Here is a 144179-nt window from a genome sequence, read left to right as displayed (position 1 = left end):
TAACCATCTAAATGCACCCCGATTTGGAATAACCCAGATTTTACAGCTAACAAGAACCCACTCAGTTTTCACACATGGGCAGAAAAGGGCATCACACGACTTCAGCATAGCTTTCATAATAATAACCCACTTGGTCCAGAGATACAGCATTGGGAGCAAATGTTTTTTGGAATACTCACAAATCAATTCAATCACATACAATATTTATCATTCATATTTTCGTTTTAGTTGTAAATATGTTTATAATGTATTTATGCCATCTTCAGCGTGTGAGTACTGTCTGCGCGCTCTGGAGACGGCGGAGGAGAACGCCAGGCGCTTGAGTGGTCTGCCGGCTCTCAGTCTGCCTCACCCCGAGCTGTGTAAAGTGCATCCGGATCGACACCAGGCCTGTCCACACTGTCAGGTACACACTGAATATACACCGAAATCATCACAAATACTAACATGCACTGAAAAGTATTGCACTTAAGAAAACAAAACATTATTGCAACAAAAACAGGATTGTGTGTTCTGATCATAATTATACAGGAATACCAGCAACACAATAATATAATAACAGATATATAATTAAATGCAAATGAAAATATTACATATCCTGAATAAGGGGAAATATGCTGTCCTACGGATAAAGCTGGTTCTATAGGAGAGTCAGACCTCAGCTTCAGTGCTGAGATATGCTGGTATTAAAGATACAATATCAGATATGTGACCACAAAACCAGTCATAAGGGTCAATTTTTCAAAATTGAGATTTATTCATTATCTGAAAGCTGAATAATAAGCTTTACATTGATGTATGGTTTGTTAGGGTAGGATGAATCTGAGGGCGCAAAAAAAATCTAAATATTGACCAAATCATCTTTAAAGTTGTCCAAATGAAGTTCTTAGCAATGCATATTACTAATCAAAAATGTAGTTTTGATATATTTACAGAAGGAAATTTACAAAATATCTTCATGGAACATGATCTTTACTTAATATCCTAATGATTTTTGGCATAAAAGAAAAATTTATAATTTTGACCCATACAATGAATTTTTGGCTATTGCTTCAAATATACCCCAGCGACTTAAGGCCGTGTTTACACTTGGCGTCTGTTTCGAAGCTGCCGGCGTCTGTTTTACATTATAATCCTATGGAGTAAACCGTGTTTTCAAAAAAGTCCTGAGCGCTTTTTAAAACGCCACTGCCGGCGTCTTTTTCTGCAGCTCAGAGCGTTTTTTCGAGTTGAAAAAAGTGAAACTTTTCTGAAAAAAACGCCCTACGTCAAGCGCCTTTTTGACAGCTGACCAATGACAAGCGAGTAGCGAGATCTGTCCTTTCCATAACAACAAGAAGAAAATTGTTGTAAGCACCATATTGGTTCCTTCCCCGTATAATGTCGTGCACCCACAAATGTTGTTGCGAATCGACATTTTCTTTCCCGTTAACTTCAAAAGCCAACGCAAGAGCCAACTTTTAACTCTTTCTTGACATTTCTGCAGTACACAGCGATAGGCTACTGTTGCAGCTGTTGCTATGGCAACAAAAGACGCTCTCAGCTGCTATTTGTAACAGACGCTGCCAGCTTTGTTTTTCATTAAAAAAAACGCTCTTGTCAACTTTTTCTAGTCAAAAAAGACGCCAAGTGTGAACACGGCCTGAGACTGGTTTTGTGCTCCAGGGTCACATATGATGCTGTATGCTTTATAGGGTTAAAACTTTTTGCTTTAGCTGACCATAACTCTGACCAATCACATTGTTCACTGAAAAGTAACTTCATTGGGTTTTTAATGTATAACTTCGGAAGTACAAGGACGTTCTTAAGTTACGATGACCTGCATAATATTTACTTTGAAGGCCGGAATGTATAAAGCATGTTTTCTCATTGGAAACTGAATTGGACTACAATCATTCTGCTTCAATAGTACTTGAGCAAATTCCTTCCAGAATAATTAGGTAATTAAGTACAGATATCCTGCTAATGTGTTCTTGTGAAGCGGTCTCTGTGTGTGAGTCACTCTGAATGGACTGGATGTGCGCTCTTCTCTTCAGGTAATGTACTGCAGCGCTGAGTGCCGGCAGGCTGCATGGGAGCAGTACCACAAGCTCCTGTGCCTCGGCCCGTCTCACCATGATCCAGATCATCCGCTCAACAAGCTGCAGGATGCGTGGCGGTAAATGCTCTCATGCAATCTGGATTACGTCATCAGATTCCAAAAAATTAAGTACTTGTAATTAGATTAAATAACATTTTAAAATACTCGTCATCAATAGGCATGCCATGATAACAACTTTTTTTTGTGCGATATATTGCTCTAGAAATAATTGCGATAAGCGGTATTATTGTCATTTTAAGAGTATTTTATGCCACTGAATATAAAAACATGAGCACAAAAGTGCAAAGTAACAAATAGAAAAAAGAAAAGTGCACTTAGAATACGGATGGAGATTTTTCCCTGAGCTTCTTTTCTCTGTAATTTAAGGATGCACACTATTGCTGAAAAACACAACCTCTACTTAGCAGAGATGTCCGTATGCACAAAGGCACAGATCCTAACTATGGCCATATCTGCAGATGAAACGTTTTTTATAGAAGCATTTGTTAAATGTGAACTAGCACCTCATGACTACACCACGTTATGTACGAGAAGCTGCAGAAGACCCCGGCGCAAGAGGAATGCAAAAAACATGCTGATATGAATTATGTAAATATAATGGGCAATATATTGCATCAACAAAAATTATTGAGGTCATGTACATATATTGTGCGATAAGTCGATATATTGATTATTGCGACAGACCTAGTCATCAGACTACAGATTCTCACTAATTCATTTTCATCTTTTGAATTTGTAAAAATTTGTGTTATTTCTTATTTACATGTAATGCAGGAATTCCCAAACTTTTTTGGTCAGCCCAATCAATTTCACCTAATATAAAGTTTAACTTTACAACTTAAAGTTAGGTCAATCTAAAAGTAGTCCGATTAAATTACCTAAAATGTGTGATGTAATGGATTACATTACCGTTTGCCATGTAATTTTGAATCCGTATGTAATCTACCGAGCTCTGCACACTGAAAACATTATCAAAGTCTATAGAATAGCTTAAAGCGACTGGTATTATGCAGAACTAGGGATGAAACGGTTACCCGTTTGATGATAAACCACGGTTATATTACCGTTTCATATTTGATTATCACGATTTGAAAAACTCGAGGTAAATACTAATCAACATTAAGCAAAAGTGAGTAAGAGTCTCACGCAGGAGAGACATACAGCTTATTAGGTTTCGTTTTGTGTGAAAACCTGACAGAAGGCAGAGAAATTATATGGAAGACTGTATGAATAAATTAATTATTAATGCATAAGGGGGAACTGTCTACAGAAAAGTTATGATGGCATTTGCTTTTCATCTTCCCTCTGTGTGAAGCCTAATAAAGTAGTGTTTATAAGCTTAGTGCTGCTTTGTTTTTCAGAGGTTACCGTGGAAACAGCGCTGAAGTTTCATAAGCGCCACCTGCTGTCAGACAGCGGAATTACATTTTCATTCAGTCTGTCTGCCGTTTGTGTTCAGACCAATGCGAAAATGGACCCGATAATAATGGGCAGATAACAGCACTGATTTCATGAAATGATCATTCCCCAGTAAACACCTCCCTCAGTCAGTTAACTTCCCATGAAAAAAATGCTCAGATTAAAGCTGCAGTCCATAACTAAATTTATAAATTAATTTGGTTAAATTTTTAAATTTGAGCAAGTACATAACCAGCCAGTGTTCAAAACTATCTCCTTACCTTAGCCCGATTCACAACGGTTAGCTTATAATAATATTTTCTAATTTGAGTGGTTTCTAAATTCGAGCATGCTGCTGCGTTTACGTCTGTAAACATAAAGAAGTTGTCCCGGCTAGTAGCTGTATCACATGTGAGGATCCTGCAGGTGGAGGATCGTTTATAGCCTTTTCTCACAGCAGCTGGAATAATTAAAGTTGTAATCCAGAATTTCAAACCCAGAAAGGATTACGTGTTTATGAAACACAAGTGACTGAAATTAGATTATATTCCAGTTTTAAATGTGCGTCTGATTACAGATAGCCTACGTGGGATTACACAAGATTTGTTTTTTTAAAGCAAACCAGTTCTAAGGAAGAATAATCAACTATTTGTGTTGAAATAATTTCTTTATATGAAATTCGAGTGGTATGATGATTAGACTGTACAAAAATTTAAATCTGCATGTAATGCTACACTATATACATGTAGTCACACAATGCTGATGTTGTTAACATGAACAATTTGAGATCAAAGTAATAATAATTTGCATGGTTTAATGTGATATGAGCTAACCGATTGTTACATTTAATCACCATTGTAGCGCGATTTATTGTAATGCTTTTTTCCTCAGTTGGTCAGAACAAAAGTGCGGTGACTGACAGACACACATACTGCTCAAAACATTGGATTCATCTGCGCTGGACCCGTGCCAAGGCACAATACACGCAAAGATAAATAACTGCAATTTCAGGTTTCAAACAGAGATGGCGACAAAGAGGCAAAACTTACGGACTGCAGCTTTAAGTATCTAGAGAGTTAGCCAGAAAATAATCTAAAAAGGAGCACCACTCCTTGTCAAAAGTCCTTAAAGAACCAGTGAGTGACAATCAAATTTTTTCCAATTTAATGCAAGCAAACACTTATTTCAGCCATGTATCAAAAGAAGGGGGTTGCTGTCATATTTAATGTTCATTTGAATGTTTATACAAACAAAAAGTGATAGTGCTGCTAATTCTGTTAGTTGCTTGTTGGTTTTCGTTGATTTCAATAGCACATTTTAACCATACCGAAACTATCGACAACTCTGAATATTTTGGTCACTATAATCGTGATGTGAATTTTTCATAGTTTCATCTCTATGCAGACCACTGGAGAAGTGTTGCGGTTGCTTGCTTCCTCAGTAATTGATTGCTGTGGTTTGAAGGCTGCTGGTGCAAAGGCCTTGAAATAAATGAGTCTGCTTTTGAGTTAAACTCATTTTTGCATATTATTCAGGAGTGTCCACTATCCTCCGGAAACATCCAGTATCATGATAATGGCAAGGATGATGGCCACCATCAAGCAGGTTATTTTCCCTTTATTGGTCAAAATAAGTGTCTAAGAGAAATTCATTTTTTGTAAGTATGGAAGCTTGTTTCTGTCATTGAATACAAATAGAAATGTAATTGCGAGCGTTTATCTTTTTTTTCTTCTTCTCTGAATTCTGACGACTTTTCTCAGAATTGTGAGATATAAACCCACAATTGTAAGAAAATAGTCATTTTCCCTCAGAATTGGACTTTATAACTCACAATTGTGATTTTATATCTCAAAATTCTGAGAAAAGGACTAGATAAATAGTCACAATTACCTTTTTTATTTTTTATTCAGTGGCAGAAACATGCTTCCATAAGTAAGTGTGAAATAACTGGAAGCAACTTGTTTTGTTGTTGTTCCAGGCTGAAGATAAGGGACGCTGGCAGAGGCTGTTCTCTCATTTTTGTAGCCGTACAGCAAACGAAGAGGAGCAAATAGTTCATAAATTGTTGGGAGAGAAGTTTCAGGTGAATGCTGTAGTCTTTTGTCTTCATTTTTACACTAGCGACAAGTTAATGATTTCTACAATACAGAATATTGATTCACATCTTAAAAGTGCCCCAAAACACAGTGTTTATTATTTCTTTCTTTATTTTTATCAGGGACAGCTGGCCTTGCTGCGTAATCTCTTTACTACAGCGCTGTATGAGGATCGTCTCAGTCAGGTCAGACTCGCATTTATCCGTCTGTCTGTCTGTATCACTGTCCATCTGTCTTTAATGATTTAATTAACAAGAAAAAGCTGAATAAACATACATTATCGTTCAAAAATATGGGATTGGTAAGATTTTGGTAAGTCTCTATTGTCAAGGCTGCATTTATTTGATCAAAAATACAGTAAAATCATTAAAATTGAGAAATATTATTACAATTCAAAATGTCTGATTTCTATGTGAATATCTGTTAAAATGTAATTTATTTCTGTGATCAAAGCTGTATTTTCAGCATCATTACTGCAGTCTTCATTGTCACATAATATACTGATTTGCAGCTCAAAAAACTGTTCTTATTAATATATTTTGTGTATTTTTTTTTTTAATATGCATTTGTTGAAACTGTTACAGTGATTTTTTTTTTTTTTCAGGATTCTTTGATTAGGGAAATTTTTTTTTAATACTAAATACATTTCTTTACTGTCACTTTTAATCTGTTTACTGAATAGTTTTTGAATAAAAGTATTAATTTCTTTAAAAAAAAAACGGTAACTGTTAAACAGTGAAAAGTACTTCTGAAGCATGTATTCCTCTTAGTTAATGTTGATTTCAGCATTTATTAATGCATTATTAAAATCATAAGTTGTATCTGTTAATATAATTTAATTGGCATGAGCTAACATGAATATATAATGTATTTTTATTAACTAATGTTAACAAAGATTGTTACAGTAAATACAGCAACAAATCTCATTGTTAGTTAATGCACTAACTAATGGGGCCTTATTATAAAAACTTACCAAAAAATCTTACTGAACCCCAAATTTTGAAGCCTAGTGTATATTTTCTTCAATACAATATCTGAAGAAAAGAACATGTCAGATTTATTGACAAGGCTTGAGTTACTGACACTAGGGGGAGTTAACACCTGCTAATTGGTCGAACAGGCTTGAATCTGGTTAAATACTGGTTGATATACATGCGATTTATCACTACTTTTCGCCCATGTGATGCCTGAAGAGTGTAAATAAGATAAAAGGAGTCTGTTTTTTGTTATAGTGGTTCACCCCAGACGGGTTTCGCTCTCTATTTTCACTCGTTGGGACCAACGGTCAGGGTATCGGCACCAGGTAATATCCCCTCAATGCAAACAATCACTTTATTTTACCACAGACGAGTGTGCAGTAGAATAATCCTCCTCTGATCTGATGTGTGTGTAGTTCTCTGAGTCAGTGGGTTCATGCGTGTGATGCTCTGGAGCTTCCCAGCCAGCAGAGGGAGCAACTGGACGCTTTCATCGACCAGCTGTACAAGGACATCGACAAAGGTCATTTTTCTTGTAGACTCCCACCTGTTTATAGAGCTCGGCCCCTCACACATTGATATGTATACCTGCGACGGTTGAATCCATCTCTGCGTTTGACATCTGGTTCCTCAGATGTCCTCAGAGACAGAGACACACATTTCACCACTTAGACGGCCATCGATCTGTGTAAAATATGATTGTTTTGTGCAAAAGTGTGAAATCCTAGCGATGAAAGGCTTTCTCATTTTTTTTTTATTTTGCAGAAACTGGCGATTTCCTCAACTGCGAGGGCTCTGGCCTTTTCCTGCTGCAGAGCTCTTGTGAGAACCGTCTTTATTCGTATTGGCACGTCTTTCAGTTTGCACAGCTGTGATATTTTAATTTTTACACGCAAGTTGACTTTGAGTCGCGAGAATCAGGTCAGCTTAACAAATGAGGCCTGTCTTCTTGCTCCGCAAACGAGACGTGGAGATTTATGAGGGTTTCCTGTGTTGCACAGGTAACCACAGCTGCGTTCCCAATGCGGAGGTGTCTTTCCCCGACAACAACTTCCTCCTTCACCTCGCCGCCCTCAGCGACATCAGCCCCGGAGAGGTCAGAGGAGCATGTTAGATAATAGATGCTAAGCTGAGGCTCGTAATGTTTTCAAAAGCCTTGAGTGTTTCATTGTCGGTAGGAATTACAGTCTAGAGTCTGAAGATGGGAGCAGTTTTGGCAGCTTGTCAGATAGATTGAAAAGGCCTGCATCTGCCTGCCTTCGCTACTGTTCACATCACAGACTTATTTCATAGGTTTGTTTATCTGAATCATATTAGCCACGGGATGACAGCTTATCGGGAATTTGTAAGGGCTTTCAGCTCTGAATTCACATTGTAGTTAACAAAGCCAGCATTCTGAATTTTTGTAAGGTTATCTAATGCCAAATTAGTTGCATAATGACCGTTTGTAGTTATGTTTTGCACTAATCAGAACTGAATTGAGAAAGCTTTTTAAAGGGATAGTTCACCCAAAAATGAAAATTAGCCATGTTTTACTCACTCTCAAGGCATCCTAGGTGTATATCTGTCCCTGGAGCACAAAACCAGTCTTAAGTCGCTGGGGTATATTTGTAGCAATAGCCAACAATACATTGTATAAAATGATCTTTTATGCCAAAAATCATTATGATATTAAGTAAAGATCATGTTCCATGAAGATATTTTGTAAATTCGCTACCATAAATATATCAAAACTTAATTTTTGATTAGTAATATGCATGGCTGAGAACTTAATTTGGACAACTTTAAAGGTGATTTTCTCAATATTTTGTTTTTGCACCCTCAGATTCCAGATTTTCAAATAGTTGTATCTCAGCACAACTGTTTTCAACATGAATAATAATCATAAATGTTTCTTGAGCAGCACATCAGCTTCTGAAGGATCATGTGACACTGAAGACTGGAGTAACGATGCTGAAAATTCAGATTTGATCACAGAAATAAATTATATTTTAACATATATTCACACAGAAAACAGCTTATTTTGAATTGTAATAATATTTCACAATTTGACTGATTTTACTGAATTTTTAAAAGCATCCTCTGTAAGCATAATAGACTTCTTTCAGAAACATGAAAAATCTTAACGACTTCAACATGAACATTGTATTTCCATACAGCGATTGTGTATGAAGGTCTGTCTGAAAGGACAAACATAAATGAATAATGGTTTTAATTTTGGTCTGCTAGTGACCAAACTAGTTAGCGAGCATCTGGAAAAATGACATGTTTACCTACTTTGAGAAAAATGTTCACCGACAAGCATTATGAAAGCTGTCAGACCCACAGATTGCTTTCAAGATTCTGGCCAATTTATAAAACAGAAAACCGCTGGAAAGCTTTTTCTGATTATTTCTTTATAACTTAATTCCCCCAATTCATCATATAACTGCAGAATTGCTTCATTGTTGATTGTCCCTTGAATTTCTCTCCTCCTTTCTGCAGGAGGTCTGTATCAGCTACCTGGACTGCTGCCAGCGAGACAGGAGTCGTCATAGCCGGCACAAGATCTTGAGGTAAACGAACGCAATCCCTTGTTTAAGCATTCTGTGTGAAACTGGCCAGCTGAGTCTACCAACAGAGAGGATCAATGGCCTTGGTCCCTGGCAGCAGCTCTGGGCCTGGACAACCACAGGGGCCGCTGGCTTGCTGCTGGGCCCCTGCTCTGCTATCGATCACTTACCTGTCAATCGCAGCAGCTGTGCCGCCCAGATGACCAATGAGGGTTTGCTCGGAAATCCCACTTAATCTTATATTCACTTTATTCCTGTGAAAAGCCTGACTTCACCTTGAAAAGAACCGCTGACCCTCTTGGATGTGAAGTCGAGATCAGAGACAGACCCCCTGGATCTGATGGATATTATATATCTTCACTTGTTAGGGAATAAGAAGCCCTAATGGACCAAACGCTTGAGTCTGAAAGATAAAATTATTTTAATATTCAGCATCCAAACCCTTTGGGATGACATATTGGGATGTTTTTAAGTTTTATTTATTTACTTGCAGCGCTGGGTAGTAAATGATTGCATATAATCAGCATTACATAATCAGATTCCAAAAAAATAAGTATTTTTAATTTGATTATATTACACTTTAAAATACTTGTAATCAAACAAGTCCCCCTGAGATTTTAAGGCAACAAGTTGTTAATTATTTAACACGTTTACATCTTCACATTTCTCGCACTTTGGTTAATGGACACATGACATGCCAAGATTTAATCTTTTTTTAGTGAGTGTTTTATTTTGATTGTAGTTGTTTTAAAATAACTTTTTTATAATGTTTATGATTTAATTAATCATTAGCTTTTCATTAAACTCGTTTCTTCATGAACCCCAGGTTGACGTAATGTTTAATGCGCTTCATGTTATTAACAATGAATGTAATATTTTCTTTCTCTTTGTATTTTTATATCAATATGGTATTGATTATCCTATTTAAAACAGTGTGATAAATGTGGAAGTAATCAAATTGTATTTCCTCAAATGTGTAATGTAATGGATTACGTTACTAACTACATTAATCAGTAACATTACAATTTACAAGAGATCTACCCAGCACTGTTTGTTTGATTTATTTTCGAAGAATCTTTACAGTTTTTGTTCCTGAAAGGGCAGAAGGCCAATCATTTAGACAGAGAAGAACAGTAACTACTTATTTCTCATCTAGTTTTCCTTTCACAAAACTGTTGCATGACTTCAGAAGACTTGAAAAAAAGAGTAGCATAGCAATTCTCACATTCATTTTTTTGTGTGTTTGACTGAACATATGTGACCCTGGACCAAAGAAACAGTCATAAGGGTCAATTATTTTTAAATTGAGATTTATACAATAAATAATATTTCCATTGATGTATGGTTTGTTATGATAGGACAATATTTGGCTGAGATACAACTATTTGAAAATCTGGAATCTGAGGGTGCAACAAAATCAAAATATTGAGAAAATCTCCTTTAAAGTTGTCCAAATGAAGTTCTTAGCAATGCATATTACTAATCAGAAATTAAGTTTTGATATATTTACAGTAATAAATTTACAAAATATCTTCATGGAACATGATCTTTACTTAATATCCTAATGATTTTTGGCATAAAAGAAAAATGGATAATTTTGACCCATACGATGTATTGTTGGCTATTGCTACAAATATACTGGTTTTGTGCTGCAGGGTCTCACATAAGCTAATGTGGTTTTGTAAAGACATGAGTGTGAGTAAATAATGACAGAATAGTGATTTGTGTCTGGATTTGGGCTTTTTTTAAGTGATAAACCACATAATTTCTTCCCTCTCATTTTCAGGGAGAATTACTTATTCGTCTGTTCCTGTCAGAAGTGCGTGTCCCAGATGGATGATGCAGATATGACATCTGAGGATGAGGAGGAAGCGGAAGGTGAAGGAGAAACAGAGGGAGACGACATGGAAGATGAAATGACCGATGTGTGATTTCACTCACTTAGACCACCTCCCCTGTTTGTTTGTGGACCTTTTCCGATGTGATCCTGACCCCATCACAGGGCCTAATATCTCCAACATCACACTTACAGTAGCAGTACGGTTAACTGTCTGGCTGTTATAACCCTAATATCAAAGCCTATGCAAAATAGAAGTGCGCTATTTTTATCATGTGCTTATTTGACATGATTTCTACCATGCAATGTCTCATAGGATGCAAAAATTATGTTTAATAAGACACTGGTTTCATATGCAGTCTTGAAACTTGATCGGTTAAATATTTTTTGTTTTTGACACCATGTTTGATAAAGCAAGTAGCTCCAAACTAAAACTGTGAGCAAGCTTGAAACATGATCTGTCTATGCACTTATGGGTTATATATTATACAATAACTGTTCAAAAGAACATGAATTCTGTTTTATCACATCCCGGAGAAACTGTACAGTCATCGGCTCAAAAGAAGTGTTCATGAAAATCAACCAGAAATCAAAACTGACCATGTTTACTTATTGTATTCACACAACTTCTCTTTATAATCTTATGTAAAGATTTGATTCACCTTTAAAGTTATTTTTCTTTTCAGCTGACGTCACTTAGGTCACACGGGCAGAGAAAAAATAAATCAATTTATATCCAAATAACTGGTTAGACATTGTTTTAGGTTATTGCTGTAGCCTCTCTGAAATCTTGGCAATAGTTAATGCAAATTTAATAAAGATTATGGCAATAATATTAGTAGTTATATGCAATAGCGAGAGCAACAAGATTTCAAAAAGTGTGCACCAGTGGTTTTTCACTTTTCACAATCCATAATGTCTCAAAACAGCTTTAAATAAAATATCTTAAACTAGTGAGAAAACCACAAGAGAGAGTTGTCAGAGGAAAAAAAACATAAGTTGTTCAGGTATTGAAGGGAAAACCCTTTAGAGGAACCAATAAGACACATTTATCATATATAATTAAATAAACATACACTACTCTTTTTTTAGTCTCTTCTGCTCATTTGATCAAAATACAGTAAAACAGTAATATATTATTATTAAAAACGGTTATATATTATTACAGTTTAAAAGAACTTATCTCTTTGAATATTTTTACCCGGTGATCAAAGCAAGAAACATTTCTGATTATCAATGTTGAAAACAGTCGTGCTGCTTCATATTTTTGTGGAAACTGTGATACTCTAGTATTTAAAAGTTTGGGGTAAGTAATATTTAAATATATTTTATGTAAGGATGCACTAAATTGATCAAAAGTGATAAAGACTTTTTAATGTTACAAAAAAGTTTAGTTTCAAATTAATGTTCTTTTGAACTTTCTATTCATCAAAGAATCACAAATCATGTATCATGGTTTCCACTAAAATATTAAGCAGCAAATACTGTTTTCAACATTGATGATCATCAGAAACATTATTAATAATGGAGCATGAATTCAGCATATTAGAATGATTTCTGAAGGATCATGTGACCCCGAAGACTGGAGAAATTATGCTGAAAATTCAGCTTTACATCACAGCAATAAATTATATTTTAAAATATGGGCCAATTCACAGCTATTTTAAATTATGATTGAATTTCACAATATTCCTGTTTTTACTGTAATAAATGCAACCTTGGTAAGCATGAGAGCTTCATTTCAAAAACATTAAAAAACTTAATTATTAAAAACTTTTGATTTATGGCGTACGCAAAATCACACAGCCTAGTATACAGCGGTATGCGAAAGTTTGTGAATGCACAATCTGTGAAAATGTGAATAATTTTAACAAAATAAGAGAGAGCATACAAAATGTTATTTTGTTATTTAGTACTGGCCTGAGTGAGATATCTTACATAACAGATGTTTATATTTAATCCACAAGACAAAAAAAAATAGCTGAAATGATTAAAATAACCACATTCAAAAGTTTGTGAACCCTTGGTTCTTAATACTGTGTGTGGTTACCTGGATGATCCACGACTGTTTTTTGTTTTGTGATGGTTGTGTTTGAGTCCCTTGTTTGTTCTGAACAGTTAAACTGAGCTGTTCTTCAGAAAAATCCTCCATGTCCTGCAGATTCTTCAGTTTTCCAGTATATTTTGCATATTTGCACCCTTTCCAGCAGTGACTGTATGATTTTGAGATCCATGTTTTCACACTGAGGACAATTGAGGGACTCAACCACAACTATTAATAAAGGTTCAAACATTCACTGATGCTCCAGAAGGAAACACGATACATTAAGAGCCGGGGGGTGAAATCTCTCTTATTTTGTTAAAATTATTCACATTTTCACAGATTCTGCAAGGGGTTCCCAAACTTTTGCATGCCACTGTATGTAATAATAGCCACATATTCAATGAATAAATGATCCGGTGTTTAAATTGTAAGGATTATTAGAGTGATGCAGGCAGGGTCTGGCTGATATAGGCTGTAGTGGCAGTCCTGCGTTGATGTATAGCCTATTGAAATCCATCCTAAATGACTGGAACGGTGAAGGCAGTAGTCAGTGACGCTGTCTGGCTTATATAGGCTCTAGCTGGCTGTCGTTTGCAGTCTTTGAAATCCATCCTAAATGGCTGGGATGATGCAGGCAGCGGTCAGTGTGTAGGCTGGAGTTTGCAGCAACAGATGAGGTGGGAGTGGGACAGAGAGAGCTGGACCAAATCAAACTCACATCCACGGCTGGCTCCTTTCTGATATCTAACGCCCACTGCTCTAGATCCAATCAATTCTTGATGGATAAAATCAAGCCTCTTGTTGAATATTCTGTTTGGCTTGGAAATACAGCACGTTTTGAAAGTCAAATGCGAACGCCGCTTCATGTTGACTTTAACTCTTTCCCCACTTCATGGCCCCCAGAGTATTTTGTTGTGTGAATATGTGAACATGCAATATTTAAAAAAAAAGAACAGAGCCTCTTAAACAAACAATGTTATTCTAGCTTCACGCATTCTTTTTGTATCAACACTTGAATGTGGGTAAGTTAATAAAAAAATGCAACATTTTGAACAAAAAGTAGAGAAAATCGTGTTTTTATAAAAGGCTATACGTCTGGAGCAGATTCAGACATCAAAACATAAACTGCTTTCATCAGCACTGATTTATATGCTGTTTAATGATCACGTTAGTTTTATATACGCAATGGCTTGTTTCTGCTTCTTTGCCGTGTTTTGATCTGGATAACTAAAGGCTTAGTTCACCCAAAAATAAAAATTGTGTCATTAATTACTCACCCTCATGTCGTTCCAAACCCGTAAGACCTTCATTCAACTTCAGAACACAAATTAAGATATGTTTGATGAAATCTGAGAGCTCTCTGACCCTCCATAGACAGCAAGGACATTGCCCGATCAATGCACAGAAATGTAGCAAGGACATCAGTAAAATAGTCCATGTGGCATCAGGGGTTCAACCGTAATTTTACAAAGCTACGAGAATACTTTTTGTGTGCAAAGAAAACAATAATAACATCATTTATTCAGCAGTTCTTCTCCCCGAGTTACCTTCTTCTGCCATTTTGGAGAGTACCCCAAAACATAATCAGCGTTGTTTACATTCAGTAGACAGCATGCACATGATTACATTCTGGGTTATTAACCATGGTTTTACTGTAGTAAAGGTGTAGTAACCATGTTTTTTGTATAACCACAGTTTTACTACAAGTTAAACTGGTTAAACAATGGTTAGTGTAGCAGAACCATGGTTAATTTGTAGTTACCATGGTTTAACTAGGCTATTAAAAAATCTGACCAAAATTTCAGTGTGTGGGTACATAGGCAGAACAAGTGAATGGCATCTTCCTCAGAAGAGTTTTGTGTGTGTGTGTGTGTGTGTGTGTGTGTGTGTGTGTTAAATTTGGATTAACTCATTAATCTGTTGTTTGACCTCTTCATATTTAAGTAGATAACTATGGTTTCCAAAGTGGGACATCACTTGTTATGATTTCCAAGGGCGTCTAGAGACGCTGTGACATATCCCTATCAATATCTAGCGACTACAAAATTATCCCTAGTAATAATTTTGATCGGTTTTTTGTAGTTGTGCCCACCAATGCCAAAATCATACCTATGGCATTTGAATGAACTGCTCATTTTAAAATCTTACAGGTCTACTGAAATGTATTATTACACCCGCTTCAAACATTACAATGCCCATAATAACTTTTGTTAACGCTACAGTAAGTAAACTGTAAAAAATGACCTTGATTTTAACAGTAAAAAACTACAGTAAAATCCTGTTAAATAGTTAATGGTAAGTTCCTGTAAAATTGACAGGGAAAAACTGTAAACCGATGTTCCCACAATTCCATGAGTTGCATTTTAAATTTTGTTTGAATTTGATGTTTTTTCTTTGAAATAACTTTTCTTCTTAATTTTTTTCTTATCAGTTATATTTATCAGGGTTGTATGTTGCATCTAATGTTGTTAAATAAATGTTTCAGTTTAATCACCATGATGGTGTTTAGTGCTTATGTGAATGACACTGTGCACCTTCTATATATGTTATTATTTCAGAGCTGCTTGTGATGGGCTTTGGTTCATCATGTGACTTACTCATCATCACCTGCATTTGGTGGTTATCAGAGTATGTCAAAGGTACAAAACAGATTTCAGTACTTCAATAGGTTGGTATATTAACATTATATCAGTTAATGAAATTACGGTATTTAACTGTAAATTTAAGTTAAAACTGTAAAACCTGAAATGTTGTTACCATATTTTTTTTACGGCAGAATTCCGGCAACCACAGCTGCCGCTTTTTTACCGTAAATTTTACAGATGTTTTTTTTTTACAGTGAATTCCACTTCCCCTGCTAATAACTCGTCGACATGCTACAGAGCTAATGCAAAAATGGAGTTCAAAGACAAAATTGTAAAGATGTCTGCACACTTGTTTCTCTGATGCATAAGGTCTGAAACGGAAAAATTCGGTCAATGTCGGCGAAAGAGTTAAAGTAGCCGAGTGGCGTCATCTGCTGGTAAAGACTTGTGTGTGATTAGGTGAAATCAGGTAGCATTGGCTTTGCCATTATCCAATCATGTCTGATTTCCCGCGGCCAATTCACCTGCTGTTTGTCATCGCAATTGTATCAGTTGTGCAGCAGTCTGGAGTGCTGTGCTAATCTCACTGATGGCAGATCTGTCGTGAGTAAGCGCTGCCGTCCTAGTTACCAAGCTGATGAATTTTGCCCCACAATTCTCTGTTTGATGTAGAGTGAGGACGATCTGCCATGTTGCAGAAAGTATGAAAATCCTGGCAATCCCATTTTATACCTCTTGTCATAATCCTCCAGTTTTTAATACTCTCATCCTCTGTTTATGAAATTTATCTCGCAGCTCTCACACTTCTCGCTCTCTTCTCTTCACGGATGATGTTATTGACAATTTCTATGTGTCTTCCTCATCAGACACATCTGCCAAAATAATTAAACATTTAGTGAAGCAGACTCTAAATAAAGCAGAAACAGGACTGTTTTCCAAGCAAAACTAAACATAATGACAGATAGGGAGTCTTCTGGCTCGCAAATAAACTGTTGCTGTGGTTTAATGGCGCTTGCTATGAGGAAAGCATCTCTATTACTGCTGCTCATACTTGGATTTGAACAACTTTAGTGAACTTTGGCGTGTAACTCTACGCATTTGTGTTTCGCACATGAATTATACAAATCGGGTAGTTTTTTGAGGAGAAGGGTGCTATTACATTTATGAATTATACATTCTGACTTATGATTTACAACTGATGGACAGTAAAATGGCTGAGAAAATAAAAAAATGTAAAATGACAAATGGCTGAAAAAACATTCACATACCAGAATATCAGACTTCAATACAGAAAATCACAATATCACCTTCGCAAACATGCTGTAATCTGATAAAAACGCTTTGAACATCTTAGCAGCCGCGCAGTAAGATGCTAAAACTTTCAGAACGATTTGGCAATCATGCAGTAATTTGATAAAAACGCTTTAAACACCTTAGCAATTGCGTAGGAAGATGTTAAAACACTCAGAACGACTTAGCAAACTTGTAGTAATCTGATGAAAACGGTTTGAACATCTTAGCAATGGTGTAGCTAAATGCTAACACTCAGAATATCTTAGCACATTAGCAAACACATAACAACATGCGCAATCAGAACATAACAGCAGGCATTTCATAATGTTCTAAAAACTCAGAATATTTTAGCGATCATCTAGGCCTAATAACATCTTAAAAACACTCATAACAGATTAGTAAACACACAGCAACATGCTAACAATCAGAACAACAGCATAGCAATCAGTTAGTAATGTGCTAAAAACACTCCGACCACATTTGCAAACTGTAATGGTGTGTTTTGCGCTGTGGTTAGTTTACCATAAAAATCCAGTTAATCTTGCTGTGAAATCAAATTACGTTTCTATTAATGGACCAGTGGTTATTTTTGCAGCTCATTTCCTTCAGCACATGAATAGGTTTCTTTTATTTTTCCTTTTAATTAGCAATTAATCTCTATTTGGGAAGAATTGAGATGGTTTGTATGTGCTTCCTCTCTCTGTGGAGCCAGATCAGGGCTGAAAAAGTTTATTTTCGCAGACTGTGAAAGCCGGCTGCATCTGCAAACAATCTGTTTGTGTGTCTGTGTTGAACCCGTATCTGCCTCTGCTCCTCTGGACATTGTTTTATTGAATGAGCCCATAATACAAGTTGGACATCCTGCGAGGATGAAAGAGATGGGAATTACAGGGCAGAAAGGAAGGACACCTGGGGTTGTGCCTGTGAGGAATAACCACTGGATGCAGCTGGCAGCACAAAGCCAGCTGGGGCCCGACAGCTCAGGCCAGCGTCCCCGCAGGAGCGTGTCCGAGTCTGCTTTGAAATACTCTTGCAGAATGGCCCACTGTGAGCAATGCCACACAAGTGGAGCTCCACAACGAGAAGGGTCAGAGGACGGATCCCTGGAGGACACCGTCTGATGGAGATGTTGAGGAAGAGGGCAGCACTCACATGAAAGACAATTATGACTACAGAGAAAAATAAGTCTTTATTTGGAAGCAGCCTGGAGCAGAAGGACCAAATTTACATTGTGAAAAGGATTTACAACTCATGACTGAAATAACACTTTACGTCACGTGAAGAAAACGATTGAGTCGAATCTTCTGCATTTCCAACAGACCCAAGCCGGGGACTTAGCTATATTTGCAAAGTCCGTAACTAATGAATATACATCGTTCACACTTCAGGATAATGCTAATGAGTGCTCCCTTTTTAGTGCGTAATTAACTTGCATGCTGCATGCTCTTATTTGCACAAATTTGTTACAGTTCAGTGCATTAACACAAATCCGTGTGCTCATATTTCCTTGAATAACAACAACGGAAAAAATATACAGAACTTTGTCCAGGAGTGTCATAAATAGAGTCCGGTCTTCAAGGGATTATTATAAAGGAGTAAGAGTTGTGTGGGCGCCATCAGTTTTTGCATTTATAAAGTAGTGGTGCATGCTGTTTTAAAAACAGTTCTTTGAATTAGAAAATCTCACTGTTCTAATAGTGTTTTGGCTCTAAGAATTGATTTTATTCAGCCGGAAGATCCAGCACAGTCAGTGTAGATTGTGAAGGCAGCTATAGGATGAAAAAGTTAAAAAGAGCAGCATTTATTCAAAATAGAAATATTGGTCTTCACTACCACTTTTTTTTTTTTTTTTTTTTTTTTAGCAATTTAACACCCTTTTTGTTGAATAAAGCTACAAAATTCTTTAATAAAAAAAATTAACTGTCCTCAAATGGCACTTTTGAATGGTACTGTATATTGAAAAATCAACTTAAATTCTAAAGGAAACAAGCATTTAGATGTTTGTTCTTGTTTTAAGCATAGACTCACTTAACTTTTATCAATTCTGTCAAACCGCATCTTCACTTTGCATCTCACGTAAATGTGTCTTGATTTAAGGATGTTTAGATATTTGTATTAGAAAACAATGCAAAAAAAAGTAAAATGTTCATTTTGTAGCAGTGCATGCAACATTTAATGCAGTGACTAAGACTTTATGACATTCTGCTCTGATTTAGGACCTTTATTAGGCTTTAATCTGTGGAAGAGTTAATTAAGACTTCACACACACACATATATATGTATGTGTTTGTGTGTGTAGATAGATAGATAGATAGATAGATAGATAGATAGATAGATAGATAGATAGATAGATAGATAGATAGATTTTGCCTTGCAAGCTCTGAAAACATTAGACTTTGAGTAGCATTAATAGTTTTTGCTTTAAAATGAGACATCTGTGTCTTTAACTTCTGTGTCCCTCCACTTGGCGGGATGAGCTTACTTAGCATTACTGTAGTACATGTACATTTTTACATATGTACATGTTTATGCAGACGCTGCACAATGAAAAACTAATTAGCAATCTGCTTTGCTCGGAACCGTTTCTCAAAATGAAGTATGAAGCACATGGAAACCATCAGCAGCGAGCTGTCCAAATCTGTTAGCACGGTGAAAGCCATGAGTGCCCAGGAGGGAGATTGTAAACCAGAGTGACTGACTGCTCCTGTCCCGTGGAGCTGATGGAAAGCTCATTTGCACAACTACCCAGACTCCGCTGACATAAACACAGAGACTAGCGCCGCAGAATTGGTCCATGAACGTCTCACGATTGAAACGCTGTTTCACGTTTGTTCTGAATGGCTTAATTTTCTTGAAGGTTCAACAAACCATTCCTGAAATGTTCTTACAATAGCAGAAGTTCGTCAAAAAAGTCCCAGCTGGGAGATCACAAGCACTTTCACGGTTCACAGAAGGTACACTGCTTTTTTAGAGCAAAATGTTTTATTAATTCAAGCAAATTCAGACTCTAATGGATATAGGCATCACACTGTTCTCTTTTTCTTTACATCTGAATAGAGACCCATGGAGGTTAGGAGGCAATTGTGTTCCATTTGCAGCGTTTTGGTACATAGCGAGGGTTTTGGAGGTTTTTTTTAGCACAGTAAATGGATTGTTGCTTTCCCTCTCATTCATTATTCTGTTCTCTCAACAGTGGCTTGAGACCTTTGGAATATGTTGACATTTGCAGAAGTTGTCCAACCCTATCCAATTTTGAATCCCAGACAATCAAAATAAAGCCGTGTTTTTCCAGAAGAACTGGAGTGTGCCCGCACAGATGATTTCATCCACACATAGCTGTCCCAATGAGACTCATGAAGTGAAAAGGCGCTGGCTGGTCATTCAGTGGTCCATCTTCCTATCTGGGTTTCTAATTCATTACAACAGGTTCCTTGTTAAATGAAGCTAATCTTTTTTTCCTGCTTGGCATTTTGAAGTCGGCCGATGTAAAAGGAGGAACACTGAACAATTATGTTTAACTGATTCTGGGAGTCTATTTAGTAGGTCGGCGAGATAGTCCACAGAGATAAGATATAACTCCCTTCTTGTCCTCGGGTGAGGCATTTACTGGGTTTTATGTCACACAAAAGGTCATTCATGAAGCAATCATTTCAGAAACGTTTGGCCCACCGCAGAATTAACATGGAGCTCTGACACAATTCTGTGATTCTGTGATTTTGACTTCCTGTTCAGAGGGCATGAATGAACCGATGGAAACGGCATGAGCGGTTCAGTAGATGTCACTCTTGACTGACCAACAATAAGCTGATGTTAGCAACTTTTTCATCTTAAAGGAATAGTTCACCAAAAAAATTATTTTCTTTAAATTTATTCACCCTCATGCCATCCAAGATGTAGTTGAATTTGTTTGTTCATCAGTTTTGGAGAAATGTAGCATTGCATCACTTGCTCATCAACGGATGCTCTGCAGTGAATGGGTGCCGTCAGAACGAGAGTCTAAACAGCTGATAAAAACATCACAATAATCCACACCACTCCAGTCCATCAGTTAACATCTGGAGAAGACAAAAGCTGCGCAGGATCCATTGGTAGAGAAAGTGATTTTAGAATTAGATGAATATAAAAATGAGATGAACATTTTCATTTTTGGGTGAACTATTCCTCTGTGGTTGATGAGTGGTTTCATGATGCCAAGGTGTTTTGAATGCATGTTAGCATTAGTGTTGCTAGATGGTTGTTAACTGGCCCAAGTCTGTTACATGCCATTTTTGGTTATAGTTTGGAGTAGTTTTTCACAAATGAATATTAATATTACTTGACTTTTGGGGCCACATTTACTAATGGCTTGCACCAGTGCAAACCCTATTTTGGCATTAAAAACTACTTTCAGGATTTACTAAAGGCACGCAGTGAAAAAATATCACTGAAAAGGCATGAACACAGTCATTGCATATGCATTTGTAGGAGTTTCCCTTTGAGATGCAACATTTATGGGAGGAGAATATAACAATTTACTAAAGTACATTTGCGCTGGTCATTATGGAAATGACCCGGCTGCATTTGTGTTCTTTAATGTGCGCATTGTCAGTAGATCAGAAGACATTCAGCCCTTTCATGGCTCTCATGCTAATTTGCTCTGTTTTAGTAAATCTGGGCTCTAGTCTATAGGGCAAGTCACGTTTTGAGTGCAGTATCTATAGAATGTATATCTCAACCTGTTTGATCTCATGAGCTCTTTGGAATCAGGCAGGAGATTAAAGCCCAGCCACACATTAACACAAAAGCAGCGCTTCTCTTTTAAATGGATATCTTTGTATGCTGTGCTTAGTTTCCGCTGATTAATTATTCCTATGTGATCTGAGCTCACTTCAACCAAATGTGCTGACTATTTCCTGTAAAGTCACCTTCATTAAGGATGCATTGTGCTCAGTGACATCCTTTGGATAGAGCTAAACGAAGATAATTATTATTTTTTTTTAATAAATGAAAAGGTTTTGAGCTATTTTTAGAAGCTTTGTTATCCTAAAGGCATTCATTAGCTGCCTTCCTCTGTTAAACATGTCTTACTCTGGTTAATGTTGGGGATTGATTGATGTGGGAGCCGTTTATGGACAAAGCCAGAGCTGTGTTTTAGGAGTAGTTGCTGCAGTCAATAACTGTGAGTACTGTTTGGACCTGATATTGATTGCAGAGTAAAGGACTTGTGTGATTTGAAAACTGTGGCCACGTCAGCCTCAACATATCTTTAAATGGCATTTTCACAAAATGAATTGTTCAAAACTCCTGCACTGAGCCAGAAATCTAGACTTCATCAGCACTTGCATACACTTAACTATACAGTTGTATTCCTGTCTGTATTTTAAACATGGTGAACACATAACACATTTACATTTATTCATTTAGCAGACGCCTTTATCCAAAGCAACAATTGAGGAACACAATAAGCGATTCATCATAAAGAGGCAAATAAACACAAGAGGTTCTCGAAATACAAAAAAGCTCCAGGCATTGCTCAGATAAACAGTGGTCATATATATCTAAAAAAACCATTTAACGCCTTTAATATGCAAACAAAATGAAATAAGATTCATTTTTAGATTTCTGTTCTGGAAATGTATGCAAATTAGCACATATTGAAATAGATAATACTTCATTTGCATATTTAAACAAACATTTAGGAAAGCTTGTAATACAAAACAATTCATTCTTAATTTACTGCGATTCAACAACTGGAGAAAGTCCTGTAAATCTATTAGTATATGTAGAAATGACCATTAGCCCAAATGAGTACATGTTGTAAAGGTTGTCCATTTGATTTCTGTTGAAGCTAACGCTGATTGTAAAGTATTATTAATTAATGTGGATTTAGCATGAATAAACTGATTATAAATTTGAGGTTCAATACAAAATCAGAACATGAGATGTTCAACAATGACATAAAAATGTAGTGATTTAAAATACTAATAAAAAGTACACTTATGATATAAAAAAAAGTTTGGGAAACCTTACATTACATGTGAATGAGAAATCATGTGAATTGTAATGCGTTTATAAGACAAACGCTTTCCAAAGAGATAGAAATACATGTTAAATAATGCAAATCAATAAGTCAAATAAAAATGAATCTGTTAAACAATGTTGAAATGTTGAGAAATCACTTGTAGTGATTGAAATCAAATTAAAATGTAAATCTGTATGGCCTGTGAATTTTCTATGTAATTATGTCCACCTGATGAGTGACTGGTCTTTGTGTGAATGTTCAGAAAACTTTCTGAATATCCAGTTGAAGTCAAAACTTTACATACACCTTTCAGAATCTGCAAAATGTAAATTATTTTACCAAAATAAGAGGGATCATACAAAATGCATGTTATTGTTTATTTAGTACTGACCTGAATAAGATATTTCCATATAGTCCACAAGAGAAAATTATAGTTGAATTTATAAAAACTGCCTGCTGTTCTTCAGAAAAATCCTTCAGGTCCCACAAATTCTTTGGTATTCCAGCATTTTTGTGTATTTGAACCCTTTCCAACAATGACTGTATGATTTTGAGATCCATCTTTCCACACTGAGCACAACTGAGGGACTCATATGCAACTATTACAGAAGATTCAAACGCTCACTGATGCTCCAGAAGGAAAAGCCATGCATTAGGTGCTGGGGCGTGAAAACTTTTGAACAGAATGTAGATGAGTACATTTTCTTGTATTGCCTAAATATCATATTTTTTCATTTAGCACTGCCCTTCAGAAGCTACAGAAGATACTTGCATGTTTTCCAGAAGACAAATTAAGTTAAATTAACCTTGATCTTCAAATTAAAAAAGTTTTCACGCTCCGGCTCTTAATGCATGGCTTTTCCTTCTGGAGCATCAGTGAGTGTTTGAACCTTCTGTAATAGTTCTGTAATACTTTCTGTAACAGCCAGGACGCCTAGATGAGCCCCAGAGACTGATCCCCAGTGAAGACCCTGTCTCCAAGACGGCCATCGGGACAAGACCACAGGAACCAGATGAGTCCTTTGCACAATCTGACTCTGCTTTAGCCTAGATTTAAACTGCTGATTTTGTCTGGTCAAAGGAGAATGACACTATTTCGACAAACTATTTCCCCGTCTAAATACTGTAAAGCTGATATAAAGCCACCCAGCTTTATATCAAGCCGATGTAAAGCTGCTTTGATACAATTTGCATTGTTAAAAGCGCTATACAAATAATATTGACTTGACTTGACTAGTTGCATATGAGTCCCTCAGTTGTCCTCAGTGTAGAAAGATGAATCTCAAAATCATTTAGTCATTGTTGGAAAGGGTTCAAATACACAAAAATGCTGGAAAACCAAAGAATTTGTGGGACCTGAAGGATTTTTCTGAAGAACAGCAGACAGTTTAACTGTTCAGGACAAACAAGGGAATCATGAACAACTATCACTAAACAAAAAAACACAGCTGTGGATCGTTCAGGGAGCAACACAGTGTTAAGAATCAAGGGGATGTATACTTTTGAAAGGGGTCGTTTTTATAAATTCAGCTATTATTTTCTCTTGTGGACTATATGGAAATATCTTATTCAGGTCAGTACTAAATAAACAATAACATGCATTTTGATCCCTCTTATTTTGGTAAAATAATTAACATTTTGCAGATTCTGAAAGGTGTATATAAAGTTTTGACTTCAACTGTATATGCATATATATATATATATATATATATATATATATATATATATATCTATCTGGTAGGTTATTTTAGAAAGGAAAATTTAAAAGATGAAAAAGAAGAATTAGGGAAAATCCATAAATTGAAAAAAAATCCATAAAACTCGAAAAAACTTAATTATTTAATTAAAACTATTGATTATTAGTTACTAATTACTTCTTCAAGAGTGTAATTAGATTACAAATTACTCTCTCCAAAAAGTATTTAATTATTTATTACTAATTACTTTCTAAATCCTCTATCAACCTCAAATGATACAAGGATATTAATTCTTTCAAATAAATAATAGATAACTAACATAAATTATTCTGGTCACACTTTAGATTAGGGTCAAATTCTCACTATTAACTAATTATTAACTATGACTTTTGCATCAATATACTCCTAATTACTGCTTATTAATACTTAGTAAAGTAGTTGTAAAGTTTAAGAATTGGGTAGCATTAAGGATTTAGAATAAGGTCTTGCAGAATAAGTAATGTTTTTTTTTTTTGTAATAAGTAATAATAAACAGCCAATATCCCAGTAATATTCATGCTAATAACCAACTAGTTAATAGTGAGAATTAGACACTAAAGTGTAACTCACCAGAGTATTTAAAGTGAGAAGAGTGCATAAAAAGCATGCATTTAAAGGTTAGACTTTCAATTTTGATGTTAAATCCACTATTGGATTATGTATAAATATTTTACAGTCTATACACGGTATTAAGTTCAATTATATAAGAAGTAAATACAGAAAAAAATACGAGTGCTCCCTTAGTAATCCCTTAATTAAATTACAGTAAGTAATTACTTAGTAACTAATTACACCCAACACTGGTAATATGTCATCGATAAAAAGTAGTCTGATTACGAGTGTTTTAAAATGTAATATAATCAAATTAAAAGTACTTAATTTTTGGAGTCTATGTAATCCAGATCACATGTAATCAGTGACTGCTGTCAGTCAGACGTAGTTTGATTTCTCTGCAGCCGTACAGGAATGTTATTCATGTGAACGATCCACAAGATTTCTCTTGTACAACCTTTTTGTCATCCTTATGGGACTTTCTCCTTCCTGTCCCATACCTTAGGGAGTCCTGAGATCCCCTTGAGGTGTTCTTAAGATCAATGGTGAGACTCCGCTTGTATTTAATATTAGGAGGAGACACAGATTCCTCATTAGCATTGGGGGTCGGTGTGTTTCTGCAGATTGGCTCTGCCCTGCAGAGATACTCACCACATCATTACATTTTCCACTCTGAACCGCTCTTCCCCTTCGATTTCAATTGATTACACATCAAAACACGCCACACAGCAGATCAGCTTTCACAAGCCGTCTGTTCTGCTGAAAAATCTGCAAGGAAGTTTCCTCTTGCACAGCGAATCCTTCAGGATTGATATTTGGACTGTGTCTATAGATTTATGCATTCACTTACCTACTCACTGGAGGCTCTGATTTGGTCCACATTAATGGCCTGTCATACATGTTTTCTGTTTTAAACACACACACGAGAAAGCTGTCAGCTCACACGTCAAAGCGTTTCATTCTCATATAACCACACGCATGTGCTGAGTGACATTTCTATTGTCTTCATTCCATACTTAAAAACAATCAAATGCAATCAAGCCAACAATTATGCAGAGTGACCTTTAGGAAAATGGAATCCCTGTTTGAAATTGTATTCATATATTCATGCTTTAATAATCAAGATCACTTCCCTACGGGTAATATTGATTGAATTAAATGGGACGTATATAAGGTTCCTTATTTTATGGAAAATTGCCTTCTGGTGTGCATGTAATGTCCAGCGTACTCTAAATGATGAAAAGACCTCCAGTGTTTACAGTGTTTATCAGGAGTCCATCAAATCCACGCAGCAATTAAAATAAGCTATCAACATTGGTTTGCGTTTACGTTCATAAATATATGATCAGTGTGAGCAAGACTGATGTTCGCATTAAATTTCATTGCATTATTTAGAACAGGGGAGACTGGGGATGCTTGTAACTTTGTATTTTAATATCAGTAATAGTGTTTTTTTCCCCCATGCTATTTATCTCAAATTTTACATAATTTTTCCACTTACTCGGCTACAAATTACAGTGTAAACAAACGTCAAGAAAGAGTGTTGTTGATGCAACTTACCCCAGTACCGATGGGATGTAACAGTTAACATGGTTTTTTCCCCCCCATATATTCTGTTTTAGGTTTAAATTAGATTTTAAGATGTCTACTGTGGTCTCAGACGTTTGAATCCCACTGTATATTTAAAATAACCATTTGGGGGGAATACATACAAATTTAGATATTTCTGAATAAAATGTGATTTTAAGAACTCCAGGTTTGCTGTGGATGTTTTTTTAGCTGCATAATTTATGCAATATGGAAATAAATAAATAGATAAAATTATTATTAAATATTAAATACAAAATAATAAATGGTAATATTTCACGGTGAAATAAGAAAATAATGCATTACTTTTCAAACGTCCAGTCATCAGACTTTTGACAGGAAACTGCAGGGTGCCTTTAAGATGCAGAGATGAGTTTGTGAGGAGCAGCATTTACTGCTTTGAGATGCTGCAAACACTGACAGATCATGAGCTGCTCGTGTAAGAGTGCATATATTTACTTAATTAGCCTTTGCAATTTTATAATTGCACTAAGCCATATCAGGATTTTAGTTTAATTTAAATGAATCTTACTGGAACAGATGCAATCTTTTTGCAGAAAAAAAGTTTTGTGTATTTACACAATAAATACATTGCACCTAATAAAAAGTAGGATCTACTAGTAGGATTTTATTCAGAGGGATTTTCCCAATACCTGAATTCATGTTTCACATCAGAACAGCTGAAAATAATCGTGAAAGCCAGAACCCTTTGATTCTCCCACTAAAACAAAATCTCCTCTTTGATGAGTTCCTATACACGTTAGATCTGCCAAGCCTGACTCAGTCTGGCACAGCAGGGCATCTGTGTTCAGACTTCACATTTTAGATTTAGTTTAGATGTACACTTCTTGATTCTCCCTGCGCGTCCATTCAAAATGTCTCCAAAGATCAACTGCACGATCTTTAGGGATGCTCAGATCTCTCGGGACGTGAGCAGGAGTCACGATTAAAGCTGTTGTCTGTACGTGGTCACAGAGAGTCACACAGGCAAACCCACACAGCGCTGCGTGAACAGGCAAATACCTCAGGAAACATCCAACGTTTATTTCACATAAACCTGTTTCGTGTGACACTGGATAATGCATCTTAAGTGACAGATTATTCTGTTTAATTCGGCAGAAGCTCTTGGACACTTTATGGGTTTTGTCGCTCAGGGCTGTTGGAAATGCTGCTTTTTATTGCGACCCCAACGACACTGACATTTCCTTCACTTTGTGAGTGGCTTCTTCTCTCCCCAGAGAGAAGATATAAAATAACCCCCCTTGCTTAGCAGGCTGTGCTTCACAAGCAGCTGCATGTTCTCCTGACTGAGGCTGTAGTGACTGGTTGCGTTCTGCCGAGTGAACGACCCCTCAGGGACAAATGGGTCCCCTGCAGGTCACTTTTCCCCAACCAAACGGTCAACTTGAGGGCCATATGGACGTTTTAGATTGAGAACCTTTAATTGCACATGTGTGGCCTTGACACTGGGGATTGCACTGCTTCAGGTACGTCTGTCACTTGTGATTTTCATTACACCCTCATGTTGTTCCAAACATGCGTGACTGACTGACTTCTGTGGAACTCAAAAAGACACATTTAGCAGAATGTTCATGCTGCTCTTTTACACACGTTGAAGGTAAAAGCAGACTGAGGATTGTCAGGCTCCAAAAATAACTAAATAAATAAATAAATACAAGTGGTCCCTATGACCCATGCCCTATATTTCAAGTCTTCTGAAGCCATACAACAGTTTTGCATGAGGATAAAACTGAAATTTAAAACTTTGAGTCATTATTTGCTGAAAATCCTTATTTTGTAGCTCTCGATTCTTATTTACATGCATGCATTTTAAAAAAGCACGTATTTTTAAATTAGAAAACAATCAAAAACCAGTGCTGTTTAGTCTTTTTTGATTTAAAATTTGATGTGGCACATCTTTACATGCCAACAGTTGAAATTGTGCAATTCCAAATGAGAAATGGGAACTGTAATATATGGCAAAATATTTCAGTATTAAAAATGTTAACTCTTTAAAAGTCTGACACGAAATAACAGTCAGAAAAAAATCTGTTTAAATTTATTGAACCTTTAGACAAATAAAATAAATAAATAAATCGCAACTTCGGTCCTAGAGGGCCACTGTCCTGCAGAGTTTAGCTCCAACCCTAATCAAACACACCTGCTTGTAGCTTTCTAGTGATCTTGAAGACCTTGATTAGCTGCTTCAGGTGTGTTCGATTAGGGTTGGAGCTAAACTCTGCAGGACCGAAGTTGCCCATCCCTGAAATAAATAAATAAATAAATAATAACATTTTCATGTGTTGTCTGTTTTTTTGTTGTTGTGATATTTGATACATCAGCTTTTTTATGGCTCATAAAGTGAAAATATATAGCTCCTACACAAGAAGTAAAGACACCTTAGTTTTTTTCAGAGGCCCAAACTGAGCAAAAATGAGCATTTTGGTGCAGTTGTTGATATTTATATTTAAAGTATACTTACTTTTAAAGATTTAATGAAATAAATGAGATCTTTATAACAGTACAACAGACTACTAAAATGTCTATAAATATCAGTCGTCAATCTATATCTCCCAATAATATGTAATAGTATGGTGATATTTAAATGCTTAGTTTTATGATCAAAGCTCTGTTTTATTATGAGGGCATAACATATAATGCAATGCAATGCAATACAATACGACTGTTTACTACCATTTTTGGCACGTGACGTTATTCACTTCCACTAAATAGAAAAAAGCAGCAGAAATATTTTGCAAAATATGTGTTTCCACAACATGAGGGAGAGTAAATGATCACTGTGTTTTCATTATTTTGGGATTGTGGGTTCATGCTTCATACGCCATATGTCAGAATCTATCTACATTGGCGCCATTGCTTAATATTTCCATTCTCACCAGCTGAGTGTTTCAGAGGGTTTTGTTTTCCTTTCAAGCTGACCGTCGAACCGTCCTGGAGCAAACACACAAAGCCTGAAGATGTGGGGCGTCTGTCTGTGTGTATGTCTGGGTCTTGGGGTATTGTGAGATGCAGACTTGATCCAGCAGACCTTCAAAGCCACGGCTCTGTGGTAAGTGTTGGCAGAGTTGTGTTTTGCACAGCTTGTGCCCCTTCTCCAGCTCACTGCAATGCACACACTCAGGAAACCACTGAATTATAGATGCGGAAACAGGAAATTCATTCCTCCCATAGCCACTGTCCCTCAGACCTTTGACCTAATCAATTAGCCGGGCTACAGGCAGGGTTTCTGAGCAGCGCGAGCATCGCTTTGGAGAAACGACCGGCCACGGTTAGTAAAGTGAAAAACAAAATACAAGCTAATTTAAATTGCTTCAGCCCCAAATGCACGGGTTAGATCTGAATCGCTGTAATTTCTTCAACGCGGATGTTGAACATTGCATGATTGCGTGTTTAATTGAGCATTTCATGAGCACAGCTATATTAATAAATTAACAATTAATGTAATTCCCTGAGACCTCCAGAGTGCATTTACAAATGTAGATGCGTAGATTTTCTTGAAAAGGCATTTAATAGGAGGGCTGGAAGAATCAATAAGCTCTGAATTTCCCATCTGATTTGTTTTTGTGCCACTAAAAAGAGAAGCCTGTTGTTCTACAGTCCAGCTAATTTAAATTATCTCATCATTTAGTCATGTTTTTCTAATCCGTGAGTGACTTTCTGTCTTCTGCACAACACAAAATGGGAAATTTTGAAGAATTGTACTAGTTGATTCTCCATGCATTGATTGGGCTGGAGCTTTCATGCTTAAAAAAACAATAAAAACAAAAAAAAAAGCATAAAAAGCCAATACAATTCGGAATATATTAAGTTTTTTAAAAGAAGTCTCTTCTGCTCACCAAGCCTGCATTTATTTGATCCAAAGTACAGCAAAAAATGTAAAATTTTGCTTAAATATTTAACTATTTTAAAGTAACTGCTTTCTGTTTGAATATATTTTAAAATGCAATTTATTCCTGTGATTTCAAAGCTGAACTTTTATCATCATTACTCCAGTCTTCAGTGTCACGTGATCCTTCAGAAATCTTTATTCTAACCTTCCTTCATTCTAATATTTTGATTTGCTGCTCAAAAACGTTTGTTATTATTATTATTATTATGTTGAAAACAGCTGAGTAGAATTTTTTCAGGTTTCTTTGATGAATAGAAAGTTCAGAAGAACATCATTTATCTGAAATAAAATCTTTTGTAACATTATAAATGTCTTTATCATCAGTTTTGATCAATTTGAAGCATCCTTGCTAAATAAAAGTGTTAATTTCTATAATTTCTTTCCTAAAAAAAAAAATTATACTGACTCCAAGCTTTTGAATGGTATATTGTATAATTGACTGGTAGTATCTTTCGCTCCAGTGAATTTAACTTGATAACAAGATCAGTCCAGCTCATCATCAATTTTGTGTGTGTGTGTGTGTGTGTGTGTGTGTACTGGATCAACCAATGCATTGACAAGAAGTAGGGGTGTGCTATATATACAGTATGTGCTATATTCAATGATCCATTCACTTGCTTTAAATGAATCAGCTGTTTTGAATGAATCGTTTGAATGAATGAATCATTTATTAAAACAGGGACTACCTGCCGCCTACTGGCATTTTTAGTGTCATATTTATTTATCCATCACAGGTCTAAACCAGCCAAAGTACCAGTACAAAAATGCACTCCGTTCAAAATATCATTTAATCATTTAATATAACATTTTCTCTTTTTCTATATGCGTAAGTCAATGGGGTCAAAGCCCACCGGATTCAGGGGCCAGATGTGAATCTCTCCGATCCATTCCCATCTGCGGGAGTTCTGGCGGTCATGTTTTACAGGGAAATAATAAGACATTTGTAAGCCTCGTACTGCTGTGTCGCTTTGAAAGGCTGGACAAACAGTTCTTCAATGACTCAGCTGAATCAAAGAGCTCTCTGTGGTTTACAGGAAGCCACCCCTGAAATGTTTAACCCTAGAACAGAGGAACTGGTTTTCCATCTCTTTGCTAGGTTTTGTCTGAGTCCTTTATCTTGAATACTTTGGCATAATAGATCAAAGCAGCTCTTGATACATCAGACACTTGACCACATGTCAATGACACTTAGACGTTCATCGCATACAAAGAGAATAAGATATAGCTTGAGGGGTGGTGTTACAGTCATTATGTTTCAGATATTTTACATTTATTTTTATTTATTGATGAAATGTGAGCTAATAAATTAATTCCTAGAGAGGTAAGCTTCAAATACAAGACTGTAAGAGCAAAATAGAAAACTAGGAAACTTTCTGTTCATCAAAGAATTCTGAAATAATTATGGTTTCCATACAAATATGAAGCAGCACAACTGTTTTCATCATTGATAAAGATTAGAAATGTGTCTTGAGCAGCAAATCAGCATCTTAGAATGATTTCTGAAGGATCATGTGACACTGAAGACTGGAGTAATGATGCTGAAAATACAGATTTGATCCCAGAAATAAATTACACTTTAACATATATTCATGAAGAAAACAACTATTTTAAATTCTAATAATATTTCACAATATTACTGCTTTTACTTTTGCTCAAAGAAATACAGCCCTGGTGAACAGAAGAGACTTCTGTCAAAAACTGTGTGTGTGTATATATATATATATATATATATATATATAATAGGCTTTTACATATTTCAATTCAATTTCAATTTTCACTTTATTGTTGGAATTTATTCCAAAAATTGTCTCGCATATTTAGATATATACAGTAGAGCGATAAATACATAGATATTACTGTTCAAATAGCGTGACTCCTCTACGTAATTCTACATTTTGTATAATTTGTAATATAATGCATTATATATATATATATATATATATATATATATATATATATATATATATATTTTTTTTTTGGTTAAACCTCGTCAAAGATTTAACAATTGAAAAAACTGCACCTTAGAAATGGCAATTTAATGCACCATTTATGCATTCACACACTATGTGGATGGAGGACTTTTTGTTATATATATTATTTCTTTAGTGCATAGGTGTGAACTGGACACAATATGCTTCCTTTTCAGGGTAATTTACTATCATTATTCCATTTAGAGTGAATAATTAGATTATGAAAGATATTAAAGGTGAAAGGTGGTTTCTGACTCAGAGACGGAGATATAAGTTGTGTGTCGTCTGAAGGTTTCAGATCCTGTTTCTTCCGCTGGAGCTGCTCCCATCAGTTTTGTTGGTTTTGTGGTTTGGCCGTGACCCAAATGCAGTCTTTACACTCCAACCAACTCCAAAAAAAGCTGCCGCAGCCTCTGTTGGTTAATTAAGTTTTGACGGATGAACTCGCACCTAGATTGGTTTCATTTAATAACGTTGAGTTAACTTTCATCACTTTGATATTTACTTTAGTCACATGAGACTAGGAAGACTATTCATTCATGCACACAGTATCCAAGCTTCTCAGGACAATACAAGAATCACATTTGTTCTTAAATGCAGTTGTGCAGTTCTGATACTTTTAACAGATACTTATTGACGGGCTGCAGCACAGACACCACAAGCAAATGTTGCTCATTATTTATAATGTCTCATAGCCAGCAGTGTGAATAGCTTAACAATGAGCTTTCTGCAGGGCAAGGCAGCACAAACTCAACATGCACCAAGCGCCCTCCATCCAGACGTCATGCGGCCTCTATCGTTTCGGATATTGACTCACCTGCACACGCTGTCGTTCTTGCTTTTTTTTTAACATCTATTTGCTCTTGAAAACCAAAACACCATTAACAAATTTTGAGGATGGTGCTTATTCCTCCTGCGCTTAAGAGGTTTCACTTAAACTCACATCCGTTCATGGCTGCCCATCTATCTCCGTAGCCACACAGACACTTTAATGGCCACCTTGATATTTAATGGCGCTGGTCACGGAAGACTAAATATACGCATTTGGAATGATAAAACACATATTGGAGTGTAAAAGCAGCCTGTGAAATGCTAAGAATAATGCATTATTCAGCTATGATGCACTCACTGACTTCAAGGTAAAGCAAAAGCCCTGTGGTGCGTATCCATGAAGATGTCCATGCAGTTCTGCTGAATTTTTGATGATACATTGCATTGTGGTAAACCTTTAAAAGATGTTCATGCGTATGTTTTGCACACAGAAAGTTCATGGAACTGGCAAACTGATCGTTTGCCATGATGGCAGACTCATTATACATTGCAAATTTTATTTTTATTCTTATACCCATCAGTGTAACGTATTTTGTCAGTTATATAATAATTATATCAAATTTATAAAAAAAACAATGGTGAGCAAAAATGTAAAAAAAAGAAAAAGAGTGAGAGAGAATTTTACTTACCTGACAAGTTGTCAATAATAAAAAATAGCCCAAAACTTCTAGAAACTTATTCAACTCATAGGCCATTGAAAATGTACTTCATTTTTTTTTTATCAAATGTCAATAATAAAAAATAACCCCAAATATTATGAGCTAATAGGCCATTGAATTTTGTTTGTGCGTAACAGTTATGATTTTATTACAATTAGTGTAAAAACGGTGATCATTAACAAAGATTGTGCCTTTGACAGACTGTGTGTGAGGGAGACTCACGGAGCAATCAAAACAAACGAGCGCAACAGGGTCGTCAAGTCTATGAAACAAAACTAGCCCAAAACTAGCACAGTCGCTTTTTTGGCGGAGAGATCGCTTTAAAGGGGTCATATGATGTTGCTAAAAAGAACATTATTTGGTGTAATGCAATGTGTTTAGGTTCAAAAACACATTATTTTCCACATACTGTAAATTATTTTTGCTTCTCTATGCTCCGCCTTTCTGAAACGCGCCGATTTTTACAAAGCTCATCGTTCTGAGAAGCGAATGTGCTCTGATTGGCCAGCTATCCAGTGCGTTGTGATTGGCTGAATCCCTCAAGTGTGTGATGGAAATGTTACACCCTTACCATGTGATGCTGTGTCCCGGCGTGACAAGACAAAAATAATAAACCCCCTTATAAATGAGGCATTTGTTGCATCCAGTGGAGACATAATTACTGATTATAATGACTTATATTGTCTTTTTATGCGTCGCGTTGCATCGCGCCGTGTAAACATTACCATGTCTGCATTTGTGATTAGAGAAACGACAAACAACAAGCACTACTCTACACTGCTCGAAACTCACGTTTGAATCGTCAGCGGCAAATTCTTTAAATATGAAAATGTACTTACAGGCTGTGAATCAGAAGCACCAGACTGTCCGTGCAAAGTTGAAATTGCCCCACTTTATAGAAACAGCCTTTGTGCAAACCAGCATTGTAGGCTACTCTTCCAGTTTAGGAAACAGTCCTCCGTAAAATGCGTTGCACACACTCTTATATTTGGGTTGAACTGTTCTGGAACAGTGTTGTAAATACAACTTAACCACTGATTTCTAGTTGTGTCCTCTTTTGGAAGCCCAAACAAAGTACTTTCACTTTCACAACGAAACACAGCGTCTCCAGGACATGGCGCCGGCGGCAGCAACATTACTACAGCGAGAATAAAAATCACGCCCTCTTTCTTTGCGTATATGTTTGGGCAGTGTTATGCAAATCTTCCCACACAGTGATGTAGACATGTGGGGGTGTGTTTGAATGAGCCATTTTAGGAAGGCATGGACAAGTCTTAACTTTTATAAAGAATATCTTTTTGGGTTTGAGACTTTAGTCTTTGCAGCTTCAGGGATCTTATGTATGCATGAACACCTTATAACACTCCAAAGAGAAAGGAAAACTTGAAATCGCATCATATGACCCCTTTAACCCTCAGACTAAAAAACAACCCGCAGCAACAGTGTGATGGTGTGCACACCAAAAGCAAATTTACTTATTTGTGCAAGTATATTACATTCAAAGTCAATGCAAAAACGCAAATAGATGCAAATTGGCACAAACAAATGCAATATTCGCCTCAATTGTTTTCCGCGCAAGTTGAAAAATTCCAACTCGAGTGGGAAATTCACATGAGCTTATTGACACGTCAGGTTTGACACGTCCAGTTGTATCAGAAAATAGAGGAGAGCATTATTGTAGCCGTCTGGGCACCCTGAAATTTATTTATTAATTTTGTTGTTGTTGATATGAAGTCACACATCGAATGAGTAATGAGAAAAAATATCCCCCGAATAATCTGGAGTGAGTAACGCAAAGCGAATATTCGATTAGAATAAATGATTAAAAGTGCTGTTTTCCCGAATCTCAGCACGATGCAAATATGACATTGATTTTATACAACAGTAGTTCAATAAATAAGTAGTTAAGTGACACAGTATTGATGTTTTTTTTCCTCTATTTTGCCCACGAAAATCATTCCACATAAAGCGTCTCTGGTGTTTTGTTACTGAATGATTCAGCATTTTTGAAGGAATCGAGTGAGTCAAGGATTCAGTGACTCATTCATAAAGACAGGCACCTGGATGACTCTGGGAATGAATCAGCTGTTTGAATGAATCCTTGAATTAATGACTCAATAACTCACTCATTAAGACTTGCTGCCACTGGTGTTTGGTTTCATATTTAAAGTATCTTCAAACAGTACCGTGCCTTATTATTCTAACAGAATTTATTGATACGAATTGGACATGAAAGATGACTGTACATTTAATAAAGGGGAAAATTGTCCTTTATAGAGACAAAAAATATATATTTTTTTCCTGGACCAGTGCATGACTTGTCTGAAGGCTTAAAGGGATAGATCACCCAAAAATGAAACTTGTCATCATTTACCCACCCTCATGTTCTTCTGTTGATATTTTGAGGAATGTGGGTAAATAAACAGTTGACGGAAGCCATTTACTTCTGTAGTATTTTTTTCATAATCTGGAGGTCAATGGCTAAACTGTTTGATTTCATTTGAGGTGAAATTTACCTTTAATTTCATGCCCTGTGCAAGCATAACAATAAGGCTACAAAGCCCAACGGAGCACACAGCAGCCATGCCAAAAATTGAATACTAACAGATTTTTCTATTTCAATTAACTTGCCAAGAAAACAGACTGTTTCTGTATTATTGTTTCAGTGTTTATTTTGCGCCCCAGGCTTTATTTTCAACCCCCAACCTTCCAGACCTTTTGCCCTGCAAACTGGTTTCCCCTAATTTGAGTAATTAAATGCACTAGTAGAAACCCCCAACCGGCCCTCCAGCTGTGAACCGTGTCAGGTCAGGTCATTCGTTCCACAGCGACCGCCACACAATCCAAGGAGATGTCCTGTGGTCAGTCCTGTTTCAGGAAACAGCCGAGCGTTTTGACCATATGAGACGAGCCATAGCCGCTCCTTTTCCCACACGCCGCTGAAACACATCTGATAACTTATGACTCTAAAATCCACGGCTGTTGACTCAGGTGCCATCTGATTATTTTTGGCCACCAGGGGTGTTGCTGAGATCTGTGATAAATTGTAGAAAGCAACCTTTTCACTCCCCTGTAAAGAGCCAAAGAGACAGTGAGGCCCTGTTATAAAACCAAACGATTTTATGAATTTAGCACCCGACACTGGGATGGGAATCTGATCCATCTGGTATTTCCCTGGGACGTGACTAATCTTTCATTGAAGGGGTGATAATGGGTGAAACTTTAGCGGTCATGAGAGGAAAGACGAACAACATATGAAGCTCCTCGAGGCATAGACCTAATTGTCACACTTTTTACTCCAGTGAGTATTTCTCAGGATGCATTGATAAAAAAATAGTAACATTTTCACTCAGAAATTGCTAGTAGTAAGTAACACAAACAATTAAATGTGATATTTGGAAGTAAAAAAATGAAATAGTATTTTCTTGGTAATTTTTGCAGGTTTGTTTTTGATAGTCAGTTTCTTTAAAGAGACATTTCTTCCAGAAAAAGCTTTGAACATCAACAACAAAACAAAAAACTAAACAAATTATGGACAACACATATTATAATTAATAAAACACTGAAACAACAACAACAACAAAATTGTCAATTATAAATTGCTAAGAATAAGCAAAAATAAGCATAAGAAAAAAAAGTAATAAGTAAAATAGTGACAGAAGTAAATGTGAAATTGAATTAGACTAAAATGGCATTTTTTTGTAAAATGTAATCCAATAATCTTTTGTTTACAATGAAAAATCATCAGTGTACAGGATAGGATGTTTGATAGAGATGAGCAAATTACCACAAAACGTTTTAAAGTTTCAAATTCAATGATGTTTTGCTGCTGTTTCCCACCAAAATGATGTCACGTCCTGCAGGATGAAATCAATTCAATATTTGGCAACCTATTTTGTTGGTTAAAGGAATATACAGTTACAAGTTTTGTTTCAAACATATTAATTAGATAAAGCATAATTGGATGAAAGACTTGGAATATTTCTTCATAAATTGCCAGTTTTTAATGCTAGAAGGTATTGCATGACAAAACTCATCCACTCAAACCAAAGTGGTGAAAATAATTAAAAACTCACCTCTGCGATCTCTGAATAAATTAAAACTCATACCATGTTTGAGTTTAATATCTTATCGACTATATTAAAACATAAATGATATGAAATGTCATATGAAAATGTGCCACTGACCTGTATGTGTGTGTGAGGGAGACTATATTTAAAGGCGCACAGGACCAATGCATCTTAACCTGTTCTGCCCACACTGCAGTGTGACACACACCATCTGTTGTGGTGGAAAGTGAGAGGGCGATTATGTCCATGGCAATCCCAGCTTGGAATCTCTTGGAATTGAAACAATCCTGCTTGTGGCAGGTGTCTAATGCCTTTCTCTCGCACATCTCAGCCCGCTCAAACTCTTAAAATTCAGAAATAAATCTCAAGGCTTTATAGCTAAAGTGGAGGCTGAAGAGAAACAATTGTTCAGTTTTAACCATCAAGACGGTTTTACAAGCTCGTCGATGGTGCTGCATGCTAAATGTTTTTGACACATGATAAGAGTAACAAATAAAACTGGATGGAAACACATTTTTAGGAGAAAAAATAGACGGCAAGAAGTGCATGCTGATTACGCTCACTATATGTCTCAAACAATCAGTGGCTCCATTGAGTTTTCGACAAAACTGTGCTTTATAGTGTGAAGGAGAGGCCCAGTGTGGGTGTAAACGATCCAGTGAAATAACATCAGTGTCAGGGGACGCAAGAATAGCTGAGAGAAGACCTCAGCTCTCTCTCGTGCCCTTCAAGACGAGTCGGAAATATCCCAATTACAAGTTCCAAGCGCATAATTGACAAGTGGGAAACTGTGACACAAGAGTTGCCAAGTTGTGATGTTGGATCTGGGGTGACTGTTAAAATAGATCATATATCTATAACACAATGTAATTAAAATGAGTTTTTCTTCATTTCTTGTAATTCTGTGGTGCTAATTATTATTGTAGTATTTGTTTTTTAATCTAACATCAATAATTTGGTAATTTAGGTCAGGTAAATTTTAGAACTTTTAAGATTAATTATTAAAAAATATTAGTTTGATACAGATAAGTTTTTGTACTAATTATGCTTTTTTAAAGGATATTTCAGCCCGATCTCATGACAATTCGTGCATATTTTACGAGGTGGCTAATTCGTATGAATTCGTACGACCTCACTCATCAAATTCATATGATTTTTTGCCAAATCATAGGTATTTTACTAGTTGCACTTTGTACTAATTTGTATGAATTTGTACGAATGACCTACACCTAACCCCGTCCCTAAAGCTATCGGGGTTTAGACAAATCGTACTAAATCCTATGAGTGAGGTCGGACGAATTCATACGATTTTAGCCACCTCGTAAAATACGTACAAATTGGTTGTGAGACAGCATTGGATATTTGGCTTTTGCTAGGAGGGGAACATTCTAGAAGTTTCTGTAATATTCTAGTGCTTTCTGGAACATTCCAGAACATTGCGGGTCATAAAAGACAAAAATCACTCAGCGTACACTTCTAAGTTTTGATGACTCACTTTTTGTAGCTGTTTATGTTAAACGGGATTATGCACACATTGTCATTTTTATGCATGAGTAATAACAGATTAGCTTGTTGTCAGCATTTTTTAGTTTTCATGAGTGTATGTTCATGTTAATGATACACAAAACGTAAAGCAATTTTCATATTCAGCATGTCAAACTTCATAAGGAAACACTGAAAAAAAACTGTTATAAAAACAATTGTTTCACAGTGTAATCTATGATAATTACAATCCAGATTGTTGATTAGATCCTGGAACAATTTTTGCTAAATCAGAATAATCGGTCTCACAATGAGATTGAAATCGATTCAGTTAGTTATACATCCATAAGTTTATGTAAATGCTTAATGCATCTCTAAAAACAAAACAAAACATAAAAATAAGACAAAACAAAAACACACACAAAAAACTTTGCTAACACTTTAGATTGATTAACATCAGTTAATGTATTAACTAACATGAACAAACAATGAACAATGCATTTATTACACTATTTATTAATGTTTGTTAATGTTAATGAAAATACAGTTGTTCATTGTTTACTCATGTTAGTTCACATTAACTAATGTTAACAAACACAACTTGTGAATTTAATAATGCATCAGTAAATGCTGAAATTAACTAAGATTAATAAATGCTGTAGAAGTATTCTTAGTTCATGTTTACTAATGTTGTTAACTAATGTTAATAAATGGAACCTTATTCTAAAGTGTTACCAAAACTTTTTCAAATGTTCAAAAATGGCATTTGTAACTGACTCCAGTAGCACCGTGTATTACTCCAGCTGGCGGTTTGCACTGTAACAGATGAGAATAGCATTGTGTAATTCTCACATTAGCGCAGGCTCAGTCTTCTTTCACACCTGCTCTGTGTCACAGAGACCTACAGGATCAATTATCAATCACAGAATCTCTTATCAGGCCGTGTGATGCTCGTTTGTTTATTCTTTCTTCTGCAGCACCCTTTGTGGTCGGTCGTGGCAGGGGTCAGGGCAAGAAAGAGACAGAGACCACACAGAGGAACATACTGCCTCACTTCACAGAGTCACGTGATCTGAATAAAACAGACGCAGGTTTGTGCTTGCAGTGTTTAACTGTGCATTTAAACCAAATCTTATCCAAAGTCTTATTTTGCTGCATAATATTCACATTTTCTTATAGATTCTCACAAACAAAGAAAATGTTTTATATTCAAGAATATTTTAAGTTTGTGATTTTTTTTTTTTTTTTTTTTTTTATTGAAAAGATCCTTAATTAGAGAGGGTGAACAAAATCACATTATTTCATGTTCAAACCATCAAGACTGCAGAGAAATGTTGCTTCTTTGAAAATTAGTGAGGCCGAGTTCTCTTAATCAATACATAACATAATGGGGAAAAAAAAAATATTGATCATTTGCTCTGAATTGTGGGTTTCAGCTTGTTTTTTTTTCCCAAAGAAATGTGGTCCTCATTTTCAAGTTTTTCTGAATTTACAAATTTACATGCCAATTGCTTAATGTGGTTAAGTTTGAGGTCGGTATGACACCCCCCCCCCCACACACACACACACACACACACCGCCAAATAATACAATTAACACCTTTATTCAACAATTCAATTCAACAATGATGTATTAAATTGCTTGTTTAAAATGTTACAAAAGATTTATATGTAAAATAAATTCTGGTGTTTAAAATGTATATTCATCAAAACTCATCAAATCTGTTTTCCACAAAGATACCTTGATACAACTTAGCATTCCCGTCTCATGTAAATAGATTATATTAATAAATTATATGAAATAAATCATAAATAAATTATTTAAATAAATATAATATAAATTATATAATTTAAATTAAATAAATGAAATTATATTATAAAATATATTAAAGTAGACACCAGTTATTTAATAATATTTCACAATATTGCTGTTTTTACTGTATTTTTGGTCAAATAAATGCTGATTTGGTGTGTTTAAAACACACACACACACACACACACACACACACACACATACAAACGCAAGATAATCAAATACATGCATGCTATGTGAACATTAATGCATACAACTTGTAAATATGAGGTCACATGACAAGACTCTTACCCCACTCTCAGCTACTTAGTCACAAAATGCATAATACTAAAAATATTTTCTCTTTTTGTGTGCAAAAATGTGATTTTCCTTTAAACCAACAAAAATTGAGAAATTAGTTTATTTAAAAACAACATTTTTAAAAATATTTAAATTGTGATTTTGCACATTTACCCTGCCCTGTTTCCATATTTATGTATTTTTTGCATTAGATTCACAGCTGTAGCCCAGTGGTCTTCAAACTGTATTACCTGTTTTTCTATCACACCCTCAGTATAAAAATATAGAAACTGCCAACTTGTCAAGATGGTTTTCAGTCCAGCAATGTTTATAGCATTACATGCCACTACGGCCTATATTAAAACATCTTTCTACTGATTTTCAAAGTCAGTTGCAGATATTTGATTGCTTTTCTTCCCTCCAGCGGCAACACAGGCAGTTTTACTTTTTTACTTTTATTACCTTGAAATCCTCTTATAATTTATCCAAGCTGTCAGTGCTTTCTTACCACATCTCTTCCCCTCAGAAACACCCTGAAGTCTACTATCACCCATGTCACGACATACACACACAGCCCAATCCTGAAAGAGCTCCAGTTTAAACAATAGAGCACACCCTCATTCCAGAGAGTGCACAGCTGGACTCAGTCCTGTCATCAGCGCGCGTGAATGAACAGACTGCAGTGAATGAGATGGATTGATTATGCCACCGCCTTTTGACCACACTCTTAAAAATAAAGCTTCCAAACAGGGGTGATGCCATAGAAGAACCATTTTGAGTTCCTTAAAGAACCTTTCAGTGAACAGTTCTTACAGGAACCTTGTGAAGAACACTTTAATTATCTAAAGAACCTTTTGAGATACCAGAGAACCAGAGATATTTTTACCAGTGGCAGTGAATAGCTCAGTCATGTCTTTCTTCACCTTGTATCACCGTTCCTCCTGACAAGCAAATATAGGATAGTTCATTATTCTATTTCTGTGTTTGTTAGTATAACAGCTACAATGAAGTGTTGCATGTCATTTTGACATGGCTGATAAAAAAACCAATACATGATTGTAATTATGAGTCACAATGCCCAGTTTTAATGAGCTGTACAGTGCTTATGCTTGCACTAGTATGCATTCATTAAGAATGAAGGCCGTGGCTTATGATGTAGGACCACAGCCTTGGTCAGAAGGTTAGCAGATCTCAAAGGCACTGTTTGATTGCCAATATGAAACAGAGCTTTAACCACAAGACATTCCCCTCACACAAGGCATATTTGTGATCAGTGAATACAGGTTTTTCATGGACTGATCTTGATCCCTGAAAAATAAAAATTTGCTGAATATACCCTCATGCCATCCAAGATGTAGATGAGTTTGTTTCTTCATCAGATTAATGTAGCATGATGCTCTGCAGTGAATGGGTGCCGTCAGAATGAGAGTCCAAACAGCTGATAAAAACATCACAATAATCCACACCACTCCAGTCCATCAGTTAACATCTTGTGAAGTCAAAATCTGTGTTTGTAAGAAACAAATCTATAATTAATGTGTTTTAGCTTAACCATTTAAGTTAAACCATTGCTAATGGCTAAAATATGAGCCCATAATCTATAATATTGCTTTCCCCAGTGTAAAAATCTCCTGTTGTCTCTCACATCAAAATCCAGCCACATATTTGTTTAGAGCTGTTTTGGCCTGTTTTTGGCTTGTTAGCGGTGCTTGATCTGTGCATTTCTCTCCTCAACTTTTTCACTGGAGTAAGTGTTATTATGGATTATGGAGTTGTATTTTAGCTGAAAGCAATGGTTTGAATTTAAAAATGTCTTAATGAAGGATTTGTTTCTTACAAACATGCAGATTTTGGCTTCACAAAACATTAACTGATGGACTGGAGTGGTGTGGATTATTGTGATGTTTTTATCAGCTGTTTGGACTCTCCTTCTGACGGCACCCATTCACTGCATTACTGAGCAAGTGATGTAATGCTACATTTCTCCAAATTTGATGAAGAAACAAATTCATCTACAGGGTGAGTAAATTTTCAGCAAATATTAATTTTAAGTGACCCATTCCCTTAACTTGGTTCCTTTAAAAGTCTACAGTGACATTTCCTTCCATCACAATAGTGACTGTCCTTTCAGCCAGTCTGTGGGACTCATTCTGTATTAAAGGCAAGGAGATAAAAAAAAAGTTTTTCAGCTAGTATTTCAGCACCGGCCTCTGAAATTTCACATCAGTTCAAAGCCAGAATCAAAGTGCAGGGTTTGTAGCAGACAGTTTGATAGCCTCTCTAACCTTACGGCTGTCTCAAAACATACTGAACAGCCTATCTAGACATCTTTTTGAGGTGCACGTGTAATATGGACACTCATATGATACAACCTATATAGGCAGCTTACTAGGTTTTGAGACACAACTCAGCTCAAACCTCTCTCTCTCCCTCTCTCTCTCTCTCTCTCTCTCCCTCTCTCTCTCTCTCTCTCTCTCTCTCTCTGTGCTCAGAGTTTGATGTTCACTCAATGAAATCTGACTCTTCATTCACTCGTGTTCTTGCCCTCGGAGGGAACAAATGTCAATACGAGATAATGGAGCAGATGGAGAACTTTCATTAGTGCTTTAATTTCATTTCAATCGTTCTCTGTGATTGACAGACTGACACTTGGCGGTGCGGCGCGCGCGTTGCTCAGCGGACGTTCATCTCGTTTTTGAGCATTTCAAGAGTCTTTAACTGATATGTGCAGGACGGCTTTTCTCTGTCGGTAACCTCAGAATATAACAGACACAGTTTCGCGTCATTTCGATCCAGTTCTCTTCAGAAACGCGCAGGAATGGATCTTATGGGACTCTACCTGCTTCATCTCAGCTTCGCCGGTAGGTGATGTGCTGCATGCGCGTTTCATCTTCTCTTACTGACATCAAAGTTCCGCAAAACACAAAGCTGATACAATGCTGAGAGTTTCTTTCATTATTGGCTGTGTGCGCGAGCGTTCAGAACCGACTTCTGTCTTGATTAATAAGAACAGATCGAACTAAAGAAATGTGAGCACGATAACCTTCTTCTCATTTATGAATCCATATATTTTGCGTAATTAGTCAGCTAATGAGGTGTTTGCTCAGGTGTGAAAGGTTACAGCTTTCATTGACATTTGTTCTAGCAGTCATTACTTTTGGTAAAATCATTGATAAAAGAACTATATACATTTTAAACCCAATAGATTGCTGCCTTAAATATAAAGTGGTTCCAAACTTACAACCTGTAACAAGCACTTTGTGAATGTAATTGCTTGTGTGAAGTGGGAACACACACACACACACACACACACACACACACACACACACACACACATATAATCCATGTAAAACTCTTGTTTCTTCGTAAAGGATACAATGTGTCACTGACCTGAAATTTGTAGCCTCAGTTGATTGAAAAGCCTGTGCATTTTAGCAGATTGGATTTGTGTAGGATGTCTCTGTGTTGCTGCTAATATAATTAGATTTTCAGGTAGACTGTCTTTTGTGTGTGTGTGTGTGTTGTGTATGAATCAGAGGATGTATGCATGCATTATAACAAGTGCATTTGCATGTTTTGAAAATGGATTCGCAGATGAAACCAAGAAATATAAAAGAAACATGCTGATCATTTTCTGGTTGATAGTCACTGATTTAAGAGTTTGTTTTATTTTATTTTATATATTTACCGTTTGGTTTGTCTGTTAAGGCAATCAATTATTCAATATTTGTATATCTGTAAACAGAACAAAGTGAATCTCTAGAACAGCAAAACACACCCAGCTGTTGTTGAATTACCTGAAACAACAAGCAGTAAAAAGATTGATCTCTTACGTTCCTAAGAAACATTAAGAAAATGTGTTAAAATCATCCTTACCTTACTCAATTCAACAATATAGCTCCCCTACAGTGATGCACCTGCTTTTTATGCCTTGGTTCTGAATGGTTTTCCTGTTTATTTTCACTGTACAGATAATTCCTCCATAAAGAATTTTAAACCTTGAACCAAACCAGTTAGCTCTGAATCAGATCATATCAGGAAACAAACTAAAAGGTACAGGTGCATCTCAATAAATTAGAATGTAATGGAAAAGTTCATTTATTTCAGTAATTCAACTCAAATTGTGAAACTCGTGTATTAAATAAATTCAATGCACACAGACTGAAGTAGTTTAAGTCTTTGGTTGTTTTAATTATGGTGATTTAGGCTCACATTTAACAAAAACCCACCAATTCACTCTCAAGAAATTAGAGTACTTCATAAGACCAATACAAAAACATTTTTAGTGAATTGTTGGCCTTCTGGAAAGTATGTTAATTTTCTGTATATGTACTCAATACTTGGTAGGGGCTCCTTTTGCTTTAATTACTGCCTCAGTTCGGCGTGGCATGGAGGTGATCAGTTTGTGGCACTGCTGAGGTGGTATGGAAGCCCAGGTTGCTTTGATAGCGGCCTTCAGGTCATCTGCATTGTTGGGTCTGGTGACTCTCATCTTCCTCTTGACAATACCCCATAGATTCTCTATGGGATTCAGGTCAGGCGAGTTTGCTGGCCAATCAAGCACAGTAACACCATGGTCACTGAACCAGCTTTTGGTACCTTTGGCAGTGTGGGCAGGTGCCAAGTCCTGCTGTAAAATGAAATCAGCATCTCCATAAAGCTTGTCAGCAGAAGGAAGCATGAAGTGCTCTAAAATTTCCTGGTAGATGGCTGCGTTGACTGTGGACTTCAGAAAACACAGTGGACCAACACCAGCAGATGACATGGCAGCCCAAATCATCACTGACTGTGGAAACTTCACACTGGACTTCAAGCAACATGGATTCTGTGCCTCTCCACTCTTCCTCCAGACTCTGGGACCTTGATTTCCAAATGAAAAGCAAAATTTACTTTCATCTGAAAAGAGGACTTTGGACCACTGAGCAACAGTCCAGTTATTTTTCTCCACAGCCCAGGTAAGACTCTTCTGATGTTGTCTCTGGTTCAGAAGTGGCTTGGTAGCTCTTTTCCTGAAGACGTCTGAGCGTGGAGACTCTTGATGCACTGACTCCAGCTTCAATCCACTCCTTGTGAAGCTCTCACAAGTGTTTGAATCAGCTTTGCTTGACAGTATTCTCAAGTTTGCGGTCATCCCTGTTGCTTGTGCACATTTTCCTACCGAAATTCTTCCTTCCAGTCAACTTTGCATTTAATATGCTTTGATACAGCACTCTGTAAACAGCTACATCTTTCAGTAATGACCCTCTGTGACTTACTCTCTTTGTGGAGGGCGTCAATGTTCATCTTCTGGATCATTGCCAAGTCAGCAGTCTTCTCCATTATTGTGGTTTCAAAGAACAAGAGATACCGGAATTTATATATATATATTATATATTATATTATATGTCATTAAATGAAACTCAAATGTAAATATTCTAATATTTTGAGATACTGATTTTTGACTTTCATCAGCTGATGTTGACTTTCATCTAATCATCAACAAAAAATACAACAACAACAAAAAAACTTTCTGTTTTACTTCACATGGAATGAATCTAAAATATATGAAAGTTTCACTTTTTGAAATAACTTCCAAGAAAAAATTACTTTTTCACGACATTCTAATTTATTGAGATGCACCTGTATAATGCTGTTTATGTAATGTGATTGAACTGCTCATCACTGTGAATTTTAAGCTATATGGAAGTTTAAACATGCAACTGTTATGCTCTGTTCTTCCAACATTTCTCCAAACTCCTTTTTTTTCATTGTTATTTTCCATAGTTATGTGAGCTTGAGTGAAGTCCATATCTGATTCCCTCCATTATGATCATCAATCAAGCCCTTTTTCAAGCCCCACATATATATTCTGTGAACCTGTGAATATAGGGCTCAGCTCCAGTTCTGCAGGTAATTCCACTGTCACTCAAGGGGACTGAAAAGCAGGCAGTTTGTCAGCGATTAGCCAAGGTAAAGATCGATTCATGCTCTGAGAGCTTGTAAATTAGGAACTCTATCCATGTCCATTAACTCAAGCCATGACTGACATATGCTAATTCGGACCTTGTTGTTACAAGAATAATATCATTATCAGTATTGACATGAACTTACATTATAATTGGTCATTTATGACTCAGGTTTTCAGAGCATTATACTTCATAGCTCAGGTTTCAGCTGAAATATGCAGTTCAAAGCCATAATCAAACTGTAGAATTGTAGCCGACAGCTTGAAGATCAGCCTCTCTCCAGCAGCCGACTCAGTGTTTCTCACTGTTATGCTCGACAATCTGTCTCTCTCACTGTCTGATGCCACACGCATAATCTGCACTCAGAGAAATATGATTCTTAATAAAGTAGCTTGCATAAACTTTTACGAAAGCCATAATTAATGAAAAAGTGCCATTTAGACATACATAAGTCATACTTATTTAAGATTTTTCACAGTAGTTACTGTGAAATGCTCAAATTATGATGATAGAAACTCATGGTCACTGTCAAATGTCAGTGTCAAATGGTCATTTTTTTTTGTTCTTATAGAAGCTTATATATCCTAGAGAAGCATGCATTAGTGCCTGGCCTTTTTTTTTTTTTTTTAGCTATCTATCTATCTATCAACACTGAACAAAATTATAAACGCAACACTTTTGTTTTTGCCCCCATTTTTCATGAGCTGAACTCAAAGATCTAAGACTTTTTCTATCTACACAAAAGGCTTATTTCTCACAAATATTGTTCACAAATCTGTCTAAATCTGTGTTAGTGAGCACTTCTCTTTTGCCGACATAATCCATCCACCTCACAGGTGGGGCATATCAAGATGCTGATGAGACAGCATGATTATTGCACAGGTGTGCCTTAGGCTGGCCACAATAAAAGGCCACTCTAAAATGTGCAGTTTTACTGTATTGGGGGGGTCTGAAAACCAGTCAGTATCTGGTGTGACCACCACTTTCCTCACGCAGTGCAACACATCTCCTTCGCATAGTTGATCAGGTTGTCCACTCCACCTCAATGGCTGTGCGAAGTTGCTGGATATTGGCAGGAATACGCCAATCCAGAGCATCCCAAACATGCTCAATGGGTGACATGTCCAGACGCCATCGAATGTGAGCATTTGCCCACTCAAGTCGGTTACGATGACGAACTACAGTCAGGTCGAGACCCCGATGAGGACGACGAGTTTGTGCAGAAATTCTTTGGTTATGCAAACCGATTGTTGCAGCAGCTGTCCGGGTGGCTGGTCTCAGACAATCTTGGAGGTGAAGATGCTGGATGTGGAGGTCCTGGGCTGGTGTGTTTTCACGTGGTCTGTTGTGAGGCCAGTTGGATGTACTGCCAAATTCTCTGAAATGCCTTTGGAGATGGCTTATGATAGAGAAACGAACATTCAATTCACAGGCAACAGCTCTATTGGACATGCCTGCACTCAGCATGCCATTTATCTATCTACATTTTTATTCTGGTGCTCAAATCTGATTGGCTGAGAGGTCTTTCACTGTTTGTATCACTTTGCTTGCAGATTTCTCACAGCGAGTGTCATGGTATATAATACCGTTGTTGTGTCATGGAATGTTGGTTGTAGTTGTAGTTGTGGTTGTAGTGTGTTGGTTGGAGTTTTATATATATATATATATATATATATATATTATATATATATATATATATATATAGCAACACAGCCCCCCCCAAAAAAAAAATGCTGGGTAAAATATGGACAAACCCAGCGATTGGGTTGTTTTGACCCAGAAGTTGATTGAGTTGTATTTAACTTTTTAGAGTGTTGGAATTACCTCAATTCGAGCACTGTTTTAGACAATAAGCTCAGTTTTGGACATGGGACGGTCATTGCAAATAGCCTGTAAATGCAAATCGGTTTAGGGTGGATTTAATTTTTACTGGCTAATCAGCCGGGAACGTGCATTTGGCCAGGATTTATGTTATGAGTGTGCGCAGCCCTCAATGCTAAGTATTGATAAATAGCTATAGATGAATAACTTGCCCTTAAGGCTTGTGCGTGTGTTCGGTCATCCACCCATTTTATATAACATAAATAATTTAGAGTATATTTGTGCTTATTATGATTTTTTCCGTCGATACTGGAACGCGCGTGAACTACAAAACCTATTTTACCTAATACATATCTTCAAATAGGCCTATATCGCGTATATGGAAAGATTTGTGCGAATGAGAGAGGTTTCAGTTTCGCTTTGTTTTGGATTATTTATAGCTAAACCTATATTATACTGCAATTATATGTATCCATTAGTATAAATATTATATAAATATTTACCCACTTATACGTGACCTATCTTTTTTTTCCCTCTCAAAAATGTAAAAATAAATAAATAATAATAATAATAATTGTGCATGCCCCCTGGCGCCGACAAAGTCTCGTTTTTTCACTTTTTTGAACAAATGAAAAAACGACTGTTTTCTCGTTATTTAATTTCAAATCGAAAAACAAACTATCAAAACGTACAGGGTCATTTCATTTCTTATTTGGAACGGAAAAACGAGAAATGAGAAGATGGCTTGTTTGTTCGTATTTTTGTTTAATTGAACAAACGGAAAACAAAATTTTGGCTTGATTTCTCATGTTTCGTTTGCTTCACAAAACGGTTTATAGCTTCGATATTTCATTCGCACACGTGGGCGGTGCTGACACGCCCCTTTCATCTGATTGGCCAAATTGCTCCGCCTTCAGTACAGGTTTAAATGCTGTCAGGCAGAATAAAAGTCCCTATGAATGCGGCGCAGAATATCGCACTATATATATAACAAATTGTCTGAAACCACTACTCACAGTTACCTACGCATAACATTTGAAGCAGAAATATAATAATGTGAGCTAGCCTATATAGGCTATAGTATGCTAATACATTATTTCTTGGTTTTATAGCATTGTATAATAATCGCATGTCCCATTGATAAATGCTGTGCAAAAAGTTCTGTTCATTTGGATAAAAGTGAAGTGCAAATAAAAATCAATATTGGCCTGAATAGTATAATAATGTGTCCATGACATTTCCCACTCTTGTCCTTTATTTATATTAAAAGGCATTAGGTGTGTGTATAATTAGTAGGAGGAGCATGGGCCCACCGCCCACAGATTACGGTCATCCAAGTTTCTCCAGCGCAGAACTGCAGTACACTTTTAATTTTCCAGCTGTTCCAAGCCACAAGTATTTACTAATATAGTAATATTCACAAATTATTTAATGCTGGGACAAAATTTCAGACAGGCCGGGAGTCTCACAGTCATCCAGGTTACTCCAAAAACCTACAGCTGTTATAAATAATTTACATTACTTTTAAAAATAATGACAATTTACTTGGGAAAGCCAACATACATTTAAACATTATTATTAACCAGTGGCGTAAGTTGGTTATGACGGGCCCCAGTGCAGGCTATAAGGACGGGCCCCTGAGCTGCACGGTTATGCAGCACATATACAAACACAACGCTCGTGTCTAGAAGAGCAGGGGCCCCTGCAGGAGGCGGAGGCAGAGGCGTGGGTGGGGGGGTTGGGTGTCACACCATTTAAACTCAACAAAATGGTACAGTTTATAGCCTACTGCTATTTCAGCTATTAAAAATAAATGTAAAATAAATGATAAATGGCCAAATTTCCCCATTGGTCTCTGACCATCATGGCCTCCTAATCATCCCTTACACTGATTGGCTTCATCACTCTGTCTCCTCTCCACCAGTAAGGTGGTGTGTGGTGGGCGTTCTGGCGCACTATGGCTGCCGTCGCATCATCCAGGTGGATGCTGCACACTGGTGGTGGGTGAGGAGACACCACCCCTCACAATGTAGAGCGCTTTGAGTGCTTAGGAAAGCAGAAAAGCTCTATATAAATGTAATGAATTATTATTATTATTATTAAAATAGTTCAGTTTTGCATGTAGTGGAAAAGTTATTAATAATTATTATTATTTAGCCTATTATATTTTGTTTCGTTTTTTTTATAAAGTTAATTTAGAAAATCGTTTGGAGCATTTTTTGTTCGTTAAATGTAGGCCTAATTTTTTTTTTTTTTTTTTTTTTTTTTTTTAGTAACGACCAAGGGGCCAGTTGATCACAGCCTACGTTTGATCAATTTAGCCTTCTCAAATCAACACGACTTGCCTAAAATAAAATCTGTAGATATAAAACAGTTCAAGCATATCACAAGGTTAGTTTAAATGTTTAACCCATATCCGTGCGCTGTTAGACAGTTTGTGCGGAGAGGAGCTAAAGCATGCTTTTATATGGCATGGAGGCGCGCCAGCACGCTCACTTGCATTTTTTTCTTACAGTAAAAACTACTTAAAATACGCCTTAATTTTTGCTCATAAAGGTAAGGCGTAATATATAATTCTGAGCTGTAAAGGGTCTACCTTTATATGTTAAATATGCTTACATTCACAATATCAACAAAACTGTGCTTTTATAAAATTAATAGGAAACAGAGTAGGCCTAGGCCTATGCGCTTTCTGTCTTCAACAAGAGCGCGTCACAATTATGAACCGAAACTCAGCGAATTGACTCACATATATGATAAATATATATATACAGAAAGCTTTAAATTACTATTTTAAAACAAAATCATTCAAATCGAAAACAAAAACTGTCATTATGTAACCGTAAAGATGCATTTCTCTCTAATTGAAGGCATGTCCAATGAGGAGATGGCGAGTCATCACCGTCTAAAATAGGCTATAAAAATAAGGAAAAGCCTAAAACAGGCCCGATTACAATTTATGTTTTATTTTGTAATTGTATATAAAATTAAAAAATAAAACACAAATTATAATGGTAGGATATGTAAAACTTTGTCCAATAATTATATAGCTGCTTTTTTTCTGGTTTCATGTTGCTCTGTTCTGAATACCTTAAAATGAATTTGCTGCAATGCAGTTTTCTCTGATATGTGAATCAGGCTATTTATTGGCCTATTTCTTATTCCATGCAGCAAATGATTTAAATATATAATTTTATTTATTGCGTTCCAGATGCTTTTAAATAACTTTTGACTATACATTTTATGGGTAGCTTGAATGTAAAACATTGTCATGAATTCGCTGTATATCCTAATTGGGGTTTTATGGTGGTTGGCAAGCCAACTTTTGGTGCACTACCACCACCAACCGGACTGGAGTATGAAGCACTCATGGGCAGTGGGAAACAAACAAAAAAACAAAAAACAGCTAAATTCTCCCTTCTAATCCAGTATCTTTAACGAATTTCATTATTGTACTGTATACTTCATATTGTCCTGCATTTTCTTTCCAAAGGCTGTGCATAGTAAATGTTTCTATGCCCATTCTGCATATTGCCTTGACAAGTTTTAATCTATGAATTAAGTTTTTTTTCTTCTCAATGCACCAGGACAAAAAAAAAATCCTACTCTGTTTTTACTCCGCCACATTTTTTCCCTTTATCATTACCATAAATTAACCATGGTTCTGCTATGCTAACTATAGTTTAACTATGGCATTTGTAGTAAAACTGTGTTTATACAAATGGCAATCAATATGCCAAAAAAAAAAAAATTATTAAAAAAAGCCTTGAATGAAAAACATGATTACAACACTTTTCCAATAAAACAATGGTCAAATCTCTAACCCCCATGCTGTCCAATGGCCCCATATATAAATAAATAAAAAAACCTTGAATGCAAACATTTGTTCTAAAATATAGCTTAAAGAACAGTTTCAAAAATGTGGTCTGCTCTCCTATACGTTCACAGGGCCGTGTGCAGTTGCTGGCGTTATGCAAAAGACATTGATCACATTCTGAATATTAGTCTACTGTAAAATTAGCTGTCTTACAGTTTTTGTCAGTCGCTTTGGTGCATTTCTCAAATCAACCTCAATATTTGAAAGAAGTTTTCCGTTTGTTCAATTAAACAAAAATACGACAAACGAGCCGTCTTCTCATTTCTGTTTTTCCGTTCCAAATAAGAAATGAAATGATCTAAACGTACACGGACCTACATGGACCTGTAGTACTGTACTTCACTTAAGTTGAAAACACATCGATTTGTGGCTTACAAAACAGTATACTATCACTTAACAACCTTACATGCCATAGTAGTTTTGATATTAGCTATTTGCCACTAAACTATCAAACTACATGCCTTAACAAGTCATTGCTGATTAGAATTCAGAGCAGCTGGACTTGAGAAATCTGAGTTGAATATCCGGCTGGTTGCAGTGTTAATGTGTTAAATCTAAAGGGATATGGTGATACAGCTGTGGTTTGATAGCAAAATTGCATTGGTAGTGATGGTAGAGCATGGTATGCATTGATTTTATCATTTTATTATTGATTTTATCTACATGACAAATGTGTAGACCATTTAATGCGACAGAATAATGCTGCAAACGACACAGAACTTGCACAGCGTAGGCTTCTCTAGAGTTGTTATTTATTAATTAATTTTTATTGTGTAACAATATTGCATATGAAATACATTTATGAGTTAACTGTCACTGGTTGTGAAAAAGCTGTTCCAACTTGAAACTTCAGGAAATTACACCGAATATTAATGGCTCATTTTCTCTGGTGAATCCATGGATGGCCCTGAAGTGTGATATCTGTGAAAATGAGTAATTGGTTAAAAGTAGACTTAGAGCAAACCCTTAACCCTTATTAAACTGGCACGTGTGCTGCAGATATGAATGATACCTCAAATTGAGGAGAAGCATGCTATTACTTTTCCAAGTAATGAGAATTACACAAGTTAAAATTGACCAAAAAAATAAATAAAAAAATATTCTCATCTCCCAATAATCGATGGAGCACATTGGTGGTCGGATGCTCTTCGTTTTCTGTGATGGCCTGATAGCCGATTGATTGCGCAGTTATCAGACTTTGATCCAAGTGAGTCATTCGCTTTCATAATTCCTCTTCTCTTTCAGGCCGAACACATTTTCAGTGTTCAAGCAGCAGGGGCGGCTTTCAGATTAAAGAGTGCCAGCGTATCATTCGCTCTGGCAGACAGGGGTGTTAAAAGTCAGAATGGGTTGTAACATGGGCTTCCTACGCTGCCACCTCGATTCTGCTCTTATATTCAAACCTCTAAAACGGTTCTTATGTTTAATTATAGATGCTCTAGACCCCGCAGTTAAGCGACCTCTCTGCCATTCATCTAACGTCAGTTAGTTTGATGGTTTTGACCTTTCATGCTGACATTGTTAAATTCTTCACATTATCATCTGCCTACAATATTAAACCATAATAGCTCCAAACAGTACATAATATAAGGAGTCAGATGGAGGCACAGTTGAGAACTATAAGGTTCCCTGGTTAGGATTAATCTTAGTGGCAGGTCATTTAAAATGGTCGCTGAGCAGTGGAATGGAAATTAGCCCGCAGCCTGAAACACTGTGTGTAGAGGGATATTTGCTTGAAATAAAAGGTTAGATCACTTTCCCCACCAGTCCTGTTAAGAAATTCAGGAGATGGCTCCGGGGTTAGATGACTACGGTGTCCTCTGAGGGCCAAACAGAGGCTCATTAGTTGAGTGATTGTTGACAGGTACCCTGGCATAGAGAGATTGACAGATAGCGAGCTTTCCTGGCGGACATATATGTCGGCCACGTTTGCATGGACTGCGATAACTCGGCCCATTTAAACAATTTCCAGAACACAAAATTGACGTGTAAATATACTTTGACATGAAAGAGCAGTAAGAACAAACCATAATTGACTTTCTATTAGTACTTAAATGTATTTGGCAACTGCATTGTGTGTTTTTAGAGCCTCACCAAGACCCTCTCGTGGCAAATTGTAACTTTTTCACTAACCGTGATGATTCATTTCCACCATAATTAAGATCATAAATCTAGAAAAGCTTTACAAGTAATGGGAGTTTCGTAATCAGATTACTTTTTTTAAGTAACTAGTAAAGTGACGCATTACTTTTTAACTTGCAAGAAAATATCTGAGTAACTTTTTCAAATAAGTAACAGTTACTTCCCATTTATTGACTGACAGCTCTCTGTCTTCACATTGAGAGAAATCTGGAGTAAGTGCAGAGACGTCGTGTGCGCTCTGTGAACATGATGTTACTGTAGTTTAGCTCTAAATCCTAACTTGCATTGACTCACCTCACTTGGACAAAACCAGATTCAGTATTCCTGAAAAGCAAACTCATAAGGCAAACCTGCAATAATTAAATAAGTTAAATAACAAAAACCAGTCAGTATCTGGTGTGACCAATTTTTTCCTCACGCAGTGCAACATATGTCCTTCGCATAGTTGATCAGGTTGTCCACTCCTCTTCAATGGCTGTGCGAAGTTGCTGGATATTGGCAGGAACTGAAACACGCTGTTGTATACGCCGATCCAGAGCATCCCAAACATGCTCAATGGGTGACATGTCCGGTGAGTATGCTGGCCATGCAAGAACTGGGATGTTTTCAGCTTCCAGGAATTGCGTACAGATCCTTGCAACATGGGGCCGTGCATTATCATGCTGCAACATGAGGTGATGGTCGTGGATGAATGGCACAACAATGGGCCTCAGGATCTAGTCACGGTATCTCTGTGCATTCAAAATGCCATCAATAAAATGCACCTGTGTTCGTTGTCCATAACATACGCCTGCCCATACCATAACCCCACTGCCACCATGGGCCACTCGATCCACAACGTTGACATCAGCAAACCGCTCACCCACACGACGCCATACACGCTGTCTGCCATCTGCCCTGTACAGTGAAAACCGGGATTCATCCGTGAAGCGAACACCTCTCCAAAGTGCCAGATGCCATCAAATGGGAGCATTTGCCCACTCAAGTCGGTTATGATGACGAACTGCAGTCAGGTCGAGACCCCGATGAGGACGACGAGCATGCTGATGAGCTTCCCTGAGACCGTTTCTGACAGTTTATGCTGAAATTCTTTGGTTATGCAAACCGATTGTTGCAGCAGCTGTCCGGGTGGCTGGTCTCAGACGATCTTGGAGGTGAAGATGCTGGATGTGGAGGTCCTGGGCTGGTGTGGTTTCATGTGGTCTGTTGTGAGGCCGGTTGTATGTACTGCCAAATTCTCTGAAACGCCTTTGGAGACGGCTTATGGCAGAGAAACGAACATTCAATTCATGGGCAACAGCTCTGGTGGACATTCCTGCAGTCAGCATGCCAATTGCACGCTCCCTCAAAACTTGTGACATCTGTGGCATTGTGCTGTGTGATAAAACTGCACATTTTAGAGTGGCCTTTTATTGTGGCCAGCCTAAGGCACACCTGTGCAATAATCATGCTGTCTCATCAGCATCTTGATATGCCACACCTGTGAGGTGGATGGATTATCTCGGCAAAGGAGAAGTGCTCACTAACACAGATTTAGACAGATTTGTGAATAATATTTGAGAGAAATAGGCCTTTTGTGTACATAGAAAAAAGTCTTAGATCTTTGAGTTCAGCTCATGAAAAATGGGGCAAAAACAAGGGTTGCGTTTATAATTTTGGTCAGTGTAATTAGTTACTTCTTAGGGAGTAACTCAATATTGTAATGCATTACTCTTAAAAGTAACTTTCCCCAACACTCGTAATCAATCTCTCAATATTTTTTACTCTTTTGGAAAGTCTTAAAAATTATATATAATTTTTCTTTTGCTATTAGAGCAAATTAGAAGCTAAAAAAATATTTGTTCATCACTTATCAAAGCTTATGCCAACTTCCACTGAGATCCCTAGAAATATAAAAAAGGTCTGTTGGTGACGATTTCATTCGTATGATTTTTTATGATCTGCTTACGCTCTGCTGATTTAGCGGTTTAGAGTAATTTTTCCATGAGATTGGGTTGGTCTCACTGCATGAATTTTGTGTTTAAAGGGATAATTCACCCAAAAATGAAAATTCAGTTATCATTTACTGACCCTCGACCTGTATGAGTTCCTTCCTTCTGCTGAATGCAAAAGAAGACATTTTGAAGAATTTCTGTTGCAAACAGTTGCTGGTAGCCATTGACTTCCATAGTTTTTTTTTTCCATACTATGAAAGTCAATGGCTACCATCAACTGTTTGTTTACCAGCATTCTTCAAAGTAAATTCTTTTAAACATATATGGGTACATTTAATAAGGTACCTAATATTATATTCAACACATAAAAAGATAAAACAACTATAACCTTTTTTTGCATAAATATATCAACGTCTAAGACTGCATTAAATACCAGCACGATACGCTTCAGTGTAACTTGAGGTCTTGGACTCACGAAGTGCTTTTCACTCCCTTGTTCAAAAGTTCATAATTAGATCATAAATATTGTAAGAAACATCTAGTTCACAACATCCTACTGTTAGTTGAGACCTTTTGTGCTGCAACTATTTATTGAAGCATTCATCTGACTGCTGTGTTTCGACAGACGCCCGGGAGCTAGTAATAAACAGCAAGTCATAAACAAAAATCTCTCAGAAACACCTCACAAATAAACCTGTGGATTGTGCATAATAAAGGGAACATTGATCACAGCGGGAGATTTGATGTCTGTCAGTGTCTTTCAATTTAAACGAGGTGATTTTATACACAATCACTGTTTTGATGGCCATGGCAGTGCATGGTGCTTTAAATGAAATGAATTAAGCGGCAAAGATCTCGGTGAGTGTTTTGTCGTGTTCACTATTAGTACAGCAGACTATCAGCATGCAAACACGTTTTAAAGTCTGCACGAAATGAAAATTCATCCCATTTTCGAAATGCATTTTATTGATCTTATTGTGAAGGATTTATCCATAGATCCATACATTATTTTGACCAATCCTTTGTAATGCATCACCTTTAACATATCAATCTCCTTCATGACTATATGACCATCTCGACTTTCTACTCTAGTTTTTCTAGCATTTTATGGCAAGTGACAGAGCATCTTTGGTGGCAGTAATGGTGCAGGATGTTGTCTTTTCCATGTAAATGCAAATGTGAATGGAATGAAATGGCTGGAACAGTAATAGACAAACAGCTCGGTTAGAACAGGCCAGCAGTCTGAATATTGCTCTGCATGTAAACGTAGCTGGCTTCTCTGTAACACAACTTCAAATACAGGGCTTTAGCTGTTTGACAGTGTAAGTGACAGTTTAAGACGAGCAAACAAGTGTAGCTAGAGTCTGTGCTGAAGTCTGATAGTACGGTGAACACCGGGGGGCTTATGTATTTTCTCAAGAGTCTCAGCGGGATCTTTGGGATTCTGCGTTGTTCCAACTGCTCCTGCGTAGTATGTTTTTTTTTTTTTTTTGGACAGTGGTGGGAGCTTTGGTCTTGGAAAAAATATGTAGCTGTTTTGATCCGTCTTTTCTGAACGTTTGCAATGAAACTTCCCTTAGGGCGACACGTAAAATGGAATGGAATCGCAGAATCCAATCATAAAAATGGAATTGACTGTATAATGCGGAATGTAACGGAATTTGGTAAATTTTGAATTAATAAATCAAAAGTTGGCCAGTACACGTAAATCAGCTGTCTGTGAATATTAAACTGCAAAAAGACTAGGTAACACTTTCTATGAAGCCTATATTTATAATACATTATAAGGGTATTCTTAAGGCATTATAATGAATGTATATTGCATTATGAATATTCGTAAGAATAGTTTTAATGTATTATAATTTTTACTTATTTGTGGTTGTAGCTTTTAAGAGTATGGTGATTTATAACACACAGTGAACACGTTGCATCCACTTAAGTTACAATGGATTATATTTCTCATAGTTATAATGTATTATACGTCTCATATCTTGCCATCTTTCTTATGCTACTTAAAGCAATCAAAGACCACTTTTAAGTATAGTAATAATAATAATACTTTTTCTCATTAAATGAACACCATTTAATATGTTCATTGCGTTTTATAAATAATCATAATCTTAAAAGTAAGCATTATAATGCATTATAATTGTTGTTATGATTATTTATAAGATGATATAACATACTATAAGGTTTTTATAATGCATTATGCATTCATTATAATTCCTTAGGAATACCTGTATAACGTATTATAACTATGGTCTTCATAGAAAGTGTTACCAAAGACTGTTTAAATATGAATACTGATATCTCCAGAACTGCTCTGACAGTAACATAATGAGCAATTGAGCATTTCACGAGTCACTCCTTCTTTTGAGAAAAACTACTGTCATATCATATACACACACAAACAAAACCCTTCACGGCAACCCGGCAAAATAAAAGTTTGGTTAAACTTGAAGAAATTGTGAAGTACTATTCTAACTTCTTAAACTTAGAAATTTTATTGATCAGAACTCAGGGATCGCAGGAGACACAGATGAAGACGATCAGACCTGACAAAGAGGCAGGGAAACACAGGGCTTATGAACACAGGAGAAAACTAGATAATTAATGACACAGGGCTGGGGACTAATAAACTAATGAGAACAAACGAGGACAGGAACAGGAACTAACCAAATATGGGCACGAGAGGAGGGGGAAACAAGACACAGGACTGACACACACATATTTTCTTCCATGTTTTTTAATTTTAACAGTAAACCTCTGCTGTGCAGTACTTTGTTGATGATGAAAATGAAAGAGTTTGTTTGTAATTAAATACTATTAATTAAAAATGATTATTAAAAATTAATTAAACCATTAAAATAAAATCCAGAAAACAAAATTAAAATGGAAAACACAGAATTTAAATAAATAAATAAATAAATAATAATAAATAAAACAGAAATTGAGAAAAAACTAAACATTTCATAGGGCCCTAAAATTAGAATTTTCATGATTTCAATGCTTTTTGATTAATAAACTTAAATTTAACTATTAAAACAGACTCCAGAAAAATTAAATTGGGAAAAAATAAAATGTTAAAACGGAATTTGGGTGGAAAAACACATAGGGCCCTCCTCAAGGTCGGCATCATTTGCGGACAGGGCTTCTTTTGTCAGCCATTGACCAGAAAGTGGAGCTTCTGTCTTTAGTTGGATCCTGGGGGAAATATTCTCTTGAATTAGATGTCAGGTAATTTTCTCAACAAGAGCCAGTCGATTTTTCGGTAAGGGGGCCTCAGATTGTGAAGGTCTTTCTTACATGTTTTTTTGGTTAGGTGTGTGTGTTTGTCTGTCACAGTGGGTTAGATCCGTTGACTGATTCTTGCCTTTTAGTTTTTCTCATGAAGAGCCGTTGTCTTCTGGGCTTCCCTAGAGATGGACTCCTGCATCGACTCCAGCACAATCTGCAGCGCAGTCAGAGTTTTGCAGAGCAGGCGTTTGACATGAAAGGCCATTTTAATAGCATCTCAACAGGCCCTTTATTAATAATATTGTATTGAGTAAAAACATGCATAAAGTGTTGTTTGAGCACAAAAAGCAGACCTGTTTCACTGCTGTGTGTGGATCTGCGCTTCCCGATTGAACTGCTCAACACGAGCCACAGGACAGCGAATCCATTTGCTTGCATGACACACAATACAATTCAGTGTTTGGTTTGCACTGTGATGTCTGATACATTAGAATTTTTCTTCATATTTTCACCTTGGTGAATTAATGCCAGGAATATTCTGCATGCATTGTTACCTGATGTTTTTTTAAAATCATCAGATAAACTTGGTGACAGTCAGTTTTCCAAGATAAAATGTGAGCTCCTTTCTTCAGTAGGTGATTTGTGTGCCTTTGATTTCAATCACGTACATGTCATGTACATCAGCGAGGAACAGCTTTATAATATGGAAGCATGTTTCTGCCACAAAAAAATAAAAAAATGTATTAGTGACTTTTTATATCATAATTAGCTTGATCTTGCCGTTTTAAGATGTTAACTCACAATTGCAAGTTTATAACTCACATTTCTTACCCATGCTGGATGTGCATCCCAAAGAAGCTTGGGCGCTTTCAGATGGGAAGAACCATTGAACAAACTCTGTCAAATAGAGTGAGAGAGAGAGTAAGTGAGCTGGATAGTGGGGTAAGGAACTATGAGGATGTCACTGGTAGAACAGTGATGGATGCGGTTGTCTGATCTCATTGTAGTCGCAACAGCGTTTATGACAGCCAGAATGAATGAGCTCCTCGAGCTGAACAGCTCTTACACTCGAATGCGATGCATGCATTATTTTCCATTTAATCACTTACTTTCATAAACATAAATTCAGGTTCAATACCAATGGCATTTAATTAATAACGGGTCACTCAGATGTTTACACATATTTGTAAATTACAAAACGCTTGCTTATCGGCAAGTGCAGGTCCAATGCAGCGTGCAGTTCATACGCCACTGTTTCTAGTCTCATATGACTTGGATTGGTCAATTAAATAGGAAATGTAATGAAGTAATCAATCTGGAGTGGTGTGGCACAGTGCTTAACGATCTGATAACCGGAAGGTTGTTACTGTAGGTTTGAACCTGACAAGGGGTGAATTTATCACCAATGTGCACTTGAGCAAGACGTTTCACCTCAGTTAGATCTACTAATACAAACGGTTTGAAGAATGCACATACAGTAGAAGAACGTGGTATAGATGTTCTGAAGGCATACTGTTTTTATTTACTATCACAGATTTTTTTTTTACTCTTTCTGCTATAAGATGTATTTATGTAATAATTATGTAACCATTTATATTTTAAATTAAATGTCAGATTTATTGTGTAACCAAACTACCAATAATTAGCAGGTCTTCAGTACTTCCAGCTGTTCATTCAAACAGATGAGGAAGATAAACACAATATAAATTTGCAGTATTCACTTATTGTGAACTACATTGAAACAACAAGCTTGTGGAATGCACAGCAGCGCCATGTTTTTATTTTGAAACATACAGCAAATGCATATATTGCATTAAATCATTGCCTTTTGAGGTTTAATATTCACATTAAGCCATATTGTCATACTTGTTTTCTGGCTCCAAATTTATGCCCTTCTGAAAATGATAATTAAGACATTTGTATGGAAGCCACTGAATAAAAAATAAAGAATTGCAACTCTTAATCTTACAATTCTAACTTTTTTCCATCAATTGCGAGCATATATCTCCCGTGTCATTTTTATTGCAATTGCAAATTTGAAACAACAGCAACGAAACTCCTGAATTGAAGACTTCTTATTTAAAGTTTTACTGTTTCTCATGTGAAGAAACTGCAGAATGTAGGAATGGTATTGGAATACAGCACAGAAGTCTTAGACTAAAACTCCCTGCTCACAATATGCAGTGGAACATTCTTCAAAACATTGATAAATGGGTTTGCAATGGGTTGAAATACTGCTTTAACTGTAAGCTTCTCTCCAAAGCGCCATTCAATTTGCATCAAAAAATGTCTAATCAATATTCCCATGAATGCGAAGAAAAAATGATCCTTGGAGAGTTCTTATCTCAATTGTTAGGATGTTCACTAGACAAATCCAATATCCAGAGTTCAGAGAGTGCTGGGGGCACATATATAACACGCTAAATATATTTAACCCCATGTAGCTCCCTTCAGTTTAACTCATAGGTCTTTGGACACAGGGTCATGATACTTTTCGAGAAAGAGACATTTGAGCCTAATCTTGGGTTCAATGGAAATGCCACAGTACCTCATATTGCGATGATAAAGGTCTGAGCAAGTGCATGCAGGCTTATTGTCCAATGCGCCAGGAATGGAAACAAACCATTACCAGTGCAGCAGACAGAAACCGGCTGGAGGGCACCTTCCTCACCGGAATAATGCTGGATTTACAACATCTGCTCGAGTCAGGAAAGGCTGCAGCCTCTGCCCGCAATGTCATGATTAATATACAGTCTGGCCATGCACGCTAACATGATGTACGCAACAATATTCTGCATTCATTATTATGGTATGCTACTTCATTTTCTAAATCACACTTCTATTTAGTTCACTATTTTCTTTTAGTCTGAGAGAGCTTTACTTGAAGGTCATGTGCCATGACCTTCAAGGTCATGGCACACACAACTACTCTCATCTTGACGGTTATGAAAACGATTAGATTATCTCAACATAACATTTGTACATACATTGATGGCAGATGCGTCATCTCTTGAGTGTTTGTGCCATTCTTCATGAGTGCTTGAGATAAAATTGAGGGTTTCATTCTTTTAGTTATTTATTCAATGCACCGTAAGGCTGTTATCGTGTCTCCTCCACTTCTGTCACAATGCAACTGTTGTTGTACATAATAGTTTTGTGTCTGGCGTCATTGAAGACCCAACCTCTCGCCTTTAACATGGCTTGTTGGAGCTAAATTAGCTGGAGAAAGAGAATGTCAGTAAGCATTTGACGGTGCGGTGTGAATAGTGTTTAAGACTAGTGGCTCAGAGCCAAAGAGACCCGCCTCTGGAGAGCGTTCGCTCCATATTAGACCTATTTACACACTCTCTCACCCAGAGTCAATGGGAATTAGCTGTAACTTTAACTTAAACAGTTGAATGAAACTAGAGCCTTTGCAGACATCCGTATACAGCTGATGTTAAGGACTTGAAATTAGAATTTAACCTCTTAATACATCTCCCAAGAGTAAAGAAAGATCACAAATGAGATCTTTCTAATAACTTAATTCTTTTTCCTAGACAGTAATGAGATTACATGGAGGACTAATGGAGCACGTGCACATTTGTCTCCTCTGGTGTTTCAGAAGATATTTCCACATCACAAACTGTTTAGATTTGCTGATTTTTCAGTATGAATTTATGTAAACATTAATCATCAGCTGCTTCCAAAACCAAATGATCTGAGCTATTCAAATTTATTTTTGTACTTGTAAGTTCTGACTGATGTTTCTCTGAAGTTAATACTTAGATGAAACATAAATGAGAACTCATTAAGTCTGCATTAGGAAAAAAAGTTTCCATAATTCATCAATATGTCATAACCTTCTCCGGCTCTAAAACTAAAGAGAGGCCAAAAACAATAACATCACTTTTCACTTTCCTATGAAATTAAGATATATATAAAATCCAACCCAAGCTCAACGGAAAAACATACATGTACCTACACTTTTGCAAACGTCCAAAAATGGACCAATAGAAGTTTCCAGCTGAAATGAACACTACTGTCAGTAAAACACCAACAACTTTCATTCTTGTCACACAAATTGATTACAGGAGCAGATCATTAATTAATAAAGACTTATTTTCGTGCAATTCCTTGAACAATACTGTGTTTTGACCACAAAATACTTTCACTTTAGTGCGTGATTTGCAAACTAATACTTTTTGACACTTACATCACATTATCAGCTTCATAGATATGGCTTTCCTGACATAGTAAAGCTGCTCTGTAGCGCACCTGGTACAGCAATGCACTTCCTATGCGATGCACTCGAGTATGAATCCTGCGAAACATGAGTCATGATAAAAGAGCTCAAAGACTTGAAGCAAGATAAAATGTTATTGTTGCTTTGTGAAATGTGTATTTATCTCACGTTTGGTATGTTATTTCCAAATACGATAACGCATTAATATTTAACGCCATTCACTATTTGATTTTAGAACTGCCATGATTCGTACAACAACCAGCATAATAAAACATAGCCAGAATCACATTCATCAGTTTTGGTTAAAACTGAACATGCTTTAGCGCCACCCACTGGACATTTCACTTAGAAAGTGTTGCAAAATGTGCAACAAGCAGCAGAATATAATTTTGCAGAAATGCCGGCACCAGGCACCAGTGTTTGGGGTAAAGCATTACAAGTAACCTGAGTTACATAATCGGTTTACTTTTATCAAGTAACTAGTAAAGTAACATTACTTTTAATATATAGCAAAATTTCTGAGTTACTTTTCCAAATAAATAATTTCACTTTTGGTGCGAAATGGTCTTTACGGTTGCCAAAAATATAACTTTTGAGGATTTTGTTATAAAAAAAACAAAAAACAAATAAGCAAGCCCAGCCTCATGTAACAAAAAGTAACAGATAAATAACACAATGCAATGCTTTCCATAAACTCAATTAGTTACTTGAAATATTGTAATGCATTACTTTTAAAAGTAACTTCCCCAACTCAGCCAGGTACAGTTTTTCAATGAGCTGGTGTTGCTAAAATTAAGTCCTGCCCTAAATGATTATTGTGTCATTCAAAAATATATAACAATGAGGATTAAATATTGCAAATGCCATTTCATGTGCTATGCCATTAATATCTTTAGGCAGAACAAAAATAACAGAGATTGCATAACAACTTCAACCTGATGCTAAGTAGCTTTATTTCAATTACTCATTAGCATGAGAATAAATATACAGATAAAACGTAACACGGTACATGTCGTACCTAATAAGTCATATTTGTTAATCCTTTGACAGCCTTGTCATGCAGCTTGGTGAGGGGTGATGAGACTCATTGGCAGTCGACTTGGCATCGTTGTTCTGGAAAATGCATATGAAATGTGTGAAAACTTTATCTCTGGTGTTCCACGTAGCTGCAGAGGAGTGACGCCAGTGCCATATGTTTCAAAGAGTTACAGAGGCATTTTGGAAAGTAACATACGCACCTGCTAATGCACATTACCTGCTGTGGCAGAGAGATACAGATGCTCTGTGGGCACCAAATGTGAAGTGGCAAAGAGTCTCAGAAGATGTTCTGCTGGGGTGAAGAGTCAACATATGGTGCGATGTTTCCTCACTCTGCCGGGGATCATTTTCACTTTGCTTTAGATACTCTCTAAACTTCAGTGTAATGAAATCATTCTCTTCAAGAGTGAAATGTAGTTTTTCTGGGTGTCAGTCTCTACAGGATCCAACGGTCCTTTTACTATCTCTAATGTGAAAGTTGGCAGGTGAATCATATTTTTGTGAGTCTGAAATAACATCTTTCAGCATCTATGTGTACTCACTGCATATGTTCCATTAATTCAGAAATGGATTATATCATCAAGAGATGAGCAATAGGTTTTAAACCCTCTAGCGGTTACAGAAGCAGACGGAACACTTAGGATGTAATAAAAGGTAAGGTTAATTGTACAGATGAGCGAAAGCAGGGGATAACAACGCTGAGTTTCAGATGCAGAGATGTTGTATGATGGGAATGAGACTCCCACTGAACCGTGGCATTCTTCAACAGGAGCTCGTGGATGAACTGGAACCACACACCTCGACGCTTCGTCATGAAGCTCCAATGACAAACAGGGATCCAGGACACGGATGACAACACTCGGAGAAAGGACAAGAGGTAAGTTCACAGGCAGGTAAGTAACAGGTAAGTATCAGCATATACTTGCAGGAGTCCACTTCGTATCAACGAGACCGGACGTTTGGCTGTGGTGAGGTGTGTGGTTTTATGGAGAGCCTTGATGAGGTGATGATGATGTGCAGGTGTATTAATTAGAACTCGGGTGAGGGTGCTCGCTTTGATTGGCTGGGGTGAGAGCCTGGTTGATCTGTGACACTAGCAGGATGTGGGAGCTCATTTAAAATGTAACTGTACATATTAGTCTCTTTAATACAATACTTTATGGTAATACAGTAGTGTGATTCAATGAGAGAACATGTTTCCTTGTTGCACCACATGACATTTTACAACCTGGAATGACCTTGCCTTTCCATAAAAATGAAAAAGTATCTGATATTTAAGAAACTCTCACACACAATCCTTTCCATTGCATAATTTCCTGTTTTAATTTTTGCGAAGATTGGTTATATGAGTTAAGACAAATGTTTTTGACATATGTGAAGCAGTTTTATTTTATTTTCTAAAAAAAATAAAAAATAATAATAATAATATATATATTTTTAAAACTACTTAAGGTTCTCCTCTCAGGTCTTTTTCTTCCTTATGACATCCGGACAGTTTGTATTACCATGATATTTTTGGTGAAAAAAAAAAAAAAAAAAAAAGACAGAAATTAAACAATCATCATAGAAGAGGTATATTTTAATATGAATAGCATTTATATATATATATATATATATATATATATATTGTGGCGGGCTGAAGAATCACACGACAGGTGGAAGTGCAAAAAAGTCCCCGGAGGGTGTGTTTATTAAATGAGTGAGAGTCTGTGAAAGCGCCAACGTGTCTCGTGTCCGTCTTCAGTGCAAGGTGATCCTGTTCGCCGGCCGGCTGAGTGCAGGGTGCTCTGTGTCCTGTGCTCGGGTGGCAGGTTGGTCTGTCAACTGCTGTCTGTGGGGACAAAAGGCACAGCATTAGTCGGCTTCTCTCAGGAGTCGTTCCTCCTGGAGTGTGTTGTGTCGCGGTTTTTGTAGCCCTCTCCTAAGCCGTATCAGCTGGGACCGATCAGCCCACGGTGATTGGGAGCAGGTGAATCTCCTCCGTTTTCAGGGCGACGCTGATAGGTGCCCGGGACACGTGTCACAATATATAATAACAGCATTGTGTTTGATTTCCAAACTCCAAGAGAAGAAAGGAAGAATCAATATTCTCTGGAAGTGGTCATCTTTTTTGGCTGGAACATATTTAATTCAATTAATTGACAAATGAATATATTAGTTTTTTCTTTAATTATTTATTTGTTAGGAAGAAGCATGTCTATCTTAACTGAATAGGAGTGATGCTGGTGATGTATGGCTGATGCTGCAATCGGGTTAGTGAGGGAGTGGGACTAAATTTGGGCTAAAAAATACCTGAAAGCTTTGAGGTCAGACTTATGTGGTGTTTCATTTTTATTCAGCCCATGTGTTCAGTCTATACCTGAACAGAGAGAGTGTTCTTCTCAGGGCTGCTGAAAGCACTGCACAGATGCAATGTTTTGGTAAACTAAAGACTTTTCCTCTTTTCAAGCATCAGACATCACTGATTTTTCCTTTGAAAGTTTTTAGTGCTTTACTATTTCCATGGTAGCCAAGCTTGTGTTCACCTACAGTTTTGTTCAGATAATGTAAAGCTGGAGTCGTAGCTCACTGATGGCGTGAAATGGCATGACATTCTCACGTATGCCCAGCGTTCAGCGGATTTACACTGCCTTAAGCACAGCAAGGCCGACCGCCGCCATCTCTTGACATTATGAGAAAAATGAGACGGCCTTGCCGCTCCTCATGACGAGACGCCATGAAATTACCTACTCTTAAATCATTATAATAGCCATAAATTACAGGCCAGTAGAGACAGATGGAGAACATTTATGATATTTAAAAAATAATGCTGTACTTTGAAACTGTAGCTTCTAATATTTAAACTAATTATGCTGATGAAAACATTGTGAATGTGGGAGGACCATGGTGCAGTGATGGTAATGACCTTATTCGTTATTTCACATTATTTATGTGGTTATCTGTATTTAGTATTAAAATCAGAACAGCATTTATCTCAATTAGTGACATCAAAAATAAAAGCTCACTAAATAAATGCATAATAAATACAACTAATAATATATACATACAGTTACAGCCTTTTGATAGTATGTGACCGTGGAGCACAAAACCAGTCATAAGGGTCAATGTTTTGATTTGATAAGATTTATACATTATCTGAAAGCTGAGTACACAAGCTTTACATTGATGTATGGTTTGTTAGGATAAGACAATATTTGGCCGAGATACAACTATTTGAAAATCTGTGGGTGCAAAAAAATCTAAATATTGAGAAAATCGCCTTTAAAGTTGTCCAAATGAAGTTTTTAGCAAAGCATATTACTAATCGAAAGTGCAGTTTTGATATATTTATGGTAGGATGACTATCTTCGTGGAACATGATCTAATATCTTAATGATTTTTGGCATAAAAGAAAAATCAATAATTTTTCAATCTGGTCTATGAACGTCCGTTAACTCACCACCAGAGGTCACTCGCTCACCACAGAGACTCTTGCACTATACTAACTGTTGCACGCCACCTCAGACTACAATTCCCATCATCCATTGCACTGATCACACACAGCTGATTGCACTGATCACACACCCTACATAAACCATGGACTTCCTCTTCCTCTCTGCCGAGTATTGTATTGCGTTTATCACTCCCCTAGTGTCAGCTGCCTTATCGAGCCATTCTGTGTTTTTCTGTTTAGTTCCAGTATTGTTCTGCATTTATAACTCTCCTAGTTTTAGCTGCGATACGGAACCCACTTTGTTGTCGTAGTCTTGCCTTGTGTGTTTTTCTAGTGTTTTGATTCTTGCCCGTGTTTCCTGGATTTACCCCTTTGCCTTGCCGTTTGGACTCTGTTTGCACCTCTCTTGGACTACTGCTCGTATACCTGGATTATCTCTCTGCCTTGCCCTGTTGGATATTGTTCGCCTATCGTCGACTCTCGCTAGCCCTAGGATTGCTCTGTGTCTTGCCCGCACCATATCTGTTTGCCATTGTTTAACCCTGCCTGTTTATTGACTATGTTTATAAATAAAAGCTTGCACTTGGATCCGCACGTCTCACGTCTCGTTCGCCCCGTTACAGCTATATATATAAAGACAATGTACACTAAATACAACTATATATATAGACAGATAGATAGGTAGATAGAGAGAGAGGGAGAGAGAATTCTAAAAGTAACATAACATGTTGTTTTTATATAATACAGTGTATATTACAACAATAATTAATAAAACCAATAATATATTATGTATATGTGTGTATAATAATATTAATAATAAAAATAATAATAAATATACATTCATCCATTTGATCTCCAAGTTCAAAATTGTTTTTGTATTCACACACACACACACACACACACACACACACTTTTTTGTGAAAAGTGGGGACATCCCATAGGCGTAATGGTTTTTATACTGTACAAACTGTATGTGCTATTGCCCTACACCTACCCTACACCTAAACTTAGCCCTCACAGGAGACTGTGCATTTCTACTTTACCCCAAAAAACCTCACTCTGTATGATTTATAAGTGTTTTGAAAAGTGGGGACATGGGCCAATGTCCTGAAAAGTCACCTTCACCTTGTAATACCTGTGTCATACCTGAGTCATTATACAAATTTATGTCCTCATTTGTCACAAAAACGCGCGCGCGCACACACACATTCATGAAAATGAGTTGGAAAAGGCAAGACAGGAGAGTCTGTTTGATTATTTCCTCAGTTTCTGATTTTCTCATCTTTAGCAGTGATACAGCGTGAATCTCTGCGCTTCTCTCTGGGGTTTTCTGCACAATTTGAGGCTTTGACTGCTGTAGACTGACAACAGAAATGCCCGAAAAGGTTCAAAGGAACGGACAGACACAGATAGGTTGTATAGTTACGCAGTTCATATGCCCTGAATACTAGAAAAAGGCAGATGTAGATGGGTCCTGACATACTTTTCCCATTGCACAACAATCTGAAACTGTCTTTCCTACAGTGAAGCACGCACATCACGCCAAGCGCCCTACAGATGACCTGAGTCAGTCAGTTTGTGTAGATCAGAGAAAGGCAGGAGGAGGCAGTAATGAGGAGCTCTCGAGTGCCTGCTGACAGTCTGAGCGCCGCTCATTTAGCGTGTCATGTTTTTCAATGCCAAACAAACCGCGTTTTCGTGCCGGCGCGTTGCTACTCTATAATTAGCTTGAATGGCTGTTTTTGGATGTCTCACTACAACCTTCATAAAACGCAACCAAAGTGCTTTGAATCTATTCATTTTTCATAATTAAACTTTCTGAAATATTATTAAAGGCCCATTGATGGTGAACGTGGGGAACGAGTCTGCCCTTAAAAGAAGGCCGCACATGTGCAGTAATGCTAGCCAACACCTCTACAATTAACAACTTACCATATGCATGCAAATAAGCCACTTTTCAACATAATGATACACCTATTTCCTGAGCACAGTGGATTTATCAACTCACATTATCAGTGCGTATTTATATAGTCATGCCTGAAGTCAATGGAAAATCAATCCGAACGCACTCATGGATTGTTTATTCCCTCATTTCCTTCAAATTATCTAATTTTACAAGAATGTTGTCAGACGTAATGAAGCAACACTATTTGGATATGAAGTCACTCCTGGAGAATATCTGACCATTTGTTATGAGGGTTTTTTTCTCTGAAGGGTTTATTACATAGAATAACATTATCTCACGCACAGGCTATATGTGTATGAGACTCTCTCACAGCATGGGTCAAAGATGAGGAGCATCAAATTACATTTATAAGAGTGATTTTACATACATAATAGTATCTGCTTTAATGTTTAAAATAACTTTTGTGAACATAAAATGTCAAAATACTGTTCCATTGTCATTCAGCGTAACAGACAGTGTTGGTACAAGTTACTTAAAATAATGCATTACTATATTGCGTTTCTATTTTGTCTACAATGTTCACACAGTGCACACAACACTTACTTTCAACATGACAACACAAAAGCTCTCAGTCAATAATGGGAAAACAAAGTAACTCTTCTGGAAAAGTAACTTTACTAGTTACTTGTAATAAAGATCTGATTACGTAATTTGCGTTACTTGTACTGCGTTACCCCAACACTGAAAACATATAAAACACATACAGTATGAAAATATATATTTATGTCATAACAACATACTTATTCTGACCTACTTATTAAAATATATAGAGAAAAGATTACGTGATCATGCTAAATTTTATTGCGCTTTAAATGATTAAAAATGTCTTGCTGTCAAATGGGAAAACCTAGTGGTTTGAAGGATCATGGCAAAGATTGGTAAAGATTTAAGATGACAATTAATTTGAGGGGTGCATTGTGATCCTTAAATAGTCTAAAAAAGTATGTCTGACAAGATTTTTTTGTTATATGAAATATTGTTACTCTGAATGACTTATGCTGCTTGAAAACCCTTTTTCATTTTCCACTGCTGTGCAAAAATTTAAACATTGTAGGTGCTGAATATTTTTACATTTTCTTATTCTTTACTGTTTCAACTTTTATAGCAGATACTTCAGAAATCCAGTGAGAGAAAATTCAGTAGCTTTTCCTTTACACTTTCTTTCATGCTTTTTTTTATTAACTTGCGGAGTAGGAAATTATTCTTGACCATAATTTTCCCCTGGGAAGATGATTAAAAAGTTATCCTTATTTTCTGTCCCGGCATTGATTACTACATTGCCTCATTAATCTGGTTTTATTACGGCTAGCTACAATCAGTATTTTCAGCAAGGGAAAATGTATCTCGAGTTGGTAATTAAACGCATAAAAAATAGCTCTGATAAGAGCTTGCATGCCGTCCCACGGCTCACTGAAATATGTTGAAGTTGCCACTGAATGCAGTTCTCATGATTTCTGATGGCTGTTGGCTCTTTCACATGCAGCGTGTCGTGATAAAACCTGAGAAATGCATGTAATCGAAGCCCTGTGGAACGCTGTGCGATCTCAGGGGAGCCGTGTGATGGATAACACGCTCTCAAACATCTCCATGCCCTCTACTGGATGACCTTACAGGCGCTGCCATTGGTTCATCATATTCACTGGTTCCTGCTCTATTCATAGCTGTAATTTGTTTCATTCTAGTTCCTTTACAACTGGTTGTCACCGAGCGCAAACTCATAAGATTCTGTTATAGATCAGAGAAATAAATATGTATGTATCAGCAGTGTTGGCCAGAAGAGGAACAGATACGAGTCAAACAGTACATCTTGGATCAATGTTTGCTGTTGTTTCCTTTAGCTAAGATAGTTCAGCTAAAGGTCAGAAGTAATGGGGTAAACAGGGCTCAGGATGTGAGAAAATCCCAACAAAATAATAAATACATACATACATACATAAACAAAATTAAAAAAATCGGGAAGCCAAAAAAAAAGCCTTGTGATGATTTTATTTATTTGTATTTATTTAAAAAAAAAAAAACTTTTAGCATCTAATATAGGCCACTCTTTAAAATTATATTCAACACCTATTTATTATTCCATAAAATTAATTGATGTTAAATACTTAAAGGCCATTATTTATCAAATTAAATCAGTTTTATAAATAATGGCCTTTACGTATTTAACATTATTTACAGTGTTTTCTTGTGCTTAGAGAACAAAATTCCTTCAAAAAGGTATGAAATACCCTTTACAATAAACTGCAGGGGGCAAATATTGATTAATAAACTAAATTTAAGTAATATTTAGCATGAAAGGTCATTGTTTACTAACCTTCATGCTGTATAAAACCCGTATGCTGTTATTTTTCGCCACGGACCATGAAAGTATCATAATTCAGCTCTTACAATACAATTTACAGTGACCATAGGCTTTGAAGCTCCAAAATGGACAAACAACATAAAAAACAACATAAAAGTATCATAAAAAGACTCCAAGAGTATCTGAAGCCGTATGATTATTTGTGTGAGAAACAGACCAAAATATATTTCAGAACTAATTCAATGACAATCTTGTTCAGCAAGAGCTCCTTAAATATTCTACAGAAATATCTAGTTTCCTCATAAAAAGAACAGCTTGCTTATTTATTTATTTATATATTGAAATTGCATTTATACATTTTATTTTTGGGGGGATAAACCAGCTTTTAATTTCTGCCACTAGTCCAGGTGTAGATCCACTGTCAGCACATTATCCAGCCTCTAATAAACAACCATAATGCTATTAACTGCAAGACAGTTTTCTGCATCTGACTTGCAATCATTCTGGATGTTTTACGCAGCCTGCCGAACAGAGCGGAGGTTGACAAAGATCAATTTGGGACAGACCTCTAAGAGTCTCATTAGAAAGAGCTCTCATCTTTCTTTCTGATGGAACACTTTGCCATGCACACGGACCTGCCGTCTTCTGCTGCAGTCGCCTTCGGTGACAGACAGCTTGCGATGATGTCTGCTCAGAAGTGCTGTCATCCTGCTTCACATTCCCAGCAGCCACGCCAGCGCTTTCTCTGAGCTCTGCTCGAGATGAGTCAGAGGCGAGAATGGAATCGCAAGGGTTAATTAAAAAAAAACGGACATGCATCAGGGGTCATATGATGAAACACTGAGCTCATCACCACAGTGTAAACAGACTGCAATAATTAGACAGCTGGAATTTTTCAATAATCAGACAGCAAGAAATCAGCATGTAAACACCATTTTCCATGACCTGAATAATTTCAAGTTTGGAAAAATAATCTAATTAAGATGTGCAATTCTAATTCTTGGTGCAGATCTCATTCGTATGCGGTCATCCTGATGCTCTGTTCTCAAAAAAAGGGGAAACCCTGTGAAATGGCAAAGTGAGATGTGGACTGCTGTATTTTATTCACAATTCATAGTAAATTCTCTGATAAATTTATTGCATTTATATTTTTTTATTGATTCAGTATTGAATGAATTAATGAAAAATGTTTTTCATAGATCATAGCTTGTGAATGATGGAAAATGATGGTGAATTTCAACCTCTGAACTGACAACATTACCTAATATGTGTAATCCATTGTAATTTGTAATTAGTAATGGATTACAATGTGTAAATAATCTACCCAGCACTGTGCATACAAAACACACATGTTTTTGGTGATGAAATTTGCGTTATTCACACTCGTACATGGACCCTCATGTACACATAAAAAAGTATACTTTGGGCTTTACACACACTTCTGTCTGACAACCATCTACGAATGGCTATGACTAAACATACGACACCTGAAGGAGTCTGTGTTGGGTGGTCAAATATATTTTTAATTAATATGGATGTGGACAGAAAGACAATTTCAATGCAAATCAGACTGATACCATCATATGGTGCAGCCAATTATATATTCAATAAATTTTTCCCTAAGGAAACAATACTCATTTACAATAATGAATCATGCTTAATTAGAGGTGTTTGCTGAGGCAAGCATCACTATTTGGATAGCTGATAATTAGGCTTTGGGATTTGAACAAATGCCTAATGTAACTCTTGCTGCAGTGTTTGTTCTACAGACATGAATAAACAGACTCGTTGAGGTGAGATGTTCTGTTTCTTTTCTAGGTAAACTAATTTAAATAAGTGAAAAAGTCCCATAGACAAATTTAAAGCATAGCATAGCAATATCCTAGCAACCACACAGCAATGCTTCAGAAACCACCCAAATACCGAAGCAACTGTTCAGAAACACTCCGTTGACCACCAGAATACTCTAGCAATCATATAGCAAAGCTCTGACAACCTAAACACCCTAGTAACCGAATATCTATGGCAACGCTCCGACAACCACTCGAAAACATCCTAACAACCGTATCGTTATAGCAACGCTCCGAAAACCAGCCGAAACACCCTAACAACTGTGTAGCTATAGCAATGCTCTGACAACCACCTGAAACACCCTAAAACCCATATCACTATGGCAATGCTCTGACAACCACCTAAAACATCCTAACAACCATATACTATGGCAACGCACCGACAACCCCTGAATCACCAAAACAACTGTATCGCTATAGCAATGCTATGAGAACCACCCGAAACACCCTAACAACTGTATCGCTGTAGCAACACTCCGACAACCACCCGAAACACCAAAACAACTGTATCGCTATAGCAATGCTCCGAAAACCACCGAAAACACCCTAACAACTGTATAGCTATAGCAACGCTCCGACAACCACCCGAAACATCCTAACAACCATATCACTATGGTAATGCTCCAACAGCCACCCGAAACACCACAACAACTGTAACTCTATAGCAACACTCCATCCACCACCCAAAACACCCTAACAACTGTATAGCTATAGCAACGCTCCGACAACCACCTGAAACACCCTAACAACCATATCACTATGGCAATGCTCTGACAACCATCTGAAACATCCTAACAACCATATCAGTATGGTAATGCTCCGACAGTCACCCGAAACACCCCAACAACTGTAACGCTATAGCAACGCTCCATCAACCACCCAAAACACCCTAAGGACTGTATTGCTATAGCAATGCTCCGAAAAACACCCTAACAACTGTATAGCTATAGCAACGCTCCTACAACCACCTGAAACACCCTAACAACCATATTATTATGGCAATGCTCTGACAACTATCTGAAACATCTTAACAACTATATCACTATGGCAACGCTCCAACAACCCCTGAAAAACCAAAATAACTGTATTGCTATAGCAACACTACAACAACCACCCAAAACATCCTAACAACTGTATCGCTGTAGCAACGCTCCGACAACCACCAGAAACACCCTAACTGTATAGCTATAGCAACGCTCCAACAACCACGTGAAACACCTTAACAACCGTATCGCTATAGCAATGCTTCAAAAACCACCCAAAACACATTAACAACCATGTCGCTATAGCAATGGTCTGACAACCACCCAAAATACCCTAACAACCATATCGCTATAGCAACGCTCTGACAACCTCTCGAAACACCCTAACAAACATATAGCTATATTTATTGTAATGTTTTTGTTTGTGTATTTTAAACAGGGTCAAGCAGTTAGATTATGTATAAACAAAGCTATTGTGACAGTTTAACACGGACACTTGTACATTGTACATTTAAAAAACCATTTAACATTTACATTTTTAGCTAGTTAGTCCATAATAAGACCGACTTCTAACCTGTTCACGAGCAGAGTGCGGGTTACTTATGAGTATATTTGCATGATAAAGAGGCCGAGTCCTGAGCTCCATTCTTACCCTGACAATCAGTCATTAGAGGAGGACTGACGCTGGCTCTGTTTTTAATGAAATTAGTCTCTCAACCACACAACGGCCGGAAAAAACGAGATGAGTCACGCTCTTGCTCCATGCTCAGTGAAGGACAATATGCCGATAAGTTAATTGCTACCATTATGAAGCAACAGGTTCTGTGGCTGCTGTAATGTCATCGTGCCCTGTCTTAAGATAAAACCCTTTTGTTGTGGGGGGGTGTTGAGGCTTGACAAGCCATCGGTGCATATGAGAATCTGCCGACACCTGATTTTAAGTAGACATTTTTTTAATTAATGCTTGTTTTAATACTCGGCAGAATGGCTGAAATTAAACAGTCGCTCACTCGCTATGCAATCTCTTCTGAATACAAATAGAAGCGCCCCCGCATTTGCACTCTCTTGTGTTTTATATATCCTGCGGGTATGAGAGGCTTTTTGTCAGACGGTGAGATAGTGTACAGGTGGCAATTACACCAGAACGGATAAGTACGAAATCTGCATGTGTAACAAGAGTTTATTCATTCAAATTTTCACAATCCAATTTAGCTCCCAAACTTCTCAGGCTTTGGGTTTGAGGAGGATTTATCTCTATTCAAGCCACAAGGCATGTTGGAAGTGCAGATGGCAATGTTTCATTAATGCCGCTTGCAATAGCGCAGCCCCGCATTACCAGAGCAGCCTCCCGATACAGACCAAACCACCGTCTTGCCCTTTCCCATCCCATTGTCTTTCCGGCAACAAGGATAAATGCTCACTGTCAGAATCCAACCTCCCAGCTCGGCTAAATGACTGCAATGTTGCATTTCACCTTCTGAGGAAGTCAATTGTGGGTTACTAATTGCCATCTTTGTTTGTTCCTCTTGTTTTCGGCTTCTCCGCGGTCAGTAAATAAGAAAGTGTTGTTTTGAAGTGCAATCGGCGGTGTGCGCCTGTTGTCCTGAGACTTTGGCAAGCAGCCCAGAACTGTGTTGGTACGTTTGTTTGAAGTGAACTCTTAGTCCTGTGAGTGAACCTATCGACAACCTGTAAATAACTCCCGGCACGAGCAATTACAAGCTTTATTTCAGCGGATTATATCTGCTTTTTGATAGTCATCCTCCATGCAGCGAAGGCGTTAAGGGTTCAACTGAACTGCGACATAAAAACAAGTTGACTATGATAGACTGTAGTGTTAACTCTTTATAGAGCTCTACAGTACGGCTCCAGATGCAAAAATTACATTCATTTTCTTCATGGAGAAATTTATTTTTAATGACAACATGTGCTTGTACCTTTAAAGATGAAAATACCATGACCTCTGAGATTATTAAGTGATAGTATATGCTATCCCACAAAAATAATCACATTTAATAGAATCTTGAAAAAATGTATCAAGTATCAGATGTGCCACATACAATATTAAGTGACAAAAAAATATTAAAAATAATAATAAAACAAATTAAAATAATATTAAAAATTATTTTTTTCTTATTAAAAATAATAAGAAACATTTCACCTTTGCCATCACATAATTAAATTTCATTTTAAGTGTGTTAAATAAAAAACAGCTATTTTAAATTGTAATAATATTTCACAATATTACTGTTTTTAATATTTACTGTTTGTATTTTTTGATCAAATAAATTCAGCCTGGGTGGCTGAAAAAGGCACTTCTTTCAAAAACATAAAACCTGATTTTAAACTTTTAAATGGTGCTATATATTGTTTTGTATACTATTTTGTTATTATATTTAAATTCATATTATATTACTTTATATTGTAGACAATAAGTCAGTAATACATAAAACAGTACCTTTTACAACACTTTTTGGGATTAGTAGTTCTCCAATTTCTACTTTTTTTACTTTAAAATAATATGTGCAATGGGATCCATCTCAAAGCTGGTTTGAGGAATTTTCTGAAAAATCTTCCAAAACCCAAGTGCAGTCGCTGTTGATGTCTCTAGTCAGCACATGTAGACATTCATAAACATGCAGTGACAAATCCTCTATCAGGTGCACAGAAACTGATCTGATCTCAAAGCTGCGATCAGGTATGTGAGGAAATGGGAACATGTAAATGTTTGTGCAGCCGGTGATTTCATGTTTCTGTAGGGAACACGCTTCTGTGCCTTTGTGTAAGATTACGAGAGTGACGTGCCTCGTGTGATATCCGCAGATAAATCACCAGCCTGTGTTTTGTTGCTGGAAGTGAGCCGTGGGGAATAGGCATCTACTACTGACAAAATACATGATTAAAGGAAGGCCACAGTATTCAATGCATCAGACAGGCTGATTAGCATTGACTTTCCAGAGCCATCAATGTTATATTATAACGGCATTTACAAGATTCAAGGTCTATTTTATGTGGACTGTTCGAAGACATTAGGTGGCCTTAATGTTTTTTTCCATTCTGCTTGTGCCTGATGCATTTTATTCCATTTTTGGTGATAAAATGTTGCTGGCTTCTCTTCGTTGTTCATTGTGTGTTTATAGGAAACTCCTGAACAGAGGAGCTGAATGTGATAGAATCAGCCTTTATATGCAGCGTTAGGAGCATACGCTTGACTTGTGATTAATATTGCATCCTTATTTATGAGTTTTCACAGATTATGTGCTTGCACATTTTTTATAAACGAGGAAAGTGACATGATTTTGTTAAATTCAGCTGTCTTTTAATCAGGAAGCATGTCTTGGGAAGTCGTGGCCTAATGGTTAGAGAGTTGGACTCGTAATCTAAAGGTTGCGAGTTCGAGTCTCAGTTCTGGCAGGAATTGTAGGTGGGGGGAGTGAACATATAGCGCTCTCTCCACCCCCAATATCATGACTGAGGTGCCCTTGAGCAAGGCACTGAACCCCCAACTGCTCCCCGGGTGCCACGGCATAAATGGCTGCCCACTGCTCCGGGTGTGTGTTCACGGTGTGTGTGTGTGTGTGTGCACTTTGGATGGGTTTAATGCAGAGCACAAATTCCAAGTATGGGTCACTATACTTGGCCGTATGTCACGTCACTTTCACTTTTGATTATACAGTTTGTACTGTAGGGATACTCTGCAAGTAAAAAGGTTGGAAACGCACTTATTAACTATGAAACTTTTTCACTATATTGAACAGCAGATAAAATATCTCTTATTTTCAGTCCTAAAGCTGCGTTGCAGAGGAAGACGAGGACATATTTCCCCTGAAACTGACTTTTTGAAATTGCTTCTCTATCAAAACATTGTACAAGCAAATCTGTCTTTGCTCTGGGCTGTATCTCTGGTACACAAAAAAATGCATGATGCGTTGCATATAGATTGGAAGAGTTGTGATTCCTACAGTTTTTTAAACATCTTAAAATGTTTTGCTGTCTCAGTTTTCTAAGAGCAATTTATTTTCCTTTGATGTCAGTAAGTGGTTTTTGTGCCCAGTTGAGTAATTGTGTCTGTGGCGTCTTGTATTTGCAGCATGTTAATGTTTAAAGCTCTCAAACTTTTGATTGGCTGTTCTAAATTTAATATCATCTCTTTCAAATGAAATGTTTGTGTGAGAATCAAGTTCTACATGATTCTCCACATGTGGCGTAAAGCCGTCATTAGCCAGCACCTCATATTTGAGCTGTGAATTCACCCTCATTCAAGATTCATGCTGTCTTTAAGTTTTAACGAACATTCATTGTGCCTCTGGCTGCCACACGTATATCGTTTGCATGATACTAATAATTGGCAAACAGGTTAGGTATGTAGTTCTCACCATCTCCAACTTATCTTCTTCATGGTCAGGGCTGGTTTTAACTGTCTAAAATATTAGACAGAAGATCGAACATGAAACTTTAAATATTAAAAAGTAAAATCCTGACAAAACCTTGAAAGCATTACACAAGAGGACACACAAAGAAAAATAGCACTCAAGGTTAAAGGAATAGTTCTCTCAAAATTGAAAATGTGCTGAGAATTTACTAACACTTCAGGTCATCCAAGATGTAGATGAGTTTGTTTCTTCATCAGATTTGCTCAGCAAGCCGTCAGAATGAGAGTCCAAACAGCTGATAAAAACATCACAATAATCCACACCACTCCAGTCCATCAATTAACATCTGGAGATGCCAAAAGCTGTGTGTTTGTAAGAAACAAATCCATCATTTTTTAGCATCAGAACTGTTGCTTCCAGCTAAAATACAAGTCATCTACCCATAATATTGCTTTCTCCAGTTAAAAAGCTATCTTTTCCAAATCAGGAGTGAAATATGCACAAATAAAGCAGCGTTTACAAACCAAAACAGCTCTAAACACATACTGTATGTCAGTGGATATTGATGTGAGAGACAACAGGAGATGGACATTCTCACTGGAGGAAGCATTATTATGGATTATGGACTTGTATTTTAGTCGGAAGCAACAGTCTGAAGTTAAAAACATCTTAATGATGGATTTTTCTTTTACAAACATGCAGCTTTTGGCTTCTCAAGCTGTTAACTGATGGACTGGAGTGGTGTGGATTACTTGTGATGTTTTTATTAGCTGTTTGGACTCTTATTCTGACGGCACCCATTTACTGCAAAGCATCCATTGCTGAGACGGTGATGCAATGCTATACTTCTCCAAATCTGAAGAAGAAACAAACTCATCTACATCTTGGATGGCTTGAGGATGAGTATGTCTTCAACAAATCTTTTATTTTTGGGTGAACTACACCTTTAAAGAAACATTTCAGTGATAAAATGTCAACAACAAATAGAAGTAAGAACATATGAGGTATCCCAAGTGTTTAAAACATTCATGCACAGTTCAGCTGAATTATAAAGTTTATCCTCTTTAACTTTGTTATTAAACTGTACAAAGCAAACTGTTAGCTGAAATATCCACAAAATAACACAACACTGAAATGTGCAGTTTATCTGTCAATCAGATGTGCATGAAGGTTGTGCTCATTAATATATATGTGTAGTATATGTGTTATATTAAAAAAATCACCTTAGTCATATAAAATAGTTCTCTCTGTTTGATTGTAATTAAAATGACATTCACATTTGTAGAACAACATTTTCTTTCCTCACAGAGAGCATTTGTGAAGGTATAAAGAGGCTCTGTTGGTGTCATCCTAACAGAGTCCATTAACTTTCATTTCCACTCTCATCCATTCTAAAGTGGGTCGTTAGTTTGGTGCATCTGGGTAACTGATCGGCTAATCTGTCTTTGATTTATGTGCAAGGAGAAGTGAGGACTTAGCACAGGGCTCTGAAGGAATTGATTACTGACATGGTTAATTGGCTAAACCCACTGGTACACTGAGACAGGCTTATTGGAAATGTCAAATCAAGCACTTAATTTGCATTCATGATGTATGGGGTCTATTCTGGCTTCTGCCAATGCAGCATTAGCGGACACTTTTTGCGATGGAGAGAGGCTGGGATTTCAAGCAACTGACCATCTGTCTTTCAATACTGCAGCTCGGAAAGTTTATGCACACTTGATCGCAATGTTGGCTCTTTGCATGCTCACTTAAAATATCAAATATTTGGATAGATGAAGGAGAAGTAGGTGATTACTCACCATTATTTGCCTTGGCATATTAATTAACATCAATTACAACGTGATTCAGTTTATTCAACCTAACAATTAGACCTCATATGCTAAACAACACCCATTAATATTTTGCTATATTTGAATGTGTTTTTTTCTTTCTGAATATCATTATTCATTTATGATGGAATTCTGTTATTGTACAAAACACTGTCATTAACAAACAGTCATTGAATAGATTGATGTAAGTATACGTAGATACATAACATACATAAGGTTAACTTTGAATGCATGGCACCAGGCTGAAGTGAGATTTTGATGACATGGACTGAATCATTCACGTGCTTAATTGTGGTTTTGAGGATCCAACATGTGGTAGATGAAAACTTTACCAGTCAGTACAATTTCCTATTAGCCAATTCATTAAAAAAATTATTTTAACTTATTTTTGCATGCTCCATTTAATAAAAGAAAACAATAGAAACCTGCATATAGCTTGTTTGTCCAAAGTTGTAAAGCAGCAAGGCAGTTTAAAAAGCACTACATTTGACTTACAAACTTAAATAAAGTTTGTTTGAATCGGATACGTTTGTGCAAACTCAGACTTGTCGCTATGGATCAGATATTGGTCAATAAGACCATGCTGATTTGGGACAATAATCATCAGGTGGACACAGACTGTAGAATTGCACCATTCATCTTTACAATCACAGACCCACCTAGGGGTCTCTCAGACAACAGGTTGTCATTTTTTGATCAATAGAACTCCCGCTGTGCAATTTTGCTTCTCACTTTTCACAACGGACAGGGCACCAGCTGCTTGAAATAGACTGTGTGTGTGTGTGTGTGTACAAAATATAAAAGCAAAAGCTATAATTTGCTGGTTGAAAGTCCATAAACTTTGGTGGATGACAATTATGAACTAAAAGAAGAGTGACTAGTAGAGCTTGATGTTTGTTTTTGATTGGCTGAATTACGTGTATTTAGACCTAACTGTTAACCTTAGAATGAGTTTGTGTTTTATAGTTACATACAATGCTGGTTGGTAATAGATTGCATGTAATCTTGATTATATAATCAGATTCCAAAAATTAAGCACTTGTAATTAGATTATATTACATTTTAGAATAGTTTTAATCAGACTGCAGTTACCTTTTTTAATTGGTTAAATGATTATATATTTTTAACACAATAGCAATACACTATTTATAATTTATGAATTTCTCTTTGTATTATTATATCAATATCATACAGGATTATTAAAGTCAATGTGACAAACAATTTGGGTCAAAAATTATCTAAAAGTGGGGGGGATCACGTGATGCTTTCATGAGCCAAGATGCACATTATCTGAGCTCCGTGTATATAACCCGTCTTTTACTGTTGTTCGTCGTCTTTTCTTACATTTGGGATAATTTTTTCATTTGCCGGTTATTTGGAGGTGTCACACAGTCAGAAACTCGCTTATCTTTCACCATCATCCTCGCCAAGTAAAAAGAAAACAAAACCAGCGGCCGCAGTGGGCCGAGACACGGAAGACAATATGGCGGTCACTATAAAGCAATTTGAGGACATTTTGAAGGCTGAATTAGCAGCAATGCGCACCAAATTCACCTCTCACATGACTACGGTCCAGAATATATTTTCTAAAGTTGACTTTTTAATCAGGGAACGGAGACAGCAGCAGGTGACTGATTTACAAGACCGCAGCAGACGCAGTAATCTCCGAGAAAGACTTTCTGAAATGGTCACTGCCGATCTGGATCCCATCACTTGTGGGCAGAGATATTGAGATCGAAGTTTACTCCAGATCTTCAACAGATCACTCTAAACCGCGAGTGTTTCTCTTCAAACTGTTACGCTACAAAAGACAGGAATTTGATTCTGAATGAAGCAAGACATGAAAGTGGGAAAGTGGGTGGCGGTGCGATGTTGAGCTTTTTCCCCGACTTCTCCCCACGCGACGGGAAAGAAGCAGAGTTCCTTCAGTACAATATGGAAGAAATTGAAAGAGGCAGGCCTACAGACCTTTCTTCTGTGTCCAGCTACTCTGAAGATCATCATGAAACACGGCGAGACAAAACTAATGCACTCACCAGACGAAGCGCGTCAATTCCTGAGCTCCATTCCCGCTCCTCATTCTCCTGAGATGGACGTGGCATAAGGGTTTGATAATACCGAGTGACTCGACTTCTGATTTATTAATCTAGAACTTGATGTGACAGTCGGCTACTGGCAGTTCTTCATGTAAGCTAGGAAACTTGGTATCACTAATGTACAGTTCCCCTTCAGGAACTCGAGCTGCGTCGAAATGCTATGGGAACGTCTTCAGAGTTTAACATATATTCTACCACACCTCTCCTGGTGGGCAATCAGTGGGTAGACACCCCCTAGTACATGTTTCCTCCAGAGGGCTCCAGCCAGAGAGCTTATGCTATTTGGTGGATCAGGATGCTATTCCATAGCCTCGAGTCCTCTGCTCTCCCCTTTCCTGAGGATCAAGACTCACTTCTCAGAAGTTGGCCTTCGGGACGCAGGCCCCGCCCACTTTAGCCACTCGTGGCCCTTTTTTCTCTCGCCCTAGCTGTGCTCCATCTACACTAGGCAGGGATTTGTCAGTCTGGCAGCGTGTGCATTTCGTTTCCATAGCGTTTCAACGCAGCTCGAGTTACTGAAGGGGAACGTCCCAGGTTACGCATGTAACCATGGTTCCCCGAAGGGAACAAGACACTGCGTCACGGGCCATACTTCCGGCATCCCTGCGAGCAGTTGCTTCACTCCTAGAAGCTGACGCCTGTTCCACCGCACGTGCTTTTAAGCTTCCTGGTCGATTACGTCACCCGCCCGTGACGTCTCGCCCATCCATTGGACAGATTACACACGTGATTCAGAGCGCTGTCACGCTGAAGTCGTTCCCATAGCGTTTCGACGCAGCGTCTCGTTCCCTTTGGGGAACCATGGTTACATGCTTAACCTGGGACGTTTTCAGTGTACATGATGCAATTATTTATGTTTGTTTCCTTGTTATAGAGAGTATACATGCTCTTTTTTCCCCCACTTTATTATTCGTGCAAATTTGAAGTTATTCTGTTCTCTTATAATAGGGCTAATGGTGGTGTTCTAAAGAATGTTACTGGCTGTCATGTTACTGTCACTGATTAAGACAGGGGAGGGCGGTGTTCACCCCATTCTGTAAAAGTTTTATGGGATGGGTTTTCTTTATGTTAATTGCTTTTTAAAGGCAGACTTGAGTTAATTAATTTGCAGTGGTATAACTTTCTCTCATTTGTTCAGTTCACTTATTTGATAGTAATAACTGAAATTAATATACTAAGTTGTAATGTTAATGGTTTAAATGGCCCCCATAAACATTCAAGTTTTTTAGAACTATTGCGGCAAAAGAGGGTTGACATTGCTTTTGTCCAGGAGGCTCATTTGTGGAAGTATGGTGTTCATGGTTGCAGTGGTAAATATTGCGAGGTGATCTCTTTTGCTGCGACTGATAGTGGAACTAGGGGTGTTTTGATAACTGTTTGAAGAGATTTGAATGTTTTCATTTTGGACAGAAATGGTGATAATGGTGACAGAATTGCCTGTACATCCCTTGTGAAATGTAATTCTCCCCACTGATAATTCTGTTGTTTCCGCTTCAGTTGTTTGCTCTTTTCCCCTCGAATAATCATGCAGACCATTGTCCATAACAACTATCTGGTCTTCTACTATCTTATTTCTTCTCTTTGATGTGTAGTTTTTGCATTCATGTGTTATTTATTTCATGTTGTTTTTTTTAGTAATCTAAAAAAAGTAATCTAAACGTAATCAAAAAGTGTGCTGATTATATTACCTAAAATGTGTAATGTAATGGAATACATTTGTGTCATGTAATTTGGAATCAGTAACAAACTACAATTTGTAAATTTTCAATTTGGGAAGGTTTTCTGGCTGCAGTGATGTTAATGAATTAATCATATTTTTTTAAACACTAGACACTGACTACAATGAGGAACATTGTTTCAGTGCTAAAATGCTAGTGTGAATTACAAGATAAATATATGCACTAGAAGAGGTGAAATACAAAACAGCTTGTTTTGAAGACAGTTTTGACTCTGAGAAAGTCAAATGCACCATAAAAGTAGTTTATATGACTATAGTGCACTGTATTCCAAGTCTCCCGAAGACACGTGATGGAAGTAAAGGTTTTAGTATTTTGAAAATCTCGCCCTCTGGCGCAGCTCTCAAATCTCAATTCACACATTCAGACTTGAGCAGAGAACGTTCAATACGTCAGCATTCGTGATTCAACATTCAGAAAATGTCATGTTAGCTAACGAATATTTTTAGATTATGATTTGCCATATTATTAGATTATGATTTGGCAGCTAACATTACATTTTCACCTTCTCACATCTCTGTTCTCCCGCCTCTCCAGGTGAGCATCTGAAAAGAGATTGCATGAATAGGCATTCAGAGCCTGACTGACACGCACCCACAAACAGAGAACATATTGGTAATACTGTGCGGCCTGCAGGATTGCAAAACTGTGAAGGACAAATATTGAGTCAAATACACCCTTTATTCAATAATAGCAACTTTTTTGTTGATTTTTTTTTTCTTGATTTGACAAAAATGTGCAGCTTTTCTTTATGTAGATAGTGATCTCAGGTGAAAGTACACTCTCAAAAAAAAAAAAAGGTAAGAAAAGCTTTCACTGGGGCAGTATCCTTTCAAAAGTTACTAATATGTACACTTTAAGAACAAAAATATGTACATTTAGGGTACTAAAATGTACATTTTATGGGTAAGTAAGGTACAAAGATGTACCTTTTGACAGGATCCCATCCCAGTGACAGCTTTTGTACCTTTTTTTTCTTTTCTAAAAGTGCAGGGCTTACCAGCTTTACATGTTGATCACGAGCTGCTGATAACTTTGCACAGACACATTTAGTATATGTTTTTATAGTTTCATATTCACAAATAAATGAATTAAAAAAAGTCTTGTTATATGCCAATGAATGAATTAATCACATATTAGAAAAGCTTCCAAATTAAACAGATAGTTCACCCAAAAATGAAAATTCTGTCATCATTTACTCACCCTCCACCTGATCCAGACCCGAGTTTCTTGAAATTATGAGTTTCTTTAGTCTGTTGAACACAAAAGGAGATATTTTGAAGAATATTGGTAACCAAAGAGTTGATGGTAGCCATTGACTTCCATTGTATTTTTTTCAACTCCAGCATTATTCAGTATATTATCTTTTGTGTTTAACTGAAGAAAAAAATAACTCATATTAAGTAATTGTTAAGTAATTGAAGACAGAATTGTCGTTTGTGGGTGCAAACATCCTTTGCATTTAGGTTTTAAATTCAGTATGTGATAATAATGTCTGTGATGTGTAAAAATTGTTTATGTAATTTATCTGTTACATGTATGATCTGTTTTAGTTTAGTATCTATGTCTCCATCGTCTTGCCTCGTTTGTTTCCATGGTTTTTGATTAGTTAGTTACACACCTGTTTTCTGTTCCTCCCTGATTACGTTTAGTATTTAAAGCCTGTGTTCTCCCATGCTCCTTGGTCTGCTATTATTTTGGATTTACGTTTGGTTGTGCTCTTTTCAGTCATTGGGTTATTAAAAGAAACTCTTTGATTTTGACTCCTTCATCTTGCGCTTTGTTGTATACACACCTATGTTAAGCATTCAGAATTGACAGTAAAAATCACATTTAAATAAGTCTCATACATGCTCCAAAAATGTTTTTATTTTGTTGCTTGAATTTTAGCAGCTGCTTGTAGAGCTACTTTTATTTGAATGTGTAAATATAAATGAATATTAAAAAGTTGTGCCGGGGGATATGGTGTTAACGTGACTTATATACAAATTTGTAACTTTCACATTATAAAATACAATTTTAACAGCTAACTCTAATGAACGAAAATGCAGATTTTAAACGTGTTATTTGAAGTCTAAGAGCCGTAAACAATTATATAGCCTTGTATAAATATAGATACTAAACATGATCTTTATGAGTGTCAGATTTTGCGTAATGATGAAAAAATATGACATTCTTCACGGCGTGCAGTTCTAGTCATTAGAGCAGAAATGATCATCACACATTACAGAAGCCAGTCTCGAGGGCCAGTTGTTCAGGGCTTAACAAACAAGCTTTTTACCTCACTCCCATATGAATTAGCTCAAACTCATCTCCCTCACGGCCACCATTTCCAGTCGTTAATGTAAATCTTAAATAAACAGAAAAGGAATAAATTACACATGCATCAGGAACTAAAGTTAAGAAAGCAGCGTCCCTCATTAATATGCGTCCTAGTCTGGTGGAAGGGAGAGGAGAGGCTTGTTTAATTGAAATAATGAATTGTCTTGTTGTGTTCTGTTTGATCAGACAGTGGCTGCGCTGGGGGTTTTTTTCATCAGACTATTCCCGCCCTAATCCAGCTCAGGCACTAATGTTGAACAATGCTCCAATAAGATATAGAAAGTCTCATTTTGCCCGCTGTCATCTTGATTTATTCTCACGTCTGTAGTCATGATACATCGCCTTCCCAGCCTCCACAGAACTGTCTGCATATGGTTGCATCTGTCAGAGAGCCTTTGAGTTTTTCGGGTACAAAATATCAGCCCACAGGTTCTGCTATTCCCGACTGAGGCTGAAAAACATCAGGCTATCACCGACAAGCACACCGATGGATGAAAAGCTGTGTCAAAGTCATGCAACGATGCTTTTCAACAGTGAGCTGTTAATTTGCGTTTGGGTCCAAAAATGTGGTTGTGATTTTACGTCTTATTTGATGTCGTCATTAGTTCAAAACCCTAGCACATGCATAAATCTGTTGGATGTTGAAATATTTTGTTTGATTTCGTTCAGAGCCCTTTTCTCACATGCAATTTAATCAGTGGATTAACAGATGGTGTTGCAACCTGTGGAATATTTTATGTATGTGTCTGTATGTATGTCATTTCAGGAAATGACTCTGAGTGTCACATCTTGTATTTTATGTAAATGCATTCATTCTGACTCTCTAGGCAGTGCCAAGTTACATCTCCAGGATTAGAAGCTTATCGTGTTACTGACCTCAAATTCTAAAGTCATTTAAATTTACCAGTTAATGTATGATATATAAAATAAAAGCAAATGCTTATGCAATATAGGACGCCTGTGACTGCCTACAAATTTGAATACATTATAAGATTTTGAATATTTACTATCATGATCACGTTCGTCAAATGTTTTCCCAACTTTGCTGCAATAAAAATCATTATGCCTTAAGTTATATCAAATACATCCTGAAATGTACATTGCATTTAATCTTTGTGCTGTGCTGAAAATCCTGGTTTAATAAACCCACCCTTTTACATATGTGACCCTGGACCACAAAACCAGTCTTAAGAGTCAATTTTAGTGCCAAAATTGAGATTTATACATCATCTCGACGCTGAATAAATAATCTTTCCATTGATGTATGGTTTGTTATGACAGGACAATATTAGGCCGAGATACAACTATTTGAAAATCTGGAATCTGATGGAGCAAAAAATCTAAATATTGAGAAAATTGTATTTAAAGTTGTCCAAATGAAGTTCTTGGCAATGCATATTACTAATCAAAAATGAAATTTTGATATATTTACGGTAAGAAATTTACAAAATATCTTCATCGACTGATTTTGTGCTCCAGGGTCACATATTGCTTGCAAATCTCCCATTATGCTATATTATCAACACATATTGGATTCAATCTTTGTCAACTTGTTTTCTTTCAGTTAGCACAGGTTTTGTATTTCTATTTGGTGCTGATTAGTCATAAGCCTGAGCTTAAAAAAAATCATTATTGGGAATAAATCTTGGGGGTAAAGCATTACAAGTAACATAAGTTACATAATCAGATTACTTTTTTTCAAGTAACTAGTAAAGCAACACATTACTTTTTAGTTTACATGAAAATATCTGAGTTACTTTTTCAAACAAGTAAAGCCAGTTACTTTGTTTTTTTGTTTTAACTTTGGCTGGGAACACCACAAGTGTACTGTAACAAGGTGTGAAAACAATTTAAAGTTTTTATACCCTGTGTGAGCAAAGTCTTAGTTTTAGTCCGATGCAATAACATTAACTAGCATGAACTAGCATTAGTGAGAATCCTCTCTGGGTCAAAATGACCATAATACAACATGAGGTTTAACACCTACATATCAATATACAGAATGCAGGTACTGTAAATGCAATTTATGAAGAGTGTATGTTGTAAAAACAACACAGTGGGCATGGTAACAGACCAGACCCGGATCAGCAGGCTGTAGTTAGTGAAAGTGAATAATTACATTTGAACGGCAGATGGGATGTGATTGTATCTAATGAAGTGCAGGTGTTTGTGGGTAGCCTGTGAAATATATTCGATGGAAATGGAGATGTTTGTGTCTGGTGGCCACTGTTTCTGATACTGACGAGATGAATATTGCTGTGTTGGTTGTTTGCTTTCTAAATGATATCAATAAAATACACTATACACCTCTGGTAAACCACATCTGGCAAAGCTTTGATGGTGAATTTGACAAAAATCCCTTCTTTATTGCCTTTAGCTCTGCAGGTATTGCTTTCTGCGGGGAGAGACTGTCTCATAGCGGGAGACACCTGTTCTAGTGATGAGACCTGCAGCCCGCGTCTCCGGACCCTGCGCCAGTGCGTCGCCGGTGACGGCAGCATGAAACTTGGCCCTGGAGCCCGCAGTCAGTGCGCAAACGCTGTCTCTGCCCTGCTGTCCAGCCCTCTGCACGGCTGCCAATGCAGACGAGGCATGAAGAGAGAGAAGAACTGTCTCAGCATATACTGGAGTCTCCACCAGTCTGGAATGCATGGTGCGTAACATGATAATATTTGACTTTATGTCTAAATACAAAGATATACACAAAAATACTGTATACAGAATAGATATAGTATATATGTATATAGAGTATGCAGTATACTTTTAATGCTCACCAGGTTTCATTTATATGATCAAAAATACAATAAAAGCAGTAATATTGTGAAATATTTTTGCAATTTAAAATATCTGTTTTCTGTGTGAATATCTGTTAAAGTGTAATTTATTGCTGTGATCAAAGCTGCATTTTCAGCATCATTACTCCAGTCTTCAGTGTCACATGATCCTTCAGAAATCCTTCTAAGATGCTGATTTGCTGCTCAAGAAATATTTCTGATTATTATCAGTGTTGAAAACAGTTGGAACTGTGCCACAAGTTTTTTTTTTAGGATTCTCTGATGAATTAAACAGCATTTATTTAAAATAGCAATATTTTGTAATTATATAAAAAAAACTTTACTGCCACTTTTGATCAATTTAATGCGTCCTTGCTGAGTAAAAGTATTCATTTATTTGAAAAAAACAAAACTATATATATATATTTTTTTTTTTTTTTACATTTATTTATTTATTTTTTTTGTTCATGATCATAATTATTGAAATCATTATATATATATATAAAAATAAAATGATTTAACTGTTCATGCAGTTTTTTCACTGACATTTTGAAATCTCTAATATTCACAAAACTCCCTTTTATTGAAACCCATCCAACCTTTTATTGAAGCAAATCTGTAAAAAACATGTAATTCAGACATTCCCATTCCATTGACATCACAAGAATGAACATATTAACATACGACTGCCTATAAACACTTATATGGCATTCAGTAAGTTGACCTGCCCTCATGCAGTCTTATGCAGTTGTTATCCGGTCCAAACGGGTCGTACACATGTAGAATTCTTAAAGGTGTCAACAACTGAATGGAAAAACCTTGTAAAAATGTAACACTGTGTCCTGGCCAGGTGTGACACAGTAAAGCGTTAAATGTTAAAATTTCTTTCAAATTTAATCGAAGTTGATGTCCTAACCAACCGCAGCAGGACATTTTGCCGGTTGCTTGGTTTTCTTGATACGTTTCTTGCCACGTCTGGCTCGCAGTGAAATCTCACTGGTCTGTAGATGGAAAAATATAAGACCATTTCACACTTTTAAGAGCCTTTTATAAAATCAGACACCGGTAAAACATTTGTTTAAAAAAATATATGAAATTTACATGTTGCTTACAGAAAGTTTTAGTTGTGCCAGAATACATGGCTACTTTTGAATGGCTGTCAAAGCAGTGGTTTATTGGTATAATTAATTGGTTTATTGGTATAATTAGGAGGATATTGCTGGGTAGTAACTGATTACATGTAATCTGGATTACGTAATCAGATTCCAAAAAAATAAGTACTTGTAATTAGATTATATTACATTTTAAAATACTCATAATCAGACTACAGTTACTTTTATTGATTGCATGATTTTATATTACAATTAAATATCAAATATTTTCTTAAAATAAATTATTTTAAAAAGAAAATATTTCATCTTTATTTTAGTAAGTGTTTATTTTAATAAAAAAAATATTAATTTTAATTTTACATTCTTATGATTTAATTTTATTCAATTTTAAAATTAGATAAGAGAAAGAAAAAAAGAGAAAACAAATCAAGATTTTTTTCATGAACCACAGTTTGGGAAACCTTGACATAATGTAACGATTAATGCACTTTCTGTTTTTAATAACAACGAATAGAATATATTTCCTTTCTCTTTTATATTTTTATATCAATATGGTATTGATTATACTATTAAAATCAATGTGAAAAAAGGTATCTAAAAAGTAATCTAAAAGTAGTCTGATTATATTACCTAAGATTACGGTACTACACTGTAAAATAAAATAAAAAAAAGTTGAGAAAATTTAAAATTAAGGCAACCAGCCTTTTGCAGATTTTTGAGTTCTCTCAACTTATTTTTGTTGGAGATTCTAAACTTTTTGTTGTATAATCATAAAACAACAAATCTGCTGAAGCTGGTTGCCTTAAAATTTTAAGTTGGCTCAACTGTTTTTTTTTACACTGTAACTACAATTTTTTTCCGTGTAATTTGGAATCAGCAACGGATTACAATTTGTATGTATTTTCTGTGTTCACATTTCATAATTTCACATTTACTGTGGACAGACAGACTAATCATCTCATATGTCACACCTGGAAAAAACATCAAACTGTTTTTGTGAAAAACACCTTCGCTAACAGTATCGCTGGACTCCATGTGGACTCTTAAAATATATAGCTCTGTATAAAGCATTTCATATATGATTTAATTACTCAGGTTGTTTGTTCTTGCAGGGCTTAACCTGGTAGAGAACTATCCATATGAAGCGATAGAGAAAGGCTATGACTTTGTCCGTCTGGCCTCCATCACTGCAGGTAAGACCCGTTTCATACAATATGACAACCTTTCAAAATAAGGATAAATGTATATAACAAAGACACAGTCGAATATGAAAATGCTTTTTAATGAAAAACCTGGTAGAGGCAAGTAAAGGAAGGAAAACTCTTATTAAAGTGTATATAATTGCAACTAATGTGTCTGACTGACTAGACACTGGAATGGAGCTCAGGACTTAGAAATAGACTTATTTAACAAAAAGCAGAGTTGGAATAAAAACCACAAACACAGGGGCCCTAGTACAACCATCTTCACTTCAAATGTCATGGTGGCCCGACATCTTATTAGCATCGCACATGTGTATTAGCAGTGTAAACGTGTCTCCGGTGTGGGAGAGTCTCAGTCGTTGTGTATTACTGTTGCTCTTTGTTTTCACTGTCATCTCCTTTAGTTCGACTCTTGTTTTTGTTCAGCTGCCCCATGGAAATTAGTCATATGCTCAGTTTGTTTGTTGAAGCTTTGTGTCTGGACTGGATTTTTCATCTGCTCTGTAAGAATCAAGAAAGCTGTTAGGTGAATGATGTGGACAGACGTTCTCTGCTGTGATTATTAACCGCAGTGAAATAGAGAAAGAGAGATTTAGAGAGTCTGAGTGAGCTGCTTATTTTCATTTTCCTCAGGTTTTACTTGCTTTAGCCTTAGTTATTTACTGTGATTCTACATTACCGTCACGATGCAGGCTATTCAGTTTGATGATGTCGATCGGAATGCTAAAATGATTCCTTGGAAAGACGTTTCAACAGCATTCCGTTTAATTTGTTCCATCTCATTTTCATTCCTGACTTCCTTTCACATCATGAGGCATTTCCTTTGGTCGTAATGATTTGTGACTCAAACTGGTGTGAGTTATCTGAACCTCGGGTCACATTACTCCTGCATTTATTTCCCTTTCCACAACACGTGCAAAGACGACCAAATGCATTCATCCCACAAAACATCTATGAATCCAATAATCTTAAAAAATAATGTTTCCAATTACAACCAAAGAGGATGCTTTAAAGCCATGTAAAATTAGATTTATTATAATGTATTATAAAAAAATATATTTAAATTATATATGTGACCCTGTCCCTGGACCACAAAACCAGTCATAAGGGTATTTTTTTCGAAACTGAGATTTATACATCTCATAGGACAATATTTGTCTGAGATACAACTATTTGAAAATCTGGAATCTGAGGGTGCAAAAAAATCTAAATACTGAGAAAATCACCTTTAAAGTTGTCCAAATGACGTCCTTAGCAATGCATATTACTAATCAAAAATGTAGTTTTGATATATTTACGGTAGGAAATTTGCAAAATGTCTTCATGGAACATGATCTTTACTTAATATCCTAATGATTTTTGGAATAAAAGAAAAATTGATAATTTTGACCCATACAGTGTATTTTTGGATATTGCTACAAATATACCCCAGCGACTTAAGACTGCTTTTGTGCTCCAGAGTCACATATTAGATACATATTAGAAGATTAAGATTAGATATATTGGCTTAGTAAATAACTGAAATGAGTTTAGATTGAAATGCTTCAATTACTAAAACTAAAATAAGTTAAAACTAAATACAAAAATTAAAACAAATGTCAAAATCAGATAAATAAAATACTAAAACTAAAGCTAAATTATTATTATTATTATTCTTAACATTAAAATGATTAATTAAAATGATTAATTAATTAAAAATATCAATAAATAACATAATAGTAATATATAAATATATAAATGATAGTAAAATACCCCTGGCCTAAAATCATAGGCAAATCTTTAAAAGTTTACATTTTTGTCGCTAGTTCTTTAACGATCCATGTTTTTGGTGCTTTAATAAAAAACAAAATCAAAACACTCATCAAAAGAAGCTATAATGTAACATGAAGAACTTTTACATCTCCAAAAAGCCATTTAGCAACACATGAACCTGGTTCAGCCAAAACTGGTCTTGATAAGAAGAACATAAGGAGCCGCAAAAAACCCTTGAAGTCTGATGTTTTCATGTGTCCAACTCAAATCTGTTTAGTTGTTTGAACAGCAAAAAGCATCACAGAGATTGGCTGTCAGCCCATATTCTTCACTTCTCATTTAAATGGGACGTTTCTCACCTTTTTGATGCGTTCACCATTTGCTCTTCTCCATCGTCAGTCCTTGTGAATTGAAAATGACACTCATCTCTGGGTTGGCGATGAACTTAAATTCGCTGTCAAAACGTCATCATGGACATGATGAGTGTGAGAAAATGGGCAGTTCCCCATCCTTTTGGTATGTGTTGTGCTTTACTATTAATTTACTCAGTCCATCCAAGATGTAGGTGATGTTTTTTCTTTAGTAGAACAGTAAACACGATTTTCAGCTGAAACCGTGATACATTTACATTTATGCATTTAGCAGACTCTTTTATCCAAAGCGACTTACATTGCATTCAATTTACAGTTTTTTAAAAAAAATTTCAAAAATCAGCTCTTGTTTCCCTGGGAATCGAACCCATGACCTTGGTGTTGCTAGCACCATGCTCTACTATTTGAGCTACAGGAAAACTACTGTAGCTGATACTTGGTGATTCATAAAATGCAAGTCAGCAGCTGCCTGTTTTTGAGAATAAAAAAAGCATATAAAGGAACACAATTAATACCCGTGGCTCCTGACGATATACTGAGGTCTTATGAAGCGAAACAATAGGTCTGTGCAAGAAACTGCACATCTGAATATATCTAAAATTACATTTTTAACAGAAATTAAAATGAGGCTGTGAGGGATCGAAGCGTGTATGTTCAGTAGATTGTGCTGTTGATTAACAACATATTGCTTGTTGATGAAACGTCTTTCTGGGAAAAAGTCAGTAGACAAAAATGCCATAAAACGGGTCTGAAAGATGAGAGTTGTCAAAGTTGTGATCTAGGACTGCAGTATACAGCTGGGCGAGATGACCAAAATCTTATGTTACGGTATGAGAAAGTTTATTTCATGATAACGATATAGCTATTTTGATTTCATTTTTTGTTATTAAAATGAAGCGCAAAGCAAATTACAAACACAATAGAACAAAAATACTAATTAAATAAACTTCAGTCAGAAATAGGCCAATTACAGAAAATAAATAATTAAGTGTACTAAAACATTGCATAGTCTTCACTGTATGAATTGAATATGAATTGATTCTTATTAAAGATACAAAAGTGATTCAGTCAAGAGCAGTGAGTGATTTTCTCTTTGCCTTCTGTTATTTGGTTAACATTAACCACTACAGAGACATCAGAGCTAGCGGCAAATGTCAGAAGGACTAGCCGAAGTTATGCATCTCTTTTCGGGATACATGAGCACTGAGTGCCCGGTGATCGCGTGTAGCTCACGTACTCAAATAGGCGCTGTTTTTATAAATAACCCACAGATTTGAGTTTTAAACAACTGCGTTCTCGGCTGAAATACACGCGTCCAGTGTAGGTAGGCTTTAGGTGTTGCGTCGCGCCACGTCTGGTGTAGACACGGTGTTACTCACCTGTCGAGAAGAAACAAAGCAACCTCGGCGTCCGATGGCAGGCCTTCCGCTCCTTGAGTTCACTCCAGCGCTGGAAAGCTGATCCGATATTTCCACGGGTCCTACTTCTTGCCTTATCGTTCCGCAGACGTTTTCCTCTTGTTTTTTATCCGCCATCTCTATCTTTCTGTTGCTCGGCTCGGCTGTTCACTGAACACTCTCTCCTCCACATCATGAGTAGACACGCCCCTTACTGCTGATTGGCTACAAGTTTGTTTTGGTACTCGGCCACGACTCTAATGTCACAGACTGCAGCAGGTAAATTAGCTGCTGTCCCTTTAAGACCGACTGCACGGAACCAATATACTGAAACACATCTGGTTTTCACACAGCTGTTTAAGCTCATTGAGCACATAACTGACTGTGTTTATGTGAATACTCCACAGGACGGGAATTTTGACATAATTGTGTGTGTATTTGACTATTAGCACAATAAGATGCAAACGTGATCTGAATTCATGATCATGAAGAGAACATTGAGCATTGAGTTCTTTTTCACTAAGGTCTAATGGCTGTACAAAAACTGCATAAAAAGTTTGTAGATTTTGTCATTACAAATTTGGTTCATCCAATGAGGCTGAGACTAACTGGATATCGACTGCACTCTCTGACCCTCTGACATTCTCTCAGATTTGATCACTTCAGTCAGTCTTAAAGATTGGATTTGAAAAACATTTTAATTCTCCACAGATTCTGAGCTCGGTATGACAGCAGTGAACCGCTGCCTGGACGCAGCCAAAGCTTGCAACGTCGACGATGTGTGCCAGAAACTGCGCACTGAGTACGTGTCAACATGCATCAAGCCCTCCACCAAGTCGGGTTTGTGTAACCGATCGAGGTGCAACAAGGCCTTACGGCGGTTCTTCGACCGCGTGCCTCCGGAGTACACCCACGAGCTGCTGTTCTGCCCTTGCAGCGACATGGCCTGTTCAGAGAGACGGCGACAGACCATCGTGCCCAGCTGCTCCTATGAGGGAGAAGATAAACCCAGCTGCCTTTCCCAGATGAGGATCTGTAAGGCCGACTATGTTTGCAGGTCAGTTTCAGAGGCTTGGACAGCCACAAATTGCAGCAGCGGGATTAAACAACTCACCTTGCATTCACTCTTTTCTCTGGGTAAAGAAAGCCTTGACTTTTCTATAGCTGTCTGGAGAAAAGAGAGCATGCACGTATTACTGCCGATAAGAAAAGAGCTTTTCTTCACATACCTCGTAATCCGTGTCTGTATAAATGAGCACTGGAATGACAAATTAAAGCAGTGAGACCCTGAAATGTTTCAGAAGTCTGACTGGTCCAGATAAAACCTCACGATTGTGCATTAAATATTGAGCAGTGGTGGTTAGATGAAGTCAAATTCAGTCCTCACTTGATCACAAATAATGTTCTGTATCCTCAGACAGTCCCATGCATTGCCGTTCAATCTATGGCTATAAATAACCAATAAAAAAGCCATCTGTTGATGATTAATTGGTATTAGAGATGGGAGCCAATCAGTTCTGCTATGAAAAATAATATTTGCTTGCAAGGTAGCATTTTTGACTTCCAGTGGGTGATTAACGGACTCCGATGCCTAGAATGACGTCAAGAAAAGCAGCACGCTATGATTATGATGATGACTATATATCAAAGACGTTGTCAGGATGTTGGCATTTAAATCAGACATGGTCTATTCTGGTAGCGTCACAGACAAAAGGGAAATCAGTGCTAACTGCATATCTATGATTTAACAATCAAAATATAAAGGGACTCTAAAAGTGAGTATAAATGTTTTCCTTATTGTTAATATTAACTCTTTCCCTGCCAGTGTTTTTTTTTTAAGTTTCCAGCCACTGCCAGCATTTTTCATAATTTGTTGTATAAATATCTGAACATGCGAAATGTAAAAAGATAGAACAGAGCCTCTGCTATAAAACAAAGAAACAACAACAACAACAAAAAAATAGGCAAGAAAATGTTGTTTTTGTCAAAGACTGTGGGAATCAGAACGATCGCTTCATCAACACTCCCAAAGCTTCAAACTCCTAAACCACTAACTGGATCAACATTTCATTTAGTGTCGTTTCGCAGTTTTGATTTATATGCTGTTTAATGTTGGATGATCACGTTATTTTTATTGCTGTCAAATGATTAATCGTGATTAATCGCATCCTAAATAAACAAAAAGTTTTTGTTTACATAATATATGTGTGTATACTGTGTATATTTATTATGTATATATATATAAATACAAACATGCATGTATATGCATGTATATATTTAAGAAAAAAATTATGTTTATACATTAATTGTGTTTATATATATTATAAAATATAAGAATATAAATATTAATGTATATGCATGTAAATATTTTCTAAATATATACTGTATGTTTATATATATATATATATCTATATATATATAATAAATATACACAGTACACATACATATATTATGTAAACAAAAAAATTGTATGCGATTTAATTGTGATAAATCGTTTGACTGAACTAGTTATTTTATATATGCATCTGCTTATGTATGCGGTCACTCATTTCTAATTCTTCTTCGCCGTGTTTTGATCCAGACTTCAGTACTCGTTTAGAAGATGCACAATAGCACTTCCTACCATATAACAGTTAAAACACAGTCTGCTTGGCTGCTGTCCATGCATATACAACTGTGCTTGTTCTCCAGGTCCCGTTTGGCCCAGTTTCAATACGACTGCCATCCAGAAGAGCAGTCTGCCACCGGCTGCAAACAGGGAAACTATGCAGCATGTCTTTTTGCTTACACTGGACTGATAGGTGAGTACTTTAAAGCTGTTTTAGACAATTGTTCTGCAAACTGGAAAATTAATTGCATGCATGATTTTGGCTGCCCATTAAAACAGGAGCAAGGCTGATGCAGTTGGTTTGGAGAGTGAATGGTTATTCCTTTACTCAAAGAAACACAGGGACACCTGTGTGTCTGTGATGAGAGACTATAAAACTACCCAGGCACTTTTAAAGTCATGGAGAGATTGATTTCACTTCCCAATAAAATAGATTGAAAGCAATATTTTTTATGAGGCTTTCTGTTACATAGAGCCTTTTTTGTTTGTTTAGTTCTGCTTCATGCTCATTTGCTATATATTGAGCAAACATAATCCCTTTTAAATAAATCTCTTTTTTAAACAAAATGTTCAACTCAACAGACATACTTCTGACAGGAAGTATGATTTTCTAAATATATGTTTATACATTGGCGACCAAATGTTTGGAATTAAGATTTTTTTAAAGAAGTCTCTGCATTTATTTGATAAAAAATACAGTAAAAACAGTAATATTGTGAAATATTATTACAATGTAAAATAACTGTTTTCTATTTTAATGTATTTTAAAATGTCATTTATTTCTGTGATACAAATTGAATTTTTAGCATCATTACTCCAGTCTTCAGTGTCACATGATCTCTCAGAAATCAAATAAAACTAATTATTTTTTTTATTCATACTTACCCTTATTATATTATTATTATTGTTATTATTATTATTATTATTAATTATTTAGCAGCACATCTGTTTTCAACATTGCTAGTACTGAGAAATGTTTCTTGAGCAGTAAATCAGTATATTAGAAGGATTTCTGAAGGATCATGAGACACTGAAGACTGGAGTAATGATGCTGAAAAGTCAGCTTTGATCACTGGAATAAATTATATTTTAACATATATTCACATAAAAAAAAACAGTTCTTTTAAATTGTAATAATATTTCACAGTATTACTGTTTTTACTGTGTTTTTTTTTAAGCAAATGCAGCCTTTGGGAGCTGAAGAGACGACTTTCAAAATTATTTTTTAAAATTCTTAATTGTTTTCAAGGTTTCGCCATCAGTGTACACACAGTATATATATATATATATATATATATATATATATATATATATATATTATATATATACTCATAGGTCATCATAAGTCAAGCCTGTAAAAGAGTCTTGTGTACATATACGTTTAGATTAATGAAATCCACATATCTGTTAGTATGCAGTATTTCGGTGCTATTTTGTGTATTGATCAGATTATGGGGAATCACAAAGGTCTACATGCGTTTTGGTATCACAGGCAGCTCGATCACACCAAACTACATGGACAACTCTACATCCAACGTGTCTCCCTGGTGCTCGTGTTCAGCCAGCGGGAATCTGAAAGATCAGTGCACTGACTTCCTGGACTATTTCACCAACAACGTCTGTCTCAGTGAGTCAAAGCTTCTGTATTGTACCTTGTCTGTGTTAGCCATCATATTTGAGTCTCGATCATGTGATATGTGAAAGGACGTTGCATGTGTAGTCTCTATGGTTATTGTTAGTCAACATTGTAATGTCAGAAAAGAATCACAGGCTCTGTTTTACACCCGAGTGAGATGCATCAGATTTATCATTAGGATGCACCAATGTATCGGCCAATTGTTTTATGGCAATCAGAAGGTAGCGGAAAAGAATATCAGACAGCAACTTGTGTGAAGAAAATGTTTCTTGTGTTGAATTTAGGGTTGTCCAGGTTAAAACCATGAACCAAGTATGCAGAATTTAGTAGGGACTCTAGTAACATGTCCCTACCAATATCCAGTGACTACTAAATTGTCCCTAGCAGTAATTTTGATCAATTTAAGGATGCTCATTTAATACATGTGCAGAGTAAGAACATATATGGAGCTGAAGTGTTTAAAACATACGTGCACATTTCAGTTGAATGATAAAGTTTACCCTGCTAAGCACCCTCAAATGAAATCAACTGCACCCTCAGATAAAGCTTTAATAATGACATTTAATTGCAGATTTGGCAAACTATCCAGCGCATTATGGTGGGCGCTCTGGAGATCGGTTTCTATTTCAACATCTTTTTGCAGCGTTGAGCAATGTAGCCAGTCACAGTAACATAGTCTCATCCCAACTCGTCACATATTGACGCTTGGTTTTTGTGTCGCTTTTTGATGCTCAAGGTACCCCTTTAGCGTCACTTTTCGACGTGAAGGGAAGGTCATTTTTTTAAAATAGGAAACACTTAGCGTATATTAATCATTTTTAAATAAATTATGCCAGTACTTGCATCTGCCTCCTATATCTTGCGTTTTGTTCAGATGGTAGGTTTAGGGGCAGGGGTTGGGTAAGTCATATAAATAAAACAATTTTGACTGTTTACATTGAAAAATCACACCCCTACATATATGCAATAATGGCAACCTTATTATGATGATAAAATTCCCAATATCGCGTTAGCATATCGACGCCGAAAAGTTACGCTAAAGGGGTACCTTCCCTTCGAAAAGTGACGCTAAAGTGGTACCTTGAGCGTCAAAAAGCGACGCAAAAACCAAGCGTCAATATGTGACGAGTTGGGATGAGACCGGGTTGGTCACAGACATATCTGTCAATTTCTTGAACCTAACAACATATCAGAAGCGTTTAAGTTAGAATCCTCTCACCGTTTAAATCGCCGGTGATTTTATTCAGGTGTTATGCTCCACACGAATTATCTCGTTATAATAAAGTGTAGGCGCGATTGTAAATAAGAGATTCATTGTGCAGCGTAGAGAATTCCATAACGTAACTTTGTGAGATTGCGATGAACTAAGATGAGTGATGGGTTTTAGCTTTTTAGTGATTAGAAAAAGGAAGCATTTTATATATATAAAGGTTAGAGTACCCTCACTAATTTAAGAAGCACCCTCAGGGATTTGATTCTGGAGCTGGGCCTGGGTCAAACTTTTTAAATTATAGCTAATTAAGTTACAAACCAGTTCATAATATACAATGTTTCCATCTAGCATGTGACTTCAGGTGCACCTCATCATATTAATTGAGTGTTTCTCTAGTTAGCAGTAAACTGGTTACCTTACCTCAATATGTTCGTAGATTTGTATTGGATGTTATCTTTTGAATGGAAATATTGATGTTTTATTTGTAAAGATCATACTTTTTCTGCTTATTTCATTTAATGTCATAATAATAGCGAGCTAAGCCAGTAGTAGTGCTGACAGTGTCGTGTAAAACATGGCTGAAGATGCAAAAAGTGGAACAGACACACCGATTCACTTGAGTGAGTCATTTACGCTGGAACCGCTTTTTTTTTCCCAAAAGCATCGTTAGCTAACTATGGTGGTAAGTCCCATTGAACTCTATTGGTAACGACATAACTTGCGGCCATAGTTGCTTTTGGGAAACACAGCTCTGATTGATTTAGATTCAAACTCGTGACTTCGATTTCAAGTGATTCTCTAGTAAAAACCAGATCAAAGGAGCCATTCATTTTCGAATTTCTACATTGCTTGTGATGATTTTAAAAACCACGCATAGTGATTTGTGAAACTGAGCTTTTCGAAACTCCGAATCAGTTAAATCACTGCGTCGCAAAATGATTCACTGTTTTGAAGCGCTCCAGTCAGATCACGTATCGTACATCGTTTGATCTTCAAATCGTGTTTCACAAATCATTTAGATTATTTAGCCCTTGGTTCATAGGGTCACATAGAGCCAGCGTTAACATATGCATTTTCATAAAGAAGACTAAACTATCATTATCAGTATCGGCCGATATTATTCTGAATAATAATCGGTTATCGGCTGAGAGATTTAGTAGCGGTGCATCTCTGTTTATCATAGTCAGACGTTTCTGATCCTTAAATCCAGAAATTAATCTTAAACACTGCATGCATTTAAACAACACATGCAGATTTGCAAATGAAGGCCACAGCAGTTGGCAAGGAGGGGAAATGCATTTATAGCGTGCGGATGTTTTCTAAACAGGCAATGCTGACATAAATACAATTCCTTTTAGCCACCCACTTTTATAATTCTTTAAAGTTTGTATTAAAGTTGAATGTCCTTCACAGCAACACAGAACAGTATGAAGTCCCCTCTTGCTATTCACTGCACCATTAGTCATACGTTCTCTGTTTTATTGTATGTCATATCAACCTAGCGTTCACCGCCACTGCACAGAAGACCAGCCTGCCTCTCTCAAATGACAGAACATTTCAGAAATCACCTCATCTGTCTCTCGTCGCTTGCGTCCTGATTCTCCACTTAAGCAGAACCAGGACATGCTTGTGAAAAGCATTTGAAGAGTGTCTCTCTTTAGGATTGTCTGCCTGTGGTTTGTATTGGGATATATTTAGTAACAGGGTTTATCTATGTAGGACTATGGTAAGAATTGTAAAGTAAAATGATAATAATTATTTAAAAAATCTAGGGGTTGCCTTTCCCTAACCCTTAATACTAATCTTGAAATCCATGTTGACAGAATAAACGGTCCCACTTTATATTAGGTGGCCTTAACTACTATGCACTTACATTTAAATTAATCATTTGGTACAATGCACTTATTGTGTACATACATGCTTTTACATTGTACTTATATTGTTAAACATACCTATATGTAATTATATCTGTAATTAATTTCTATAATTACATTTATAATTACACTGTTGACCCACCCCTTACACCTTAACCTACCCTTAAACCTACCCATACCACCAAACCTGTCCCTAACCTTACCCGTATCCCACCTCAATAGCAGCAATAGTGTTTTGCAATACAGTATGAACACAGTAATTACATTGTACTTATTTTTTGATGTAAGTACATAGTAGTTAAGGCCACCTAATATAAAGTGTGACCGAATAAACTATGTGCACTTTTGTATCCCAGGCATTGATTTCTATCAAAACTAAGAGATTTCCTCAGAACATTCTTTCTTTTTCTTATGTTAAGGTCACATGCTTTCATCTTAGTTTTTCAAACACCTTTATATCTTAAAATATGACAATCCTTGTTAAAATATTAATTAGTTTTTTTTTTATAAAAATTAGAATTTAGAGGATGTGACAAATACATTTTAATTTAATGTGAAAAATTATTTATTGAATTGTTCATATTATTTTAATAAAATATCTAAATAAAATGTAATTTCTGTGATCAAATCTGTATTTTCAGCATAATTACTCCAGTCTCAGTGTCACATGATGCTTCAGAAATCATTCTAACATGATGATTCTCTGCTTAAGAAACATTTCTGATTATTATTAATGTTGAAATCAGTTGTGCTGCTGAATATGTTTGTTGAAACTGTGATAGATTTCAAGATTATTTGATAAATAAGTTCAAAGGAACTAAATTTATTTGAAATAAAAAATCTTTTGTAACATTATAAATGAGTTTTCAGTCACTTTTGATGAATACAAGTAGTATTTTCCCTAGAGAAATATTACTTTTCAATGGTAGTTTAAATATTAAATAGATTTATTTTGCCATTTTACTTTTTCACTATTTTTATTCTCTATTACATATTTATTGTCAGTTCTGTTCCAAATTACATAAAACGTATTAACTATAACATAAACTTCTATGCCACCTATGAAATCACAAACAAACAATAAATAAATAAAATAAAAATGTTTATGGATCATTCCCACCACCATAATTTCCAGCACTGACTGAAATATGATTTGAGATGTTGCAAAGTTATATTTTTGTTTCATATAAAGTTGGCAAAAATGACAGAATAAATTCAGCAAGTGAAATGAGTTTGTTTTCTAAAACGTCACTGTACCGATATAGAAGAAACACTTATAAACAGATCTTCTGCTGCCGTTTACCATTTGACGTTAAATATGCCGCAGACGTTTGAAAATGTAAAGAGCTATCTGAAGTGCAAAGCTTATTTTGAGCTGCAAGCATAAATGAGTGTCTGATGGATATCAGCCCCCTCTCAGTCACACTCCTCCAGTCCCGTTCCTGAAGGTCCTTGTGTATTATATATATTGCGATTCATCAATACGGCAGACTCCGTGGCAATATTCTGCTCGGTCCTGTTCAAACAGAGATCTCTTACATGAAGTAACTCCTCAGACAGCCGAGTGGCAGCTCTCGGAGTGAGCAATGTGAGCGGATGAGAGTGATGTTTGGTCAAGCCACTCATCTGTGAGTTAATGAGAGGATGTGGAGAGGCAGGTGCAGAAGCGCGGCCTGAGCAGAATACTGAGCGCCGCTTAGACCAGAATTCAAATAAGCGTCTGATAACACAAGCAGTTGCGAATGGAAATGATGTGGATGTCTCGTCTGTTGCATGAATAGGGAACGCTCTCCTGACATTTGGGAATGGAATGGACTTCACGCCCACTCCCACCCGACTGCCGCGGTTAAGCCCTGTGACGGATCGAGGGCCACGGAGGACGACTGTGTTTGTCACGATGGAGACTGAACAGAACGCTCTGAACCCAGCCAAACCCACACAGGTGAGGGTTAGAGATGGGGAGCTGTTCGGTTATGGGTTTATAGCTGCCTTGATTGTAGTGTGGCTCTGAAGGAACTGGCTTTGCACAATAAAGAGCCATTTCGTCTGTGCTGCTGAGAGATTGCAAAATTGGGCCGATTTCTCTAGACCTGTACAAAATGGCAAATGGGGAGTCTTAATAATTCTAAAATGGAATAAAAATATATTGTTTGTTTCAGTGTGAAGTGCAGCACTGTGTTCTTTTAGTGTCGGGGGTAAAAATGTACAGGTAACGTGAGTTACGTAATCAGATTACTTTTTCAAGCTAGTAAAGTATTGCATCACTTTTAAATTTGCAACAAAATATCTAAGTTGCTTTTTTGAACAAGTAATGCAACAGAACGCTCTGAGCCCAGCCAAACCCACACAGGTAACGGTTAGAGATGGGAGCTGTTCGGTTATGGGTTTATAACTGCCTTGATTGCAGTGTGGCTCCGACGGAACCGGCTTTACACAATAAAGAGCCATTTCTTGTGTGCTGCTGAGAGATTGCAAAATTGGGCCGATTTCTCTAGAGCTGTACAAAATGGCAAATGGGGAGTCTCTTACGGTAAATCTAGGGCTGCATGATTAATAAAACTAAAAAGAGTGAATTGAATGTTTCAGAATGAAGTGCAGCACTGTGTTCTTTCAGTGTCGGTAACAGGAGTTACATAATCAGATTACTTTTTCAAGTACTTAGTAAAGTATTGCATTACTTTTAAATTTGCAACAAAATATTGAGAGGGATTAGAAGTGAGGTGCAGAGACGCCTCTGTCAGCCTGGGGCTTATCAGTTTTAATGTTGGTGTTAAAGGGCCTTTACTGTTGCCAAAAGCCAAACTGTTTTATTATTAAAAAACAAATAAGCAAGCCCAGCCCAGGTGGCAAAAAATAACACAAAAGTAACATAATGCATTACTTTCCATAAAAAGTAAGTAAAGAAATAAGTTACTTTTTAATGGAGTGACACCATATTGCAATGCAACTTAATGCTATATACTATAGTAACTGAACACTATATTGATATTCTTATATTCTCTTTTGTACTTTGGCTATTCACATTATGCAGTTTTTATGTAAATACTATACAGTTGTGGTCAGAATTATTGGAACCCTTGGTAAATATGATCAAAGGAGACTGTGAAAATTAACCTGCTTTGTTAATCCTTTTGATCTTTTATTTAAAAAAATCACAAAAAGCTAACCTTTCATTGGATAATAAGAATTTAAAATGGGGGGAAATATCATTATGAAATAAATGTTTTTCTCAAACACACGTTGGACACAATTATTGGCACCTTTTTATTCAATACTTTTTGAAACCTCCATTTGTCAGTTTAACAGCTCTAAATGTTCTCCTATAATGCCTGATGAGGTTAGAGAACACCTGACAAGAGATCAGAGACCATTCCTTCATCCAGAATCACTCCAGATCCTTTAGATTCACAGCTCCATGACGGTGCTTCTTCTCTTCAGTTCACCTCACTCATTTTCTACAGGGTTCAGGTCAGAGGACTGGAATGGCCAGCAGAAGCTTGGTTTTGTCCTCAGTGACCCATTTTTGTGTTGTTTTTGAGGTTTGTGTTTGGATTATTGTACAGTTGGAAGATCCAAACATGGCCCATTATAAGATTTCTAATAGAATCAGTCACTTATTGATTTTTTATCTGTTGGTATTTGATAGAATCCATGATGCCATGTGTCTGAACATGATGTCCAGGACCTCCAGCAGAAATATAGGCCCACAACACCACAAATACAGCAGTATATTTCATTGTACACATGGGGTACTTTTTATCCCTGTGTTCACCAAACCCATCTCGAGTGTTTGCTGCTAAAAAGCTAATTTTTTAGTTTCATCTGACCATAGAAGCCAGTCCCATTTGAAGTGCCAGTCCTGTCTGATAACTGAATATGCTGGAGTTTGTTTTTGGATGAGCTAGGATAATTTTTCTTGAAATCCTCCCAAACAACATGTGGTGATGTAGGGGCTGTTTGACATTTTTTTTTTTTAAGGTTTTCTGACCCCGAGACTCAACTATTTTCTGCAATTCTCCAGCTGTGATCCTTGAAGAGCCTTTAGCCACTCAAACTCTTCTTCTCACCGTGCATTAGGACGATATAGACACACGTCCTCTTTCAGGCAGATTCATTACATTTTCTGTTGATTGGAAATTCTTAATTATTGCCCTGATGGTGGAAATGGGGATTTTCACTGCTCTAGCTCTTTTCTTAAAGCCACTTCACTAATTTGTGAAGCTCAATTATCTTTTGCTGCACATCAGAAATATATTCTTTGTTTTTTCTCATTGTGATGGATGATTAAGGGAATTTGGGCTTTGTTTTCCCTCCTATTTATATTTCTGTGAAACAGGAAGCCATGGCTGGATAATTTCATGTTCATAATCACCCTGGAGTGCTCAAAATTGTGAATATGAATGGGAGTATACTTCAGAGATATTTTACTCTTAAGAATTTCTAGGGGTGCCAATAATTGTGTCCAACGTGTGTTTGATATAAATTCTTATTATCCAATGAAAGGTTAGCTTTTTGTGAATTTTTTAAATAAAAGATCAAAAGGATTAACAAAGCAGGTTAATTTTCACAGTCTTCTTTGATCATATTTACCAAGGGTTCCAATAATTCTGACCACAACTGTACATGTATGTCACCTTTGAGCAACATTAAACAGCCTGCATAAATGCCATGTCAGATGCAGCTTCTGTTCCACCTTTGCAGTGTAAAGATGGCTTTTGTTAATGTTGATACAATTTTATTGGTAACAGGTTATAGTATTCTGATTGAATTAGTTGGTACAGTAAATTTAAGTATATCTGGCATTAAATACATATGGATGCCCGTTTCCGACACTGATTAAAGAATAAAAAAGGTATCTAACAATTCTGCCTTTTTTTCCTCAGAATTTCATGATATAAACTCAATAATTCTGAAGGAAAAAAATCTGAATTGTGAGATATAAACTTGCAGTTGCAAGAAAAAAAGTCAGAATTGTGAGATATGAACCCGCAATTGTAAGAAATTTTTTTTTTTCACCTCAGAATTTAATTTAATAACTTGCAACTGTGAGTTTATATCTCAACATTTGGAGAAAAGAAGTCACAATTGCAAGATAAAAAGTATCAGTTATTTATTTTTCATCCATTCAGTGGCAGAAACAGGCTTTCATGGATAGATTTAGTATAATAGTTAAAATTTGCCATTGCAAAGGTCAAAAAATGTCCCTGGAAATCAATTCTAGGGGTTAAATATTGTCTTTTAATGGACAAAATTCTGACCCTGATGAGCACATGACCAAACTCCCATTAAAGTTTAACCTTTCAGCGGGCAAATGTAGTCTGGTTTGCAACTCCTATTCTAAACCAAACTGGTAATGCTTTCTCCTCTCGTTCCTCAGGACTCTGCGAGGGTGAGGCTTTGGTCCGACTCCACCGCGTCCTTTGACACGCAGCAGAACTCGGCTTGTGTGTTTGCCGCGGCGTCGCTGCTTCTCTGGATTTGTGTGTTTTTCAGCTTCTTGCTCCGCTGTGATCAGTAAACAGACTCAAGACTTTCGGGACATCTATTTTGACGGGTCCGTGATTTTGGACCAATTGGAATCTGTTCAGCTCCAGAGCTGGAGAAACTGTCCACGCCGGCCTCATTTCTCTAACATTGAAGTCATCGTGTTATCTCTGTTTCTGTGGAAGCACCAGTAAAACCGACAGAATATGAATTTGCAAGGCACTTTTCTAGAAATGAATGTGGTTAGTCAAACACAAAGGCCAGCGGAAAACCTACCTGTACATATGTACATAGCGACACAGAGTCAATATGAAACTGTGCTGTTCATTGAGAGTTTCAGTGTAAAATCATATTTTTGTGGGGTGGGGAGCCAGTTTAAAAGACTAAAAGTTTCTAAAGGCCAAATAACCTTCTAGCACTCCAAAATCAATTCCTGATGAAATGTGGAGAGAAATGAAGCTTTATTTCTTGCTTTTATAGTTACTCATGCGTCAGTTCAACCGTTTGGAGATGCCCTTGAGGACAACGGCGATTTAATATCATTCTGTTCAACTTGACTGAAGAGAAGACATAGGCTATTTCTGATCAATAACAGAATGGAAATGCTTTGGGAGGAAGTAAACAGTACTCTTCCCAAACCCCATAATGTGCTATTGGGACATAAGCTACTTCAACTAACCAGTATTGGAGACTCAACATTGTTGTGGCATCGCCACAGCTGATTTTCTGCCCGGTACTGTGTCTTTATGTATAATACGGTGTGTTTATGAGGAGTCCCAGTGGTTCTGATCATGAATATGAAGGCTGGTGTTGTGGGAACGGGGTAAGAGAGGTGTTTCCCACTCCAGCCGCTGCTAAGAAAGCCCTTGGTATTTCTAAAGGAAGGCTGGGAATCTCATTATGGAACATTCTTTGGTTCATCATATGGCGCTAATAAAAGATACTGGTTCATTTAAAGCCTGTTGCTGTTCCTTTGTGCCTCAGAAACTTTGAGCAAACTGGCACAAAAATGTGGAAAAGTTAGTCAGGTGAAACTCCACATGGTGCTTGTGTGTCTTTGTCAAAAACATGCTTGTGGCCAAAAGTGTGGAGAAACGGTTATTCATAGAGAGAGGAGAAGCAATAGAGATTCCTCGTCCGACACAGAGATAGTTTATGGCCAGGTAAATCAAGTGAACTGTGGCAGGGGGATTATTTGGATCTCAGGAAGGGAAGAACATTTTGTCAAAATTTGAGCGTGCTAAAGCCATTAATTCCACTAAGATATATATATATTTTTGGAGAACTCTATAAATTCTTAATTTTAAATTTTTTTTTGTATTGGACTAAAAGTATGTACAAATTGTGGTACAAATACATCTGATGTGATTTAATAATAAAACTGATTGTAATTAAATTAATAAAATAAAAAAGACTCCCTACATCTTATGTGATATTTGATAGAGGTATATAAAAATATGTAATAAAATAAAATGTTATAATAAAAAAAACAATAATAACATTTTATATATATTAATAAATAATATATATGAATGTAATAATAATTCAAGTCTTAAAAAATCCTAATAAATGTGAAATATTAACATTAACATGATTAAATTAATGCTGGAGATGCAATCTGACAAGGAGGGTGACAAGCTACACAGCCACATTGCAGTTTTGTTACATTTATAGGCTTATAATTCATGTAGGAATAATGTGAGAGAATTAATTAAAAGATTGCATTTATTTATTTATTTATTTTCATGTGGCTGTGTACAGCTTTACACATATTTCTGAGTACATTAGGTACAATCTTAAAGAGGAAAACTAGTGTGTTTCTTAAGCCTTTACAATGTCAATTCATGTCTTGTTGGTTTTGGTCTATATACACCGGCAATGATAAGCTGAGTGATGTTCTGAAGCGAATTTTGAGTGCAATAACTCAAACTCAGTCAGCCGCTTTCATCATGGTCTGTTACCCAATTACGCAGGATATCAAGATCCTCAGACGCACATGGAGAAATGCTGCAGCCCGTCTTGGCCCTGTGCCCAGTTATAATGCAGCTTTTCCATTCCAATCCTATTTAACACATTTTATTGATTAGATCTCAGACACAGATATGGATTTCTTAAATAAAAAGGCCCATATTCAAGCAAAAATTATAGTGTTTTTTTTTTTCTTTTAATTTCCTTTTTCCCTAGCTCATGTTCCAGTTCATTACAAACTAGTCTTCATTCGTTCATTCATTCGTTCATATTTTTAGCCTGCAAAAACCAAACAAGTAAAACAAGTACACATCACAGTCTAAAAAGTGCACATAGTAATATTTATATTATTTATATTATTCATCATGAGAAGTAATTGAAACTAATTGTGCACTATTAAAATGTTTTATGCGATACAAGTACATACAGGTTTCAATGGCTCACGTTTAATTGTCCCCGTGTTCATTTGTTTTAGCTGACATTTGCAAACCTGCTGCAACAAGCACACTGCATTTTGGAGCAGTCGCAAAATGTTTACACTAAGCCCATATAATCACATTGCTGGGGGAAAATCAATTAAATCTATTTGCCGAGGCGTGTTAAAAGGAGTTCATTTAAAAAAAATAACAAGCCAAAGGCCCCATCCCGAAAGAGCAGAGTGCTATAATACAGCCGAGCACTTTTCCAGCCCTCATCCGTCCATTTTCAATCCCAGACTGCTCATTGATCCACCTGAGTGTAGACCACATCATCACACAGCGATCCATCTCAATACGCCACCGACATCTCCATCACACGTAATTGTTGGATGTATTTATCTGAATATGTGCTGAAATGAAGTATTCCAGAGAGCAATCCAGTGACTCTATTTTTTATTCTGAATAAACTCTGTCACGGTGACTTTATGTGTGTGTGTGTGTGTGTGTGTGTGTGTGTGTGTGTGGCTTCGGTGAACTACAGCAAAGAGCCTAATGTCATTTCACAGCTTTTTAAATGAGCTTATATTACGTTCCATGTGTGTGAAATACAGCTCTGCATATTTAAACATACATGCTGCAATTTGTTTCCTTTCCGCTCTGCTTTAAATAGAAATGGGCTCAGTGATGACAGAAGGTGACAGGTTGTACCGCTGACATTTATTCTCTTGAAAAACGTGTAAATCCCAGTACCCTTTACCGCTTAAATCCATCTTTTACTTCACAGAGTGCAATGTGGGTACTAATGCGGCGTGGCTGCACCTGTTTCATTCATCTCACAGTAAGGATGTCAAGATACTCAGGGTTTCCGAGTGAACGGCTGCCGAGACGTTCAGGTGTCCGACCTTCTGTCATCTCCTGCCTAAATTACGGTCTGTAACCATTTCACAGTATTTAGAATTTCATCACGGTAGTCATACAAGACTGTTATGTGTCAACACACCGAGGAGGGATCGGCTTCAGGAGCTCTGATCAGATCCTGCTGATTTCCTGAGTACCCGAGAAAATGTAGCTAAGTCAGGCAAAATTGGATAGTAGCGACTAGGGACATAAATTTTATGGGTGAGCCATTTTCATTGTGTCCTGTGAGTAGAATATACCATATGAACTTCAGTCGGCCTCCTCCATCACGAGGCCCGGGACAAAAGTCCCCATATTTCCACCCTGAAAGGTGGAAGCCAAGTGTGGAAACAAGTTTTTAAAGAGTCATGACATGAGAAATCAGATTTTCCTTGATGTCGTGATATCTTTGTACCATTAAAACCACAAGTTTAAACTGCAAAACTTACAAGTTTTGTAGCTTTAAACTCTTTCTCAGTTCAAAAAGAGCATTTATTTTACCAAGCTCCAAAAACGGCTTGTTTGGATGTTGTGGGATTTTTGAGGAACATTTGAGGTACACAGGTACATTTGCATATGACTGCATCTAGAGCAAAACATCAACCAATAGACTTTAATCACGGTAGCGACATGTTTAATTTTTTGACAGGAATGAAAACAAGGCTATGAGGGACAGAAGTAAAGAGCATTCAGTGAATTTTACTATTTGTGTTTTAAACAACATACCGATTGTTTAGCTGGCAAAACGTCTTTCCAAAAAAAAAAAAAAAAAGTTGTAAGTTGTGGAAATTGCATTGTCTAGGAGCTTTATACAGTGTGCGCCATTGCAAAGATTACCATTACCATTGGTATAAGCCCAGTTTTACAAATACAATGGTTAAACCATGGTTCGTGTAGCAAACACATGGTTAATTTGTGGTTACCATGGTTTTACAAGCAACCATGGTTTTTTGGTTTTATTTGTAGTAAAACTACAATGGTTAATTTTTGTAATGGTAGTTTTCCTTCCTGAACGGTTGAAACCAAGTGTGAAAGAAGTCAATAAGAATTTTTTTTTTATGATCTTTTGACATATAAGAGGTCTTTGTACCATTAAAACATCCTGCAAGTTTCATCCATTTGCATCCATTTCATTTTTAGTGGTTAATAGCTGATGGTTTGTAGCCTAATAATGTTATGTGGCGTGGAAACCATTAGAATTTCTGTGATGGTTTCTATTGTTGTTGTTGTTTTTTTCAGCAGTGATAGCTTAAAATGTACTTCTCAGTACAAAAAGAGCATTTATTTAAAGCAACTGTATGCAGTTTTGTGTATTTTTGCGACTTTGGAGCCCCGTACAGTTAAGTAAGCAGAAGTCACTGTCGCAATTACAGTAAACAGCTGTGGCTGTACAAGTGATTTTTTTGCTGCCGTAAAACAATCCACCCTTTTCGCGGACTTTCGTACCCTCTCAACAAACATACTCCCAGAAACAGGCGTTTGAGAGGAGCTTGAGAAAGAAATAGAAGCCATTCGCCTTATTTCAAGTCAGTGTACCATGAGAATGATTTTGAAACCTTGCATATATTTGCTTTCAAGGAAGGACCGATATTTTTAGGATTAAATGTTCGTTTGGAGCTAAACACAAGATTGTTTTGTAAACGAGGCACAGTATAAAGAAACTTTTGTTGGCAGATGAAGCACCCGGCTGTATTGGATTTGACAGCAGCAACATTGCAAAGTGTGAGTAAGCAATTTACAGATATGTATTTCATAAGCTGTCTTTAATTGGTGCTTTTATATGTATACTGACAAGCCTTAAAGGAGCCGCATCAATTTCAAAATGATTTTGCCAATATTTGACTGTTTTGTGCATAAATAAATAAGTAGTAGCAATTATAGCAATAATAATAATCCATAACCCATGTGGGAGGAATGGACAGGCCAGGTGCTTGTCAGGAGCTTATCCACTTTTATTATGCGTTTACCTGTCATTGATTTTATGTTTGACATTTCATTTTGATTATGGTGGAAAAAGAGATGCTGCCATGAGCATTTGGAGAGATTTTTCTGTTAGATGGTAAACATATCACAATATTCATAACTTGTTCGGAAATGTCAGCTCTCAGCTTTTCTTGATTCCTTCTGCGAATCTGAACTTGGCAATGGAATAATCTCTGCGGCGTCCTCATCTTTTCCAAAGTTCATCCCAAACTATGATTATAAATCCCTGCACGACCAATAAAAATGATTGTGCAGTGCGTTGGCAGAGTTTCGAAACCTTTTGCCATTATAACAGCATCCTAGCTGCGTCTGCACTATATCTGTCTGTCTTCTATGGATGTTGTCTGTTTTTTTCCCAGTGGTGTGTTTGCATTCAGTGGAGCAACTCACATACACAACTTCCATTATTTCCAAAGCCAGCATTGGCGAAGAGGGAATTATGATCGACTTTTATCTCATTGCTGTAAACATTGAGACAAAGCTGAAAGCAAAGTCATGCTGCATGTCAACTTAATTTTCCTGGGGGTTTTTTGTCGTAAGGCTAAAACAAACAGTTCTTAACTGCGTAACCCAATATAAGCGCTCACGTTTGATTCTTTAAACCATTGTTGAAATCACCTGGTGTTTATGTGCTTCCTTGGAGTTGCTGATTAAAACCCCACAAATTGCAAATAAAAAGAAAAAGGGTGCTGCTTTCAAACACTGCTGGCAAGAAAAAGACAATTACACCCTACATTAATATTGATGGCTCTTTAAAAGGGCTTCTGAGCACATTCTGGTTATGGCCTCATATAATGAGACCGCCCGTTTACACACTTTTATATTTCACAAGCCCAGAAGAGTAAATAATCTGTGGACGTGCAAATATTAAGAGCATTCGGAGTACCAGGCTGAGATTTGTACCAGAAACAAAAGTGTTGGAATTACAGGAGATATAGAGGAGACTGAGAACCTCTAGTTGTCTAAAATTTTGTGTTTTGGGTTTTGTGCACTTTAAATAATTGAATAAATAAAAATCTATAACTGCGTTTTGTGCCTGTCAAATGAAAAATAGTGGAGTGAACACAAGCGATTCAAGATGATTAGAGACATCTGTGGCAGTCTGCACACATCTAAACATATGACTGCATTAGACTGTATTTTATGTATTTCATTTCAAGATAATTCAGTCCAAAGCCCCAGTATGTGAAGTCAAGTGTTGCTGAATATATAGCTATAGCATGAGTGCTGTTGACCAACTATGATTTGGCAGCAGTCACTCAGTGCTGATATTTAGACCACCATGATTGTGAGTGTAATATTGATTTTATGTAACAGTTAGCCAGTAACTCTTTACAACAAGGTTCCAACAATACCAACAATATTCAGTGGTATTTTTATTAACTAGGGTTAACAAAGACTAATACTAAAACAAATGTATTTATTGGTGTAAAGTATTTAAGTAGATGTAATTAGTTACTGTACTTAAGTATTTTTTGGTTATTTTGTAGTGTTAGTGAGATATAAGCAACTTTCACTCAATACTTGACTATATTTTTGAATAAGTATGTGTACGCCTCATTCATTACATTTGGGATGAGAAATGCAATATGCATCTAACTTTTTCTGCAGCAGTTTATTTCTGCTACAAAAGAAGTGATATCATCATCTACAGGACATTGAAGGTACTAAATCTTGTGTTTTGCCCTTACTCGCCCAAACTTGTCAACAAGGCTTCTTTACACGAGTGCATTCACAGGTAGTTGTGAATGGAAGGTGATGAGGACATGGCTGAGAGATTTTTAAATGATTTTGGCTTACTTGTACACTTTTTGAGCACTTAAACGGTTAGTTCACCCAAAAATTCAAATTAGTCCATGTTTTACTCACCCTCAAGGCATCCTAAGTATATATGACTTTCTTCTTTCAGGCGAATCGGAGTTATCTTAAACATTTTCCTTGCTCTTCCAAGCTTTATAATGGCATGGGTGAGTGTTTTTGTTCAACAGTCCAAAAGTAGTCAAATAAAGCTTTTTTGCTAATATTTTTTTTTTCTGAAGAAAGATAAATGTGTATAGTGATGAAGCCCAAAATATGAAATGCCATGGATGAATATTTACTGAGCAATCCACTATTTTACAGAGGGAGGTCAAAATGGCAATTTTCACCAGAGATTCAGAGCCACATTACAGAGGGGTAAAAATGACTTCAGAAAGACTGAAGCATCATGATGTTACTTATACACAGATATTGGTAGGTCTATTAGTAACATCTGTTGACTTTAGAAATCTTTATTGCATAATGTGCCAATGGAGACCATACAAAATAGGGAAACAGGGAATAGGGAAAGTTTTCCTCCAACAAAGTATTAAAATATACTTATAAAATTAACATATCTTAAAGGTGGGGTAAGTGATTTCTGGTAGCAAATGTTGATATTTGAAATTGCCAAAACAAACACGCCCCTACCCCAAAAGGTTCTCGCCCCTATTTTGATAGATCCGCCTCACATATACGTATGCATTCCAGGCAACGATTAGTTCTGTGAAACAAAGCAAAACCAATGTTACTCACCTATCGAGAAGAAACAAAGCAACCTCGGAGTCCGATCGCAGGCCTTCCCGCTCCTTTAGTAGCTGATCCGATATTTACACGGGTCCTACTTCTTGCCTTATCGTAACACCGTGTCTACACCGGACGCGATTTGTCGTGGTGTGACACGACAAATCCCAGACAGTAAACTGCTGCCGCATTCTAGTCATAACTTATTGACACAAATTTCAAATGTTTTTCAACGGTTGCTTTGTCGTGTCCAGTGTAGACAGACTTTAGCTGTTGTGGCGCGGCGCGGCGCTGCATGGCGTCCAGTGTAGACACGGTGTAAGCCTTCTTTTGTTTTTTATCCACTATCTCTATCATTCTGTTGCCGCTCGACTCTAATGTCTGTCCTGTGCACTGAGCGCTCTCTCCCCCGCATCATGAGAAGATACACCCCTTACTGCTGATTGGCTACAAGTTTGTTTTGGTACTCGGCCCCGACTTGTTTTCTAAAAAAATACATACCCCACCTTTAATGCCCTTTTAGATTCTGGGTCTTAACAAACTTTCCTTGTGGCATCTTCATTTTTAAGGCCCTATATGGTTTGGTTCCAGAGATATTGGGATCGCAGTATGACTCCAGGGGTATATAGTTAAATATTGTGCAAATTTTCAATGGTCAAAAACCAACTGTGAGTCACTTTGCAAAAATATGATGCTTAATTTCTTTTAAAGAACAATGTCTGAAGAACAAATAATGCTGAAACTACACTGAAAAAAAGAAAATAAAAAAAGTTGAGCAAACTTAAAAATTTAAGGCAAACAGATACAGCAGATTTTTGAGTTTTCTAAACTTTTTGTTGTATAAACTTAAAATAAGAAGTTGAGAAAACTCAAAAATCTTTGCCCAACTTTATTATTATTTTTTTTTTCAAGTGTAGAGATGTATCTCGTGTCTTTAATATTTCGGCTTTTATCATAAACATGTTTATCTTTCTTCAGAAAAAAATATTAGCAAAATCAAAAATTTGAGTCGGGGACCTCTGGTTGAGTTGACACGGAATGACCCAAAAGTAAAAAGTCCCATTCGAGGGCCAGAGCTAACTGCATTTCAATTAATTTATCATCTGCAGTGAACTTTCCACTCAGATAAAATATGATGAATTACATTGATAAAAGGCTATAAGAATGCAAGAAAATATGTGATACCTGCCTAACTTGAAAAGCTGTTTCCATTGCTTTTTTGTGAATACTGGGAAGTGCTGTCCAAGATCTACTTTTTTCCAAAAAATGCATCCCCGGAGTATCATAAAGATCCTGCGCTGATCAGCTCGCTGGTTTGTTCACGTCTATCTTTAATGAGTCCCTTGCTACCTCCGTGGTTCCCACCTCATTTAAAAAATCCGTAATAATCCCTGTGCCAAAGAACAATAAACCCTCTTGTCTGAATGACTATCGCCCAGTTGCCCTCACATCTATAGTCATGAAGGTTTTTGAGAGACTTGTAAAGAGCCACATCTGCTCCTCCATCCCTGATACTTTGGACCCTCTTCAGTTTGCCTATCGCCCAAACAGATCTACGGACGATGCCATCTCTCATGTCCTCCATTCGTCCCTCACACACATGGACAGCAACAATGGGAATTATGTAAGGCTGCTATTCATTGACTATAGCTCAGCTTTCAACACTATAGTCCCCATCAAGCTGGCTTCTAAACTCACAGACCTCGGCCTAAACTCCTCACTCTGTGACTGGATTCAAGACTTCCTCACCGGCAGACCTCAAGTGGTGAAAGTTGACCAGTTCACCTCAAACTCCATCACCCTGAAAGTAGGAGCCCCACAGGGCTGTGTCCTGAGTCCCCTGCTCTACTCTCTCTACACGCATGACTGCGTGTCCTCTCACAGCTCCACATCTATTATCAAATTCGCTGATGATACTGTGGTTCTGGGCCTCATCTCCAACAACGATGAGACCGCATACTTGGATGAGGTAGAGAGACTCACATCTTAGTGCCAGGACAACTGTCTCTCTCTGAATGTGAGCAAAACTAAAGAGCTGATCATGGACTTTAGGAAGAGACAGCAGCAGCCCTACACTCGTCTTATGATCAGTAGGACCCCTGTGGAGAGGTTAGTAGCTTCAAGTACTTTGGTGTAAACATCTCTGAGAACCTGACTTGGACTACACACATCCAATCACAGGTTAAGAAAGCCAGGCAAAGACTGTACCATCTGCGACAGCTGAGGAAATTCAGGGTCTCACCAGCAATCCTGAAAACTTTCTATTCAGGGACCATAGAAAGTGTATTGACTCAGTGCATCTCAGTGTGGTATGGAAACAGCTCCAATCAGGACTGCAAAGCACTACAGAGAGTTGTGCGCTTAGCTGAGCGCATCTCAGGGTCTGCTCTCCCCTCTCTGCAGGACATCTACCTCAAACGCTGCAAAAGTAGAGCTGTTAAAATCATCAAGGACTCTAATCACCCTGGTAACCGACTATTCACTTTGCTTCCATCTGGTAAGCGCTTCCGTAGCCTGATGGCAAAAACTGAGAGACTTAGGAGGAGCTTCTTCCCCCAGGCAATCAGGCTCATAAACTCTAACTCCGTGTCATAACATCACTTGACTCCATGTTAACAAGCTATTCGTAATTTTTCTACCTCATATGCTGCTATTTAAATACCCTGTACAACTTTTTTGCACATTCCTGTTATATTACTATTTATGTCAACAACATACTGACCTGCACATTTATATATTTTTTATCTTTTATTTTATTAGTTTTTTTTTTTTTCTACTTTTCTTTTTCTTAATATTTGTCTATACATTTGCACTGTCCTTGGAGCGGACCTGACTTACATTTCACTGCTGGTTATACTCTGTATAATTGTGTATGTGACGAATAAAAATCTTGAATCTTGAATCTTGAATCATTTCTAAAGCATCTCATGTGCATCAGCAAAAGCAAATTTGTTCTTTGTGTGTGTTTGTGTGCAATCTCATGCCTGTGATTGGAGATGTTTGTACAAGCTTCCACTCTGCTGGACTCTGAAGAGTAAAGGAGATGAGCTGGATCGCCCGGCCGTGTCTCTTGTCCTGTATTCCTCTGGGGAGCCGTGTCCTGCTGCCCAGCAGCCCTTCCACCTGAGACCTCAGGCACTTCTGCCCCAGCGGCCCCCTGCCAATCCACTGGAAAAGAAAAACATGGTGACCCCATTTAACCCTGTTCCAAATCTGGAGAACAAAACAGGACAACTAACAACCAGCATTAGTGTTATGTACCTTATGCTTCACGTAGCTTAAAGTAATAGTTCACCCAAAAACAACAAACAAATTGTCATAATTTCTCATCCTTGTGTTGTTCCAAACACAGAAGAAGATTTTTTTTTTCTACAGTTCACAGTTCACATTTGCTTGTTGGTAGATTATAAAAAAATAAAAGTATATTTTAAATGATAAAACCTTTTCAGCATTATTAACAAGCAGTGCTGGGTAGTAACTGATTACATGTAATCTGGATTACGTAATCAGATTCCAAAAATTAAATAATTGTAATTAGAGTATATTCGTTCTAAAATGCTCATAATCAGATTACAGTTACTTTTTTATGGATTAATGATTACGTATCATTCACACAATGAAGATTATTCAAAATTTAATGATTCTCAGTCCTTTCATCTTTATTAATGTTTGTTCATGTAATTCAGGGATTCACAAATATTTTTGTCAGCAAAAACCTTCAGTTAAATTAAAAGAAAGTTAATATTTCAAATAATTTAACAACATCTTCACATAATTACAGTTCTCTGATGTTGTTTAATGGTTATATTGACATGCAGTTAAACAAATAAAATGTTTATATTTTTAGTTCAAGTGTTCAGTTTTATTTTACATTTTTATTATTTAAAGAATCACTAGCTTTTTATCAACTCAAAAATCCACTGCAGTGCTTACATTAAGCCCGTTTTGGGAAATGTTCAATGCATTTTATGATGTTGATAGAAAAAAGTGGAATATATTGTCTTTATATTTGCTTCAGCATGATAGGTTAAATGGTAAAACAAGTTCAGTTAAAAAAACTTTACTAACTAAAGTTTTCATCATGTGATCTGTAATCAGACTACAATTTATAAGTAATCTACCCAGCTCTGTCAACAAGCAGTAACATAGTGAGATGTGCTGTACAAAATCACGAAATCAGAGACCCTCCGCTCAAAATTCAATCACAAGTTGTCACGGGATACACATTTGAGATGCATGTTATTAACAAACTATAATCTATCTTACCTTCCCGCTTGTGATCCGATCACCGAAGATGAATGTTGATGCCAGGGGCAAGCAGGGCCTAGGTCTTCTTGATCTTTACGAGTTACGAGGCCCCATGAGGTCCAAATATTTGAAGTTTTGTGGCTTTTAGCCCAAGTCTGTATGCTTTGAGGCTATCTGTGTATGTACTCCTAAAAGTTGAGAGAGCCTATATTTTATGCAGATATACCTGTATGCGGTATGAGTCATCTTTTGTACACAGCCATGTAGAATTTTTTGTTCAGTAATAGATGGAGGACTTCTCCATCAAATAGTTTTGACTAGCATTGGCCTCTATCAAATCAAGTTACATCTTTGGATGCACTAACTTTGCACTTTATTTTCTTTCAAAACCCCATTTTTTGTGAAAGGATGGTGCAAGCAGTTCAGTGAGCTCTATTTCTTTTCAGTTTCCTTTTTTTTTTAAAGGGAACAACCTAATTTCTTGTTTTGATATAAAATTCATTAACTATTCATTAAATAAATTTATCCATTCCGTGCGCCAAAACAATACTGGTCATGACAGTACACTGGTTAAAGTCTTAAAATAATCTATTGTACATCATGACAGTGTTACACGAGGACAGTAACTTTGAAAAAAAATTCTATTGATATGGTAGGTTATTTATTTGTTATATAGGTTTTGTTTGCAGAAGATTTTTTGTTCTTTGATATTAAGCATGTTAACACTGCATTTCCACTGCTCTTGGGAACAGCATGTATTAGCTTGCTGTTGTGCTACTGTATAAATGCCAACGACAGCTTTCCTTTGTGGATTGCTGTAAACTCACTGTTTTCAATTAGTCTTGCATTGCCATTGAAGTAAATGCATGACAAACCATCTCCTCTATCATTAACTAAATAGCTAAATTCCTTTCTTTTTTGTCCTGTATTGCTCAATAAACCCATACCTGAAACCATTGAAGGCATTCATTAACACCTCAGATGGAGCGAATGTGCTATAACTTATTCCACGCATTACCTGTTTGCTGGAGTTTGTCAAACTCAAGGTCAGATGTGCCGTTGTGCTCAATAACTGCTGGAATGAGGTAACGTGGGTCAATACATGGATCAAATGAAAACAGAAGGTGAGTAAAGAATATTTCGGCTCCTCAAAGCAGAAAATGCACGAATGGATTCTGCTCAACTTTGAGATGAGGGGAAAGCGCTTTATTTGATGATTGTGTTGAAGTACCTCTCTCTCATTATATAACTGCTAATTGGAATGCACTCCGGCACCAACTTGAACAGACAAACAGGGATGAGAGATGTCAACAGCGCTCTTGATAACTGAAAAAGGCCCATGCAGCTCATAAATGCTGGAAACCTTTGTGATTAAAACCATTCGTAGATTGATAGTCAAGATGAGTCGCGCTATTCAGATCGTTCACAGAAAGCTCAGCATGCAATTAATGCAGTCTATTTTGATTGCATACAGACGACACTGTGGTCTCTAAAAAGATTCTGGCTCCGTCTATCACTGATATCTCTCTAATGTGAATAACTGATGTTAATGTATCTGGAACATTATGATAGCAACAGGTCATTGTGAACAGCGTCAGAATTCTCATTCATCTCAATGGTAGTTGATAAGCTGGTGCGGTCTGAAATCTGCCATCTTTGCCTACTAATTTATGGATTTTATTTAACTTCTAATGGGTGTGAATGGTAAAACATGATTTTTGGGACCAGATGGTGAATATCAACCAGCCCTTTACTAACTAGGCCATGTTAACTAGCCAAACCTGACCTCTAGCTAAGAGCAACACCAATTTTCTGGTCTGCTGTACTCCATTACATATGTTTGTTATTATGATGACTAAAAGGTTTAAAAGTTGCATTTTTAGCCTGGTCTGCCCCAGCGGTCTAACAGCACTTGTCAATGTCAAATTGATTGAGACAGCCAATCAAATCAAACTAGGCAGGGTTTATTGAATTCCAGAATGAGGCGTCAGTATTAATGTTGAGAGCGAGGTAAAGATGAAAGTAGCAAAACGGCTAATATATGATGACTGTTTTATGATGTTAAACAACTGACAGTAGTGTCCAGTGAATGAAACAACTTTTTACTTTTTACTCAAATTTCACCATGTTTAATGCAAAATCTGTTATTGTTTATGTGATTCATGTAAGAATGTGACGAGACAAGGAACATTTAGCTTTTTTGGCATATTAGGCATACAAATAAGAATGAATGTCTGCATATTTTAAAGGGGCTATCAGATGCAGAATTCACTTTTATATGGTGTTTGCATAAAAATGTGTCTTAGCAGTGTGCAGGATGCAACCACCCTACAGTGATACAAATCCCTTCACTCCTTTTTTTAATACCAAAAAAAACCTAAACAGTCTCAATTTTCAAGCTGTTTTGATTTTGACTGCTGACGGGCTGTCCCATATTAGCATATATCCGCCCCCAGCCAGTTGTACACTGTTTTGTAAGTAATGCAGGTGTTTTGCAGTTGGATGTAAAAGTGAACATTAGAGTCTTAATTTTCTCCTGACATCAGATTCACTCAGGATGCAGTGTTTTGTTTTTGTGAAGTGACATACGGCCAAGTATGGTGACCCCATACTAGGAATTTGTGCTCTGCATGTAACCCATCCAACGTGCACACACACAGCAGTGAACACACACACACACCGTGAACACACACCCGGAGCAGTGGGCTGCGGTGCCCGGGGAGCAGTTGGAGGTTCGGTGCCTTGCTCAAGGGCACCTCAGTCGTGGTATTGAGGGTGGAGAGAGCGCTGGACATTCACTACCCCCACCTACAATCCCTGCCGGCCCGAGACTCGAACCCACAACCTTTGGATTACGAGTCCGACTCTCTAACCATTAGGCCACGATGGTTTTTGATGGTAATGCACCATGGAATACAAAAAAAAAAAAAAAAAACGGAAGAGAGGGGTGGGGTAAGCAAATAACTTATTATCATTTAAAGAGACATGCACTGAAACTGGTTGCTGTGAACATAGCTGTTTTTGACGAGGTTAAAAAGGGTAGTCTCGCGTAGCCAGACCTTCAGACTGACGGCTGAAGGTCTGGAATCTATGGCAGGCTTCATTGGCCAAAGGGTGTTGTTTTACATGACCGTTGAGCAATTTTAACCAAAGTATGTGTTATGGTCTCATTTAATTGTGTTTTTTTCCCCTGTTGTCATTCTTTCTTGTTTTATAGGTTACCAGATAAGGATCTACACCTGTTACCAATTCGGGACTGTATTTAAGGTGTTGTAACGGGGCGAACGAGACGTGAGACATGTGGATCCATTCACAAACTTTATTAAACAAAAACGTGGTCAAAAAACACAAGCAGAGTCAAAAACATCAGCTCACAGGTATGGCACAGACAAGATACAAGAATAATCCAGAGGTCAAGCGTGGGTCTTTGATTGGTGAACAATATCCAGAGGGCTTGACAGAGAGGTAATCCAGAAACATGAGCGATAGTCCAGATAAGGTACACACAGAGTCCGAACGGCGAGACAAGGTTAAATCCAGGAAACAGACTAGAAAACAAGAAACGAGTTCTGTATCGCAGCTAAAACTAGGGGACTCTAGGGAAGTCCATCGTTTAAGTAGGGTGTGTGATTGTGATAATATCAGGTGTGAGCGTGTGATTGAGACAGCTGTGTGTACTTGTGTGCAATGAATGATGGGAAATGCAGTCCATGGGTGATATGTAAATGTCTGTGTGGTGTGAAAGTCAATGTGATGGAGGAGTGACCTCTGGTGGCGAGCGAATTAAAGTCCATGGACCTGTTTCGCTTTGTTGGAGGGAGAGCTTTTTTCCTTGTCCTGCAGTTGAGCTCTGAAGATGGACCTTCACTTTGTTAATTATTTGTTTCTTTATGATTGTTCATTTATCTTTATCATTTAAACATCACTTAAATAAATATTTTCTGTTTTAATATAGCGTACTTTTGGTCTTCAGACCCTTTTTGTTGTTGCTTCCTTGAGTCGGATGTAACAGTATGTTGCAGACATTTCATGAAGACCCTAAAGAATCATACCAGCTTGTGGAAAATGGGCATCTGATGTCCCCTTTAAAATATTATTTGCTAAAAATCCAAACATTTTCCAAATTGCTAACTAGAATTAGACCTAGAATTTTCTTCACTGTTCTATTTTTAGTTAATTTTTAATAAAAAATAATAAATGATAATAATTAATAATTTATAATAATTTAAGGTTTTCTTTTCAAGAACGTAATCTATTAATGAGCCGTTTTTCTTCATCAGAACAGTTTGTCCAGACATTTATTTAAAAACATGCTCATCATAGAAGAACTGTATGTAACTGTGTATGTGTAAACTGCATTTTCTATGCCTTTTTGTATATATTAACAAACAGGACAAAATGAGTGTTGTCAAAGACCTATATATAAATGAGCATACTGTTCATGGTCCTTCTGTCTGAGCCTGAGACTAGTTCTGCAATGTACTGAACGAAGTGCACATGGACAGATGGAGATGTAGGTATCCTGTCCAGGCTGCAACACAGTATACAGAATACAGACTTCTTTGTCTCTGATTTCTTGCTCTCCTTTATGTCGATTCATCATCTGCAGACTTCAATTTCAGTTCTCTCTCTCACGCACAGCCATCGTCATCCAGTGTATGTGGTCCGGCCGTCTGTCTGTCAGTAAGCTGTCTATCACATGTGGCCCAGGCTATCCAGTCAGGCCTCAGGCACACACTCAGAGAAGCCTGGCTCTGCCTGATGGATTCCTCCCTCCGAAACTTTCCCTCGGCTTACAGAGAGAGGCACTTCTGTCAGGAGAAAATAATGGGCAATGCAAACTTGCTTGACCTCCGTGCAATGAGGAAGATCCTTCTCTGCCGATGCATTTTGAAACACCACCATCCGGCCCTGCATTTACATGGACAAAATGCAATACAACCCCTCTGTGTTTGATCCGCTTGCGTTTGTTGAATATTTCCTGCGGTGTTGATCTCCGAAGACGTCGGATAAATATTTCAGCATCGCTCTTTTTCGCTCAGCATAACAGTGAACTTATTACACATCTTTAGTTGTGGGCTGTAATCAGTCCTCGGCCAAATGCAATCAGACAGGTGCTTCAAACGCAATCAGGCTGAGATGTTAGTCATTAAAGTGCTAATAAGTATTCTTATGTCCTGTAAGACCAGCAGATCTTTCTCCATCCATTATAGTGCAATCTAGACACTTTCTATGCAATTACTTTCAGAAGTACTGTGAAGCGTTATTATTTCTAAGCTGTGCATACAGTATGTCCATTTTTCCCAGCCAGGCTGAATATGAACACTGGCCAGCATGCAAACGCTGCTGTACTCGGCCTTCCATTTGCTAAATAAATCAACAAGGTGATGATGAGTGCGACAGGAGCGTGTGTGCTTCTCATGATGATTCACCTAAATAACAAGCAAAGGAAAGTGCATTTGGCAGGCGTTTTATAATCAGAAAACCAGAACGTTTATGCATCTGAAAGTGCAGAGACTCTAGTTACTTTGCAAGCTTCTCTGGCTCATTGAGTTACTGCCCCCTGCTGCCCAGCACATATATTGCATATTGGTTCTTAGCATTTCTAGGGTTATTTCAGCTGCAGTTATTGCACAGAAGATCCAACCGATTTTATATAGGCACATTCAAAGGCCATTTTGCCTCTCCAGTTTATTACATGGTTAGTGAAATAAAGTGATTTTGGAGACAATGCAACAAGCTGCATGTACACATGTAATCCTGCTGCTTGTCAATACAGCTCTCTTCCACATACTCATAGTGACAGTCATTTGCTTTGCTTTCCAGTCATGCATTTTGAGATTCTCTAAGTGTGTGTTTCTCCATCTCAGGTGATGGTACATTATTTGCACTCTATGATTAGATGAAAATCAGTGGTGCTTGAGGATTTTCTTGGGTTTCTAAAGGATGAGTGTGACTAGTCGTAAGAAATGTCATACAGAAATATGTACTGTACATATCTGTACACTGTAAAAAAAAAAGTTGAGCCAACTTAAAATTTTAAGGCAACCAGCTTCAGCAGATTTTTTGAGTTCTCTCAACTTATTTTTGTAGGAGATTCTCAACTTTTTGTTATATAAACTTAAAACAACAAGTTGAGAAAACTCAAAAATCTGCTGAAGCTGGTTGCCTTAAAATGTTAAGTTGGCTCAATTTTTTTTTTTTTTACAGTGTACATAAATAATAATAATAATAAAATAATAATAAAAAAATACAATTTAAGCATGCAATAAAATAATATAAAAGAGAAAAAAATATATGTCTATGCTCTGTATTTCATTCATTCTCATTCTCAGTGGTGCAATTTGGGTATAAAAATGTAGCATTTTAATTTAAGGGTAGTTGATGTATCAATGTTGTGATGGAAAAAAAAAACTCTAACATCTCTAACATTGAAGATAAACCTCTCTCATGCTGTTTGTAACTCTAAGAATGAAGATACATTTTTCTCATGTTATTTGTATGTATTTTTGCTATGTCACACCATAGGACACAGTCCAATTTTTATTTGTCAACTACCCCAATATATATAGGCTATATAAAACCTGTCGGACACACACACACACACACACACACATATATATATATATCTGTGTGTGTGTGTGTGTTCCTACCAGTTTTGTATTTTGCCAGCCTTATTTTGTGAAACTGAAATGTCAATCTGTAATAAAATATCACTGTGATTTTGTGACAAAGTTGCATCATTCATTCATTCATTCATTCATTCATTCATTCATTCATTCATTCATTCATTCATTTTCTTTTGTACTTTTAAAGTAGGGTTATATTAGTATAATTTATATACTATTATAGTATTTATTAATAGTTTGTTACCTTTTTTTTAGTTTTTGTAATTGTTTTATGAGTTTTTGTATTTTTTAGTAGTTTTTTCCCATTTTTATTTTTTATACTTTAAGCAGTGATTTAATTTGATTATAATTGAATATTAATATTAAATAGTTAATTAAATTTAATATTATTTATATAATTTATAAATATAATTTATTAATATTTTGAACTATAGCTTTTATTATTATATTTTCAGTTATCATTATAATTTTCAAGTTTTCATAATTTTTATACTGTTTTTGTAATGCCATTATTTTTGTAATTTTATTAGTTTTTTGTAGCATTTCTATACAGCTTCAATTGATTTTTATTTCAGTTTTAGTTTAGTACTTCAACGTCATCTTATTTGTTTTAGTTAACTGTCAAAGCAACATTTCTATTTTTGTTTATCTGTTTTAAGCTTGTCATTTTATACAGATAGGACGGTCGCATGCTAGTGTATCTGTGTATCTGTGTCACTAATGCAACTTGTGATAACTTTCTGACCTCTGAATGTTCATCAGTGCTACTCAACGGGACTACATGAGATCCAAATGAACGATGCTCATCTGCGACTGAGGAACAAGATGTTTCGCTTAAAGGTCAGGACTATTTATTTGTTATCAGTACATCTCAACCTGCAGCCTGAAATACCAAAATGTAACAGTCGTTGATGTTTATGTGTGCCTCAGGACTTCTAATAGTAATTAATGATGCCTTTCTAAAGTTCTTTCAGCCATTTAATACATTGAGCACATTCCGTCCACATGCTCAGGAAAGAGCAGCATCTTTTATGTCAAGATGCATCAAGAAGTCTTCATTTGCTGAAGGCAGGTCAGATTGACATTTGAAATTGTTTATGAACAGTATTCCAGTCTGGTGGCAGGTTGGTCTTTGGCTTGGTACGTTTTGTACTGTAGGTGTTGGCAAAGCTCACGACTCTAATCAGTGCGCCGCTCTCAGCCTGATGATAATGAAACACAGCCAAGTCCTGCATGGAGCTGCTCTTCACTTCTGTCAGCGTTTGAAGTCAGCTTTGTTGCTTTTCTGCATTGAGTCTGAATGATTTTGTCACAAAAACCAGAAGTGTTGAGACATTTATTTGTTAAAAATAGCCTTACAATATTATAGTTCATGATATTATCATTCCTGAATTCACATTGTGTTGTGCAGATCCTTGTAATGATTTTAAGGTGGGGTTTTTTTGTAATTTGTCATGATCTTTTAGATTGTATTATTAATTTTACTTGTTTTCATTTTAATATTATTTAATATAAAAAATAATTATGTAATTAATTTTAAGATTATTTAAATATATATAGCATTTATTGATATATTGGTCAATATCTTTTATTAATACATTTTCAGTTTTCATTATAATTTTCAGTTTTTGTCATTTTATTTTATTATTTATTTATTTATTTATTTATTTATATAATGTAATGTAATTGTATTACTTTCTTATGAATTTATATTGTGTTTCTGAGGGATTTATTTTGTGATAATGAACAGCTGCTTTTTATATAACTAAATAAATTTGTGAAAATATAAATTTTAGTTTAAACTATTATGTGAGAAGAAATAGCAGTGTGATAAGAGACAATGAGAACAGTGTGTTTATCAATATTATACAAAAAAAAACGCATTCAAGTATTATAAACATCTGTTTTAATATCAATCTTCAGAAATCTTAAATTATTCTGGCGATGTACTCGGATAATGTGTGTAACAAAACGTGTGTCCTGGGGGGAAAAAAGACTAATCTCTGTAGATATTTCCTCATTTCCTTTAAAAAAATTTGTGTCACAATTCAGACTTTCTTTAAACTCCAAATTGCGAGATATATATAAGTATAAAGCTATACTTAAAGTAGGCTACATTATGGATAGTCAATACGTAATTTGCTAATTTAGATCATAACTTTCCAGGTTTTCAGACTGATCATCTGTATTTCATTGCTTGTTCCACTATAAATCAAGCTTCATATATCAGTGTGCTGTAGCTGTGAGGTTTAATATTCATAGCTGGCGGGTTTCTCTGATTATGGAGGTCTGATAGTGAAGCAGTAACTGATAATGGTAAAGTGGGACGCTGTTAGAATAATCTCTGACAATGTGAAAGCGCCTCTTGTTTATACAGTGTTGACCTGCCCCGAGACTCTTTTTTCTTTGTGATGTGATTTTCTGTGAAGTGGCAAGCTCAGCATATGAGGGTTATTTGCTTGAATTAGATCTGCATGAGTTATATCGTGTTGTTTGGGGTCTTGAGGTTTAAATCTGGTGCTTTTAATTCAATGTAGCGAGAGAGGAGTGGGGAATAAACAGGCCGTGTGTCTCAGGGGAGATCACGTTCTCGTATCATTTGATAGTCTGGATCACAGGGGTGTAGAGGGAGATAAATGACCTCTTGGGTTTCAGCTTTTCAATTTCCTTCCTGTGCTGCTCTTCCTGCAACTGTTGACCACACATTTTCTGTCTGGATTGAAGCCGGGGGCAGTTAGAGAAGAGTCATTCTCCTTAGAACTGCAGCAGGATTTGACTTTTATACTCCATACATATATATTTTTCAGTATATAGTGTAGTATATGCAGTATACAGTATCCACTGTAAGAAATAAATCTGTAGAATAACAGATGTACTGGCAGCTGATTTTCGGGACATTATCCATTAATTTTACTGATATTCATGTTAACTCTAGAACACAATTCAATGCAGTATAAAATTCAAAATAAAGGTAAAACACCTGTTAAAAAAAATTATATGAAAATTACTTCAAATTAATATAGTATATTTTGCCCTGTTTTACAGATGTCATAACTATCTAAAGAATTAGGAAGACGTGCCATTTTAAATTAATTATTTAATTCTAGGAATATAGCAATTATTGACGGAAGCCACAGAATAAAACAAATAAATAATGTATTATCTCACTATTTATTTATTTATTTAATTTTTGTAATTCAGAATTTATATTTCATAGTTTGGGCTTTTTTTTTATTCTTGCAGTTCTGAAAAGTACAAACTGTAAGATATAAACTCAGTCAGAACTCTGATTTTATATCATGCAACAGAATTGTGAGAAAAAATCCGAATTTTTATTTATTTATTTTTTAATAATAAATTCCATTCTCTTCGCTTCAGATTATTCTAGTTTTATTTCATATGTGATTTCTTGATAGAATGTGATCATTTCAGATTCATTTAAACTTGTAAATGTTGCTATTTTTACAAGTCATTGAAGGTAAAAGTGCAAGACACATGTTGCAGGTTTCCAGCTGTGCACATAACTGCACAAACAACAGCGACATTACTGTGATGAGTGCATTTCTATATCAGTGCCCGCAGGCAGCAAATGAAAGAACCAAACTGTGTGTTTTGCATGGATAATATTAAAAGAGCTCCTCTCGGTTGAAAACCTCCCTAGCAGCATCTCTACCCACGGATATCACTGAATCCTGTCAATCATTAGCTTTCATGCCTTTGCAGATTTTTTTCCTGTTTTCAGAGATAACAGAAAAGTAGTGTTTATGTGGTATGCAGGCAAAATATAAAAATATCCTATAAATAATTTAAATCAAAAGGGGCACAATTTGTGTGACGCAAATGTTTCTTGTGTTGAATTTAAGGCAGTGCCATTAACGCAGGTTCTATTTGACGCTATGAATTAGAGAACTGAGTGGGACTGTTTTCTTATAGTACAAAATAATGTATTCAGTTACCACTTGCATTATCACTTGAACCCATCTTTCATTTTCTAAAAAATAATGTTTTGTATATTAAGTACAAAATCAGTGCGTGAAAATAGTATACTTAAAGTAGGCTACATTATAGAAGTGTACTTATTTTTTCACCTAGGCTGTGCTAGGGTGTTTGCTTCAAGCATTCTGATTGGCTGATGCCTGTGTTGGCACTTGGAAAGTTGAAGGTTTTTCATCTTCTGCCATGAGCAACCCTAGTGGTGCGAGCCAACGGATCCACTTTTCAGCTCGGCAATGCATGACGTCACCCATTTAAAGTAAATGAGAAGCATTAATGCCAATGTCCTATGACTGTGAATGCACCATTTTATCCTGCTCCTGTTCCCGCAAAATTTTCGATCATTATTGTGTGCTCCCGCAATGTGTGTTCCGCTCCCGAGATTTTTGAGCCCACTCCCGCCCGGTCCTGCAAACATTCTAATATCGTATTTTCACGCATCATGGAGCCGCTATCAATATGCAGGGTACTGAAATGTATTTTTAATGAGAGCTCGCTGTTCACTTTCGATTTCGATCATACGTACTCTATGTAAAGGGAGCGTGTTTTACCAGATTTGTCAATGAGCTCAGGATTTGTTGAGCAGCAAATCCTCCAGCATGGTCTTGGCAGTCATATCTAGGGTTGTCAAGTACACCCCCAACCCCCCGGTGCATTAAATGTTTGAAATATTGAATATATTGCATTTGACTGAAATGCATGTTTTGAAATATTTTGCATTGTACCTTTGATAACACTGTGCTAGATGTTATGTTTTGCGAAGGAAGTTCACTGGTAGGAAGCCTTTGAGCTGTGTTTATGATCAAAGTGCATAATAATGATTAAAATATGTATTTTAGTTATGGAAAGAACATATTTTGAGTTAACATTTGTGATATGGTCATTGTGCTACATTGAGCTGTTTTTGACCGGCATGGGCTAGTTTTGTCACGCAGGTCTGGCAACACTGGCTAGAGGAAACGGAGCAGATGCTTTCAGTTCAGAAATTTAGCATACATTTTCCATCTGAACTAAATGATTTTTATTTCTATAAAAAAGCAACACAACAGTGGGGTTGGTGCTACGGTGAACAAGTATTGTAATCGGTGTACGACCAAACATCGTGTAACACTGACTACCACAGAAAGCCTATGTAACTTCATCAATCTTGGTGATAAAAGCCATTTTGACGCTCTTAAATTTGGTGCAACTGGTCGTTGCAGCAGCTTCTGTTTAAGCAGCAGAATGAAACACGAGTCTTTTCCACTTTAATACAAGTTACAGCATGAAATAAACATGAATGAACATCAGAAGGTGTTTACAGATACAGTACAACTTACTGAAATGCATCCTGTCTCATTTAATGGAACAGAAAGAAACAGTAATACAGCTTGTGAACAATATCACTTGCATTTACCTCAGGGAAATTATCCAGTGTTCACAGCTGGATAGTTAGCTATAAAAATACACAAAAAGGAGTTAAGTATAATATTAATTATAATTATACATATTAAGTTAATCCGTATATCGTGCATCTCTAACATGTTTTTATATACACACACACACTATAATGCCAGTCTCCTCAGAGTCATGTGTGCATGGAGGGCTTTCAGTTTTAGTCACTGATCGTTTTAATGGTGCAAAAATCAGCTTGTCCAGAGAGTGAATGTCCACCAGATCAGACCAATCACACCTACGCTAAACCCAGAGCTTCAGACTCATTCTCAGGTCATGAGGTGCGTTAGTTCAAGTGTTTCATTAATGTGGGATGCAGCACTGTTCTTAGGAAGAGTACATGAAGAAAAGTCACATTAGCTTTTTGATTCTTGCTAAGGTGTAAGTTAGCATTCATTTACTTTATAGCATCTTGTAAGTGCAACAACCTTGAAAGTTTCAAAGCAACGAGTTGAAGAGTGTACATTGCTGGAATGCATGTTAGTTCAAGGGTCTATTATGTCATATTCTTTTTCTAGTATCTATTATATTATTCAAAATATATATTCAATAAAAATACACATTAAAAAGCATTTCATAATGATTTAAATATACCTCTTCCATGTTTTGCTCTTAAAGTTACCCTGTTTGTTCAGCCTTATGCAAATACATAATATCATGCATAAATTTTCATTCATATTGCGTATTCTTTCCAACTGAAATGAGGCTGACAATTTGTAATAATGACTCCCCAAAGCAGACGTTTCCTGAAGGCAGCACGAGTGCAATCACATACGTCTACTTAATTAAAGCAGAGCTTTATTCAGCTGTGTCTACTTAAATATATATTTACATAAAAAACCCTCCGTTAGGTATACATTTGTTCCAATACAATTCTTACATAAATATCTTTTTAATTGCCCAAAATACCCCAATTAGTAGCATATACCCTGTACAATTTTATTTTATTACATTTGTCACAGTTATCATCAAAACTTTATTAAGGACACACTCGGTCCAAACAAAGACACAACAATAACAACATACAAATACACACACAAGGACAGTATCAACAATATCACATATTTACATGTGTACTAAAACGCCAATGATTCCACATATTTGAAAAAAGTGCCAAGTTCGTCAGTATTAAAATTATACTAATTACAGATTCTGATAATCTACACATACATCTGTACATGAGATTACGCATCACAGCAGCGCAGGTTTGCACAAACATTTGGCTTGCACTGCTGCATCGTGGCACCTTAGGCAGCCATCATTATAAGCTACATTAAGTCTCTGCATGCTGTGCTTTCTATAGTGCCGCCACAATTGGGCAGCATACATAGGGGTACAGTATGCTTTGAAAAGTGTTGTCTTCACAGATTCTGAGCACATACCAAATTTGCGAATCAACATATTGGCCTGGACATACAGTGTACAACACTGTCTATACATATCCCTATCATCAGACAGGTCATCAGTTATATAATGCCCTAAGTATTTAGTCTCATTACAAACTTTAAGGACATTCCCAGACAAAGAGAAAGAGAAAGACAAAGAGATTATGATTTTTATCATATTAATTTATATGTAAAATGCACCAAACAACCACTATATCAAAGATTCTTACAACCTTTTGAATCTTCTTCTACTCAAAACTTTTTTTAATTAATTTCAGTGTACAACAGATTGTTCCCTTTTCATGAAAATGTGTGTCTATTTTATTAAAGAAATAAGATGTGAGAAGCTGTGCTGTATATAAACTTTATCCTAGTTATAGGTGTACAATATTGACAAATTAAAAAATATATATATATTATTGATAATTCAACGATATTTTGCAGGGTGTGTTTTTGTGCTGGTACTTTGGCTGGTTTTGGTTTATTATGGATAAATATGACACTAAAACTGCCAGTAGGTGGTGGCAAGTCCCTGTCTTTATGAGTGATTCATTGACTCATTCATTCAAACTATTAATTCAAAACGGCTGATTCATTTTGAAACAAATCAAGGGACTGTCTTTATAAAAGGATCATTGATTTATTCACTCAAATGATTTGTTCATAAAAAGATTCATTCAGGAATTAAACACTGCAGTGTTTCTCAAATCAGAACTTGTTTGTTTGTATCACATTTGCGATCACTGATCTCTAATAGGAAAACAGCTGTTGCTTGTGTGATATTACGTAACTAAATATTACAACAAAAACCCATTTAAATTATTATAGGTCATTTAAAATGAATTTTAATAGGCTTCATCTCACAGTGAATGTTTTGGATGCTCAATACATTTTTTTGTTTGTCTTTTGCAAAGTGAGTGACATACTCGATAATGTAAGCTCACATACTGCTAAAACAACAATTATGATATTATCACAGATGATAAATATTGCACACCCTTAGTCGTGGTTACTTACAGTATGCATCATTCTAAACCATTTAATAGCATAAATAGTGTGTGTTCACACTGAAAATTTCAAAAAGAAAAGGTGTTCTTCAAAAACCAGGATGATGAACACAACAAAACGAAGTGTGGAATACTGGAAACTTCATGCATTGCACTGTCACAGCTTTAATTACGTAGCAGAGGGGAGGGTCTAAATAAAATAAATAAAATAAAAAAAATATAATAAATAAAAAAATATATAAATAAAATCATACTCTAGACAGGCCACAGAACCCCTCTGGTGGCCGTGGCCTCCCGAGTCTCCGGTCCCTTCATGGCCTCCCGAGTCCCTGGATCCGCCATGGCCTCCTGAGTCCCCTGTCCCGCCATGGCCTCCTGAGTCCCCGGATCCCCCATGGCCTCCTGAATCTCCTGTCCCGCCATGGCCTCCTGTATCTCCTGTCCTGCCGTGGCTCCCAGAACGGGTCCCGCTCTGGAGGCTGGTAGCCCTGCCCCCTGGTCCCTGGAGGCCTCAAGAGCGGTGTATGGCGTGAGGACACGCCTTCCAGAGGGGGGGCGTAATGTCAGTCCTGTGTCTTGTTTCCCCCTCCTCTCGTGCCCATATTTGGCCTTCCTGTTCCTGTCTTCGTTTGTCATCATTAGTTCATTTGTCTCCAGCCCTGTTTGATTTGTCCACACCTGTTCCTCGTTGATTTCCTAGTCTTCTTAAGCCCTGTGTCTCCCTGTCTCCCATGTCCTGTATTGTTCGTCCATCCCCCAAGCTCCACGTTCCGTGTTGTTGGGATTGAAATAAAACTCTGAATTGGATATCTCCGTGTCTCCTCGCTCCTTGCTCCAGACTCAACGTGACAATGGGGTTATTTTTATAATTTCAGCTTTTTTTTTTTTTTTGTCTTGTGCACTAAATGTAAATATCTTTTATGTAAAATATCTTACTCAGGACAGTACTAAATAAAAAATAACATGCATTTTGTCTGATCTCTCTTATTTTGTTAAAATTACTCACTTTTACACAGATTCTGCAAGGGGTTCACAAACTTTCAAGCAGCCCTGTACACACGCACACACACACGTGTGTTTGTGTGTATTGTATGTTACAAATGTTGTATTTTTGGATCAGTTTTAGAGTTTTATTACATATTTGTTACTGAAATATACCGTTCTGCTGGGATCAGTATAATCCTTTTTATTTATTTATTTATATTTGGATTAAAGGTATCCCAATCTTACTAAAATGGTTTGAACAACACAAACTGGCAGTTATATCAAAATTAAAACCAAGATTGTTTTTTTTTGTGATATCATCAGATTTCATAACCCCCCTCCCCTCCTTTTTGAACAACCCATTTTCAAGATTTGATCGATTCCGAATGCCAAATTCCAGTCAGATTATTTTGAACAACTGGCCCCTCATGACCATGAGGTCATGTGTGTCATAACCTTATGAATTCAGTTTCATGCCTGTAAACTCGCAATTCAATGTGTAAATCCAATGAGTTTTTATTTGGGGAAGGGCGGTTATATAAATATATATCTGAAGGGAACTGACTGTCTTCAGAAAAGTTCTGATGACAATTACTTTTCATCTTACCTCTATATGACGCCTAATTAAGTAGTTTATAAGCACTGCACTGCTTTGTGGAACAGTGGTAACCATTGTATTTCTGCTTTTCCGTAAGTGCCACCTACTGTCAAAGAGGGAATTTGTTTTCATTCAACCCGTCTGCTGTTTTTGTTCAGAGTCAGACCAATTATATATAACATAGTAATTTATTAGGCTGAAATGTAAGGATTATCATTTAACCTTTTTCTTTTTCTTTTTTAATGTATGGTCATTTTACCATTTAGTATGCTATCATAGACATTGCTGGTGGTTTAAAACAGACTCGTCAGAATTTCCTGAACAATGTTCACTGCTGATTTCAAGAAGTTGTTTAAATAAATCACCTGTTGAGAGTTTGCAGGTACGAGTTTATATCTTGATTATTTTAAGTAAATAACTAAATTAAAATAATCTTATTTAAATGCTTTTAAGTCAAAAGGCCCCCCTTGGAAGTTTGCTGAGGGAAGTTTTGCACAGGAAAGCATTCACAAATAATTTAAGTAAAAAAAGAACAAATGAACATATAATTTGCAGTCAGAAACTGTTAATTGATATTCCCAGAATTCCCTGCATGACACTTCACATTTGTACATGTTTGCATGTACATTAGAGTTATATGTTGCATCTTCTGTTGTTCAATGCATGTTTATTGCATTGTCGTGTGTTACCACAATAGTGTTTTGTGTTTCCGTGAATGACTCAAGCACCTTGCATATTAGCAGTTCATCACTACTTGTAATGAACTTTGATTCTGTGTTGCTATGGTGGTTGTAAGAACATGTTAAAGGGACAAAACTGATTTTAGTAGCAGTGAGGGCTGTTGAATTTACTGTATACATTCAGATTTTCTTGTTTATAAATTAGTTTTATACTGTAAAATTTACAGTTTGTTAGATAAGTTTTTCTGTATTTTTTTTTCTTAAAAATTATTCTGTCAAACACAGCTGCCAAAATAATTTTGTAAAAACTACAGATTTTTTAAAAGTGAATAATAAAATACTTAAAGCTCAAAAACAATGCATAATATACAGAAAAATATGCTCTGCCACATGCAATTTATAAAACAAAAAATAATATTACAATTAAGAAACCATCCATCAAATATATTCACACATGTACATTAATAAATATCAATAATATAGTTCTTAAACTGGCATGGATAGCCAATGTAACTAATACATGACAGAGAACAGTGACAACCCTCCTTACCTTTCCACAAGCAAACAGAACTGTGGCTAAAGAGCAGCTCCACCCTTGTAAAGGAGAATCACACAACAATATAAAACACTTAAAACACAGCTTCCTCATAATGCTGGAAGAACATATTACATTTTCTCTACGTCATATGCATAATTATAACTGAGGGCATATTTTAAAGGTTTAAAACAGTCAAGCAACCCAAAATAATCTGATTGGTTCAAAATAAAAAATAGTTGAAATTATATCCAGTGTAATTACCAAAAGGCCTTAGAGTCATGTATATGGCAAACAGAAGACTATCCCACAACCCTTGTCCCTGTACCACACTGACATATGCTTTTAGAAATGTGTGCCATTATGCTCTTGTTCTGAGAATCACAGCACTGTCATAATCACATCTTTTCATGAAGGTGCTTTAATAACTCCATCTTCCTCAGTGCGTAATGAATAAATGCACTTCTTACATGTATGGCTATTACCGGACCAGAGAAAGTGATTTAGGTGGTGTGCACCCAGAACAGTATATCATTTCATGTATTTACAGCTGAGAAATTGATTTGAGCAATTATTGGCAAAAATATGTTTCCGGGTATACATAAATGTGTAATTAGTTGTTTCTAGGAATCAGAGTAACAGACATGATGCAAATATAGAGTTCAGATGTCAAAGCCACCCTGCCGTCCCTGTTTTATAATGCATCTAAACCCGAAGCGTGAGGTGAAAGTGAAACATCCTTAAGAAATACTGATGATTTCTGATGTATAGGGAGGTTGGAGCTAGCTGCTACATGTTTTACTCCAGTAAATGTTTCTCAGGATGGGTTAATTTTTGAAAGTCAAAAACCCTGTTAAGCATTGAAATGTTATTGCATTGTCATGCTGTATGGGGTAAGTTTCAATCAAACTTCCCATTATATAAATAATGCAGGCTTTTCAGCTATGTTTAAAACGGATATGAAACAAAATAATTAATTAAACAGGAAAGATAGCAAAGGTAGCATACAACAATATCAAATTCACTACTTTATGGTTACTGAGATTACTGACTTGTGACAACAACCCAGAGTCTCACCTTTACCCTGTTGCAAATAAATAAAAAAGATAAAGAACTGACATGCAGGATATATAGTGGCCGTAACAATATGCTGTATACAAACATTGCTTCTTTCTGAAGTCACTTTGAATTAAAGCTTCTGACCAACTAATAAATGTAAAAAAGGAAGGAAAATGTAAATGTAATGCTCAAACCTACACCACATGTATTTTGTGTCCTGTAATTTTTAATCAGTGTAATGAAATGGCTTTGTGTGTTACTGTGTGCTCTTCCATTTGCTAAAAGGCTGTTATATACACTCTGCACTGGGCTTTGATGTGTAGCACTGGCAATATGAGCGGATAACATACCTAAAAATACTAAAGCAGCTGATATTGAACAGTACAGGACTCTCTGTCATCCACTGGCCCTTTCGGTCAGGTCACCCACCAGAAGGCCAAAGGGACTGTGAGTGGCAGAATGGTTGTAAAATGTTGGAGAACCTGTGAAGGTCTGAGGTTCACACATATAAAAACAATTTAAGATTGCACACAATTCCTAATTCACTAATTTTGTAAAATTTACACTTGAAGCACATGTTGTTGTTTTTTGCATAATTTTCAAATCTTGCTGGAGAACACGATCATCAGGTTTTGTATAGTTCCTGTGCTGCTGTCATTAAAGGAATAGTGCACCCACACATTACAATTAGCTGGAAATGTGCTCACCCTCAGGCAAACCGAGATGTAGATGAGTTTGTTTCTTCATCAGAACAGATTTGGAGAAATGTAGCTTTACATCACTTGCTCTCCAATGGATCCTCTGCAGTGAATGGGTGCCGTCAGAATGAGGGTCCAAACAGCTGATAAAAACATCACAATAATCCACAAGTAATCCAGTCCATCAGTTAATGTTTTGAGAAGTTAAAAGCTGCATGTTTGTAGCTTTAAAGCATAAGATAGAAACCAAAGATATTTTGAAAAAAGGTTACTTTCCACTTAAATTCATGCTAATAATTTATACTAAATAGAATGTCAAGACTGTATATATGAACATGATTTCCTATTACATTCAAAACCATAATGAGAAAATCAGAAGAATCAGACCATTTTAACTGCAATATTGCATTGCACCTATATTAATAGTTGCATGTTTTGATCTAAAAATGATTATTATTGCACAAATTAAATGCTGTGAAAAAAATATGTAAAATAGAACACGGTAACACTTTAGAATAGGGAACACTTATTCACTATTAACTATGACGGTTCCCTCAATAAATTCCTAATTTGCTGCTTATTAATAGTTAGTAAGGTAGTTGTTAAGTTTAGGTATTGGGTAGGATTAGGGATGTAGAATAAACTCATGTAGAATAAGGCATTAATTTGTGCTTAATTACCACTAATACATGGCTAATATTCTAGTAATATGCATGCTAATAAGCAACTAGTTAGGAGACCCTAAAATAAAGTGTTATCCAGAACTGTAACGGAACGGGTCGGACACAGAGGTAAGTGAAATCACAAGGTGTTTATTTACAGGGTGAACAGCAAATAGCAATAGTGCGGATTCTTCGGACTTGGTGAGTGTCAATTCGTGAGGTTAAAGTAGTAGGAATGTCAATCACAATCAGTCTCTCTGTCTTGACAGATCCTGGAGTTTGGCAGCGTCAGAGAGGCAGAGACATCCGAGGATTCAACAAAGCCACCGGGGACAGACGAGGAGGAGGACTGGAAGAGGACAAGGCAGAAGGTAAGTAAGGACAGGTAAGTTATTTGCAGGTAGATATACTCAGCTTATGGGAAGCAGATACGGTCCATGTAGCAATCCGGATATCGGACTTTGCAGTGCTTGTCACGTCACTTCAAGATCGCACGATCTAGTGAGCTGAGGGAAGTGCTTTTATGTGGCTGGTGATAATGAGGTGCAGGTGCCGGTGATGATTGGGAATAAACAGGTGACAGTGATGAGTGACGGGGAAGACGGGCCATTCTGTGACAAGAACACAAGTACAATATTATTTGAAGAGTTAATTTGCGAAAACAGATCACTCCGTTTTTAACAATTTTCAAAAATCATGCTTTTTCATTCCAATTAATCTCAATCAAACTGCAGTTGGGTTATTTTGATAAGGTAAAAAAACAAATAAAACATACCCGCTAAGTATCACAGTAAAACACAATAAAAACATGATAACATATTTTTTGAAAATTAAAAAAAGTTGTTTTTTTTTTGTTTGTTTTTTTTTGCAAATAAACTCTTCATTTATGTATGTATGCATGTATGTATGTATGTATTTATTTATTTTACACAGGTGTTTTATCTGTATTTCGATTTTTTCAATTCATTTTCCCCTTGCACTGCTCTGTCTTATATTTCTATTCTGTTAAAAGTTTAACAAATGTGGCAGTGTAGCTAAGTATTTAAGGTTGTCTGTTAACCTGTGGGGCAGTTCATTTCCCCCTCAGGATTCAGATCCTCGTCACATAAGAGTGAAATGGCAGAAGTCTCTGTGAACTGTTTGACCGCAGGTAAGAGATGCATGCATCCTAGATTTTAAAGGTGGTTGCTGATAGCTGTCTTTGTGCAAAAAAAAAAAAATACTTTTAAAGGTTCTGGGAGATCTACTTACTACATGTTCATGTTTTCATGGTACACTGAAAAATATGATTCATTGAATTTACAAAAAAAATTTAAGGTAAGTGATTGCAATCTATTTATTTGAGCTACATTTAAATAAACAAATTTTCAATATTTTTTATTTATTTAAATGTAGCTAAAATAACCTGTTTGCAACCACTTACCTTAAAAAAAATTAGTATCCTTTCTTTCAGTGTACAAGCATATGAGATTACTTTCCCCCTCAATTTCCCCTTGAGTTGGGGACAAAGTGTAGTCTGTTGTACATATTGCAACACACAGTAATGATGAGCAAACTGTGCTTATTCCAAAGCACAACACAAAGTAAAAATGAATGCAGAGTTTAATAATATCATTCATGATATGTAAATATATCCTGTGTTTTGTTTGTTAGCTTCATTTATTTATTTGGTGCAGTGGTAATGGTTGTGACTGCAGTGTATGTGCATTAACTGTGCTTTTTCAAGACTCTGTCAAGTAATCATGGAAATGATTAATTATTTTCTCATCTTTGCTTGAGAATTGAATTTTAGACATTTTCATAGCAAGTCATCAAGGCAACAAATTGATTTTTTTCATTTTTTTTTTTTTTACATTTGGTAAAATTGTTCCCTCAAACAAACAGTGTCTCGCAAGGAGTTTAGATGTTCAGAATGTTTTCTGAGGACTACTTGTTTTCATTAATGAACAGACTAGGGTTTAAAAACAGCTGTTTTATGAGGGAAATCAGACCATTTTTCAACAGGTAGAATTCAGTGCATGGCACTTCAGATCATAGTGAATAACTAAGTCACTTTTATTTCTATGGCATCTTTCTAGAGCAAACATAACAAAGTCTTTTACAATCTGAGGGTGCAAAAAAATCTAAATACTGAAAAAAACGCCTTTAAAGTTGT

The 144179-nt window shown here is 36.6% G+C and overlaps 2 protein-coding genes across 2 annotated transcripts in view; both read left to right on the top strand.

The window, feature by feature from the left end:
* Window positions 1-12183, top strand: part of LOC306852989 (protein-lysine N-trimethyltransferase SMYD5) — a 15043-nt gene extending 2860 nt beyond the window's left edge. The window contains exons 3-13 of the mRNA XM_079390130.1: window positions 267-406; window positions 2037-2158; window positions 5035-5104; window positions 5478-5582; window positions 5718-5780; window positions 6828-6898; window positions 6989-7095; window positions 7338-7394; window positions 7574-7668; window positions 9057-9127; window positions 10911-12183. Of these exons, the coding sequence (XP_079246256.1) occupies window positions 267-406; window positions 2037-2158; window positions 5035-5104; window positions 5478-5582; window positions 5718-5780; window positions 6828-6898; window positions 6989-7095; window positions 7338-7394; window positions 7574-7668; window positions 9057-9127; window positions 10911-11055 (1046 nt within the window). The 3' untranslated portion in view covers window positions 11056-12183. The remainder of the gene's footprint in view (window positions 1-266; window positions 407-2036; window positions 2159-5034; window positions 5105-5477; window positions 5583-5717; window positions 5781-6827; window positions 6899-6988; window positions 7096-7337; window positions 7395-7573; window positions 7669-9056; window positions 9128-10910) is intronic.
* A 32073-nt stretch (window positions 12184-44256) lies between these two features.
* Window positions 44257-111258, top strand: gfra4b (GDNF family receptor alpha 4b). The gene is made up of 8 exons (XM_079390560.1): window positions 44257-44633; window positions 91259-91534; window positions 93880-93960; window positions 98201-98546; window positions 100181-100290; window positions 101590-101724; window positions 106602-106762; window positions 110198-111258. The coding sequence occupies exons 1-8, from the start codon at window positions 44591-44593 to the stop codon at window positions 110336-110338; spliced, it is 1293 nt and encodes a 430-aa protein (XP_079246686.1). The 5' UTR covers window positions 44257-44590; the 3' UTR covers window positions 110339-111258.
* Window positions 111259-144179: the final 32921 nt, after the last annotated feature.

This window comes from Barbus barbus (genome assembly GCF_936440315.1).
Source record: "Barbus barbus genome assembly, chromosome: 33".
In the NCBI taxonomy this organism is placed as follows: Eukaryota; Metazoa; Chordata; class Actinopteri; order Cypriniformes; family Cyprinidae; genus Barbus; species Barbus barbus.
Note: the sequence above shows the minus strand (reverse complement) of the source record. Positions and strands in the feature narration are given on the sequence as shown.

Coding starts and splice junctions, on each gene's coding strand:
- gfra4b (XM_079390560.1), top strand. CDS start 44,591: ATGGATCTTATGGGACTCTACCTGCTTCATCTCAGCTTCGCCG. Junction 44,634..91,258: donor GCTTCATCTCAGCTTCGCCG/GTAGGTGATGTG, acceptor TATTGCCTTTAG/CTCTGCAGGTATTGCTTTCT. Junction 91,535..93,879: donor CCACCAGTCTGGAATGCATG/GTGCGTAACATG, acceptor TTGTTCTTGCAG/GGCTTAACCTGGTAGAGAAC.